Source organism: Rhinatrema bivittatum, chromosome 15 (genome assembly GCF_901001135.1).
Source record: "Rhinatrema bivittatum chromosome 15, aRhiBiv1.1, whole genome shotgun sequence".
Taxonomy (NCBI): domain Eukaryota; kingdom Metazoa; phylum Chordata; class Amphibia; order Gymnophiona; family Rhinatrematidae; genus Rhinatrema; species Rhinatrema bivittatum.
In genome coordinates, this window is record NC_042629.1 from 68,891,029 (window position 1) to 69,012,924 (window position 121,896).

General features: G+C 43.9%; 4 protein-coding genes across 10 annotated transcripts; 2 read left to right on the top strand and 2 right to left on the bottom strand.

Annotated features, from left to right (window-relative positions):
* Positions 1-17,386: 17,386 nt before the first annotated feature.
* HES3 (hes family bHLH transcription factor 3) lies at positions 17,387-19,035 on the bottom strand. Its single transcript, XM_029578057.1, has 4 exons — positions 18,982-19,035; positions 18,782-18,877; positions 18,556-18,637; positions 17,387-17,823 (listed from the first exon to the last, which is right to left on the bottom strand). Exons 1-4 carry the CDS (start codon positions 19,033-19,035, stop codon positions 17,387-17,389), a joined length of 669 nt encoding a protein of 222 aa, XP_029433917.1.
* A 15,920-nt stretch (positions 19,036-34,955) lies between these two features.
* ICMT (isoprenylcysteine carboxyl methyltransferase) lies at positions 34,956-49,820 on the top strand. The gene is made up of 5 exons (XM_029579336.1): positions 34,956-35,246; positions 43,989-44,077; positions 44,318-44,487; positions 46,199-46,416; positions 46,991-49,820. Exons 1-5 carry the CDS (start codon positions 35,067-35,069, stop codon positions 47,171-47,173), a joined length of 840 nt encoding a protein of 279 aa, XP_029435196.1. The 5' UTR covers positions 34,956-35,066; the 3' UTR covers positions 47,174-49,820.
* Positions 49,821-55,267: 5,447 nt separating this feature from the next.
* On the bottom strand, positions 55,268-98,513 carry RNF207 (ring finger protein 207). 7 transcript variants are annotated; one of them, XM_029579329.1, is made up of 18 exons: positions 98,419-98,513; positions 92,799-92,989; positions 84,743-84,875; positions 83,051-83,198; positions 81,852-81,933; positions 79,784-79,859; positions 71,907-72,032; positions 71,077-71,123; positions 70,326-70,398; positions 70,083-70,151; positions 68,065-68,133; positions 67,104-67,225; positions 61,165-61,360; positions 59,381-59,566; positions 57,628-57,679; positions 56,267-56,384; positions 55,876-55,959; positions 55,268-55,694 (listed from the first exon to the last, which is right to left on the bottom strand). In XM_029579329.1, the coding sequence occupies exons 2-18, from the start codon at positions 92,987-92,989 to the stop codon at positions 55,520-55,522; spliced, it is 1,947 nt and encodes a 648-aa protein (XP_029435189.1). In that variant the 5' UTR covers positions 98,419-98,513; the 3' UTR covers positions 55,268-55,519. The 7 variants fall into 7 exon arrangements, with proteins under 7 accessions (XP_029435189.1, XP_029435190.1, XP_029435188.1 ...); XM_029579330.1 differs by lacking the exon at positions 98,419-98,513 and adding an exon at positions 97,961-98,116 and having other exon boundaries at positions 83,051-83,195; XM_029579328.1 differs by lacking the exon at positions 98,419-98,513 and adding an exon at positions 97,961-98,115.
* A 2,371-nt stretch (positions 98,514-100,884) lies between these two features.
* Positions 100,885-118,600, top strand: RPL22 (ribosomal protein L22). The gene is made up of 4 exons (XM_029578668.1): positions 100,885-101,033; positions 103,509-103,613; positions 105,630-105,754; positions 118,397-118,600. The coding sequence occupies exons 1-4, from the start codon at positions 101,022-101,024 to the stop codon at positions 118,539-118,541; spliced, it is 387 nt and encodes a 128-aa protein (XP_029434528.1). The 5' UTR covers positions 100,885-101,021; the 3' UTR covers positions 118,542-118,600.
* Positions 118,601-121,896: the final 3,296 nt, after the last annotated feature.

Sequence of the window (121,896 nt, forward strand, 5' to 3'; positions counted from 1 at the left end):
ATATACTGCATGCTATTTGAAATATTGTGTGTTATCTCTGCATTAAGGCATTTATCGTACAGTAACCGTGCTTACCGCATAGCTAGGGCCCTTCATTTTATTTTGACTGGGAATTTCAATCCTAGAACAAAAAGAAACATTTATTTATTTTAAAATATGTATTACCCACCCTTCCTACATTCAGGCTGGGGTACAAGAAAATACACATAATAAAATTACGTAAAATTACATAAGAATCGATCAACAATGACAAAATCAAACAAAATCACAGACAGTGGCAGTGTTGATAGAATATAAATGACTTTATAGTGCTCAGATGGGAAATACCTTTTGAAATAAAAGGGTTTTAAGAGCTTTCCAGAAAAGCTTTGGTTCTGCTATTGTTCTTATCTCTTATGAGAGGAAGTTCCATAAAAAAAAAAATGTCCAGCACTGGAGAAAGCACGTTCCTAGTCTCTTCAAGGTGGACTGTCCGAGGAGAAGGAGTATCTAGAAGGCACTGACTGGAGGAACATAAAGTTCTGGACAGAGTATGGATTTTTAGTGTTGCTGCAATCCATGGTGAAGGGATATTATGAATGAAGGTATGAATAGTAACTGTGAGCTTATATTGTATCCAAAATGAAATTGGGAACCAATGTAACATTTGCAAAACTAGGGTGATATGTTCACATATGTGTGTTCCTGGCAGAAGAATTTTGGTTAATCTGTAAAGGGCAAATTGAATAAGCAGACAAACCGGTGAAAAGTGCATTGCAATAATCCAAACCAGAGAAGAGAAGCGATTGAAGAACCATTTGAAAATCAGGAGGATCCAGAAGTGGTTTGAAATGGTGTAAGAGTTGCAGCTTGAAAAACAAAGTTTATGTAAGGGCCTTGATAAGAGCATGCATAAGAGAGAGAGAGATGAATTGATGAGAATTCCAAGATTATGAACTGTTTTGGAAATGGGTATATTTTGATTTTTTTAAGACAATTTTTTCAGGAACATAAAGAAGGAACTAAGGCCTAGATTCTCCATTCTCGCACAGAATGGTGAATCCAGCGGTAATGGGGGCGGGCCTGTGAAAGCCAGCAACCATCGCACCACTGCAGTGTTATCGCTGCCGGCTTTTGCACCCAATAGCGCCACCGTGAAAGGTGGCGCTATTGGGCACGCTACTGGCGACGATAACATAACTTACCTTATTGCCGCCAATGAAGACATCGCCGCGTCTGCCTCCTCGCCACCCTTACTCCTCCCCTCCCTGCCCTGACTCTGCCCCCGGCAAGCTATCACATGTGAAAAGGGACTTTTCCCGTGCAATAGGTTTAGAAAATGATCCCTTAAGATAGGATCATAATTTTGGTTTTCAGGTTACTTAAGGCAAGTTTGTTTTGAAAAAGTCAATCATGAATGGTTGTAAGACATGGAGATGAATTGCTCTGTGAGATGCCAAGTATTCATCAGGAGAAAAAAGAAGAAAAAAGAATTGTATGTCATCTGAATACAATTTATAGTGTACCCCAAGGCCAGCAAGAAGCCGACATAAAGGAGTCAAATAGATATTGAAAAGGGCTCTGATAATGTCGAGCCTTGGGGTACACCAGAGGTCAAAGGGACCCAGGCTGAAATTTATCATCCAATTTTTACTTGTTGAGAATGACATGTTAAGTAAACCATGAAATCACAGAACCAGCAATATCGAGAGAGCACATCCTGGAGAGAAGAATACAATGATCAATGGTGTCGAAGGCAGATGAAATATCTAGGAGAATGAGTGCAAAAGAAACTCCACAGTCAGAATCCCATCGAATGGTGTCAAAACTAGAGTATTTCAGTATTGTGAAATTGCCAGAACCCATATTGGTACTGAGCCAGAGAGGGATTCGAATTCAGAAGTTGTTGGAGTACTAAATTATCTACTATTTTGGTATATGATAGGGACGACATGGGATGATAATTTGAAAGTAATGTTGGGTTGGCAGAAACATTTTTCAAGATTGGACATAGCAATGCTTTTTTTAGTGAGTCAGAAAGAGAACCTGCATTCAATGATGTATTTACAAATTTTCAGGCCAATACAGTACAGTGCACTCCGATGGAGCGCACTGTTAGCCTGTTGTTGGATGCGCGTTTTCCCTTACCCCTTATTCAGTAAGGGGCGGAAAATGCGCGTCCAACCCGCCGAACCTAATAGTGCCCTCAACATGCAAATGCATGTTGAGGGCCCTATTAGGTATGCGCGCGCGATTCAGAAAGTAAAATGTGCAGCCAAGCCACACATTTTACTTTCAGAAATTAGCGCCTACCCAAAGGTAGGGGCTAGTTTCTGCCAGCACTGGGAAAGTGCACAGAAAAGCAGTAAAATCCCTGGTTGCTTCCTTGCAACTTCCCCCCACCTTTTTTATACCTATTATCAAATCTTCTGCCTCCCCCCTCTCTCCACAGTAACCCCTGAATCACCTAATTATTGTATCAATTCTGGAGACTTGCATTCTCGCCTCCCATATTTAATTTCTCACTAGTTACTGGTTCCTTTCTGTTAAGTTCGCTTCCACCCTTTTTCTACTTATTACTCTATCAGTTATCCTGTTAAACCCCCCCCCCCCCCTGTTTAATGCAATTTCCTCCTTTTTGTTAATATGTAAACCGATATGATGTGTATTTTAATGTCGGTATAAAAAAGCTGTTAAATAAATAAATAAATAAATACTGCTTTTCTGTGCACCCTCCAACTTAATATCATGGCGATATTAAGTCGGAGGTCCCGAAGAGTAAAAAAAGTAAAAAAATAAAATAAAAAAATTTGAAGTTGTCCCACGCGGCTGTCGGGCTGAAAACCGGACACTCAATTTTGCCGGTGTCCAGTTTCCGAGCCTGTGGCTGTCAGCGGGCTCGAGAACCGACGCCGGCAAAATTGAGCATCAGCTGTCAAACTCGCTGACAGCCGACCACTCCTGTCCAAAAAGAGACGCTAGGGACGCGCTAGTGTCCCTAGCACCTCCTTTTGCCAGTTTTTACCGCCGGGCCTAATTTAAATACTGAATTGTGCACACCGGCGAGTGGCTGGTGCGCGTGCCGGGAGAGCGGGCGTTCAACTTTACTGTATCGGTCTGTTTGAGATTAAACTGGCTGATTCAACTTTGATAAGTTTTAACAGAGCAGTAGTGAATGGATTAAGAGGACTAGTTGATGAATTCATTCTATTAATGATGGAAATAGCCTCTGATATGGTATCAAAACATTCCCATGTTGTTCCCACCAATAATACATCATCAATTACATCATTTGCAGACGTTTGAAATGTTTGCCTGATCGTAAACACTTTTTCATTAAAGTAAATTGCAAAAGTGTCTGGTAGACTCTGACCAGGAGCTGAAGGGGAAGTATTAGAGGGTGCTGAGATTGGGTTGATAATCTGCTTGACAGAGTGAAGACATTCTCTTGGATTATTAAAAGACATTGATAATTTGGAATAAACATATGCTTTTTTAGCAGTAGTGACAGCATCTTGATAATTGGAAAGTGAAAATCAGTACATGGATAACTTTAATGGGCTGGGATATTGATGCCATCACCTTTCAGGCCTTCTCACATCTCTTTTCTTCTGTTGTAATGAATTATTAAACTATGGGGCAATGTTAGACCCCTTCCTAAAGAAGACCTTCCGTGGTGCTAAATTGTCCAGGACAGTATTCGAGTTGTCCCCTAGGGTCAACTTCTTTTCATATTCTCTCTTCGCCTGTCTTGTCAGTGTTTTACACTTAACTTGCCAATGCTTATGCCTTTTCCTATTTTCTTCAGATGGATCCTTCTTCCAATTTTTGAAAGAAGAAAATAGCCTCTTTCACTTCACCTTGTAACCAAGCTGGAAGGCATTTGGCCTTCCTTCCACCTTTCTTATTGCATGGAATACATCTCGACTGCTCTTCTAAGATGGTATTTTTAAACAATGTCCATGTCTGTTGTACACTCTTTAACCTTTGTAGCTCCACCTTTAAGTTTTTCTAATGATCTTCCTCATTTTATCAACGTTTCCCTTTTGAAAGTTTAGTGCTAGATTTACTTAATGTCCCCCTTCCAGTTATTAGTTTAAATTTGATCATGTTATGATCACTATTGCCAAGTGGCCCCACAACCGTTACCTCTCTCACCGAATCCTGTGTTCCACTAAGGATTAAATCTAAAATAGCTCCCTCTCTCATTGGTTCCTAAACCAATTGCTCCATGAAGCAATCATTTATTCCATCCAGGAACTTTTCCTCTCTAGCATGTCCTGATGTTACATTTACCCCGTCAGTTTTGGGATAATTGAAATCTCCCGTTATTACTGCATTGCCAAACTGGTTAGCTTCCCTGATTTCTCTTAGCATTTCATCATCCATCTTTTTATACAAGAGTATATTCCTATCGCTATACTTTTCCCTTCCTTCCAGCTGACATCCCTCTTAAACGTATTTCTTCTCTGCCTTCAGCTACTCTTACCCCTGCTTTCAGTCTAAACTCAACATCGCAAGCTTCCCCTCACCTTCCTCTCCCCCCCCCCCCATGCCATCTTTTTCCTCCCTTCCAGCCTCTTCCTGCATCGGCACAGCTCCAGGCACTTCAACTCCCTCCCCTAATTGAGTCAGGGCACTGGCGCTTGGGGGTCTCATCTCCCCATGCATGGTCCAGCTCATCAGGATGCACCACAAGGCCTAGCGTAAGATGTGAGACTGTGGCAGGCTGAGCCCTTGGGCTGGCTCTGGGAGTCGGTCAGCGGGTTACATTTGCTCTGCGTGCATGCACTGTAATTGCTTCTGGTGTAGATCGTGTTACATTTGCGCCGGGGGAGTGTGTGCGAGTGTGGTACTGTATAACAGGGTGACTGCCACCCACCTAGGAGGAAGAAAAGAATGGAGGAGCGCCAGAGCACAGGTGCAAACTGAGCCCTCCCAGCAGGGAGTAGCTCGATGGTGGTAGCCCCTGGTTGATGCAATAACAATGCTGAAGACTGTGCTGTCATGTTCAAACAGCAGAGAAATTGTAACATTTGTTGCTTCGTTTTGTGTCATTTCCCATCCAAAATTTAAAAAAAAAAAAAATCTTGTCACCATTTTATTTCCTTCAGTTCCCGAGTTTTAATGTGAAGTTTTGCAGTGCTATCATATGTTTCACCAGGAGGTGGCAGCAAAATACTTGGTACGAGCTCCAGTTCACATTGAAGCTCAGGAAAGGGGATCAGCGGTGCAGGCTGTCTTTACGACCTAGTACTTGACAGAGGACTGCAGCAACCCTGTCCCCCGAGAGATCTTTGAGCCCGAGACACCTTAACAATGATGTGCCAAAAAAAAAAAAAAAATCTTTCTGGCTTGCAGATTTAAAGGTCTTTCCCTGGGGTCTGCTTCCAATAGCTGACTACTTATTACTGATTTAACTACTGTTTAACCCTATTATACTGGCAGTTTCTATTTCCTGATTATGAGATAAATATTTTAGAGAATGAACAGATTGAATTTCTTGTGCATGAATGCACCCGAGCTCCCAGTCAAGGACTTGGTTGGGGGGAGTGAGCTGCAGAACCTGGGAGCATCTGCTTTGAATAAAACAGTAATGGATTGTGTGACCTTAGAATGAAGCATGAGTTGATGGGAAAATAATTTTTCAGATGTGGACTCAAAGATCATGAGGGTAGATGATAACTGCAAGGTCCATCTAGTCTGTCTATTCTCCCTGCCTACTATCGTCTCAGTGATCTCTGCTATTCCTTGCTCTTCACAGATAACGTGTTGCTGCAGCTGGCCAGTGGTTAAGGTAATTATTACAAGTTTAGTGATAAGACATGGGTGAAGGGGCTAGAGGTTGCATTGACAGGCCGACGCTTTAACACAAGTTTAGGATGCGCTAGGCTAACACCCGATGCAATAAAAGGATTAGTGCATCCAAAACATGCATCCAAACCAGCACGTTGCTAATAGCGCTCATCACATGTAAATGTATGTAGATGAGGCTATTAACTAGCTATTACCCCCAATGCAAAAAATCACCATGCACCTGATGCGCACATTTTAACACGGAAAACTGAAAGCCAGTCCCAGGGCTGGGGTTAAGTCTTTATGCGCTCTGAGTCATTCGAAACACCCCCCCCCCCCCCCACACACACACACACACACACACACACAAAGTAAAAAAAAACAACAACAAAATAATGTTTTTCTGTGGTTCCTCCTATTTAATATTGTCCCAAAACTAAGTAGGAGAAACCACAGGAAGCAGCCAGGGAAAAAAAATGTTGCCAGTGGTCAGGTTAAGAAAATAGATGCCCATTAATTGAACATCTGTTTTCCTAACTGGCGGGCAGTCACTTCTCCTGGGTGCCCGATGCCATGGACGTGCTAGGGACACAGAGTTTATCCCTAGCACATCCTTTTTAGCATGACCCCCTCATTTAAATAATGCATTGTACACCCAAGAGAGGTGGCTGGGCACTCGTTAGGAGAGCGGGCGCTGAATCATGAACGCTTGTTTTATGCAAGTCAATATTGCATCGGCCTGTAGTATGGTAATGTGTATGCTTATCTATCCTGGAAGGTCAAGAACCAAAGAGAACAACAAAAAGTGACTTGGATAATATATTTAAGATAAATAGGAGAAAATAGTTGCTTACTCAATGCATAATTGGACTCCGGAATTCATTGCCAGAAGAAGTGGTGAAAGCTGCTATTGTAATTGGGTTAAAGAAAATTGGACAAGTTCCTGGAAGAAAAGTCCATAAATCATTAAGGTGGATTTGGGGAAATCCACAGCATATCCCTGGGATAAGCAGCATGGAATCTATTGACCTTTTGGGATCCTTCTAGGTACTTGGATTGTCCACTGTTGGAAATAGGATACTGGGTTTGATGGACCCTTGGTCTGACCCAGTATAGCTTGGTCTTATGAATGATATCCTAGTCAGTCCAGCTTTTATGGCTGGCTGCTGGGATATATCCTTTCCTGGTAAAATGTCATCTTTTGCTCATTTGAATTCTGACCTGAAGAGAATATAAGTTCCCAAAAGCTGGCAAAACACCATTTTGGGTTGTTCTGCCAGAAATTAAGCCTTCTGTAATGGACACAAATGGGGTAGAATTAGCATAAATTTGAAAGCTGTGAGCAGTAGCGCCATTCATCAAGACCAGAGCTGAAGCCTTGATAATGGCATCACTGCTCATAATTTTCAAACTTGTGCTAATTCAAACCTTGTTTTGTGTCCATTCTTTGCTCTGCAGTGTCTACGTCAATCTCACCCCTTTCCCTTCCGTTCCGTGGAGAGGTGGGGAGAACAAGAGGGGAGGAGCTGGATTAGAGAGAAGTTCTGTTCTCTGTTTTTGTGTTTCAAACTCCGCCCCTCTGCCCTGCAGGCTGCCTGGAGCAGAATCCCCCTGCTGTTCTGTCTCTTAAGAAATGCAGGAACTGAATTCCAGGCTCATTCTCCCACCAATTAAACCCTGCTCAAGGCTGTCGGGCCACTGCAGTACAGTGTGCTGAGCTGAGCGCACCCGTTAATCTGTGGTTGCAAGTGTGTCCACAGCCCCTTATGCTATAAGGGGATTAGCGTGTCCAAAATGCGCGTCCAAGCCCCAGCGAAGCTAAGAGCGCACATCACGTGCAAATGCATGTTGAGGAGGCTGTTAGCTATTCTCCCCCAATTAAAAAAAAAAAAAAAAGTGTGCCCGAGCTGCACATTTTTACCCTCAGAAATTAACGCCTGCCCGGAGCAGGCGTTAGGTTTTTGAGCAGCCCAAAAAGTGTACAGAAAATCAGAAAATACTGCTTTTCTGTACTTCCTCTGACTTAATATCGTGGCGACATTAAATCGGAAGAACAAAAAAGGACAACCTTTAAAAAAAAACACATTTTTTTAAAATGTGCTGGTGGTCAGGTTAGGAAAAGGGACGCTCAATTAACCAGCGTCCTTTTTCCTAACCTGTGACTGGGCATAGGTTAGGAAAATGGACGCTCGTAAAATTCAGCATCCGTTTTCCTAACCGGCTGACAACCGACCTCTCCCTGGGCACCCACTGCGCCGAGGAGGCGCTAGAGGCACAAAATTTTCCTCTAGTGCCTCCTTTTGACTGCAGCGGCCAATTTAAATATTAAATGGGGCGCCCCAGAGAGGGTCGATGGGCGCGTGTTGGGAGAGCAGCCGCTCAATCACGAGCCCCCATTTTCCCCTCGCCGATGTTGCATCGGTATTGTCTAAGGGACCCTGCGGTCATTTACTCTAGCAAAATGCCCGCTCTGTTTTTATTCCGCATTCCAGCGGTGGGCTCTAGTACCAAGCGGCTCTGACAGATGTCAGCAGCCGGGTCAAAAGCAGCTCCCATTGTTTTCTCTTGAAAAAAATGAAGTCAACCCTGTTTGCTTGGCCTTTGACTTTATTCATCCGGGGGGGGGGTTGGGGGGGGAGGGTATTACAAGGGGGAATTTCTCCGCAGTAGACCCTCAACGTTCCTTTTTGTCTCCCAATCAGTTCTTTGTTCAACTTTTGACTAAACACAATGTCATGTTAAATATCTACTGCTGTCTTTTTGCCCTGCTCCACACTCTTCAAGCGCTGCTTTTCGGCATTGAGACAGGCTGGCAATCTCAGAGCAATTTACCCGCATTTCATAGGAATTCCAGGTCCAGATCGGCCTCATGCCGCGGCACTCTTTGCTTTCTGAAGTGAACCAAACTAAGATGAGGGGAAAGCTCTTGGGTCACTTGTGTTCCGAGTCCACGTGAGTTGGGTTGGCCTCCTTGAGCCGTGCGGTCCTTGGTGGGAACTGGTTTGCCTTCTGCGGCCGAGCCCCAGCTTCTGTGGATGGGTTGAATGGATGGAAGGCGTTAACTCTCATTTTCCTCACTGCCGAGGCAGTGCCCTGCTGTCCCTGGGCTACTGTCACCAAAAAAAAAAGGCATCTTTTCATCCCACCCACAGGATTGGCATTAATTCTCGCTAGCTGAATGATGTGTGCCATACCCATATATTGCCTTTCAGTAAACAAAACAAAGACCAAGCCAATGAAGAAGCCGTGAATCTAAATTTTCATGAAATGTCAACAGAAACACCCCCCCCCCCCCCCAAGAGTTGATGTCCTCCTTCTTTACATTGGGATTGTTTTTTCAAAGTGGAATCTGTTTGCTTTACCAAACTGTGGCTATCACTGAGTGTTCAAATAATAGAATTTCATTTGTGCAAAGAAGATTATTTGTAAAAATAGCCATAATATTGAAATAATGAATTTGGTGGATCCGACTAGCAGGTGTTTACAAGCTAGAAGAGAAATGCATCACTCCCAATGGGGCCGATGTAATAAGAGCCACAGTGAAACCGGCGCTGGTGGTCTGTGTATATTTTTTTTGAGCATGCCCAATGAAAGCAGGCACCTCGATGGGATGTAATAAAGGCCAGATATGTAAATTAGATGCGCACAGACACTCTGTGCTGATGTGAAACTTGCATGGAAAAGCACACACAAACGCGCTCACAGCCCCATGTAATAAAGCGTGCACACGAACTGGCGCCAAACCCCGAATCAATGTGGTAACCTGCAAGTGATTCTCAGAGACGAAAGCCTTCCCCTTTCAATAGAGCCACGATGAAATCAGAGGTCCGGGAGTGGAACTGAAGGCGGGAAGAGCAATGTCTGCCCCCTTCGTGTTCCGTCGCCAGCCACATGGAGGCCCGTAGTCACAGGTAATGCAGCAGAGATTTTTTTCTGACGACCCGCAGAATTTATTTAATAAACATCGAAAACAGTGAAGGCAATTCATGATTCCCCTTATCAAATTATACCAAAATGATAATGTTCCATTCCCCTTATCAAAATGATAAGCCCTTCTCTGTACCTTCTCCATCACAATTATATCTTTTTTGAGATGCGGCAACCAGAATTGTACACAGTATTCAAGGTGCGGTCTCACCATGGAGCGATACAGAGGCATTATGACATTTTCCGTTTTATTCACCATTCCCTTTCTAATAATTCCCAACATACTGTTTGCTTTTTTGACTGCCGCAGCACACTGTACCGACGATTTCAATGTGTTATCCACTATGACTACTACTCGCTATTCCTAAAACAATAGCCACTTCACTCTCCAAAATCGTGAACTGCTCCCTAGAACACGGTCAGGTACCTAACTCCCTGAAACAAGCCGTGGTCAAACCCATCCTAAAAAAACCCTCCCTTGACCCTTCCAACCTATCCAACCTCCGTCCTATCTCCAATCTCCCTTTCCTCTCCAAAATCATTGAGAAACTAGTAAACTCCCGCCTCTCTGACCACCTAGAACAATCCAACATACTCCCACCAACACAACATGGTTTCCGTAAACACTTCAGCACGGAATCCCTACTCCTCTCCCTTACCGATACCATCATCAAAGGAATGGATGCCGGAAACTCCTATCTCATTGCCATGCTAGATATATCCGCCGCCTTCGATACCGTAAATCATAACATCCTCATCAACACTCTCACCAGTATAGGTATCTCAGGTACTGCCCTCTCCTGGATAAACTCCTTCCTCCAAAACCGCACCTACACAGTCCTCACTGACAACTTCACATCCCCCCCTGTTAATCTCGACTGTGGCGTCCCCCAAGGATCCTCCCTCTCTTCCACCCTATTTAACATTTACATGCTCCCCCTCACAAACCTCCTCTCCAACCTTGGTATTACACACTTCATCTACGCAGATGATGTACAAATCCTCATTCCCTTCACAAACACTGTACTCACTGCACTCCATACATGGAACACCATTCTCGCCTCCATAAACCAACTACTCACCGACATGCACCTTGCCCTTAACCCGCAAAAAACTGAACTCCTCCTCATCTCCTCTAGACATGCACCCATACCCTGTCCCTCCACTCTCCAGCCTCCTAACTTTCTCTCGAACACAAGAAACCTGGGTGTTATACTTGACAACCAACTAACCTTCAAACCATATATCAAATCTATCCTTAGCAGCTGCTACTTCAAACTACAATCCCTTAAAAAACTCAAACCCCTCCTCTACTTCCATGATTTCCGCACAGTACTTCAATCCTTAATTTTTTCAAAAATTGATTATTGCAACACACTCCTACTTGGACTCCCTGCTACCCACATCAGACCTCTCCAACTCCTTCAAAACGCTACTGCACGCATCCTCACCAATGTCAATAAGAAAGATCACATTACTCCCACCCTCATTAATCTCCATTGGCTTCCCATCCACTCACGAATTATATACAAGACCCTTACCCTCATCAACAAAAGTATTATTAACGAACATTACAACTGGCTAAACCCACCTTTTCTACCTCGTATCTCCACAAGACCCACCCGCTCCTCTCTTCATGGAACCCTTATTCCCCCCTCCATAAAATCCACAAGACTCATCTCCACCACCAATAGGGCCCTTTCCCTCGCAGGCCCATCCCTGTGGAACGCCATGCCTCCTGACCTACGCACCGAAACCTCCACACTCACCTTCAAAAAGAAACTCAAAACCTGGCTCTTCCTCCAAGCATACCCCCAATCATCACCATCACCTACTAGCACTCAAACCCAACCTCCCTCTCATATCAACACCCCCACTACAGGACCCCCACCCACCTCTCGAAGGAACTACAAACCCCACACTTAACCTCCTGCACATAATAAATTGCCACCTAGCAGAACCGCACACATCTTCTCACTTCTTTCACTGTTGGCCATGCGCTTAGACAAATTTTGTATATAGCCTATGTACATATCATTTCCCCATTGATTCCCTGTACATATTTTTTCCTCATGTATCTGTTCTCACCCCCCCCTACCCCCTCCTTTGTCGCAATCACCCCCACCCCTCCCTCCCTTAGTTATCAAGTTATTTACTCTGTTACTATTGTTTGTTACACACTGTTCCTTGTAAAGGCTTTGCCTATATATTTTTTGGTTTGTAAGTTATCTGTAAACCGGCACGATGTGCAAATGGCTGTCGGTATATAAAATTAAATAAATAAATAAATTAAATAAATAAAAAATAAATAAAAATATGACACCTAGATCTCTTTCATTGACAGGAGTGGCGGCTGTCAGCGGGTTTGACAGCTGAAGCTCAATTTTGCCGGTGTCGGTTCTCGAGCCCACTGACAGCCACGGGCTTGGAAACCAGACGCCGGCAAAATTGAGCATCCGGTTTTCGACCCAACAGCTGCCGGCCGACTTCAATTTTTTTTTTCTTTTTTTTAACTTTTTTTACTCTTCGGGACCTCCGACTTAATATCGCCATGATATTAAGTCGGAGGGTGCACAGAAAAGCAGTTTTTACTGCTTTTCTGTGCACTTTCCCAGTGCCGGAAGAAATTAGCGCCTACCTTCGGGTAGGCGCTAATTTCTGAAAGTAAAATGTGCGGCTTGGCTGCACATTTTACTTACTGTATCGCGCGGGAATACCGTTGGAGTGCACTGTACTGAATTGGCCTGTCTGTCTCAGCTACGGGCGTAGAGTGTGAGCCCTCTGGGGACAGGGAAGCACCTACAGTACCTGAACGTAATCCACCATGAAATGCCAAAAAGTGGAATATAAATAAAAATTAAATAAAAATTAGAAATGCAGTGTGCCAAGTTCCACACATTCAAGGACGAGCAAATCCCTGGGCAGGGAGCATGCCCACAAAACAAAACAATCTTTGGTGTAGCAGAAAGTCATGTTACCAGCATCGTTCCCTCTCCCATGGATTCCCCAAGCTTTGTGGCATCCAAGAAGAGAGCAGAACTGCTCCAGTGCAGACTTCCCATGCCGGACAGGTGCATTGAGAACAAGAGATGAAGCCTCTATTAGGCCTTAGGACTGTTAAAGTTTACAGCACCCTCAGTGTTGGTCACTGGAAAGGTTCAAAGGCTGGACTCACTCTTTCGCCTTTTCTTATGTTAACGTCTCCTCGAGTGCTTGGTCCCGGGACAGCTGGTTAGTAATTCAGGGCCGGACAATGAGGGCCGTCTCATGTTTAAGAATGAAGGCAGCCTTCTTTGACTCCGTCCGGGCGACACAATGGAGGAAGTGCTCTCAGTGATGCCATAAATCGACTCTTTCTTTTATGAGCGCCTTTCATTCCTTGATGAACACAATCTGATGTTAATAAGACTCGGGCTCTCCTTCGGCTCGGCCCTTTTGTGCCTCGGGCAGCCCGGGAGCTTCGAAACGCTCAGCCAGGTCTGAAGGAACCGTCAGGGGCTGGGGGGGGGGGGGGCTGAGCCCGGGGGGGGGGCTTCCGAGAGCGTCGTCGCGTGCCTCAGCCTAGGGACCCGAGGCCCAGGCCCCCCCCCCCTTATTTTCCAGGTCTAGAGGTGGGGGGGGGTTCCTTTTCTGGAAAGGGCGCCCGAGATGTGGCGGGCACTTCGGGATTATAATTCTGGGCACCGGCAGTGAATGGCCGAGGGCGGGTCTGCAATTTTCCTCGCTGTAGGAGCCTCTTCTTCCTTGTGAGGGGCAGCCGCTTCCCAGGGCCTCTCCCCCTCCCCACTCACCCCCCCCCTCAAATAACCCATGTCTAATAATCCCCCCCCCCACACACACACACACACACACACACACACACTCAATGTAACTACCCTCAAGGCAGGATTAAAAAAAATCTATATTAATAGGAATATTTGCAAATCGTTGAAGCAAACAGCACATTAAGTACATGCATGAGAAAGGAAGTCGTCTGGGACAGGATTTTCTATATTTGATATACAAATTCTCGTATTTAAGTGATAATCAGAGCAGGCGAAAAGCTGCCTTGTGTTCGTGACCGGTCTAGATTTTAGCCGGGGAATCGGGATTTTTGAAGGAATAGTTGTTTAAGCGCAAACATTTGTAACAATCCACGACAGGGGATGTGGGATTAGTAGTACAGCCACTGGCCGCCCCTTTATTTTCTTAGGGTAAGCTCCACTGAATGTTAAGGGGTCTGTAGGGGGACACGCAAGTTTCCAAAAAGCATTGCCCCAGCGAGCTGGGCAGCTCCCTCTCCGGCCTCCGAAGGAATCGCCGCATCTGGCGGTTAAGATGTAATCCAAAATGCCAAGACGTGCGCGTTCAATGGCGCAAAGCTGTCCCTGAGGCCGGAGCAGAAAGAAGTAACTCTCTGACCGCAGCTGCTCCTCACCCCACGCTGAGAGCCTGCAAGGAACTTGTCAGCAAATTTTCCACTAAGTTAGAAGTCAGAATGAGCCCTGCCATTAACTGGCGGTGGCCAACAATGCAGGCTTTAGAGAAATATTTGTAGCAATTATTCGCTGTACGTTATCTGAAATTTGCCAGCCACACAAAAGCTGTCTGGCCTTCCCGCAGAGCAGAGCTGGGGTTGCTCCGAAAATGCTCACGGTTTTGCTATTGATTTTCTATTTTATTTTATGCAAAAAAAAACAAAACAACTTAATAAAAAAAACCAACAGTTGTTAAAAAGCTCTTATGAGCCTGATTCACCTCTGGTTTTGTCTTTGTAACTAATAACGAGCATCTTATCCCTGGGGACATCTTTAGCAAACAAGTCGACTTACTAATACGTTTGCACCTTGTCTTTCCGCATAAAGTTAACGTCTCTGGCTTCCGCTAATTAGACAAACGCCCGATCTTTTGCAGATGACGTCATCCACAAATGGACGTGGAACGAGGAGGAGAATTTTACCTGAAGGAGGAGGCGCGGTGCGATTTGCGCGTCAAGGTTGGAGATCTGTTTTAACTTGAAGCGAGCCTGATTATTTCTGAGTGCAAAGGGATCGATCACAAGAGGACCTTAAACGAATTAGACATATATAATAATTAACATGCCTGGAAGGTTTAGATAAGGAGCAAGAGGTGAGCATTTGGAATGGAAAGAAGGGGGTGACCGGGGGGGGTTCACAGTACGAAAGGGGAGGCAGGTAAGAAACCAGGGAACTTGTTTAGAAAAAGTGCTCCGGGGGGCCAGCTCTCGGTCCGCTGCTCGCAGCACCAGTAAGAAAGGTCTGCTGGCAAGAGGCCCCAGAGAGCCACCTAGCACGAGCAGTGCACCCTGCTGGGGCGCCTTCAGTTTACCAGGCTGACGGTCTAAAATGAATGCCTTCCAACCTTAGTAATTGTGTTTTAGAGCTTGTGATCACAATTTTCAACGGCGATAAACTGGAAGCGCACATTAAAGAGAAGAGCCTTGCACAGCCTGCCCACTGTATTTACCTTGCGGAAGGTGTGCACTGCAGGCCGAGTGCCACCTGCAGCCGCCTCTTAATCGGGCTTTATTTCAAGCTCGGGGGGTTTTGCCCGCTATCTTTTGCTTTGGCACCGGTGCTAACGTCCCTGCGTGAGCCTATGTTTCGCTGCTGCCGCCCAGGGATCGTGTAAAAAGTAAGAACTCGTGTTGGAATGTTGCCGGTTTTCGTCCTCTGTCCTTCCCATCGCATCTCCGCAAACCGCTAGAACATGGTCCAGGGTTGCCAACCGGCTCCAGATTTTCAGGACAGGTTCATCCAGTCCTGATTGTGCCCCATTGCAGAGACTTAGAAATGCTGATTTCCCTATCGCATTCCTTATGGAAAGTGAGATTACAAGTCTCTGGCATACAACGGGGTAAAACCGGGACCGGGTCAACTTGTTCGGAAAATCTGACAACCCTAATTCTGCAACATACTATTGTGTCATTGTAATTAAATACTTTAAAACTAGACACTTCTGACACATTCTTACATGACCTCGTCTTTTATTGAAAGGGAACAAATCTGATCCATTTAATAGATAAGGGGTTATTTGCTTTTGCCCCATAATTTAAGGAGAGCAGAACCTTTACCCTAACACTATAATTACAACACAGAACTGGAAGTCTTAATGACTTTTTTTTTAATATATGAGTTTTTTAATTAACACTCTATAAATGGTCTGACTCCTTAATAAGAAATGCATCTGCCGTTGACATGTTGAATGTGTATTATATATTGTTAATGCAAGTTCTATTGGTTACCATATTTCTTATTGTCTGGGTATCTCCTGCGACTTGAAGAGTAAAGAGAGAAAGAAATAAGGGTATGTTAGATGCAACGGATCAGCACGACTGGAAACAGAGACCAAAATCCATGTATTAAAGCTATTTTGGTTGGGATTGGCTCTTCATACCTGAATTTTTCTTTCCTTAAGGCAAAAGTAGGGATTTTCCATACAATTCACCAAACAGGCTATAAGTAGTCTTTGAAAGTGTAAAGTAATTCCTTAATATATAAATATATAACCTTTTCTAGCTGGTGTGTTAACACATTTCTCTTTTTTTTCCCATTTTTGGGGAAACCTTGAACAAATTGATATGCAGTGGCATGAATGTGTGCTTGACGGTCGCCTTAAGATTTACAAACGTAAAACGCAACATCTTTACCAACTGTTAGAACATCAGATGTAAAAATGCACTTCTGACTGTAAAACTGTATTGTCAGTCAATGTTGTTTTTTTAAAGACATGCAATGTACTTCTAATTTTCTTTCTATAAATAAGGGGAAATAAAAGTGAATAACCAACCATATTACTTTTTTCTAAGCAAATAATGCTAATACATTACAAAAAAAATCAAATAAAAAATATAAATATGCACGCCATAAATCTTATCCTTTCTAATAGGTGCTTATTCTTTCCTTAATTTGCCTTAATCTTGAATGAGTTATGCTAAAGGGTTCACTCCTTCCCCATCCCCATTGTGTCTCTCGGGAAAATAATATATTTTGCCCATATTTTCTGCTATTAGTTGAGTTTTCATGTATTTTATTTATTTGTTTGTTTGTTTATAGCCTGCAACATCCAATACATCTTGTTCTGGGTAGATAGTAGTGTCAACATATACAATAAGTAACAAAACAATACAAAACAATAATCAGGTAGCAAAAACAACAGAAAAGTGCAAAAATAAAGAAGCCAAAGTCATAACAAAGCAATTATTTTTATTGAAATCAGTGTAAAATTATATAAACTATGTGGTTAATTATTATTATAAGAAAAATTTCTAGATACAATTTAGCTGCTTATTGTATATCCCATACCCCAGGCTTAACTTTTGATAGCACAACGAGAGCAATACACTCATTTTTCTGTACAGAAACGTTGCTCAAATTTCCTCTGAATTCTATCACATGAAAATGGAAGTTTTGAGAGAGTTGTATTTACATAAAACCATATATCTCTTGATACCGATAGAGAAATATACATTATATATCCTAGGAAAAGCAAGATTTCACATTGTACCTCTACAGCTAACAGAGGAAGCAACGAACAGATACATCATTTTATTAGTTACCATATGTATCTCTGTCTGGATAGATACATTGTGTCATAGTCAATTAAATGACAATTGCCATATACATTCTTATAAAGAACAAACTATCTTTACATACTCCTGTAAGGTGACTACACAAAATATCGGTTACCAAGGACGCCACAGACTCTCAGTCCTGCTTTCTACGCTGCGGTTGGGGTGGACATTGAGTGCCGCCTGGGGGGTTGAGGTGAGGTTTCTCTTGGTCTGAGCAGGGGTGACCTCGCGGGGGGTCAGGCCGAGGACCTCTCTGGCCTTCGGGGCCTGATTATTATCATCACGAGAAGCCGCGCTACCGTCGTCTGCGAGCGAGAGTCCCGGGCAGCCCGGAAGGCGGTGCCGGGGGCGGGCGGGCGAGGCCAGGCCGCCGTCCGCGGTGCTGACCCGGCAGCCGCCCGTGGCCTGCGCGCAGCGCGCCAGCTCCCGGAGCAGGTGGTCGTGCAGGCTCTCCGCGGCCTCCTCCGAGCGCAGGAGAAACTGGCTCACGCCGTTCAAGCAGCTCCTGAAACCCGTCTGGTATTCGGCAGTCTTCAGCACCGGAATACCTGTGGCGCGCACACAGATCGCGCAAAGAGAGAGAGAGCGCTGTAAATAAGCAGCAAGGTGGCCGGATAAACGTCAGGCCCGGAGCTGCTTAGGAGTTTAACCCCCCCCCCCCCCCCCCCCCCAAAACCGCGAGTCAGGAGAACTCGGGCTCCAGGATCTGCTCCGAGATCCGACTCTTTTTATGTGACTTCGGTCAATTCCTTTCTTCCCGTGTTTATCCAACTATTTGCGATACGTGCAACATTGTTCTCCCTCTCTTTACTTTGAGGCAGTCAAAACGCCAAAATAAGCTGCTTAAACTCTCTATCAGAGCGAGCTTCTGAATCTTAGAAGCGTCTAACTTTCCCGTTTGAATGAAAGCGATAATACTCTCTTCTATTATTATTGTAATGGCATACGAAAGTTATACTTGATCACAAACACTAACCAGAAGGGCTAGCAGCTTAACTATTACACATTTAGCATGCTCTACCTTCCTTGACTTTTCTCTCTCTCGCTCTCTGTATGTGTGTGTGTGTGTGTGTGTGTGTGTGTGTGTGTGAGAGAGAGAGAGAGAGAGAGAGACACACATACACACAGTATATAGGCGGGAGGGAGAGACTTTACAGACTGGAAAAGGGAGACAGAATGAATAGAGAGAAGGCGGAAAAGACCAGGAAAGACACTTTTTCCGATTATGCAGGACTGCTGTCAGTTTTTCTCAGTATCCTTCAGTAGTATATAGGTTTTACCTTGAACTGAGCTCTGAAGAGTTTTCATGTACTTTACAGTCAATTCCAAAATGTCTGCTTTTTCCAGCTTGCGTTTTCTGATCTGAAAAAAAATCTTACAATCAGTTAATACAAAGTAAAGGGTAGCTTGAAGAAATCGAATTGTTACACCGGATTTATAAATTCCATGCTTTCATTTACCACAATTCACTATGCATTGATACTAAAACTTGTACCTAAAACTTACATTTTGAGAGTAGTGTTTTTCAAGTAGAGTTTTCAATTGATCTAAAGAAACATTAATTCTTGCTCTTCTCTTCTTTTCCATCAACGGTTTTGAAATCTGGAAAATATAAATGTTATTATTTTTTATTGACTGCTTTATAGACTGAAAACAATATTATGACTATAATTTATAAAAATGATCATTCTGGCTGAATAACAGACCTTTCTAAAACTGCAACTCTGTGACTTTTCCTGAGTTTCAGAGTTGGTAATCATCATCCCGTGCCTAAGGACTGGTCACTTGAAGTCTCCGATGAGGTTTAGCATTGGGTGTAATCAGTGTGCAGTGAAGGAATGCTGGATTTATACGATGGGCTTGTTTTACATATGAATACAGCCTACGCCCTTTGACCCTGGTCTCTTAAAAAAGGAAGAAGCAACAGTTGTCAGTCCAGCTTGGCTGAGTGGTATATTAAAGTCAAGGAAGCACATTTTTTTGAGGGCTAAGGAATAATAAAGGTCTACCAACTTAAATGGTGGATTATATTGCCCATGGGCACAACTATCACATTATCCAGAACCAGTGCTGTGTATGTACTATTTCTAATCGCCTAGTATCTCAGCTAGGCGGGTTATACATTTATGCATAAATAATAATATTATTTTGCAGAGTGATAACTGATGAGTTATGTTTGAACTGTGGAGTTACCTCATGAAGACAGCTTGATAAACAAGTCTGCCCAGGTATTCTTACGCCACGAATTGGGCGGATGACTTTCTAAAGCTAGGCGTTAGTCTTATAAAAAGATGTCACCCACAGCATGTTTGTTGACCTTTTTCTACTATGGATTCAATACATGTTTTATATACCGACTAAATGAGTTCCAGCACTATCCCTTTTCTGTCTATGTATTAGGAAGCAGTTGTCTGGCTTGCAACTTTTATATATATATATATATATTTTATTTTTTTTAGCAAAGGTGTATAGTAATCCACCAGCCAGGTGAGATAAGTCGTTTGGCTCACCCCTTAAGAACCTGCTCTGTTACAGCTCCTGGGGCCGGGGAGACGAAGACAAACTCCAATAAGTGTGGTGATTCAGCCCATTCTTCCCGAGTTTCACGCTTCAGGCTAAAGGCAATCCCAGATCAGTCTACATTACTGATCCATGTTCTAACAATAAAGCAATTTTCTGCTTCTACCAATCTAAAGTCACGGGATGCTCAATTTTCCGCTTTCTGAAAGAGACACAAGACAGCATATGTTATGGCAAATAAAGCAGCATCAAACTGCTGTGCAGGTGTGTCCTTCAAACGTGAATTACTTTAAAAAAAATGTGACTTAAAAATATATATATTCACTTTACCTAACGGCACTTTACTTCGGTTTTAAAGTTGACCGTGGTGGAAGAAAATAATGAATTCTAGTATTTCGTTCAAGAAAGAAAAACAGCAGGTTTATGAATTTACATCATCTTAAGGTTCAAATTTGAAGATGTATCTTTTTCAAAGGAAAACAAAAAGTCAAAATAAAAGGCAAGTTATGCAAGTAAAGTACTTCAGCTTCTGTGGAAAAAAAAATTGCTGCGTTCGCCCTTCCCGGAAAGTTTTCTTTCAGCAGCTGAGTGGAAAATCAGTAAAAAAGGGAAAAGAAGTGAAGGCGTTCCTCAGATTCTCCTCGCTTCAAAATTCCCCAAACGCAGTCATTTAAAAGAGTTTTGTAACAATCGCGTCTCTACCACAAGACGGGGGAAATGCACCGAAAGCTGAAGAAAAGTCACGTTTGGACTTTTTCTCTTGCCAACGTTCCGCGAATGTAAACTCAAAAGTTCTCGCCCCAGTTTTAAGCCTATGGAAGAGTTGGGTCCTATGTGACCAGACCTTTTTTTTTTTTTTTCTTTAAATGCTATTCAAAGTATTAGTCATTACACGTTTTGTTAGCCTCAGCCTGTATCTTGCAGATATCTAAGCATCCCTGTAGCACATAAAGAGCTACTTAGCCCATGGTCAACATGTAAAAAAAAAAGGAAACAAAATCTTATTTCTAAAAAAAAATAAAATAAAAAAACGAAGATGTCTAGGCTAGACAAGTGGCAAGTGCAGTGCATTTGCCAGGGGAGGATCTGGGTTCCATTTCCCACTGGGGTTCCCTTCCCCTGGTCAGCCAGAGTTAAAGTTGCTTTAGGGGTGGTGTTCTCAGTCCGAGGAGATTCAGCCACTGCTAAAGAGGGAGACACCTGGTGGCCGCACAGTCCACATTAAGGCATTCTAGAGGGAGCTGCAGCTTGTGGTCCTCAGCCAAGGACTGTCCTTGGAATGGCTGGGAGAGAATATAATATGGGGGGGGGGGGGGTGGAAGGACACCCTGGATGATTGCCACTATGGCTCCCCAGTCATACAGGCTGATTCTGATTGAGCTAATCCAAATGAATTGGAACAAAAAAAGATCTGTTGTCCCTTGCATTTTAAGAAGTCGATATTTATTGTGCAGCGTCAGACATTTGTAATTAGCTTACTATATATATTAAGATGCAAATGATGGTGAAACTGAGAAGACCTTTCAAATCTCCAGACATTTACACAAGAATGAAGCTTGCAAGTTTGAAGTTATGGGACACAAATCTCAAATCTGAGTCCCATAACTCCAGGATAAGAGAATATTTGGGAAGACTGAATTGATCCTTTGGGTTTCTATCTGCTATCATTTATTAAGCCACTATGCAAAAAAAAAAGGACACACTAATTCTAATTTTACATATCTTGAAAGGGCAGCTTTGGGTTTCCTAAATCTGCATGGAATATTAAGTCCGTTCTTAAACTTGGAAAAAGAGTTTCTGTCCTATATATTTCGCACAAAACCTACCAGATCAAAAAAGAGACTAATTGGATTATAATATTGCTAAAATAACCTAGGGTTTCATTCACAGACACTTAGACAATCACCGTGTTTAAAACTCATTATGAGAAGAATCCTTTTTGCTAAGGCTTCTTAATGCTTCTAACATAGTCACCCAATCACAGGGGAAGCCATTGGCCCTTCCCCCTGCCTGATGTGCACCTCAACTGCTATTCAAGCAATTCATCCTTGTTTAATGATGGCGTTCTCCAATGATTCCTTTTAAGGATTAAATGGAATCTGTTTCAGATTAAAAGAAAGCGAAGGCTCGTTCAGGGGGTGCGGGAATGTTTTAGAGAAAGTGATGGAAGACAACCAAGGTGTCATTTGTGGGCGAAAAGCCTGCAATTCCAGCACTTTTTTATTTTTAGGGTATTCTGCTCCAGCCTCTCTCCTAGGGGCAGCCTGCAGGGAAGAGCAGAAGAGGGGGGTGAGTCTGGAGCACACAGTGAAGAGAAAGCCATTCTGATCCCTATTCCACCCCCTTCCCTCTCGCTCTCCTCACCTCTCCTCGTGTATTGCAGGGAACAGAAGGGAAAGGGGTGAGATTGAAGAAGATACTGCAGAGCAAAGAATGGACACACAAAAAAAAAAAGGGTTTGAATTACCCCAAGTTTAAAAGTTGTGAGCAGTAATGCCATTATCAAGGCTTCAACCCTGGTCTTGATGACTAGGCTACTGCTGGCAGCTTTCAAATGTTTGCTGATTCAACTTCTTTTTAATTTCTGGCAGAACAACCCAGAACAGTGTTCTGTCAGAAAGTGGAACAGAGCCTGCAATGTATATCAAGTTCTGACTCCCCCGAGGAAACAGAACAGAGCCAGCAGTGACATGGTCGCAGCACATGGCCCAATCCCTGAGTGGATGCGTGTTTTGGACGTGTGCGTCCATAACCCCAAAGCAAAACGGGGGTTTGCGTGTCCAGAGCGCACATCCAATCATGCGCCTAGGTAATAGCGCTCGTCACATGTGAATGCATGTGGATGAAGCTATTATCTATCTATTCCCTCCATGCAAAAAAAAAAAAAGTGCGCCCAAGGCACACATTTTTACTGGCCAAAATTAATTTTGGAGGAGCCCAAAAGATGTACAGGTTTTCAGTACTTTCTCCGACTTAATATCATGGCAATATTAAGTCAGAAGAATTACAAAATTATATTGTCCCCCCAAAAAAATAAATAAATAAAGGGTGCCAGTGGTCAGGTTAAGAAAAGGGACACTCAGAAAGTGAGCATCCGTTTTCCTGACAGCCACGTCTCCCAGGCGCCGCTGCTGAGGAGGCGCTAGTGGCTAGCGCCTGCTTTGTACCTTGGCAACCCATTTGCATTTTGCATTGGCTGCCCCCGGAGAGATGGATCGGTGCGCGTTAAGGGTGCTGGCGCTCAATCATGAGCACCCCCCCGCGCCAATATTGCATCAGCCTGAGCGAGGGAGAGAAAGAAAGAGATAGAGAGTTCACACGTGGTCCTGGTCCCACTCATCTCACCCCCACCTCAGGTCCACTTCTTTATTCTCTATAAATTAAACCCCGAAGACAACTGTTTATAAAAGGAAAGCAATTGCTCCTAATATGGGTGGGGTTTGTTTTTTTTTTTTTTCATATATTGACTTTTTGTATATCTTTAATCATATAAACTTATTTCTTTCCTTTCCTTTATCAGTCTCTGTTTAGATCACTTGTCAGATTGTTGGAAGGGCATCTCTCCTTTGAGCAAATGTGTTTGTATAATGCTGCATTTAATGGGAACATCGCCGCATGCACAGAGAGCTGCCTAACCCTCAACTCGTCTCCAACCTTTCGCGTCCATCTAAATTTGTCTTCTAAGCATAAACCGGCATGGTGGAGCCTGCCAGGCAGCTAACCCTTCACAAGCATTTTATTTTTCCCTTTTTTTTTTATTTTAATTAGAGAGTCTTTACGGGAGACGAGTTGCTTTCTTCACCACCAGGCTTTTTTTTTTTCTCTCCCTCTTGGTTATTTTTCAAGCAGGATGGCACCTCACAGCGTGGAGAATTACAGAAACGCCCTCCGGGGTCCTTTCCATTCACCCTCAAAGTGCTGGCTGCATTTTGTGACATCTTAAACCCCCGCCCCTCCCAGCCCGACATATTTAAAAATGCCAAATTCCTGCTTCCTAGGTGGGAAGAAAATATATAAATATAAAGAACCAGTAATTCTGAAAGTGCTTCTTTAAAAAACCTGCAGGAGAAGTGCTTTAGGCACGCGACACCCCTTGTGCTGATCCTGTTTCCAAACAGAGGGATCGGAGAATTTCTATAGACTGCTCGGAAAGTTGTTTAAAAGCTCCTGGTCTGGGGGAGCACAAAAGGCTTTTCCTAGCAAAACTGTATTTGGATGAATAGCCAAATAAAGGCAAGGAGCATATTAACAGGACAATGCGGTTAGTCAAGGGCTGAAACGCAACGCACAAAGCACTGCAGAACACTTAGAGGATTCTTGTGCAAAGCTCCTCATTGTGTCTCTTCCACACAAGAGTCCCAGGCTACATAAAGCAAGCAGCTTTTGTTCTCTTACACGTAACATTTGACACTGGCTTCGTTAGAATTGCTAAACATCTGGCATGCATAGCCAACTCAAGCAGTTTAAGAGAAAACCTCTGTTGATCCCTTTAAATAAGTAAAAAAAGACTTGATGTTTACCAGAGCAGACTGCACTGATGGGAGGAAATATACCTTTTTAAAAAAAAATGTGTCTGATAAACTATTTCAAATAAGTATGCCTGGTAAATAGTTGGGGGGGGGGGGGGGTTAACTATCAAACAACTTTTCAATATGAAATTTTCCGCTCCCATCAAATTTGAGCTTCTCCGGTGTTCTAAGTTTATTAGAACAATGTATTTTGTTAAATAAAGTCACGCAGATGTTTAAATTTACAGATATTTGCGGGCTGAGTCGAATCACTCTTACTGGGTGATTTGTTGCATTGTCCTAACGCCTCGTCCACCCATTCTCACTGTTAAAAGGAAAATGAATGGAAACTGCAAAGTGCCCGAAATTGTTAGGCTAATTAGAAGTCTTGTTTAGTGTAATTTGTTACCTAATGATGTTCTTCCTTACCCTAAACCCCCGCTCTTTACTGCTTCTGCACGGCTTTCAAATGGAGCTCTTTTAGCAAGCAAATGATCTTTGTTATGCTGATAGATATCGGGAGAAGACCTGCAGAATGAAAAGTCAAAAATCCAAATGGAAATGTGGATCCTGGTGCTCCCATGGCGAGAGGGCGGTAAAAACGCAGGGCGGTGTGAAATGCACTGGGAAAGAAATCCATGCCTTGACATTGCCGTGCAGTAGGGAAACATTTCAGTTGGTATCACCATGCTAAGATCTGGGGATTTCACCCACCACAGAGAACCAGCTAAGGATTGTCCCCTGGTAACAGTCTGAAAACAGTTCACATATCGATTTTCTAACTCCGTCTAAACTTTTTTTTTTTCGTACCCCTCATCTTATTCTTTTTTTTTTTTTTAATCGGAATTCTGAATTAGTGATCATCACTGATTCAAGTGGTTCTCAGTCTCTACACGGATTTCTTCTGGAGTCACGATTGGGATAGTTAAGGAAACACAAGGAAGCTTCACAATCTGCTGTGACACTTAATGGTGGTCGATCAGCTCAGTCCTTACCCTGTGAATCACACATCGTAAAGAGCTGCAGATTTAATTTTACATTGAAATATACATTTTTAAAGAATACTTTATTGACGATATCAATAGTCATGTTACTGACATAATCTACGAATGGGGGTCCATTTTATGAAAGTTCACTTCTGCTGGTTCTTGGGCACTGGTACCAGAACGTATTAATTTACTTTAATTAAACCAATCTGTTTAAAAAGAAAACAACTTTTGTTTTATTCAATTCTTTTGCACAAACTCTTGTGTGACTTCGGAATAACAACTTTAAAACAATCCCTTATTTAAAAAGACACACAAAAAAATCCCCAAAGCCAGTTGATTTTACAGTATTTTGTTAAAATATATTTTTGAGAAATGCTCGCTTAGAAGAATCACGTGACACCCGAATCAAGATGCCAAGTGATTTTTAACAAGAAAAAAGCATGCGTCGGCGCGACGGCTCCATAGGTGACCCAAAGGCTACTAGTAAAGGCTACTAGTAAAGGCTACTAGTAGTTCAACGTTTCTTGTAGATGCAGAGAAAAAAAGAAAAAAAAATAGAAAAGGAAAAATAGCAGCTTGGATCAGAAGAATTCCATATTTTAATTGTATCCTATGAAGGAGAAAGAGTGTTATTCCCTTGAACACCAGTCCTGACTTGATCTTTATAGTTATAAGAACCATGATGCAATATATCCCATCTTCTGACCCTGCTGGGCTTTTTAAACACTCAGAATCTGGGGCAACTTGTGGGGCAGAAAGTATTGAGAAGTGGAACATTAACCGAGAAATTCCGCTAATTGGGAACGTGCGAGCAGCAGCTCCCCGGGGGCATGGCTCAGGGGGTGCTATTCAGAGCCTCGCTCGCTTTTTTTCCGCCACTTTCACGCTTCTGCCCTGGAGGAGGCACCGTGCTAATGGCCTCTGCACGCCAAAGGCATTCGCCTTTTCTGCCAGTGCTTCACAGACCCTCGAGAGCATGTTCATCACCCACAGACCCGATCCCCAAAGTCCCTGCCCCTGCCTGCGCTCTTTAAATAATAATAAAAAAAAAAATCTCTTGGAATTGGAAACACTTCCTGCAAGGTAACCCAGTATCAGAGAGACGAGAAAGGTCCTCCTCTCACGTCAGTAATGTCTGGAGTCAGTCGTTTATTCACTCCATTTTACAACGCTGTGTCTCTTCGGCGCACTTAAAACTGGTATTTAATTCTGCCCGGTCTGAGTTTTAAGGCTTAAGAATCTGTTTCAACGATTATGAGAAAACTCCTTGTCATGGAGAGAGTCCAAAAAGCAAAGCATGTGCAGGCAGCATTGTCCGAATTATCAGAAAGGCTGCTCGCCACCTAAACATTTTCTGATGGCTTTGACAGTTGCTTGGTCTTGCTTGTAAGTATTATTGTCCTTTACATAAGGCGTGGGAGTAATTGCACAGAGCAGCAGTTACTACCCTTGGCAGACACTTGGGGATAACTTACAGGAAGCGGGCAGTTGCTGACATGGGAAGCTTGCTGGGCAGACTGGATGGACCATTTGGTCTTTTTCTGCCGACAATACTATATCTTACTATATCCAAATATTTCCCCTTTCTGTACCTTTCCAGTCTGTTGAGGCTTATCCTATGCCTCAAGAATTAGCAACAGCAGAAAGTGATCTGTGCCGCCACTGCACCATGGCTAATGCAGGGGAGACAGGTTAGCAGATGTTAACAGCTGGATCCAGTGCTGCTACTTACTGCCAGTGCTCAATAGCATTGGACTTGTAAGTGCTTCGCTGCTTGGCCTGTGCTTTCATTTCTGTGTCCTGTAATTTTATTTTCCTGTTATGCCAATAGAGTTTCCTGCATCTGAGAGAGCCAGAGAGAGGCACTGTAATTTTATCTTACTGTTATTTCACTATTATGTGTATATTTTTTCTCCCTTTTTATATTAACCGCTTTCAGGCTGATACAATGCAGTGTGCTCAGCTGCGTACACTGTTTAACCCGCGGTTGGACACAGGTTTTGGATTCGCATTCACAACCCCTTTATACCATAAGGAGATTGGAGCATCCAAAATGCGTGTCCAACCACCTGCAAAATCAATAGCGCTCATCACATGCAAATGCATGTTGATGAGCGCTATTAGTTATTCTCCCCAGATCCCACCCCCAAAAAATGTGCATCCGACCAGCACTTTTTACGCTCAGAAATTAACGCAGAAAATACTGCTTTTCTGTACATCCTCTGACTTAACATCATGGCAATAGGATAGAGAAATACCTACAGTACCTGAATGTAAACCGGTGTGATATCTCAATTAAGATCAAATGTCGGTATATAAAAAATAATAATAAATAATAAATAAAATAGTAAGTTGGAGGAATAAAAAGATTTTAAAAAAATGATTTAAAAAAACGTGTGCCAGAGGTCAGGTTAGGAAAAGAGAGGCTCAATTAATGAGCGTCAGTCTGACAGCCACCTCTCTCGGGCACCTGCTGCCAAGCAGGCGCTAGGGGCACTTATACACATTAAATTTCATCTGCCATTTGGATGCGCAGTTTTCCAGTCACACAAGGTCCTCCTCATCGACTGTAATCGTCATCAAATTTACCCAAGCAAAGTACTTTGATTAATAGCTGCAACATTCATAAACCGTGCCTCTTGTTTTTCATAAAGAAAATAATTTAGTCCTGTTAGTCTCTTTCGTATTGTAAATGCAAGGGGGAGAGAGCGGGACGAGATTCTTTAAATCGATTGTAAATATTCATGAATACAAATCCATTTTCCACAGAGCAGTTACATTTTCATGACGTGGAAAGGACTCTCTCTTAGGTCCCCCCCTACCTCACAGATTTCCGGTAAATTAGCACTAATTACCAACTTTTTTACAGTATGGATGAGTCCCTTAAAGGATAGGTTGGCTTGCTTTTGTCTGACGCAGAGCTATACATTTCCCTCATGTCATCTAGAATTGGCAGGTCCAGCGACCTTCTTATACTTCAGCATCCTCCCGGACAATTCTGCTCGCTGAGCTGTCAGAGCCAAGGGGCCAGTGGAAGTAACTGGGAGCTAATGGGGCGGGTTTTGTGTTGGGCCTGGTTTGCATCTGAATAAAAACCAAGCCTTTATCCCCCCAGCCTCACACAAATTAAACATCATCCCTAGAGGACTGAGCAATCCAAAATAACCAATTAAGAAGAATCACTTAGCCATATAAAAGAAAAAGTACTGGTTTAGGTATTAGGAATGAAGCTTTGTGCTAGGGAATCCTTGCCAAAGGGCAAAAGATGTTTGATATCTCAGCTTCACACAGCTTTTCATACTTTGAATTTTCCAGTTGGTAGGTCTTTACATGCAAAGTCACTGGAATTTAGAGTTTGCAAATGGAAAGTCTATAGTTAAGGAGATCCTTCTTCTGAAAAGCTGAAGGTTATCTGAGTAGGCGAGAAGGGCAAATCAAGTGTTCTTTTGGAAGCTGATAAAAGAAATCAGCTTTTCTTATAGACAGTATAATTCTATGATGCATTAAAGAGAGAATCAGCTCGAATATGTGTGGACAACGACTTAGTGTATTTAAAATCCACAGTAAAAAGAAAAAGTCGATTAATTCATTATAACTTGGAGGTCTCTGTGTAGCATTAATTATAAAATTTCAGGCCGTAGACTCTCTCACTCTCATTGTCTCTCTCCCTCTCCGCATAGCTGTGACATTCACACTTTTCTATTAATGAATTTGCCAAGGGGGTGTGAAACAGAAAGGGGGTGTAAAATTTGGCGGAAAATTGTTTCTAATGTGAGCTGTCATGCTCTGGGTGGCCTGGGTAGGGACACAGCAGACTGCCTGGGGCTTCCATTCAAGCCCTCCCTGAGGGCCGCCATCTTCCCGCCTCCCACAGGCCCCTGCGGTCTGGCCCCTTCTGCTCCTAACAAAATCCCGATTTTCTGCTCACTTCTTCAGCCTCGCCCTTCGTGTGCTGAGCCTTTCATGCTTCATTCCTACATCACACAATTAGGGGCTAACTACTGCGAGTGACACACTCTGAAGTATCTGTGTTAGCTAGTTCCCGCCAGTTTGTAATCACAGCACTTTATCCCAGAAATCCTTGAATAATTGTATTCTCTCTGTCAATAATTCTTGGCCTACGTTGTTGTAGGCTGAGATCTACAGTTACCCCAGTAAGGAAAATTAAGCAAAACTAAATTCATTTATTCATTTATGTATTCATTTATTTATTTATTCATTTATTGCCAACAATTCTCTGTTTAGGCATCTGTTTGGAAAAATGTTAATCTCCAACTCAGTAGCAAATAGGCTCCTGAGTGAAAGTGAAAGACGGGTCAAGCATCCTCAGAAATTCCTTTTTTTTCCTTTTTGGGTCATTCCCTCCCCCCCCCCCCCCCCCCCCCCACCATATGGTTTTGTGTGATGTTTATTTTGTTTCTGTTCATTTGTAGAAATAAAATAAACATGAATAACACCCCAAAACTAAAATAATGAAAGGACGGCCTCCTCCAGGCACCCCTGTGCCCTCTTACCCTCCCCAATAAAGTCCCGTGGCTGGGAATCACCCTGGCCCCCCACTTACCCCTCCCTGGGGGTCCAGAGGGGCAGGCGGGATGCCCACTCACCTCCTGCCTCCAGGTTGTCTGCGTGGAAATGGCGCCGGTTGGCCCTGAGACTAAGGCCACAGCGAGACATCAAGTGTCGCCTTCACAGGGCTGGCTGGCACCATTTTCTTGTACAGCCCTCCATATATTTGTTTTTGTTCCTGCTTTTCATGTTCACCACTTAGTGTTATGTGCATAAACAATATATACAGTAAATATCAATAAATACAATATATACAGTAAATACAATATATACAGTAAATATCAATAAATACAATATATACAGTAAATACAATTATATACAGTAAATAATAAAAACAATATATACAGTAAATACAATATATACAGTAAATATCAATAAATACAAATGCAAGTAAACCAGTGGTTTCATTGGTTTTTCTTTCTTTCATTTTTAAAAACACCATGAAATGAAATAGGAAATGTTGAATGCACATCCCTAAGAGATATTAGGTAACCAAGTAAGGATATTATGCTAAAATAATTCAGTACCAAAAAGGGAAACTTTAAGTGAAAAAGATGATGTATGTATTTATTTAAAAATGAATATACTGCGCCATTAGCAAAACTATCAGAGCAGTTTGCAATAAAAACATCCATAAAAAAAATAAATTTAAAGAAAACAACAAACAATCACCCTCTTCACTGCTAAACCCTCTATCCCTGCAGTCCCACTCAGTCAAGCACTAGGGAACAGGAAAGACTTAACATATTTCCAGACTTTTTGATAGCTCAGTTCCGACCGCACTGCGATTGGTAACATATTCCATAGTTGGGGAGCTCTGCTGGTGAAAGCTCTTTTACGAAAACGCTGCAACCAAAATCTGTATCCCACTGATGTTGACAACTAGAAATTGTGCAAAGACCGCAGGGCTTGACCGGGAACAAACCGTTCCAGTACCCGGCAAATAACGAAAACCCACTGTTAGTAATTTAAACGTCATTCTCCCCAACACCGGTAACCAATGGAGGAGAACTAACAATGGAGCAGCACTCATTTCTACTCTTACCACAAATTAACCTGACCTCGCTATTTTGAATAAGATGAAGCTTCTTGATCACAGCAATTGGCATCCTTATCAACAAAACACTGCAGTAATGTCGGTTCAAATGTCTAAATATACCTGTATTAATTTGAAGGCTACAGTACCTCAAAGTCTGTGACTGAATTTCTTATATCACTTCAAAATGGAAATGCTAATCTAACCTGAGAACATGAACCTTGTTATTTGTTTTATCTCAAATACATAGTTATAAAGATCATGGAAGTGGCCTAAAATGGGCTAAGAATCCTACATCTGGACTGGCTGATGCCCTTCATTTTATTTTCTGTTTCAGAGACCCATTAGCCCACAGTGGTAAATGCCTCTTTAAATAAACAGAATATTTGCTGTGATAGTTCAATAAACTTTGTTTTTAAAAGATTAATTTTAATTGTCATAACCAAATAGTGGTGGAAAGGTTATATTAGATGCATTAAAGAGGATTCAGTTTTAGTTTTGCCTTGGACTCTTAGCACATCCAGCCAGGGCATTAATGCCCAGTAAATGCCCTTCCTGGGATTCACTTAACATAAAACTGAACAGAGCATTCAGCTGGATTCCAAGCATGCTTGGGTGGAACACAATGCATTAATCCCCTCGAAATTCCTTCTCTCACTGACTTACCTATTTAATGCAATTTTTGTCAACTGTTCCTTTGTTTGAAAAATATAATTATACAAAGACGATTAGTTTAAAACACACACATGTAACTCACACTAGTAATAATCCATGTTGGCCAGGGTATATACCTTAATGTCTCTGTCTGCCTTTGCTTCACCTCAGATCCTAAACTTCTCCAGACAAGTCATTATCCGCTAGTTAGATGCCTTTGGCTATGAGGCATTATTGCTTAATTTTTTTTTTCTATTAATAACTCGGGAAGCTAACAGATGTGCCACAGGCTATCTTCATCCTGAATGGCTTAAGGATCTGTTCCCACGAGCCACCTGCTCCATTGTCCCGGAGTGTGTCGAATCTCCCATGAAAGCGCTGAGGGAGAGGAGGGTCGAGGATTCTCCACGCTTCAGAGTCTGGCCAAAAGGTTTCAACTGCTAACTTCAGAATTGTCCCTTTTTATCTGTGGGCTATTGAAAGCTTCTTGTTCACATTCTACTGTTCTAAGCATTTTATTAAGACTGTGTAAAGACTTGCTCCTTCTGCCATCATATTTTGCTTTAGAATTCCCTGCTAGTGCTTGATACAGAAGCAAAATATTGCTCTTGTTTTCCTGTAAAAAAAACCCAAAACAAATAGTCAAAATAAAACACCATATTATTTTCATCCATAAAAGTAGTTATAAGTTCTTTGTTCTAGAAAGAAGGGTGCATCTTTCCTCTGCATGTTATATTAAATGCTAGCTGCTCCTGCGGGTTAAATCACAGTCTGCATAGCATACAAACTGTACAAGTAAAATACAAACAGATTGGCAGCAATAGGTAGAGCTGCTATTCAGAGCTAGAAGAAGGGAGGAAAAACCAGGTCTTGGAAAAAAAATCCCAACTGGAGATTGAGATCCAAATGGACACAGAAGAATGGCTAAACTCCCAATGGACCAGGGTTCAGACTGAGCAAGTCCCTGGAGGATATGATTAAACTGGGAGCCCCTCAGCACCCTCTCCTCCTTTGGATAAAGGGCCCTTGTAGACAGGAAGGTAATGCATTTTCAAAGCAGCCCTGCCTCCGCGTGTATCTCCTGGTGTGTGCAAAAGAGCCGGGTTTTGGAAAAGGGGCATAGGTGGAGTCTGGGAGGGGCCGGGTGGGCGCTGTCCCGGTGAAGCCAGCTGGCGCATGGAACTTACTGCTTCATGTGAGAGCAGGTAAGTTCTAAAATAATAATAATAAAAAAAAAAAGGTTAGCTAGAGGAGGTTTAGGGGTCGGGCCGGAGAGGGGAAAAGGGAGGAAGGTTGGCTAGGAGGTTAGGGAAGTTCCCTCCCAGTCCACTCTTTTATTGGAACAGACTGGAAGGCAACTGGGGAAAGGCCTACTCGGGTTTCCCTCCCTTGCGCGCGAGTTGCCACCCGTCTGCGCACGCGCGCACCGATATAAAATCGGGCCATGCATGTGCGCGTGGGTATCAGACTTTATAACATGTGTGCATTGCCGCGCACGTTGTAAAACTGGCGCGTCCATCTGTGCGCACCGGGAACTGCACGCACATGGACGCCTGCGCGGTCCTTTTAAAATGTACCCTTAAATGTGTGTGTGAGAGAAGGGGCCTGTCTGAGTGAATAAAGGCATGTGTAAGTGAGCGAGAGGTGGTGAGAGAGCGAGAGAGCATATGTGTGTGTGTGTCTAGTAGAGCAGCGGTTCTCAACCGGTGTGTCGCGACACACCACCAGTGTCGCCAAGCACACGCAGGTATGTCGCCACACTTCTCAGTCCCCCACCTACCCAGCTGCTCCCCCTGCACCAGTGAAATAGGAATTCATCCTACGCCTGGGCTTAGAATGCTGATAGCCCGGGCGGGACATGGCACCAGCACGGTTACTTCTTCCCACCCACCCCCCCACCCCCCCCCCCATGACCCAGAAGAAGAAGAAGTGGTGGGCAGCAGTCGCGTGTGCGGGAAGAAGAGACCATGCTAGTGCATGCAGCATCGGCCCGAAGAAGGGAGGCGCAGCTTGAAGAAGAGCAGCGCGGCATGGAGTAAAAGAGGAGCAACATCAGCCTCCATGACGAATGGGAGACCTTTCTAGAGGCCGCGAGGGCTGGAAGTGGAGGAGGCTGCTGCTGCTGTTAAGGCAGGAAATGGAGGAGGTTGCTGTCATTAGTTTGGTAGGGGGAGAGACAATGAGCAAGCATGTGTATTTGAGATCCCAGGTGTGTTTGTGTTAGAGAGACAGCATGTATGTGAGTGAGACTGAGAGTCTTTATGTATGATTAAAAACCTGTTTGTGTGAAAGAGAGTATGTGTGTGTGATTGAGATCCTTTGTGTGAGAGAGATCATGTGTATGTATGATTAAGAGCCTGTGTGTGATTGAGAGCCGATATAGTTGAGCGAGCATGTGAGTATGTGATTGAGAGACTGTGTGTAAGTGAGAGAAAGAGAGCGCATGTGTGTAAGTGTGTGATTGAAAGCCTGTGTGTGTGTGTGTGTGTGTGTGTGTGTGTGTGTGAAAAGCCAGACAGAATGTGTGTAAATGTGTGATTAAGAGCTATGTAAGTGAGAGAGAAAAAGCATGTGTATCTGTGCGTGATTGAGAGCCAGTGTGAGACAGCGCGTTTGTGTGTGACAAGAGGTTCACTTAGAAGTGCCTAATATCCTTGGACCCTTGCGATCGGCAAACATTCAAAAAGGATCTGAAAACTTGGCTGTTCTTCAAAGCTTACAAGGACACCCTTACCCTCCCAACTACCCCACAGCAACAGAACTCCCAAACGAATCTCAACATCCTTATCTCCTAATGACTTCATAACCCCGATTCATCTCCTGTTATAAATGTTACAGTTTTTCCCATAGTTTGTTATCCTATTACCTTTATTTTCCATGTACTTTCAACCTTTCTTTGATGATGATCTTTGTATTACCCATCCTAATATCCCCTTATTGAAATATGTATTTCTAATATCCCCTGTTGAAATATGTAAACCGTTGTGATGGCATTACCGAATGACGGTATATAAAACTCTAACATAAATAAATAAATAGGGAACTGTTATATTCCCTTTTAATTAACACTAGGACTAGAGGGACATCCCTTGAAACTAACGGGGAACAGATTTAAAACAATTGGAGAACGTTTTTTTTCTCATAGCATAATCACATTGTGGAATTTGTTGCCAGCGAAGGTGGTCAAGGCAACAGTAGCACAGCTGGGTTTTAAAAAGGCGTTGGACGAGTTCTTGGACTGAAAGCCCATAAGCAGCTATTAAGCAGGTGTGGCTGGGGGGAGGGGGAGGGGAGAAGCAGGAACTGGGGGTTCTTTGGGGGATTGGCCACTGCCGGAGGCAGATGCTGGGCTGGACGGCAGGGCACTTCGGATGCAGCTGCCGGCGAGTGCAGTTCCCCCTCAGCGCCGCTAGCTGCCGCTGCCGCTGCCGCCTCTCGCCCGCTCGGGCCGCCTCTCGCCTCTCGCCTCTCTCTGACGTCAGCGCGCCCGGCGGAAGTCTGGCGAGGCCGGGCCGATGGCGGGCGAGGGCCGGCTGAGCCTGTTCGCCTTCCTGCTGGGGGGTTCCGTGGTGCTGCTGCCACCGCTGGCGGGCGCGGCTTGGACGGCGGAGGGGGGCCGGGCGCTGGCCCTGGCCCTGCACGTGGCGGCCGTGAACGGGTTCCTGCTGCTGCTTTACCGGGCGCAGCTCTACCAGGTACCGGGCCGGGGGACCGCCAGTAACTCGTGGGGGCAATTAGTGCCTCGCTTGGGTACCCCTGAGTAACAAACGGGGGGAAGCAATACTGTACCCTGGGTATCAGTAACTGGAGGATTAATACTGTACCCTGGGTACCTCATTAAGGGGGAGTATGAATACTGTACCCTGGGTATCAGTAACTGTGGAGGATTAATACTGTACCCTGGGTACCTCATTAAGGGGGAGTATGAATACTGTACCCTGGGTATCAGTAACTGGAGGATTAATACTGTACCCTGGGTACCTCATTAAGGGGGAGTATGAATACTGTACCCTGGGTATCAGTAACTGTGGAGGATTAATACTGTACTCTGGGTATCTCATTAAGGGGGAGTATGAATACTGTACCCTGGGTATCAGTAACTGTGGAGGATTAATACTGTACTCTGGGTATCTCATTAAGGGGGAGTATGAATACCCTGGGTATCAGTAACTGTGGAGGATTAATACTGTACTCTGAGTATCTCATTAACGGGGAGTATGAATACCCTGGGTATCAGTAACTGTGGAGGATTAATACTGTACCCTGGGTACCTCATTAAGGGAGGGTATGAATACTGTACCCTGGGTATCAGTAACTGTGGAGGATTAATACTGTACCCTGGGTATCAGTAACTGTGGAGGATTAATACTGGACTCTGGGTATCTCATTAACGGGGAGTATGAATACCCTGGGTATCAGTAACTGTGGGGGATTAATACTATACTCTGGGTATCTCATTAAGGGGGAGTATGATTACTGTACCCTGGGTTTCAGTAACTATGGATTAATACTGCACCCTGGGTATTTCAGTAACATGGGGGATTATGAATATTGTACCCTGGGTGTCAGTAACTGTGGAGGATTAATACTGTACACTGAATATCTCAGTAATGTGGGTATGAATACTGTACCTTGGGTTTTTCAGTAATGGAGAATTTTGAATACTATACCCTAGGTATTTCAGCAACATTGGATTCTGAATACTATACCCTGAATAACAGTAACAGAAAATTATGAATACTGTGTGCTGGTATCTCTAATGGTGAAGCATTATGAATACTATACCCTGGGTATCTCAGTGATACCTCGGTTCTCGAACATAATTCGTTCCAGGAGGACGGTCGAGAACCAAATTGTTCGAGAACCGAAGCAATGAAACCCAATAGGCCTAATTTGTATATAATACAGTATGTAGAAAAACATGAGTCTCAACAAGAAATAAAAGTGTACAGTATGTATTAAAAAAAATAAAATAAAATGTACTGTAAAGTACAGTAAATTGTGTTTCATTTACTGTACCTGTACCAACCTTTATTGTCTTGAAGGGGAGTCCTCTTCAATAAAAACAGAGGGTAACTGCTCTTCGGGTGTTTCTGTTCTCTGTATCTTTTGCTGAGGAGAATCAGAATCTTTCTCTGCAGTTGCTTGTCTGATTTCTTTACGGAAGAATTTTTCAATTTTTTGCTGTTTTTTTCTCCTTTCAGAAATTTTGCGGAAAGTGGACATAACATTGTCATTAAAAATGTTAACTGCTCTATTTGCTACCACTTTATCAGGGTGATGTTGTTCAACAAAGTTTGCGATTTCTGTCCATTTTGCACACATTTCATGAATAAGGCCACTAGAAATATCCTCCACTCTCTCCTCTTCTTCAGAAGAAATTTCTTCCACCATATCCTTCTGCTGCTGTTGTTGTAGGTGCATCAGTTCCTCGGTGGTTAACTCAGCAGCGTGACCTTCCACAAGTTCGTTGATGTCATCTTGTTGAATGTCAAGGCCCATGGTCTTTCCTATGGCCACAATATCATCAACCACAGCAACATCTTCATCAACGACAGGAGCTGACTCAGCTTCTAAACCCTCACTGTCCCTTTCGGGCCATAGTTTTCGCCATGCCGCATACAATGTGCGATGAGTGACATTACTCCAAGCAGTGTCAATCAAGTTTACACAATTTAGGATGTTGAAGTGTTCTTTCCAAAATTCCCTCAGAGTTAGCTGTGTGTCATTTGTCACTTCAAAGCACTTCCGGAAGAGGGCCTTTGTGTACAATTTCTTGAAATTGGATATGACCTGTTGGTCCATGGGTTGCAGAATAGGGGTTGTATTGGGGGGTAAGAATTTTACTTTGAAGCTATAGTCATCAACTAGATCTTCCTCTAAAGCTGGGGGGTGAGCAGGAGCATTGTCCATCACTAATAGACATTTTAAAGGCAATTTTTTTTCTGCCAGGTATTCCTTCACTCGAGGTGCAAAAACTTCACGCACCCACTCTGTAAAGAATTGTCTGGTAACCCAAGCTTTGGTGTTAGACCGCCACATCACAGCCAATTTACTCTTCATTACATTGTGCCTTTTGAATGGCCTGGGATTGTCTGAATGGTAGACAAGCAAGGGTTTTACCTTGCAATCACCACTTGCATTTGCACAAAACAAAAGAGTAAGCCTATCTTTCATAGGCTTGTGCCCTGGTAGCGCTTTCTCCTCTTTGGTTATGTAGGTGTTGGCTGGCATTTTTTTCCAGAATAATCCGGTCTCATCGCAGTTGAACACCTGCTCAGGAACAAACCCTTCTGCCTTGACATAGTCACTAAATTCTTTAATGAAGTTATTAGCAGCCTCCTGGTTTGCACTAGCTGCTTCCCCATGCCTAGTGACGCAATGTATGCCACTTCTATGTCTGAAATTCTCAAACCAACCTCTGCTGGCTTTAAACTTGAAAGCACCTTCACCTTCACCACTTGTACCAGGTGTTTCTTTGTTCAGATCACTGAATATTTGTAGTGCTTTCTCACAAATAACGACCTCATTGATGCTGTCACCTGCTAACTCTTTTTCTTTAATGAAAATAAGGAGCAGCTTCTCCATTTCCTCCATTATCTGAGGCCTTTGCTTAGTTATCAGCGTTACACCTTTGGCAACATTGGCAGCCTTTATAACAGCTTTATTCTTAAGGAAAGTAGAGATGGTTGATTTTGGCATGCCATACTCAGCAGACAGATCCGAAACACGTGTGCCCTGTTCATATTTGGCAATGATTTCTTTCTTCAGCTCAATAGTTGTTCTCACAGCTTTCCGCTTACCTTTGTCTGCATTACCACTTCTGGCTTTCTTTGGACCCATGTCTAAGGGTTAAATTCAGTGTAAAGCGTGACTCTCTCCACAAAGCGTGACTCTCTCCACAAAGCGTGACTCTCTCTCTGCACTCACACTGATGACGCAAGCAAGGCGCGCTGGGCCGAATGAACGCCATTCGGCTCAACTCGGCTCATCTCGGAAGTTCGAGTTCCAAATATTTGTTCGGATTCCAAGACAAAAGTTTCTCGAATCTCCTGGTCGAATACCGATTTGGTCGAAAGTCAAGGCGTTCGAGAACCGAGGTATCACTGTAATTGTGGAAGTTTATGAATATATTTTGGATATCTCAGTAAAGGTGAAGAATTAATTCTGTACCCTGGGTATCTCAGTAATGGAGAATTATTAATACTATATGCTGGGTATTTCAGTAATGGTGGGGGTTTATTAATATTGTATGCCGGGTATTTCATTAACAGTGGAGGTTATGAATACTGAATGCTGGATATTAGTTGAAGATTCTGAATACTGAACCCTAGGTATTTCAGCAACATTGGATTCTGAATACTGTACCTTGGGTATCAGTAATGGTGCAGGGGTATGAATAGTGCATTGTGGGAATTAATACTATATGGAGCACAGATGAACTGGATGCTGGTTGGAGCCTCACACAATAGTGGCGTATCCTCCAGTAACTAACTGTGAGGGATTACTACTGTACCAGGTTTTCCTCAGTAAGTAATGGCTGGCAGTTTGGCATAACAATACCACCATACCTCATATCTCTCAGTAAGCATTTATTTAAAAGTATTTATAAATGGTTGAAAGCATAGAAAATGTGACTGTACCAGGCACGGGGGGTAATGATACTGTAACTGGCACATCCTAATAAGTGGAGAGCTCAAAGAATGTTACTGTACCAGAAGTTCTTTGCTAAGTAACAGCAGAGAGGGTAGGGAACGATACTGTATGGGGCAGAGAATGCAGGGAAAGTGAACTAGGCATCAAAAGGGTCAGCTCTGCACTTGAGCACCCCCAAAATTGAGCTAACTTCTTCACTGTGTTCATGGAGGTGTAATTTGTATAGAGTTTAGCACTCCCAGTCATTCTGAAAAGTTGGTTCCTATGCTGGACATCTCTCTGTTACTAACCAAGAGAGCGCATGTCTTAGGTACTAAGTACGGGACAGGATATTAAGGGGAATGAGAGATGTTAGGGGGGGGGGCCTGTTGAAGGATCTGTTGAACAGGTCTTTGGAGACAGAGCGGTTCCGGAAGACTGGGTAACGGCAGATAATGGACCTCTTAACAAAAGTGCTGACAGATTTTAAATTATAAACCAGTTACTCTGACTTCAGTGGTGGGAAAAGTAATGGAGACTCTTCTGAGGTGGAGCATCTTCTGCTTGGTGGGTTGTAGGCTCCAAGGGAAATCGTATTGGATGCATCCAGTTGATTTATTTGCTTGGGTGATCAGAAAATTAGATCAGGGCAGGCAGTGGATGTGGTATAGTTGAATTTCAGCAATGCTGTTGATATTGTCCCACATAGGAGGCTTATTATGCAGAGTAATAAATCTCAAGCAGATTGTGATGAATCGCAGGAGGACCTTGCGAGACTGGAAGATTGGGCTTCCAAATGGCAGATGAAATTTAATGTGGACAAGTGCAAGGTGATGCATATAGGGAAAAATAACCCTTGCTGTAGTTACACAATGTTAGGTTCTATCTTAGGAGTTACCACCCAGGAAAGAGATCTAGACATCATAGTGGATAATACGTTGACATCGTTACCTCAATGTGCTGTGGTGATCAAAAAAGCAAACAATGTTAGGAATTATTAGGAAGGGAATGGTGAATAAAACGGAAAATGTCATAATGCCTCTGTATCACTCCATGGTGAGACCACATCTCAAGTACTGTGTACAGTTCTGGTCGCCACATCTCAAAAAGGGTATATCTGCCCAGGAGAAAGTGCAGAGAAGGGCGACGAAAATAAGGGGCATGGAACGGCTGCCCTATGAGGAAAGGCTAAGGAAGTTAGGGCTGTTCAGCTTGGAGAAGAGATGGCTGAGAGGGGACATGATAGAGGTCTACAAAATCATGAAAGGACTTGAACAAATTAATGTAAATCAGTTATTTACTCTCTCAGATAATAGAAGGACCAGGGAGCACTCCATGAAGTTAGCAAGTAGCTCATGTAAAAAGAAATTGAAGAACATTCTTTTTCACATAGTTAAACTCTGGAATTCATTGCCAGAAGATGTGGTTACAGCAGTTAGTTCAACAGGGTTTAAAAAAGATTTGGATAAGTTCATAGAGGAGAAATCCATTAAATGCTATTAATCAATAAGGAATAGTAGCTTGGGATCTATTTAACATTTGGGTACTTGCCAGGTAGTTGTAGTCTGGATTGGCCACTGTTGGACACAGGATGCTGGGCTGGATGGACCCTTGGTCTGACCCAGTATGGCATGACTTATGTCCTTATGTGCATAAATAAAGTGAGCAGCCTTGTGGTGGGACCTAACAGGGTGGACTGGATTAGAAACCGGTTGAGCAGTAGATGACAGAGGGTGGTTGAAAATGGAATTCACTTGGAGGAGAGAAAGTGGAGTGTCTCAGGGATTGATTCTGGGGCTGGTTCTGTTGCATATCTTTGTGAGGGATGTTGTGCAGAGTTTAGGAGGAAAAGTTTCTTTTTTTGCGAATGACACTGAGATCTGTAATAGCGGCCGAGCCTGAGGGAGTAGACTGAATGAGAAGAGATCTAAAAAGCTTGAAGGAGTAGTTGGCTGCATGGCAGCTGAGTTTCAGTAGGAAATAAAAGTGCAGAGGTTTGCATTTGGGAGAGCAGGAATCTGAGGGAGCAGTACACAACAGAAGGTGAGATACTGCTGACCCCTGAGCAGGAAAGGGAACTTGGGTTGATTATATCCAGTGATTTCAGAGAAACGAAAATTATGACAAAGGGGTGGCCAGAGCCGGAGGGATGATAAAGTGAATAGCGAGAGGCATAATTAGTATTTATTTATTTAACACATTTATTTCCTGCCTATTGCAATCCAGTTGTGCTCGGCAGATTACAGTACGTAACACAATGTCATTCATACAATAAATGCAAAAACATATATAAAAGTAACTTAGCATCTAAAACAAAAATTCTAAAAAGGGACTCCAGCTCCCCTATTATTAGTAGAATAAAGGAAGTGATTGGGTCCTTTTTTACAGATTGTCCTTTCGTGGATTGCAAACTGGCTAAAAGACAGGAAACAGAGAGTAGGATTAAATGGGCAATTTTCTCAGTGGAAGGGAGTGGACAGTGGAGTGCCTCAGGGATCTGTATTGGGACCCTTACGGTTCAATATATTTATAAATGATCTGGAAAGAAATACGACGAGTGAGATAATCAAATTTGCAGATGACACAAAATTGTTCAGAGTAGTTAAATCACAAGCAGATTGTGATAAATTGCAGGAAGACCTTGTGAGACTGGAAAATTGGGCATCCAAATGGCAGATGAAATTTAATGTGGATAAGTGCAAGGTGATGCATATAGGGAAAAATAACCCTTGCTATAATTACACAATGTTGGGTTCCATATTAGGTGCTAATGTAACCGTCTCTTTTTAGTCAGTAAGGAGGCCCAGACAACTGATCCGTAAAGATAGAGATCTAGGCATCACAGTGGATAACACATTGAAATCGTCGGTTCAGTGTGCTGCGGCAGTCAAAAAAGCAAACAGAATGTTGGGAATTATTAGAAAAGGAATGATGAATAAAACGGAAAATGTCATAATGCCTCTGTATCGCTCCATGGTGAGACCGCACCTTGAATACTGTGTACAATTCTGGTCGCCGCATCTCAAAAAAGATATAATTGCGATGGAGAAGGTACAGAGAAGGGCTACCAAAATGATAAGGGGAATGGAACACCTCCCCTATGAGGAAAGACTAAAGAAGTTAGGACTTTTCAGCTTGGAGAAGAGACGACTGAGGGGGGATATGATAGAGGTGTTTAAAATCATGAGAGGTCTAGAATGGGTAGATGTGAATCGGTTATTTACTCTTTCGGATAGTAGAAGGACTAGGGGACACTCCATGAAGTTAGCATGGGGCACATTTAAAACTAATCAGAGAAAGTTCTTTTTTACTCAACGCACAATTAAACTCTGGAATTTGTTGCCAGAGAATGTGGTTAGTGCAGTTAGTATAGCTGTGTTTAAAAATGGATTGGATAAGTTCTTGGAGGAGAAGTCCATTACCTGCTATTAAGTTCACTTAGAGAATAGCCACTGCCATTAGCAATGGTTACATGGAATAGACTTAGTTTTTGGGTACTTGCCAGGTTCTTATGGCCTGGATTGGCCACTGTTGGAAACAGGATGCTGGGCTTGATGGACCCTTGGTCTGACCCAGTATGGCATTTTCTTATGTTCTTATAGAGTATTTTTTCCAGTTTTGGAGGGTGCAGTTCAGAGAAGAGCTCCCATTCTTCTATACCGCACATAGAGCAAGCTAACCAAGGGGGTTTATAACAAACCAAATTTCAAATAAAAGCAATAAGATCTTTCAAAAACATAAAATAGCCATCTCTAATTAGTGCATGGGAATAGCCAAGGAGAGACAGGGAGATATGACAGAGACTTCAGATGCCTGAAAGGTATTATTAATGCACGATAGAAAAGGATTTTTAGAATAAGAGATCATGATATGGGACTCAGAGGGGTTGGACTCTGGAGTAAAGTTAGGAGCTGTGGAATGCCATCCTAGAGGTGGTTGTAGAGGCAAAAATAGTAACAGAATTCATGAAGGCATGGGATCCACAATTGGGAAAAAAGTGAAAAGAGGGCAGATGCACGACCCAACGGTGCAGGTTTAAATCGCACTACTTGAATGACTCAAACGACAAGTGTTGGGACTGCTAGAATGAATAGCAAGTGGGCAGTATGAAACACTAGAAGTGTTATTGGAAACACCGGCAGCCATGCAGCTGGATCGGTCAGGCAGAAGTCCTAGTGCGAATGCAGGTCCTCTCGTAGCTTTGTCTGGCAGGCTGCATGTTCCTTGCGTCGGCCAGGTTGGTGGTGGAAATGCCACCGGGATGTTCGAGCAATGGTCATGCTTTTTAGATTATTGTAGGACTTGTGTTAGACATAGAAAGGGATCTTGTATGCTCATCTTCCCAAGAGACTGGCATACAAAGGTTGAAGATTTGGAAAGCCATCTTGACTTAAGGAGTGTTATTCTATAGACATTCAAGCTTCTTTGACTGCCAACTGGGAATATCCTTGGGCAAGAATAACTGGGCAGACTGTAAGGGTCATTTGGTCTTTTTTTTTTTTTTTTTGCTGTCATCTGCTGTGTTACCGGGTAAGTAACTCTGCGAAGCATGGCTTAATGCTGCTATACCCGGCGTCTCGTAAGTAATTTGGGGCAATGATGAGCAGTGTTGTCATACCAGGCATCTCTGATTAACTAACCAGGGAGCGCATTCAGTATTAACCACTGCAAGACTGATGCTAATGCCACAACCCTCAATGACTAATCAGTAGCAAGTTGAATAGTTTAAACATTTATGGAATCAGTTGGGAGGTAGAATACAGTATGAAAATGACACACTCTTTCCTTCTCTGTTTTCCTAGATAGCCGTGAGAGCTTGCTGGCTTGGTTTTGCTTTTGGATGTGGGTTACTCCTGAGTTTTACACAGTCGGCATGGAAGCATTTTGGCTGGTAAGCAAGAAATAGCCGTTGTGAAAACATCTTCAGAAGCCTGTTTCTCCTAGGGATCATAGGATTGCAAGGTCTCTGTGTGGCAAGTGTTGCAACTGAGGACGTGAGATGTGCCAGACTTGCTCAGGCAAACACGACTGCCAAGCTATGGAAAACTGTTTGTCGTAAAAGCATAGGCGTGTGTGTGGCTTTAAGTCTGCATGAGCACATCACTCTGTTTCATTTTGTTTAATTCTCCAGGTACATGTGTTCGCTGTCGTTTTTTCACTATTCGGAGTATTTTATGACAGCCGTCAATAATCCTAAGAGCTTAACCCTGGACTCCTTCCTACTGAACCACAGTTTGGAGTACAAGTTAGCGGCTGTCTCTTCCTGGATGGAGTTCACCATTGAGAAGATCATTTACCCAGGTAGATTTTTATAAATTTTGTACAGCATTCTGTCTTTGTAAGATTGTAAATGTTTTACTAGGGTTATTATCACCCGACTTTATTGTACATATCCTATGATGTTTTTGAGGCATAGCACTGTTCCTATCTATTTCTCTCTCTATTTCTTTATTGTCTCACTGCCTGCGACCCTCTCTCTTCTAGCCTGCTCCCCTGCCCCCCTCCCTGTTCATTGTAATTTTCCTTCCTTTATAGTTGCTTGTAAACCGGCGTGATGTTCCTACCAATGTCGGTATATAAAAGTTTGTAAATAAATAAATAACATATAATTGGAGATTTCAGAACCTGGAGCCAGTGACTGAGTGTGCGAGGGATTCCACGCGGGACCCTGTGAAAAGACGTAGAAACTGAATTATAAATGTCCCTGGTTTTCTTAATGGCATCCTTCGTGTGCTATTGATGGCCTTTGGATTCCATGCCTGGTCCTGGAGTTTTCACCCCGTACATCCTCCACTTTGATTCGTGTTTGTTTGGAATTTTGCAAGGTCTGCGAGCCGTCCGGTCCAACTGATTTGCTAAGATTTGGATTTTTGTTTGAATAATTTGCATTGCAAACTGTTCTGAAGTAAGTGCATCCTTCCACTGTGTATTGGAGAGATTTTATAATTTCCACAAGGAGTGATTCGGCTCTCGATAGAAAACGTTGAGGGAGGCTGATTTTTAACCCTGCAGCTTCATATAGAAAAATGGATCTGTGGAAAATCAAACACTGCATTTCTTGACTTGTGATGATCTAAAGTGCCTTCCCCCTACTGGGACTGCCGCTGTTGCTGCTGCTGTCTGGGATCCAGCGAGAGAACAGTCTGAGGGCAATAGGCGAAGCCCTTCCAGCGAGTGAAATGCTGATTTTACTCATGGAAGCCAGGGTTTTAAGAATTGTCCCAGCCTGCCTGCGGCTAAAAGTCTGCACGTTGTGCCGAGCTTTGTACCCATGGGGCTGGGGAACTGAACAGTGTGCATAGGTTCGTGCTGAAAAATGACCCCCAGAGAAAGCAAGGAAAAAACGTTGTTGGGCAGTAATGAAAACAAAAGTACCTGTGCATTTAAGGTGTAGATCTTGGGGGTGGAAAGTACCAGCAAAGTTTGCACCGTGTGTCCAGTTTTGATTATTTGCCCCCTCTATGTCAGTGCATATGAATGGACCACACTTTATCGTGGTAGGGTGATCTATCTGCTGGTTATCCTGGTTTTGTATACCAGTGCGAGTGTCTTTTTTTTTTTTTTTGTTGTTGCCCTGGTCTTTTTCCTCTGTGCTACAGCCCTCGGGTTCTGCCCTCTCTGTGCTCGTTGCCGTGCCACCTTTGTGTCTGTGGGATTTTGGATCTGTTTAGTCCATCTGAGCTCTTCTCTGTTGTCAAGCAGATCACAGATCTGATGGGGGGGGGGGGGGGCTTGGCTCGCAAAACCTGGTCACAGATGATTTGAGTTAGTCCAGTCAAAAGGGATCCGCCTACCTTGTGTTTGACCCTTTTTGTACACCACCAGAAAAGAAACCCAGAGTGGTCAGGACCTCACGCTGTGTGCAAGGGTTAGAGCAGCGGGAGGGACAGGCAGGGTAAAGCTGATTTAAGAGGAAAAGCCAAAACGCATCAGAAGCCAGGCTAGAAGACCTGTACCATTTTCAGTGCTTCCCGTCTTTTCACAATATCGCGTCACGTCTTCCCCCTTGCAGAAATGAAGCAGCTCACGTGGCTGAGTGTGATCGGGCTGCTGATGGTGATCTTTGGGGAGTCCCTGCGCAAGGCGGCGATGCTCACGGCCGGCTCCAACTTCAATCACATCATCCAGAACGAGAAATCCGAGTCGCACACTTTAGTAAAGAGCGGGGTGTACGCCTGGTTTAGGCATCCCTCCTACGTTGGCTGGTTTTACTGGAGTATTGGAACGCAGGTAGAGTATAGGATACCTCGGCGTTTGCTTGCATTGGTTTTTGTCTTTCCTGGTGGTGTTTGTGATTGTTAATTTTGAAAAAAAAAGTTTTCTTGTCTTTGTGTTGAAATTGTTGTTGCTCACCTTGAGCACATGATTGAAGGAGGGGAGTGGGCAGAGAGTTTATGCTGTATACGTCATTTTTTTCATACTGGGCATTATCACGTTTCTAAAAGACTGGTTTGCAAAATTTTAATGCACTATAGCAGGGGGTGGCCAACTCCGGGTCCTCGTGAGCCACGGACAGGCCAGGTTTTCAAGATATCCACAATGAATATGCATGCAAGAGATTTGTATGTATGCAAATCGTTCCCATGCATATTCATTGTGGATATCTTGAAAACCTGGCCTGTCTGTGGCTCTTGAGGACCGGAGTTGGCCATCCCTGCTATAGTTTGTGCATTCTGTACCATCGCAGATCTTTTTCCCTTTTACACTTGTTTTAAATCTTTTTTTTTTTTACTATCGTGGCATTGCACAGCCTGGTTACTGTTCTACTGTAAACACCTAAACTGCTTTTGCTTTCTTTTGCAAGATCCTGCTCTGCAATCCTGTCTGCGTGGTTGGCTACACCCTGGCATCCTGGCGATTTTTTCGCGAGCGAATAGAAGAGGAGGAATTCACGTTAATCCTTTTCTTCGGAGAACAGTATTTGGACTACAAGAAGAAGGTGCCATCAGGTTTACCCTTTATATCAGGAGCCAAAGTGGAGCTATAACTTGTGGACCAGCAGCTCCAGGGTGCCCTTCCAGTCCCGAATAATGCAGGGTGCGGCCCTGAAGACTTGCTAACGCGTACTGCGCCATTAAGGACTTCAACCATTTTTTATATTTCCTATGTAATCTTTTTTTTGGAGGTTCATTAAGGGCTCAGATCCTGGATGACTTTTGCTAGAAAATGTGAAATTTGGAAGATTTATCATCTCTAATACCTCCCACTTAGATATGAATATGAATGGTCTTAAGGGTCATTGACCCCCTCACAGCAGTCCTACAGTTAATCGTGGCAGTCCTAGTCGGATGTAAAGAAGCAGAGTATCGAGATGTTTCCCCCCCCACCCAGGCAATCTGTGATTTTAAACATGAGTATCACAACTTTAACTTTGTCTCAGCGCTCTGAGCTTTCATGAATCGTACAGGACAATCGTAAATAAAGCACTGTTCAGCCTTCAGCCACAGTGGTTTGAATAACGGGTGCTCGCATGAGTTTCTCGGGGGGGGTTTTTCTCCCTCTAAAACACATTGCAGTCAGCGGTGAGGGTCTGCATGGGATTTGCTAGGGCATTGTTGCTAGTTGAGCAGCTCTTTGCCCACCCCCCTCCCCACGTTGATTTACTGATGGAGTTCATTTTTGCCAATCTGTGAAGAGAAATGCATTTTTATAGGCTGAAAGGATGTCTTACCAGGCAGCGGTTTGCTTGCTTTAGCCTTTGGATTATTGAAAGGCAGTGTTGAACCTTTGTTTGGGTTGAGGCTTCAGAATTGTTCTTATGACCGCTGGCAGGTAATACGCACACGGTGTGCTGTGGCATGTCAGATTTCTATCTATAAAGCATTTGGGGAGGAAGCGCTTAACAGCAAGGAGAAACAGATACTTTTATACCCTTGTAAGTAGCAAACTTTCACAGAGAAGCTACTCGCTTTCTGTCCAAAAATTCGCAGGCGGGCACGAAAGTAGCAGTGTACTGTGTCCCGGGTATCTGTGCGGCTGGAGTTAAGCGGAGGAAATGTCGCACAAATATTTGAAAATGCGATTATAGGTGCATGGTTTTCTCTCCCTCACCCCCCACCCCCGTGTTATGACCCTGTGAATGACTACGTTTAGAGTGGCAAAATTACGTCTGACGAAGGTAGTCAGCCGCACTTAGCGGTGTGAGAAGCAGTTTGCACCCTTGGAGGATTTCAGTGGCTACTTCCTTAGCTAGCTGACTAAATCCCCTTTAAAAAAATTTTCCTCTCAGCATATTTGACCATAAGGCCTTGGTAAAAAACAAAAAAAAACCTTACAAAATAAATTGTCGGAGCATATAACAGAATCCAATGTTTGCAGCAGAAAAGAAGCCATTCCCAACAAAAAATCTGAACACAATGAAGAAATGCAGTTATTATTAAAACTGACACAGTATCTAAATAATGTATATGCATAGCACATTCTAACGATTTATTTATTTAAAAAGGGATTGGCAGCCTTGGGGAAACTTTGTCCTGTGGCATTTTGAGTAGAGATTGTTAGAAAGCAAATGCGAAATGTGTAGCTGCTTATTAAAAAAAGAAGAACCCTTGGTGCTGGCAGTGTCTCTTACTGCGTAAGAGTGTCATTGTGCATGCTTTTCTCGCACCAGAACTGCTCTTCTCAAGGCCCTCGCTCCCAGGCATGGGCACGTTGAGTCTTATGGCCTGGCTGGAAATTGCCCCTCTCTTTCCTTTCGGCCAGGTTAAATGGATGGGGGGAGGGGCATATTTAGTGCTGGTTCTTTATGCTCGCTGAGTTGAGCTGTGTACTTGGCACCGATGTGGGGGGGCACTTTGAGAATTGCCCCCCTCCCACAGTGGGCAGGTTTAGCCACGGAGCGCGTGGCTCCTCCTTCGTGGCCTAAAGTTGTACTGAACCGTGGAACCACCTCGCGCCTAGTGGATGATGACTTTACTTGGATTTTTGTTTTACATGGGTTTTTTGTTGGGTTTTTTTTTTGCACAAATCAGGAAACGGGGGTATTTTTGTGGCACGGGGTCCCTTTTGGTATTTTGATTTAATTGTGGCTGAGCCACCGTATAAAGGAGAGAGAATCGGAAATCTGGTTGGAGCAGACAGGATAGCACAATTGGATGTGTTGTAGAAAACCACCAAGACCTCTGTTAATCGCATCGTCTTGGTAAAATATTTGTGCTTCAGTTTCTCCATTTTGCTTGGGGTTTTGCCAGGGTTTGCCAGGGTTTCGTCGGCAGACACCGTTGGTGTGGTGTTGCGCTGTCTTGTTCCTAACACACTCACACCACCAACTGCAAAGCCTAAAGATACAAATCTTAGCCATTTGGTTTTGGGGAGGGAGCTGGGTGGGTTTTTGGATATGGTTTTGGTTTTTTTTTCCCCTGAATTGCAGCCCAGCATTTCAAGCTTGTATTCCACCTCTGGATTTCCGGGCGATTATCTCGCAGGACGGATTTTGCAGACTTCTGTTGGGTTTGGAGGAGGAGCAGCACGTGGATTTCATGGACTGAGTCACTTTTTTATTTTTCACTACATGATACCAAAGAGGTTTACAGGTTCCTTTAGATCTCCTGAGGATGTGGGAACTGTGATTTTTGCTGTATTGATAGTATTTCCACCCGTGACATGTAAAGTAATAAAGTGGATTTTGTGGGCTGCTTGTGTTTTATAAATGTCTTTCACCGTGACCTTCAAGAGTTCTCTTATCTCTGAGGCTGCCAATCAGGAAATGAATAACCTTTTATCATCTACTTTGTAAGAAGTTTTTCCACCAAGTCATTACCCTTAATTATGTTATCTGTCCATGATAGATTGATATCGCCGCTGAGGGTCTTACTAGGTATGTAAGTGATAGCTAACGCTCACTTCAGATAGCAACCCTGGCACAGAGAGCAAGGTCTGGATCAAGCCCGAGGTGTATAATCTGGATAAATAGCATGTTCTCAAGACCCTGAACTTTTGATATGGAAGCTTAGTCTAATTTGAGATGGGCCTGAAAAGGTCATCCAGTTCAAGACTTCTGGGGTTACCAGCGAAATGAAAGTATGCGAACGAGTCTGATTTGTGGATCAAGTGTATGCAGACACGGCTGCTGACATTCATTGCGGACTGCCCGGAATACCAGTCCCGTTTGTACCCCTTGGGGGGTGCCTGACGTAGTCCAGCCCTTGTCCCCCCACACCCGGGCATTCAGGGAGGATTCAAGGTGCCCTAAACTAGCCCCACAGATGTTTATCTAAGCTGGCATGGTGATAGCGTGCCCGTCTCGGAGGTTTTACCAGGAACCCACCATCCAGTGCTTCTGTGTTTTACAAGTTGTTAACTTCCAGAATTTGGCTATAGTTTGGGACGGCAGGCTAGCACACCCAGACCCTGCCTAAGCACCTCCTGTCATATGGGGGTTTTTAATTTTGTTGTTGTTGGTTTTGTAGCACATGGAGACCACAGTTCTTCTAATTTCCTGATAGTGGGAAAGCTGTCAGAGCTCAGTCATTTAGAAAGCCCCCTTTATGAAACGGACCTCGCTGCTCTCTTTCAGTCCTGGGAACAAGCTGCCGATGCCTTCGGTATTTTGTTAAAACTAAAGCGCTCTAGGACATTGCAGCTAACACCTTGTGTCCTGTTTTTGTACTCGTGGACTTTGTTGGTCAGAAAACTTGTGTAGATCTTGGCTCTGTGCTTGTGCAAGTGACGCCGCAGGAAGCTGGGATAATTATCAGTCAAGTACTCTGTAAATTCTTCCTGGGACAAGGGTTTCCGGGTAACTGAAGCCACCCAGATTAACCTTTCCTGAAAAGCAGGCATCTTTTGTGGCCCTCTGGGACCAGGACTGCGCATCTCTAGTCTAAAGCGGCCCCCCCATACATATGGCTTATTAGGAATTGAATCTGTGTTTCTTAAAACAAGGTTTAGGAGTTTAAAATGTCCAAAAACAAGTGAAATGAACGGAGTATCCTATGTCTGTTTACCTGCAGGTTGCATATTCCAGGCCTTTTCGTGGAGTTTGCTTGACCCCCTGCCCCCCTTCAGTACATGGGCAGGGGTGGATGGAGACTTTCTCGAGTTTGCATTTAAGTTCTATAAGTATAAAGAACCCAGGATTAGATATCACCCGCTGGCAGGAATTATGCCAGGAATTTATCCCATGCCCCCTTTGAAACAGTGAGAGATTTCAAAGGGGCATGGGATAAACACCGTGGATCCCTTAAGGCTAAAGGATGGGAATGAAGAAATGAGTGCATGGGGTAACCTCTGGAGTGGCGCTTACTTCCTTAACCAATAAGCTTTGATACTTCTGATGCAACTCCAATATTGCTCCCTGCTTTACGACGGGGGGAAAAGGGGAATTGGATTCAGACAGTGACCAACAAGCAGGCCATTACAGTAAAACATGCGGGAGAGTGAGCACTCTGAGTGCCCACTCTCCCGACGAGCACCCAGGCACCTCTCCTGGGCACGTGATTCTGTATTTAAATGAGGTGGCGCACGAATGAGACACCAGGGACAATAGCGCGTCCCTAGCGCCTCCTTATTAGCGAAGAGGTGGCTGTCACTGGGTCCTGACAACTGACGCTTTATTTTACCGGCATCAGTTTCCACTCCCGTTGACAGCCACGGGTTAGGAAAACGGATGCCAGTAAAATTGAGCATCCGTTTTTCTAACCCGCTGACCGGCGGGCAGATTTTTTTTATTTTATTTTTTTTTATTTTTGATTCCTCCAACTTAATATCGCTAGGATTTTAAGTCTTGAGGGTGTACAGAAAAGCAGTATTTTCTGCTTTTCTGTAATGAGAAATCATTTATGTAATGAGAAAGAGATTGCAGAAGTGAGACATCCAACCGGATAATAGTGAATTGCAAGATCTTGGGGGGAAATGTGAAATAGTAGCAGCTGACTGAGGAGCAATAAATATCATTGGCTTGCATGACTTACATAGAAGAGTGCCTTTCAGGAGCGGGTATTGCTCGGAGTTGCAACAATACCATATACATCAGGTCTGTAGCCCTGCCAGAGACTGAATTCCCTTTCAGATCAGTGACTGGTTTTTACGCTGCTGCATTTTGTCTTGCTAATTACAATGTCATGAATACCCATTTGCATTTTTGTACCATAAATGCCTCTAAATGATCTTTTCTAACCACATAGAATAATAATGAAACAAATTCTAAACCTTACAAGAATGATTACATCTTTATTTCTGTCTCACTGCAAAATTTCAAGCCATTAGAATTATAACGTTTCCACGGTATTCATCTCTTTACTATCTTCAAATTTCACTGCTTATTCAGGAAAATACTCAATGGAAAAATGTCTGAAACACAACATCTAAGACAGGGAAACCTGATTGCTAAAGGCATTTCTCATTGTAGCAGTGCTTCCTTGTGACCAAACCTTGCAGTGTCAGCTTGAGGACAGAGCAGGTAGCACTGGATTTTAAAGACGGTAACACTACCACTTGTAGTGTTTTTCCTCTGGACCTGCCCAATATGCTCATTGGCCTGTGACAGGTGCCAAGAGGAGTCCAGTTCCGGGAGATAATGCAAACGTTAAGTTTCCAAAGGAAAAGCTACAATTCTGTGTTTTTGTTTTTTTTTAATTTTATGTATTCCATTGGGTAGTAACATGAAAAAAGAGAATCAATAATTAGAAGCAAATCCCCTCCCTTCCCCCACACAAAACTCTCAACCAATAACTGGAAAACAAGCAGAGCAAGAGAAAGCAAAAAAAAAAGGTTGAGGGTTGCATTTTATTTTTAGAAAAAAAATCCTTAAATTATGAAAAAATATGGAAAATAATTGTCTATAATATAAGAAAGGTGTGTCATATAATTGACCAGGTTACAGTACTACTGACGTGTACGTAGCAATTCATCCTCGGTTAAACCGGGACAAATAATCCCAACAATTTCTGTATTCAGATGTTTAATGCATTATTCAAATAGCCTTTCTTTGCTATTCTTGCTGTCAAAGACATCTTTGTTAAAGCCGAAAACGGGTCCCATGCTGTTGGCTCCACACAGATTGCACAAAAAAAAGAATCCATCAGCAATGTTTGTCACCTGAGGGGCGAGGTCAGTGTGGATTATTGATGAGATTTCATCTCCGCACATAACAGATAAGATATTGTTAACATGGAAAGTGCAGTGCGAGTTTATAATAGTTTTGAAACATATTTTTTTGTGCAGTACAGTTCTTCAGTTATGTTTAAAGGAGTTACAATGTAACCTGGTATCCCTTTTTTATAAAATAGAACTTTTTTTTTGTTTTTGTTTCAGCTAGCTCTGTTTCTGGCTTATTTTATTTATATTCCACCTTTCAGCCACTTCAAAGCGGATTACATTCAGCTACTGTAGGCATTTCCTTGTCCCCAGAGGGCTGACAATCTACGTTTTGTACCTGAAGCAATGCAGGGTTAAGTGATTTGCCCAAGGTCACCAGGAGCAGCAGGGGGGGTTTGAAACCTGGCGCCCCTGCGTCCTAGGCCACTGCTCTCTGACCCTTCAAGAAGTGCATCATTTGCGTTACGGTTGTCTTCTGGGGAGCAGTGGTTAATGCCATTTGGCTACTCCATGGACACCAGATTTGTTTCCTGGAGTTTTCATTTTTTTTCTCAAAAGAGCCAAATAATGGAGAGAACCCTTTTGTCCTTCCTAAAAATAAATGTTAGTTCTGCAGAAGGCCTTGCCAGAGGGCAGTAAGAATTTAGTAGACTTCTACTGTGACAGCTATAATCCTATAATATGAGAACAATGCAACCAGCCATTCAATGTGTGCCTCTAAAACGAGCCCACTTTTTATCGCTAGATTTTAATTACAACGTCTCTAGATGCTTTCCCTCTAACTCTGAAGTCGGTTCGTGCTTGGCACACTGCTGATTTGTGTACTTGTCCTGAAATTGGGCAGCTCTAGCCATGCTAAAATTATCACTGCAGTCTCTTGCACAGCCTGCCCACGCCACGCGCCACCCCCGACAGAATCATTGCTCTGCTCTTCCTGTTTAAAAGCAGTAAATACTTGGTAAAATGTTTTGGTTTCTTTTCTTCAGCAGATGTGGACTGTATTTGTCACTTATTTTCATTCCTGAAATAAAAGGCATGCCTGCTTATGTCAGCGTGAAAAGCTGTTGCACTTTCCTTGATCCTGGGCACAAGAAACACGATTTGGAAGCAAACGGACCTTGGGGTTATTTCGTGCAAAGAATGTGTCCTGTGTCCATTCAAGGCCATACTGGGCAGCAGCAGTGGGGCCAGCATTGCCTTCTCCTCTATAGACGGCCTTTTTAGATTTGGGGAGGGGGGTTATGTGCCAGTCAAGAAACTTTTGAATATGTTCCACCCTGAATAGGTTTTTCAAAACCATATTTATTTAATGTTCTGCTTTTCCAGGTACAGTAGATATTTCCCTATCCCCAGGGGGCTCACACTCTGTGCACCTGAGACAATGGAGGGTGAAGTGACTGGCCCAAGGTCACAAGGGGGTGTTGGCGGGATTTGAATCCTGGTTTCCCTGGTTCACAGCCCACTGCTCTCACCACTAGGCTACTCCTCCACTCCGAAAACCAGTGTCTCTGTAGATAACTCATGCACACAAGTATAACCAAGGGAAAAAACCCTTACAAGCAGTCGGGCTGAATGGAAGAGCTTTGCAATACAAAATGTTTGCCTCTATAATAATTATTATTTATATAATATTCTTAATGCACACAGCATTAGGCAGATTAATTCAGATGGCAACAATGGGTCATTTGTTCAAAACGCTGATGCACTTCATTGGTGTGCATAGTAGCTTAATGACTTGCCTAGACAGACGTTCAAGGTTTGGGCTAAGAAAGAAATGAGTGCTAGAGCATAAAACCAGTGCTGTGAATTCTATCCCGTTCAAGCCGTTTCTCTTCTAGAGCTGAATTTTCAAAAGCTTAGTAGGCACTTGGGCAATGCCAAGGAATGGAATTGAATGATAAAGGCACAGTCTTGCTTGGCTGTCCTCCAGTAAAACAAGATACACCAAACTGCAATCCTGCTTCTCAGCGTATTGTGGAAAATAAGAGTTAGATGGGATCAAAAGGTTTCCCTAGCACATCTATAATTCTCCACATTAAACAGGTGAAGAGTCTCAAAACATTTAATAATCAACTTGTAGCAACAGTAATCAAACGCAAGATGCATTTCTTGAATACAAAAACTGCTGCCCTTCACTTTACAAGCATGCCCCCTTGTTAAATGTTTGAAAACACCGGTCGGGTGAGCCCTTAATGTATTAAAATAGCCTCATTTGAACAAAAAAATAATTTCATTTCATGCTTGTCAATGTGTTAGAAACAAACAGCAGTGCAAGTTTCTCTGACCCTTAGCTTCCTTAAGTTGCCAGTTCCTTCCAGCTTGGCCCATCAATGTTGTTTTTCTGCTTGGCTCTGTAGTACTCTTTAGATTTTTGTATGGGGTCCTCCGTTAGAATGTTCAGAGTCCGGTTATCGACTTTGCTCTCCGAGGACTTCTCCCGATTGTCCTCAGTGTTGACTGTCAAGTCGTTCCTACGGCAGAAAAGTCGTATTATAGTGTATTTATGGACATCTCCGCTTCATTCAATGAGGCACTCTGAGAATATCGGCAATCAACGTAAAAGATTGTGTGCTACTAAAGCTCCTCTTTCAATGACTGTTGAGTTAGGTCTGATGGCGTTTTGCATTTAAGTTATTCATCATCCTGAGATACCTGTGTGGGGTGTCACTGGCCACTACATTGTCGTCATAAATCTTCTCTGTCTGCTCATCTTTCAGCTCTTTGGGTTCTTTGAGCCTAGGGAGAGAAATAAAGTGACACTTCTAATCTAAGATCACACCATATCCCACTATGCAAAACACATCTGTCTTTAGTTAGACATTTAATTGGCCTTCATCTCTCTCTGTAACCTCTCCCCGAAGTCCTCCATGAAGCCACCAGCATTTCTGAAATATGGCTTTAATACACAGTATTTACATCCGTGTCTCTACGAGTGTTAGATGCCTCTCAAAAAAGCAATGACAAAAGCGATACTGCAGATGATAACTTGGCCCAAGGGGCCATCTGTTGTGCTCTGCTAGTATGGATGTTCTAATTTTAGTACCTGGGCTCCAGACGTTCCTTGACCTTGGCGATAGAATGAACGTAAGGTGCAATCTGCTTCGCAATAGTCGTCAGGTAGCTGTTTTCCTGCTTGAGCTGTTGTAGATCATGCAGCTGGGCTGTATGTAAATCCAACAAGGGTCATTAATGAAGCTGGGTTTCTAGAGATGGATGCAGTTATCGCTGACGTATTTAAAGAAACTCATATTAAAAAAACAAAATCTGTCATGGGTAGCTTACAGTTCCTAAGTTTCTCCTTCCCTTCCCCTTCTTATTTTCTTTCTTTCACCTGCTATCCCAGTATGTCCATCCTCCCCACATTTTGTATTTTATACCAGTCCAGAGCTGTGACCCTTGGTGCCACACCCATATTCTTCCAACAAATGCCATGGGATTCTTTCTTCACTACGTGGACAGGGCCTTGGTTCAGTGTCTCATCCAAACTATAGCAGACTCCAACTTGAAAAAAGTCATCAGCTAAATTGGAATGTTGTCATGGGAGAAGATTAATAAATATTTCTCATACGTACCAGAAGTGTGCTCAGTCCCTAATGATGGCCCTAGGAGCAATCAACTTATTCTAGGAGTGCAGTTTTAATAGAATTCATATCAAACATAGCAGATGCCTTTTAAACATTTCATGAGTGGCTTATACACTGAATTTAAAAACCATGTTGATGTATGTAAATATATGTAATGTACTGTTTAATCATGATGATTAGCCTGAAAATCCCATTGTCAAGGCAAGGATGGCCAATTCTAGCCCTCAGGAACCACAAACAGCCTGGATTTTCAGGATAACCACAATGAATGTGCATGAGATAGCTTTGGATACAGTGGAGGCAGTGCTCATTGATATTCAGTGTGCACATCCTGAAAACCTGACTGGTTAGGTGTGTCCTGAGGACTGGGTTGAGAACCCCTGATATAGGCCGTTGGCCAAAGAATGCCATGACATGAGAAGCATTCAAATCAGTCATGGTTTTCCAATTGACATCCTAATGTATTCCTCCCCTTGTAGAATCCATTTTAGAAGTTCAGCGGCGTGATAACCTAAATTTTATAGAACCCGGACAAGGATGTAAATGAAAACCAAGACTTGGGTTATACAAAGGGGGAGCAGAATAGCAAGAAAAGGAAAGGATGAGTTTCAAAATAGAAGGAAATGGTGCTTGAAGGTAGTGTAAGCCAAGCTTGGCATTAGCAGACAGTGAGGGATTAGACGGTTCACTGAAGCTTATTTTAATGCACTTAGCTGCCACCATCACTTATTAAACACAATTTAGATGAGGGGTTAGGAATGAGTGTCCCAGTCTGTGGACGCACATGTGTTAATGCACAGGACCTATGTAACCACAGTACCTTCAAAAATTTCCTGCTCATTTGCAACCCTCTGATAAGCTTCCTCCCAAATCTGAAATAAAAATAGCTAAATTGTACACTTCGTAGCATTGAGCGATGAAACAGTGTCTGGTCAATAAGCAGCTGACGGTGGCCTCAGTGTGAGAGCACGGAGATACCAAACCGGAGACCCCCATTGCTTTAATCAGGTTAAGACCTCAGGTTTCTAAGCCTCACTGAGCATAAAGCAAGTCATTTCACTTTCTTGTCTTCGCTCACCCTTCTCTTTAGCTGTGCTTCAAAAGCCAAGTGAGCACATGCTAATAGTGTCCGCCCCTCGTCTTATCAAGTGGATAGGTGGATGCCCGGACACGTGTGATGAAGGTAGGACAAGAATCCGTGCAACTGCTGTGGGCTGGGCCAGAAACAGGGCAGCACTGCGGCCTCTCTGTGCTCGCCTCTTCTGCCGTCCTCTGGCGGTGATTTGCTGGCTGGCAGGAGGGGCAGCCCACGTTCCTCAGGGAAAGGCAGGACAGTACAGCCCTGTAGTGGGAGAGGAAGCCACCGGCCAGGACAACGCCTCATGTCGTGAGGGCCAGTGAAGGAGCAAGGGAATTAATGTACGTTATACGGGATGCGTGCACTTTACTAACTCACTCTCCTTAATATTTCTTTCCTTTTTGTTCTTTTTTTTTGCCAGGGATCATCTGCTATATGACTGTACAGTGCTGTGTACAGTAATGGTGCAGTAGTTATTATCATAGATGGGTTATCATCCTTGGGCTTCGTTGTGCTCCAGAGATGATGACTGATCCAGTGGCAGCTACTTTATAACCCAGCCATAGTAAGCACGTTTCTTGTTACTTAAAAATGCAGGTATAAGTATTAGTGATTTATTGCCACAGTTGCTTCTGGCAGAGCATCTGCTTCTTTGATTCTGTGAAATAGAGAACGGTCTGTTGCTGTTACTTGCAGCTTTATTAGGTCTCACTGGAGTAACCGTGAGCCAGCGGAAGTCACAAGCACAGGGCTTACTTATTTCGTCAGTTTCCCTGTTCTTTTGTGAAATTACGCAGCAATGCATGCGGGTTTCATTGTTTTGTCGGAGAAACTCCACTGAATGCATTTGGTCTCTGAGGGCCCAATTCATCAAGACCTTTTCCCATAGACCCAGACTGGGAGAAAAACCATTGGTGAATCAGGTTCTTACTGCGCTAAGATCTCCGCTCCAACCAGCCAATAACAAATACACCTACCGAATGCAGAGCTCGGGTCGCAGGAACTACGGCAAGTGCCACTGCGTCTTTAAGTTTCTTTGAGACAGATTGCTGATAAATGTCTCCTGTAGTAGCCGAGATGTGTTTGATGGGACTTTTGGGCACCCACCACAGCAGATTTTGGATCGCCGTGCTACTTTGTCGGTCGTGGCCTATTTAAATCACAATATGTGAATGCAGCCTCTATTCTCTCCCACTGCATGCATGTGACCTTTGAAGCAAGTGGCCTATTTACAACTGTCCGAGCCAACTACTGTAAAGTAATCAAGGCCTTAAATTTTTTTGAAGGCTATTTCCTTTCAGACTTCTTTGCCGTTTTGCATGCACCTTAGACAGGTGAAGGATTCACTTGGAAGACTGCTAGGTTACACACAAAGTTGACCCCCCCCCCTACACCCTCCGAGGGCTATTTTCCAAAGATACTGCCAGAGGTTCACAAGGAGAAACCTTTTGGAAGACAGGGCGTGACCTTATTTACTTCTTGGCCAGTTCCTTACCTCTTCAAACACTGTCCTCATCATTTCAATGGAGGAATATTCGGAGCCTATCTGAAGATCCATATGTAGTGATTTCTGTAGGATCTCGCTCATGGTGTCCGTCTTGATGAGGGAATGGTGCTTGGTGAGGTCTCGATGCAATTCTTGTACCTGGTCCTTTAAATTCTGAATTTCTGTTTGCAAGGTCTGCACATAAAATATATCAATAAAAATTCTTATTTTTTATAAAGGTGTGATGCTAGTATAGCTCTTGATTTATCAAGGACTTGCTTTTCCTCCGTGACTATTGGAAAAATAACCTCTCGAGTTAGGCCCATGGATAGAAAGTGAAATGAAAGTAGCCAAACCCTGTATCTGCTTTTGTGCTGGAAACAACAGAATGCAATTCCTGGTGGTACACTGTTAAGTTTGTTCCAAGACTTCATTACCTCTAAGCTTTCTCGAGACAAGTGCGGCTTTTCTCCTTCTCCGTCATTGCTTTTAAAGCTACAGTTCTTGTTGCTAAGATCTTTTTTGACTGATGTTGATGTACTAGGTTTGACAACATTATACTGAGAATTCGTTCCTCCAGATGCAGTTAAAACAAAACACGGCCCGTGTCGAGGGGACCGTGGTCATTATTCATTGAGATGTTGTCTTTACTAAGCAATTAAAGCATTCTCTCTGAACAGCTATTTGAGATTTGTGGACTTGAACTTTTTCCAAATCACTGCTGTTGGTATATAATTATATCCATGATTTGGGGTTCCCACCTACTTTATTTGGAAATATGTGTATGACAAATGGGAATGCATCATCTAATAGCCATTGTGAAACCAAGAGGCATCAATTGTAGGGTTGTCTAGTTCACTGCTTCCCTGACCTATCCTGGAGACACACCTAGCTAGTCACATTTAACGAATATGCATATGAGAGCTTGCATGCAGTGGAGATTCTGTGTCTGCAAATCTACCTCGTGTATGTTCATCGTGGCAATGCTGAAAAGCCAACTGGTTAGGTGTGCCCCCAGGCCAGGGCTGAGAAACACTGATCTAGTCCACCTCCTGCTTCCCCTATGTAAACCATCCCAGAGAAACGATTTTCTGATCAGCTACTCAGACTCTCCCTTGATGGAAAGTTTGTTTCATCCTGTTTCTTGGGGGGGGGAGGGGGTGTCTTCCAGCTTTGTCACAACCTGCCCCAGTTAGGGCTACAGCATCATGAGCCTTCATTCACAGCTACCTACTCCCCCTCCCCACATCTTTTATTCCTTCTCCCAACTCCCTGTTTCACCCAGTCACTGCACCGGCAGTCCTCAGTAGGGAGTCACAACCCCAAATCCCACCTGTGGGAGTCTCTGTTGTGAGATGACTGGGATTCAGCCCTATCCTTGGGAGCAGCGAATGACCGATGGAGATTCCACTGCCCCTCTAGATAACTTATTCCAGTGCTTTGCCTCGTCCATTTATATATTCCGCTTTTCAGCACTTCAAAGTGTACATCAAAGCAGATTGCATTCAGGTACTGTAGGTATCTCCCTGTCCCTAAAGGGCTTACCATCTGATTCGTCTAATGGACGTGCCACAGGTTAAGCCATTATATCTCATTCTTTCCTCAGTGAAGATGAAGACCAGTGTTTCACCATTCTCTTTACATCTTGGCATACTCTGCAGTCAAGCCTTGCCTTAATCATGATGCTGCCTCCCCATGAAACCACTGGATTATGCAGCAGAGAAGTGGCTCTGGCAAGGCAGGCTCTTCGCGTGGATACGGCTGAACCCAACCCCGAAGGAAAGGCATCTTACTCTGTACATGTCTTCATAACTCCGGCAGTGCTCTGTAAAAGCGCTTTCCCCTCCTTCTGCCAGCAGGACCTTGGTGCTGATATAACGATGCATGGTGGGCTTCCGGACTAGGGAGCCTGTTATGGACATCTTGTCACAGGAGGGGGGGGGGCAGCCAGGCACGATCAGGGTCTTGGAGGACTGACCATATGAAATCCTTAAGAGAAGGGGGAAAAATAATAGAGAATTACTCTTTTTATGTTCCTAGTTTGGGAATTTTTATTGAAATAAATGCCAAGTACGTCACATCCTTAACGATCTTACTTTTCATCCATTTAGAGATATCAAAACTTGGACTCCATATAGAGTAGTACTTGTAAAAATAGTCAATGGTGTATTAGTTTATTGGGACATTGGACCATTGAGTTCAACTTTATTCAAACTACCAGTGTTTCTGGTTATCCAGAAATAAGTCAAACGAGGTACAGATAATTCCTTTTTGCTGGACTAACTTAATACATTTGTGATTACCTTAAGTTATTCCAAGACATTTATTTTATTTCTTTGTGTCCAAACATTTGATATTCTGCCTTTTACCCAACAAGGTCTCAAGGTGGAATACAGTAAGATAATAATTGGTTGGAGGGTCATGTGCAACAAAAGCTGTTACGATGGCTTGTCTTAGTGATGGTATAAAAAAACTTAATAAATAATAAATAAATAAATATGCAGGTGCATTAACCAGTCCACACCACCCTAGTCAAGATGGTTATCCAAAGAATTGGACAAACAAGCCTGCAGAACTGAAGTCAAGTTATGTTTCCCCAATATAAAATTCTTTCCTGACCACAAAGTGTGATCAGAACAGATCCCTTGATCAGCACTTCCCAAACCCATCCTGGTAACCCTACAGCCAGTCAGGTTGACAGGATATCAATACATTAGAGACTAACAGATGCACATTAATTGCTTGCATATTCATTGTGGATATCCTGAAAACCTGATTGACTGTGAGGGCACCAAAATATGCTTTATATAGGAAAAGGCCCTATGTATCAAGCATTTTTTTTATAGAGACAAAATCTTTAGCACGCCCAATAGTTTGAATATGCAAGAAGACTAAAGTAGAAAAAAAAGACTAATTTTAAGGATAATGGTAAAAGAGATAAATATTCCATGATCCAAATTATTAAAAAGAACATTGATTTCTGATTAGCTAGGTAACATTTCTTTATGACTGAAGATCAATAAAATCAATTAAGGCTTGGACAAAATTAGCTAACATTGATTTTTTTTTTCTGGTGGATGAAGTAAACTGATTCAGTTTACAAAGATTTCCGTTAACTTTGGTAATTATTAGTCCAACGTGCATATCTTCCGAAGCATTTCTGTACATACAACTCCATAAAAAATGCAGAGGCATGTTCTGCGCAAAGAGACAGAAAATGGAATATGGCCCCCAACCACTTCAAAGAAATACAGCTGATGCTCTACGAATGAAGCTCGAAGAGATTTACTAAAAAAAACCAACAACAACAAAAAACCCCCACTATAATATAATTCCTACTTTAAAGAAAATACAATCTCAAGAGAAATACAACAAAAAATATATTTCCCTTAACCAAAAGAATTTGCTGGTCTCATCGCATAAACTATGTTCCTCAAGTTGCATCATTTGTAGACGGAAACTAGACTTGCGTTCCTTTTGCACGGGTGCCAGATGGACACAGGCCCAGATTTAGGAACAGGCAACCAAGACAATTGCCCACGGCACCACATTTTGAAGGTGCCAAATACTTGGGTTCCGAAGGGGAATGGAAGGGGAAGCTGCTATGGCAACTCCGGGGGGGTCTCCTACCCCTCACTCTCCAGCCCAGCCTCAAGGGCACCAAAATCTTAGAGCAGCCCTGGGTGAACCGATGTAACACCGGGATAAACTAGTCCCCTCGCCCCCGCCCAGCGCTCTTAGAATGCAAAGAAGTAACATAATCAGCAGGAAAAGCTCCAAACGTCTTATTGATGGCCTTGTTCCATTTAGGAAGATTAAGAGGGCAAGGATCACATCGCTTCAGCAAATACGTTTCCCTGGTAACACAGTTACTGTAAGACCATAGCAAAAACAGCATTAGGAGAGGCTAAAACCTTACAGAAAAACATTAGCATTCAGAATACTGTAGCCAAAAAAAAAAAAAAAGGTTTCGGGAAAATGCAAACACAAATGGTTTGCTATTCTGATCCTAAAATAACATAGATTTGATTTTACTGCCTGCAAAGGACTTTACCCATTAAGTTCTTTTGGGACTTTTCTGGCCACATTTTGCATTTGCTTTTAGCACAAATATGACTGGAGGTGGGGAGAGGAGGTTCGCACATCAATTTTACAAGAATTAGCACAATCTTATGCACAGGGGGAGGTTGTGTGCCCTGGGAGTGCTACTTAGCTTCCCAAACACCCTGTGGATTTCACTGTTTTGAGAGCAATGCAGATGAATCTCCATTGATGCAGCAGACCTATAGATGGATCATCTTCATGATTTTGATAAGAACAAGCCAATCCTCTAGTAATAATCTTCCTTCCAACTCCCAAAGACAGCATTTGGGTACTTTGTCCAGCATGACAGCTCGAGAAGAGACCTGCCCGCGAATGTCCAAATCCAAAGTATCCCAGCCTGCAAAGACTCCACTTGCAATGCAGCAGGTTATCTAGAGAGAGCCACCCACAGAATGTCCCCTATCAATCTGAAACAGTAAATCTGCCCGCATTAAAGTCCAGGGTAATAAGCAGAGCCTATCTAAGAAGACGGACAAAAAGCTGCTTCTTACCATCAATTGCAGAATGCTTCTTCCGTTACTGCATATTTAGAAAGTATTTACAAGTGCACCGGAGGGTTACCATAAGGCAAAGAGACAACTGGAATTGCATGCTTGCTAGGTAGGAATTTTACAAACACAGTTTTAACTTGTTAGGCTACTGAACGTTACCGTTAGGAGAGCATGGAGCTCCACAATCCTTCATTTACGATTCGTTTCCTGGTACCACCGTATCTCCTTTGCAGAAAGCCGCCGTGTCCATTCCGCAATCAGAAAGCATGTGCTCTGTTAGCGTGGTGAGCAACTGTGCCAGGCTTGCGAATGATGCCTGAAGCCATCTGTGATATCCACTGGCCTAAATATATACCCAGTGCCAGTGAATCATTGTACCCTGAGAGTTCTGTGAAATTCTGATAAAAATAGTGACAGGCAGGCAGCCTGCGAGGGGAGCCTAGGCCGAAAGCAATCACCCAGGTGAAAGAAGGGGATGAGGCATGTGACGTGCGTGGAAAGTTATTAGGGAGTGAGGTCAGCCCAGGAGCTGGGTAACGGGAAACAAAAGCGTGCGCGAACAGCAACAGGAACACTTACCAAAAAAAGGCAGGTTAACGGGCCACAGGATTATCACCTGCCCTTGATTATGCGTGTGTGTGTGTTGTGAAGAGCTTGGCTAATAACATGTTTCTATGCAATAATTATGTGAATGTTTACATGTCATGCGTCCTTTATATATATACACATCTATAGAGATACATGTATCTGCTTATATAGATTTATATAAATACATGCATGTACTTATGTACTCAGATGTATAAACTATGTTATAAAAATTAGGGATTTGCATTCATTGCTCCATTCGTTTCATTTGTTTCGGTGGTACACGCGTATCTCACGAATTAATGGTATGTGCATACATCTATTGCCGACTACATAGGCGTACACGATCCATTTTGCATGTCTACTATCCATTTGTGAGATATGCCATGTACCGCCGAAACGAATGGAGCAACGAATGCACGCGCCTAATAAAAGAGGCCGGTCACAGATGTTACAAAGTGCCGCATGACTGGAGGGTATCGCCGTGGCTTCTTTGTAGTGGGTTTCACGTATTTCCAATTCAAACCACTGTACAACGTCTTTGGCCTGGGCGTCTGATGGTGCATATTTATTGCTGTAAACTTACAAACTTTGATGACCAGTCGTGAGGGAAGTAGAAGACTGGCTCTATATTCTAGGGCAGGCTAATTCAGTCCTAGTTTTACCCTGCGTTGCTCGTTCTGGACTTGCAGTTCTGATTCCATTCCCTCCACTCCACTCCCCTCATCCTCTAGAAAAGGAGGTGTACGAGTTCACGCATGCGTGCTGGTGGGGAAAGGGGTGTGGACAAGGAGGAAGGAAACCAGAACTGGACTAGCTTGTTCTGAAAACTGGAGCTGGCTGCTGGCTGTAAAAAGAATGTTTCTATGTTTCTATGATCTTGTAGTTCTTTAATTGGGCTGAGAAGTGTAGTCATCCCTACTGAGCAGCTTCTGTTGTTTGCTGTATTAATGGAAACTAATGTGGCAGCAGGGAGACGTATCTCATCATAATCATTAGGGATAGCCTGAAAACCCAGACCCCCAGCTGGTAATCGACTCGCGAGGACTGGAGTTACTCATTCCAAGACAGAAGAAATCACTCACAGGTGAATAATGCAGCTTGGTGATGGGTTTTGGGTGCAATTTGGAGAGGCTGGGGTAGAAATAACAAGGGAAACAGCTACTTCCAAAGCTAGTGGAGTGCAAATATGCGCTGTCCTGCTGTTCTGCTACAATCACCCAGGCTCCGGTCCTGAAAAATCTGGAAGTGGGCAAGAACGGATGCACAGGTGTCTTTTCTGCGGAGAACTGCTTGAGCCGTCCCAAATATCCAGTTTTTTGAGCCCGAAGAGAAAAATTGTCGGGGGCCAAATCTCTCCAGGTTTTCAGCTGTTCCCATGGGCTCATGGGTATTGCAGAATGGAAGATTTGGTTCGTAAGCTCACTGGCCCCCCCTCTGGGCCTGTGCATCTCTTATGTTTCTGGTTTGGGTTTTTTTTTTCAATAACTCTCGCATCCTCTCAGCTCTCCAGACACCGGGAGAGCCGTGGGCACTGCTAATACTTTAACAGTATTAAGAAAAGACTTAAAAGTATGTTGGACGGTTACAAACGTGGGACATCAACTTGTTCATGTGTTTCTAAACTGTACCTGTGTTTATAACGGAGCGTTTACAGTGAGAGGTGGATGATGCCCTCGGGGCGCCTATGAAAACAGCTGTACTGATTACCGGCGTAAATAGGCAGGATGCTTCTAACGGAACCGGCAGTTCCCGCGACACGGGCTTCACGTTACGGTTTGACGCGGGCTCTGCCCGAGAAAGGGCAGCTCGCGGACTTTTTAAATCTGGTTTTAACGGTGCCCAGGTGCTCCTCTGACGTTAAAGTCGCTGCCTCTTCACCCCTCCTGCCTGGTTTAATGCGAGTTATTTCGATTTATGAGCGAAATCCTGATGGAGGAACTGTAGGTAAGGCAGACCCCCCCCACCCTAAGAGCCCGGATGTGTTGGTCCACCTGTGCTCCTCTGCTATCCTGCGGCGGTCGTTTGAAGGAAACCCAAGTTCCTTATCCTTCCACCGTCCGATATTACTCCTTGGAGACTCCCAAGATTCAAAACAGCAGAACACGACTGAAAAGTCTGGCGTAGCAAGTTTGTATTAAAATAATTAAAAAAAAAAATAATAATTTGAAATGGACATCATTCGGCATCTTTTCACCAATTTTGACGCAGATGCTCCCCACATTTTGATGGGTGAGATCTAGCGTTACACAGCTGATCCTCTAGTTTTAACCTCTCTCCCCCTCCTCTCATCCGTAGAAGGGACCTGTATGCCTCACCACAATCCATGCTTATTAGCACTGGCGTTAGCAGAGAGGCTGTGGATTCCTTCCCAGAACCCGAATTATTCTTTCAGCCCCTGCCGCCACCACCACCACAAGGTCTTCTCTCAAGGTCTGTGCTTAGGGAAACGTATAGGCAGCGTGGGGATGTTCCTACTGCTCTGTGGACAGATAGGGGACTTTACTTCCCAGTGTCGTCAACCCAGCATTTACAATACATGAGCTTCTTACATGTTTCCACTGTTGAGTCCTGGGCAGCCGCCGCCCACGTTCATCCCGCCAGGCCTGCGCGGATTTAGGAACAGCAAAGGCTCCAAGCACCGGGCGAACTCTGCTCCGTAGTCTGAGTTTATCTAGAACAGCACAAGAAGTTAGCGCGTCAGAGCTTCCGTTGCTCTCTAGACCAATTTCATTCGGTCCCGCTCCGTTTTTATTTACGGTGGCTGTTAAAGCAGCAAAGAAAATACCAGTTTACAGGATGAAAAAGGAACAGAAAAGAAATGAAAGTCTGGCCTGCCCAGCATGCAACTCCTAACAAGTGCATAAAATAATCGGACTTACCTGAGATTGTGCCACTCCAGCCCTGTTAGCCACATTAGTCCTGGGGAAAAGGGGATCCTTTGCAGGTCATTTATCTGACCCATCTAAGAATTACCCACAAGCTTGGGGAGATCACAGAGGCTGTCCCAGAGTCATGCACAACACAGCACAGCTGGATAATGCTTAGATTGGCCCGATATGTGGTTATCACAGCCCGCAAAGAATCCAATCTGGCTTAATAGCAGAGTTTGCCTGTGATGCAAGCCCATCACGTCTTGGATACTTCAGCCAGTCCGCACGATACAGTGATGACTGAGACGCAGCCCTTACTGAAATCTCTCTGTGAACCTGCAGCACCCCGGTGGAAGTCGTGTAATATAAAGGCCCACCTCATTTTCAGTGGCGGGCCTCTTATGTGATAAGCTGTGTTGTCTCAATAGGGGAAAGCAGAGGGTGCGAGGCAGGAGGGGCTAATCCTCTAGACTTTAAGACATCCCAAAGCTGAAGAGAGCCCAGTATGCACTGGATGTTCTGTGTGTTGGGGGAAAGCGTTAGTAAGACAGCGCATGCTTCATCAGGATTAGAACAGGTCTCGTTTTAGACCGCAATGGCCGGCGTTCACATCGATGCAGGAAATCTTCACTGTGCATACCTTACTACTCTGGGTTGGTCGCAAACGATGAGGGAGTTTTACAATTTTTTGCAGCCTCTCCATTAGTTGCTGTAACAAACAAAAAAGCGAGAGTAAAATTGGCATTTTCTTTCCATCATCAAAGTTTCCAGAGTTTGAAAGGTTTGGCTCATGCCAGATCATCATTATATATTTACATCCAATGCACTCTGATGATCTCTTCAGTTGGAAAGGAGCTTTCTCAGTGTTTTATTCTTTGATTAAAAAAAAAAAAAAAAAAAAGCACTTCCCAGAGTGTCAAGGTTTAAAAATGATTACTTTCAAAATGCTTCTAACTGTAAACATCTGTGAATGCCATTTAGAATCACAGGAAGCCAGAGCTGGCCAGGACCGCAAGGCGTCCTCCAGGCAAGATCCACTGTGCCTAAACCATCCCACACTGACGTGTGCCTCATCTGCCACCTCCCCTTAATTTCACTTCAAAAACACAAGCTGGAATCTCGCTCCTGGAAGTAGCCTGGAATGGCATACAGATCAGGATTTCTCCCCTCTTATCTCTTCAGGTTTTCAGTTTCACAGATTTTGCAAAACAGATTTCCTTAAAAATGTAAACCTCCACCCACAGAATCTAAAGCAGCCGAACGGTCTCCTGATTGTAGCAGTCAAAGGACCTCGGCACACTCTAATATTCCGCGCAGGGGCCTTTGAAAAGCGGCCCGATGGTGACAGATAAGAAGCATTGAAAGGCGTACAATATTGTGCCATGAACTGTTAATAGAAGCTGAAAGGAGAGAGAGAGGGCATGGGATCAGGAAGAGGGAGGGGGGTCGAAGTCTACAGAGGGGGCCTGGGTGCAGGCAAGTGCCCAGGAACAGCAAAAGGAGTCGATCAAGAGAGGGAGGCTAAGACCCTTCCAACATGCAGATCGGCTGGCTTCTCATGCTGTCCAGTGTGACTCTGAGTGGTGCAAGTCCCCGATATTTGAAAGGAAGCCAGCCAGTTTACACTCCTCGAAGAAATCTACATTCATCTCAGGTTCTTCTAGAAGTTCTCCCCTGAAGGAGGGAAGTTAAGGCTTACAGAGGCAAAAAAGAAGGACCCTGCTTACGTAACTCTGTTCCAGAAGAGTAGCAGGCAATAGGAGAGGATTTAAACTGGCAAAAGTTGTGCAAAGCTTGGCTGTTCTCTTGAGCGTTCAATTAATTTGATTTTCATTTTTCTTCATTTTGTTTTTATTTCTGCTGGACTTGGGTTGTGCTGGTGCTACCTTTTTTTTCTATGATTTGTACTTAATTTTAATTCCATCTTATATCTTTGTGTCTTGTGATATTTGATTTATCTTTGATTATATTTTATGTTGAATGTATTGTAGCTTGCCTGGAGCTTTTTATTGGACAGGCAGCCTAGAAATTGAAGGAAAAATAACTAAATAAATGTAGCACTTCCCCTCCCTATATTTGTTATCTTGAATGCTGCACTGACGAATACAGAAAGAGACGTAGACCTCCCCGTGCATCACCACCAGTCTAATCTACCTCAGGAGAGATTGCGCTCTATTCAGCCATTTTATACAATAGCTCAAGAGTTTATCCCTAAAGGCTTTGCCGTTACAGGATCAGCGGAGGCAGGAATGAGCCACTGACCGCTTTCCTAACAAATCTCTACTTAACGGGCCAGCAAAGAAAGTTCCCGGTTTTGACCTACGAAGAAAACAGTGGTGGCAGCCTGAACTGGATTCACACAACCTAGGCCAAGGTGACCTACAGCCTTCAAAAGTGGAAGTTTAAAGACGGCTTGGCCTGTGATCGTGGTCACACAGATCAAACCATTGCCCAGATAATAAAATGATTTCCTAATATGCCAGTTTACACGACTAAGGATAGCTGAATGAGAAGTTTATTTCTTGGTTGATAACCTTACTTGGGTATTGGAGCTGTTTTTTTTATTTGTCATTTGCAAAAAGAACTGTGGATCAATCAACCTTAAAATGCTTATTCATAATTCAAGAGCAGTGTGCTGGCAATACCAGCTTTACTTACATATCCTAAGTCAAGAAACTCGGCCTTGTTAGCTGAGCTCAGGAAAGCAGAGCACGTAACAAGATGGACCTAGCGAGAGAGAGAGAGAGAAAGCTTATAATCTCCAATAACCTCACAACACGTGAAATACAGAATCGTTAGTGCCATATGAGAAAACACAACTCTAGTCTTACCAGACCTTGTGCACGCCACTGATTCAGTGATTTTATATTATGTGCTTGATAAAAGCATTTGAGATTATACCTGCAGGGTGGGCAGGAGGGAGGCCAGATGTGACAGCTGCTCTTTGAAAGCTTTTTCCTTTTCTTCATGTTGGCTGAAAGAATTTTTGCATATTTAAAAAAGAAAATTGACTCGGCTTCAGCATATACAACACAGCGGAAGAGAATGGCAGGAATAGGTGACTCCAAAGTGACCAATACAGTTCAGCCCTGGCTTTCTACATTTGAGTACACGTTACTGACCGTCTTGACCCAAATACCTCAAAAATGTTTTCAGGAAGACATTTTTTTTAGGAGCCAAGGAGGCTTAATAGACTCATCCTTCAGCTCTGGAAATGTGAATTCAAGGCAGCTTATGTGCCAGCTCCCTCACTGAACAACTTATCCCTGCTGGTGGCACTCCTTAAGTTGAACTCTGCGGGGAAGCTTGTGTGATGCCTGCCCATGCTGGTCCCTTGAAGGCCAGATGTACAGTATAAGAGAGAGAGAGTGTGTGTGTGTGTGTGTGGGGGGGAGGGTGTGTGTGCGTGTGGGGGGGAACTGCAGTGGCGGCATCCCAGCTGTGTCGGCGTCGCAGGCACTCGGGGTAAGTGTGGCCAGCCAAGCATTACAGTAGTGCTATAAAAATAAGTAGAGGTGTAGCACTTGAGCACTGTATGTGATCCCCAGTGTTAGGTCCTAGCAATTCATTTATGGTACATAAACTTGGTGATTTCCTGCTAGACAAAACCAAACCCTCCACGTTCTTCTTAGTAGATTGGAGTCCTACTCACCACTGCACAGCTTTTAGGAGGATCTTTTTCCTTTCCGCCAGCTTCTCCTGTGAACGGTACCATAGTAAAGTGAGTAACATAAGAGTGCCTGGGCCAGTCAAATGGGAAACTTCTCAGGCTTTATCCTCCCGGTACTAATATCCATTTTTAAAGCACCACTAGCCATATGCAGTGCTGCACAGATGCGTACAAATGACAGGCCTTGCTCCAGGGAGCCTACAATCTAGTCAACATAACCTGGAATGATCAGATCGAATGCATGATGACAAATAACATTTAATAAGCGTTCCCGTCTATGCTTCAGAAAGCGTGAGAGCTATAAACCATTGGTTTCCTCAAGCGGCTCTTAAACTGTATTTCCTAGTCACTGGCACCTGTGAATGTGGTTTTATGCGCACTTGGTTCAGGTTATAAAGACCCAGCTTCCTCCCGGTCCTACCTTGCCCGTCTCTCGGATAACGCATGCAGTCTCTACATCCTACAGACATGTATCCCAGCATGGGCTACTCTGGACTGCGTGACGAAGGAGCCCCTCCCAGAGAGAGGTGACACCCCACTTCTTCAGTGCTGTCCGCTCGTTGTCTTTTTTTGTTTTCTTTTCTATTTCTTTTGGATAATTTTTTTTTTCATTTAATTTTGGTCACTTTATCCTGCGCTAAAACAGTTTAACGCCTACCGAAACAAAAGGAACAAAGCGATGTTTCGTTCGGATGGGGAAATAACACGAACCAAAAACGGATTTGATTATTTCTCTGTCGTTTCAAAAGAACAGCACCTCCCTACCCACTGGGAAACCGGCAATGCGGCGCCTGCTTGCTTCCTCACTCTACCTGCATGCTGCTAAAGAGGCTGTTGATGGCTGTCTCTTCTTGGTCCGCGCTGTTATGCACTTCTTCTATCATGGCTCTGAGGAGGATGATCGCCTCTCGCGTCGATGTCTGCAGCTCCTTCACCGCCTGGGTAGTTGGTGCATGCAAAAAAAAAAAGAAAACTACAGAATTACAACACAGCAGACAGAACTGAAGGTTTCCTCCTCAGGAACTTTGCCCTTTGAAGGCGTGAGGTGATGCTGAGGCTGCCGCCCACTTATTCCAGCCATCGGCAAGCCCAACCTCAGGTAAGAGCTGGAAAATACTACCAGAGCCATACATGGAGCACCATTATAGCTTCAGGGCCAGAAAACGAGGGCTTATTATGAGCAGGTTGAGACGCCCTGTCCTACGGCGGTAGAGAATAACATGCTATATACTGTGTATGTTTGCCATAGGAAAAGACAAAGACATTGTTCATGTTATTTGATTTTCATCTGTTTCAGTGACAGAACTACAGTGCAGTTACTTAGCCGTATGCATCATCATTGGACTTTTTAAAGAGAAACTGAGGGCACTGCGTAAGTGTAGGGAGTAGGAACGGATGTGGGTGGGCTGCAGTAACCCAGGTCCAAAAATCCTGAATCCAGCCTCTTCCAGTCTGGAAACTACTGAAATGGTTCTGAGCAGCGCACAATATATTTGCATTCAGTCTAGATGCATGAAGATCCAGTGAAGCCAGGTGTGGCTATTCAAGGTGGTGTTTATCCAGATGATACCTGAATATCTGTGCGTCTGTGTATATATAAGCAACTAGCATGTATGAAGCAGTGACTTGGTTACATGAAGCTTTGTTATTTTCACTAAAGGAGATCAGATGAGTTCACAGCAGAGGTGGATTAATCAGGTGTGATGGTATAATTTTTGCATTTTCCCTTCCCCATTACTTAGTGCTGTGAAAATCTGCATGAAAGCAGGATCTCCGTTTGTACCAATTTGTCCTCTCCTGCTGCTTATCCTCATCATAAATCATAATCCCTCGCCTGGGGCACGACAGTCTGTCGGTGGCGGAACGACTCTGAATTCACAAGCAGGGCCATTAGAGGGCTGCAGAGGAGGATGCCAGACAGCCATGAATTTTAAGTACGGCTTATTTCACTGAGTGGTGGCTAAGGACAAACCCAGTCCTGCTGGGGGGACGTGCAGGGTTAGCAAAGGACCTCTGAGGTCCTTTAACATCAGCCGCGTTTCTCAGAGTTTTGTGAAAGTTATTATGTTACAGGATTTTATTTTAAAATGGAAACCATCTCTTCCCCTTTCCAGCACCAAATGGTATCTTCCTGGTAAGGAAAATGTCACATGACATGATAATGTCACATGATGCTGTTTATATAATAATTTCCTAATGCTTCCATCAGAAGCCACATAACCCTAGATCCTTGAGTGCAGGCAAGCTCTGAGAACATGAACTATGGTGGCAACCAAAAGTCCACAAGACACCCTGCTCATATTTCCTGCCTACTGCAATACCGCAGACCCTTTTGGATCACCAGCTTTACCCTTTCTTCTCCGCAGCTGAGGATCCTCTGTGCTTAGCCCAGGCTTTCTTGAATTGTGACAGTGGCATCGGTAGAGGGGGTCAAATTTTCGTTTTGGTTTGGGATTTTTCCCCTTCGTTTTGGAGGATTTGGGGATTCAGTTTATTTAATGTTTATTTTGGCTTGGTTAGCTTGTGAAACTAAAATAAACACTAAATTAAAAAAATAAAATAAACTCCCAAAACAAAACTGGGGCAGAAGTGACTGGGGATCGCTCCTGCCCCTTCTAACTTTGGAGCAGTGCTACAGAAGGAGTAAGGTGTTGAGGGGTGGCAGGGACAAAGGGAGGAGGGGGAAAGACAAGGAGCTTTCAATACCATTTCAATACCATTTTTATGCTACACCAGAAATCCAGTCCCATTGGTTCTGTTTTAAAATGATGCCGGCCTCAAGGAAGGACACTGCCATGTGGTTTTACGGCTATATAGTTATACAACTGTAAAGCAATGCTGCCGTAAAACAAGCCATACTGACATAAACCAACATGACAACTGCCTGCCCTGAGACGTGAGCCATTTTTAGTGGATATGGCGGGACAGGAGTGATGAGCATGTTCACTGCCACAATCCTGACTTTCTTACATCTCAAGCCATTCTTGATCCACTTCAGTCTGGTTTTCACCCTCTACATTCAACTGAAACAGCCCTTGCTAAAGTCTCCAATGACCTGTTCATGGCTCAAGTCAAAGGTCTTTATTCTGTCCTTATCCTCCTTGACTTGTTTGCTGCTTTTGACACTGTTGATCACCACCTACTCCTTGATAATCTGTCCTCACTTGGATTTCAGGTCTCTATCCTGTCTTGGTTCTCGTCTTACCTCTCCCATCGCACTTTTAGCGTTTCCTCTGGTGGTTCCTCCTCTACTTCCATTCCACTATCAACTGGTGAGCCTCAGGGCTCTGTCCTGGGCCTTCTTCTCTTCTCACTAATTCCCTTGGTGCTCTGATTTCCTCTCATGGCTTTCAATACCATTTTTATGCTACACCAGAAATCCAGTCCCAGAACTCAGCCTGCTTGTCTGACATTGGTATCTGGATGTCCTGCCACCACCTTAACCTCAACATGGCCAAGACAAAGCTCCTTGTCTTTCCCCCAAGCCCACCTCCCCATTTCCTCCTTTCTCTGTTTCTGTGGATAACATGGTTGTCGCTCTGGTCCAATCGGCCCGTAACCTTGGGATCTTGTTCGACTTCTCTCTCTCCTTCTCTACACATATCCAAAACACTGCTAAAACATGTTTCTTTCTTCATAACATTGCCAAAATCCATCCTTTCCTTTCTGAACACACTACCAGAACCCTTATTCTCGCTCTTATTTCCGGCTTAGACTATTGCAACCTGCTCCTCACAGGTCTCCCAGTGATCCATCTCTCTCCACTGCAATTTGTCCTAAATTCAGCTGCACGACTTATCTTTCGCTAAAGTCACTACGTTCACATAACCCCTCTTCTGAAGTCACTGCATTGGCTCCTTATCCGCTCCTGCATACAGTTGAAGCTTTTCTTTCTCACCTACAAATGCCTTCACTCTGCAGCACCTCAGTACCTCTCCTCTCTTATCTCTCTCTACACCCCTCCTCGTGTATTTCACTCATCAGATAAGTCTATCTATGCCCTTCTCCTCTACTGCCAATTCCAGACTCCGTGCTTTCCACCTGGCTGCACCGTGTGCTTGGAACAATCTTCCTGAACTGGTGCGTCCTGCTCCCTTCTCTTGCCATGTTTAGATCCCATCTAAAGACCCACCTTTTTGAAACCGCTTTTAAATCTTATGCCTGATAGTCTGCTTTTAGTCCTGCTAACTAACTTTCTTTTCTTTTTACCAAGTCTCTTGTCCTGTATGTTTCTTATTAGTTTGTAAGCTCTATTAAGCAGGGACTCTCTTTTTGTATGTTTGTCATGCAGCGCTATAGAAATGGTAGGTTGTTATAATAGCTTGGTCCTGCTCCATTTAACCTTGGATCAGCACTACAGAAACGGTAAAGGGATGGTAGGACCAAAAAGGGATGAGTTTGTTTTTTTTAATTTTGTAGAAAATGGTGCTGTGCTATTTGCTGAAATGAAAAACTCAAAAATTGTGGAGTTTTTGGAGCTTTTATGGATTTATTTTGAAATGGCTATTTTTGGTTCAGATTGCACCTTTGTTTATAACAAATGCATGTTCCTAGTGTTATCTGTAGGGAGGTTAATTTTATATCCCGCTTAGTTTATACCACGAATAAGAACATAAGTTACACCAGTTTTCAAATCAAATGTGCATATGTCCACTATGAAGATTATCCCACCAGCTCTACCCTGCAAAAATTCGGCCTGCTATTTGGTACGCACAAAATTTCTCTGACAATTTGCGTGCATACGGTTGAATTTTACAGAGTAAATTCCTACCCCACCACATCTCCACCCCCAGGAATACCTCTGCCCAATCCAGGTAAACTTACATATGTGTGCACTCGGGTGGGCAATTTAGTAACAGGGCCACTTCTGCGCAGAAGCCGCTGATCTAGACACAGAGGTCTCTGTGAAAATTAGCCCCTAAAGGACCAACCACAAAAAAATGGGGTGGGCACCGAGTGTCATTTCTGAGATCACATCAGAAGAAGAAGGGATCCCTGTGATCTCGTACTGCAACATCACTTTTGCTGGTCCTTCAGTAAGGGATCAGAGTTTCCTTAGGACCAAGACAGCTACCAGAACTGCATAAGCTGCATCATGAATACTGTTTCTTACACCACACCCACCTCCATGCATCCAGCACCCTCTCCTTACATTATTCCATAGCCTACCAGCTCCTTCCTCATGTCACTTCCACTACCTGCCAGCTCAGATGCTGCCCCAGGCAATGCTGGGCACCACACTCCCATCAATTCTTAGGCTTAGAGGCCACTCATTGTTTTCTTAGCTGTGGCTCCCTCATCCTTAGCTGTCAAGAGCCACAAAGCCGTTCTGAGATATTCCTTCAGCAGGAAGAAAGAGCTCTTTTTAGTCAGCCGCTAGATGGCAGCTTTATTGCTGCAGTGACACGCCAAGCCCTGGAGACAGAAACGCAGCCTCAGCCTTCATGTCGCTTCCAGGCAACACCTAATGAGCCCCAGCTGCGTATGTTCATGGTTACAGCTATACAGGGGCGGCTCAAGGCAATCTGCTGCCTGAGGCGAGGGATGAGAGGGTGCCCCCAACCACAGGCTCCCTCTCCCTGGCACCCACACTCATGTACACTCACACATGCTCTCTCACCCCTCCCGGCTCGCAATCTCTCTCACACACACACACGCGCGCGCACCTTCATCTTCGCCGCGAGCAGGATTCTGCGCGGGTCCCTTGTTGTTTTGGCAGCAGGGTGAGGCGGCCGCTAGAGGAGGGGTTTTTTTTTGGGGGGGGGGGCAGTTTATGATGCTTACAAACTTTGCCGCCTGAGGCAACCGCCTCACCCTGCCTCACTCTAGAACCGCCCCTGCCTCACTCTAGAACCACCCCTGCAGCTAAATACAGACAGCTGGAGTTCAGCTCTGCCTTCCTGCTACCTGAGCCCATTCAATGTTAAATCATGAATCAGTCAGAAGTCTGCCTTCTCCAGGCCCTATGGTATAACAGTGCAGCACAATCCCTTCTTGAGCTATCGCAGTCCTAGAAACCCATAAAATAATGGCTTAGATAAAAACTGCAAAGTCCATCCAGGCTGCTCATTCCTACCTCGTCTTGGCCTTGACTGCCACATCCTTGCACGTAAGGATCCTCTGGCGTCCTGGGAAGTGGCTTACTGAGCCTGCCTGCTGATGTCTGCCTCATGGGGAGTCCTGCTGTCAGTCCCTTCATCTGCTCTGTCACTTTTCTAAGTTTTCACAACCCCCACATGATTCCTCTAACCCACTTCATACTGGGGGCTTGTATCAAAGCGCTGCTCTGTTTTTTCACAGAGTTTTCTCCGGCTGCTTTACTAGGTCTTCCTCTGTCTTTTTCTTTAACAATAAATACTAGCCCGTATGTGGGGGAGGGGGGCGGGGGGATGTTTTAGGATCACTATGGGGTGAGCCAGAGCCAGAAGGGTCCTCACAAGTTATCTGGTCCATGATCCATCCTTGTACTTCCAACCAGGATGCACCGCAGCTAAGCCAACGGTGATGGATGTTCATCCCCTTTCCTTTAGGAACCTCCAACGATTCTGATAAATACCAGTGATGTGATTTGTACAAACACAACATGGTGCCAGCCCCATTCTGGAGCAGGAGCAGAAGCAATTAGGGACAGCTTCTGCCCCTTTCTACTGGGCAAGTTTATGCAGACCCCAGGGAGAGGTCAACATACCTCTGGGAGGAGGGGGTCTTATAGGAAAGGCCCAGAGTGGGGGTGAGTTTTAATGTTTGCGGGAGGAAAGGAAGAAGTATCTTTTTGCTTTCTTTTTTTTTTTAATTTAATGTTTAGTTCAGTTAAACAAAACAAACTGAAATATGAAAAATAAAAGCACTTGAAATGAAAAATGAAGTGAAACAAAAATATTTTCCCTGCACGTCCTAAATCCATGCTATTGCTTTCAAAAGAGCAAAGAATATCTGGGGCCTGAAGGACCCTGGCTGGTGCGCCAGGACCCCCACATTACCCTCAAAGACCATGACTGGACGGGCAGCAATGATTGCTACAGCTACAGCCTCTTATCCCATGAATTAACCAGAACACTAGGGCCTCACTGTTTAGCATTTTAACGTTTAAATACTGTATCCTATCATTACTTTTATTGACTTTACCCTGGGTTTCATTTGCGGTAACAAAACCTGGAAAGATTTAGCTCCCATGATGCTTCTTTGGAGCTCTGCCACTTTAGAGCTTTACAAGACAGCGTGACATGGTCTTGTTTTGCTCTTTCCAAGCAGCATTTGCTATCTGGACAAGTGTTAACGTTTGGCGACTCGCAGGACGGCCCCTGCGAGCCACCGCACTCACACCCCCCATCACTGACCCATGCTGCCGAGACCCTCCTGTCGAGGTGGAACGCTGCCATCGCTGTCCGTCCACACGCGCGCACGCACCTGAGCACAAAATAAAGGCTCCGCGGCACGCTACGGTTCTGGTCTCAAGCTTGTCTTCATCTTCCCTTGGCCTGACTCTTCGGATCTTGACCTCTTGCTTGGACCTGATCACGAATGCCTGCCGCCTAGCCCTGACCGATTGCCTGCCGCCTGGATCTGACCACTCTTGCTAACTGTCTGCCCTGATCTTGGCCTGTCCACCATTGGTCTGCTTCCTGCCCTGACCCCCCGGTGCGCTCCTGGATGTCCATTATCTTCACCAGCCTAGGGACCCGCCTAAGTCCAACCCCCCCCATGGCTGTGTCAACTATGCCGCAGGACCAGGAGCTCACATACCTGCAATCCTTCACAATAAGTACCTGTTGCCTCGTGTGCCTCAGACCTTTATTTGGACATTACAGCACTGAGATGCAATAAAGAGTGCGATGTCAGGTCTTCATGCACTCACTTGTTCTGGGATAACAACTATAACCTTACAATTAATTGTATTATGTGTATTACTTAGTATGCCCAATTTATATCCTTCCCTCAAAGACATCTGAACATGGAGGAGGAGGAGCCTAGTGGTCAGAGCAATGGGCTAAGACCTAGGGAAACCAGAGTTCCCATGCCCTTTCTCGCACAGGCACTCCTTGGGAAAGTCACTTTAACTCTTGTTGTACCCACTCATATTATAAGCTCTTCGGTGCAGGGATTAATCATACTTACCCCCACTGTACAGTGCCGCATGCATCCAGTCATGCTAGCAAAATGGAAAGTTTGTTTATTTTTATTATAGAGTAAAAACAGGAAATTAAGTCAATTTTCTCACAATGGAATTTAAAATAAAAGTATCAAATACTGTATAAACCATCTTTCTCAGGAGGTATAAAAATTAAATGTTCTTGTATCCTTTTTTTTTTTTTGTCTCTCCACGAAAAATAAAATGTTAGAAAAATCCCTCCCCGTCTTTTTCTTACTAAATCAGGCCCCGATTTTCACGATCATGCATAATAATTATTTATTATGGTGACAATTTTCAAAGTAACCTACCCGCATAAACAGACTTGAACTTGGGTGAATCTGTCTCCCTCTGCTCAGCCCGCTGCGCGTGTGCTTTAGCGGGGATATAAAAGCGGCGTTGACCGGGGATGGATGGGGGTGGAAAGAAACGGCATGGGCGGGTGCTAATCCCCCACCCCGAGCAGCCGCCTGAGCCAGTGACAGGTGGAAAGTGCCCGCGTGCTTTACACCTGCACAGGCTATCGAAATGGCCCCCTTGAGGGTCTGAAATGCCACCTACCATAACTGCCTGGTCCAGTTTTTCGCAGCCCTGCATGTACGCCGTCTCAATGTCAATACAATGGGCCCGACTTTCTCTGGAAAAAAAAGAAAAGCAGCGAACGTTAGCAAATGATATCTAATCAATAGGTCGATTGTTCAGCACAAATTGCAGTTTTGTGGTAGGGCTGCTTCGGTGCAAACGTAATTGAATCTAGAATTAACGGGTATGGTGGTGCACGCTGATTGGCTGCAGCAGTCATGGGATGGGCAGTTATTAAAAAGGTAATTACCAGAGTCAAACTGCCACCCCCCCCCCCCCCCCCCACCCCCCCCAAAAACGCAGTTTAACAGTGCGCCTGAGTTTCCACAGCGTCCGCGCTTTCAGCCACATGGAAAAGGATGATCCTACGGGCATGCTAGGAATACAGCGCAGATGCCATTTGATTTTGAGGTCCTGCCGCCGCTCCTCCGCCCCTGCTCACATATGCGGCAAGTGCAAAAGTCCCCAGGTGCTTTAACGCACGGGCATTGCACATGCTAATTTACAACAAAAGAAACAACGCAAGTGGTACGTCTTTGCAAAGGTGTGTTCATTGCGCCTGCGTAGTTTGCAACTACGTGAACTGTTCCAAAATCGCACCCCCCTCACCTCTCCTCCCAGGGGACGATGCAAAAGCAGGTTTGAACAAGTAGAAATCCACTGCTTATTTTTGGGATAAGCAGCTTGGGATCCTGCCAGGTGCTTGTGACCTGGATTGGCCACTGTTTGGAAAGAGGATCCCGGGCTTGATGAACCTCTGGGCCGATCCAGTATGGTGAGCCTTATGTTCTTATGCAACCTGCCTAGATGCAAGGTCCAGCAGTCCTTTTGTACCCACGTACCTTGTAGCTAATTTTAAGAAGGAAATTACTGGTGACGTTTCTCATTGAAAATTGCTTACGAGGGTAGGCATTATGTACAATCCTGCCCACATACTTTGCCCCCTCCCCCCACTATTTCTGCAGGTTACAGAACGGGGACAGAATGATGTAAGGAGATCTAAAATTCACTTCTACGCATGAATACAATCTCTAATGTGACTTTTAGTTGCTCTGCAGCGTGCGATTTCCAACGCTTAGTTATCCCTTTAAAGCCCTTTAGAAATTGTCCTCTAACTGCACGGGAATCCCCATTACCTATGGTTCGTGTTTCTCAGTCCTGTCCTGGAGGCAAACCTAACCAGTCTGGCTTGCTGGAAAGCCCCAGTGAATATGCATCGGAGGTTTTGCATACACCGGGCCTCCAGTGCACCCAAATATATACTGCATCTCATGCATACGTCTTACTGATATCCCGAAAATTAGATCTACAGAAGGAAATGACAGTGAGTGGATGTTGGCTTCTAAGTTATTAAACGACCTCTCCCAAAGCCTCCGTCCCTGGGAACTTGCTGTAATCTGTCCCGCATGACTGGAGAGGCAGACATCGCCACCTGCCCGTCTTCTTCTAGGCGTTTCCCACTCATGCGGGCTCTGCGCCATGCTACCCTGTCAGGAGCAGTTCCCTTGCCTGATGCTCTGGCCATTCCCTGCCTCTTAGGTCTTACTCTGAGCCGTTCCCTCTTCTCCCCACATTTTCGGTTCCTTCTTCCTCTTGGAACTTTCATCTCTTCTTTCTGTATGCCCAAAACAAACCCAGTCGCCTTTTCCTCATTTTCTCCGACCTTGCCCCTCAGGGCCACCCTAGCCATCGTGCCCGGATAGCACCCGTTCCTCGTTCTTCTTTCTTACTCCCCAGCACGGCTTCTTCCCGCCTCGCACGCCTTTCCTTTTAACAGGGACGGGATTCCCTTATCACAGCTGACACCCCTGTCTGCTTTAGCCATCTGGTCGTGATCCTTGCTTCCCCGATGAGCGGTCATAACTTATTAATGAGATTATGAATAAATCATGGGAACAGGGTAAAGGAGAGGCCTTCCCAAACTGCACAACATGAGCAGGGAAGAAAAAGAACAGGAAACACAAGAAAAAAAAAAATGCAGAACATAAGGAAGTGTGACCGGGAAAGCTACATTTGCAGCAATGGTGCTTGGCTTCCGTCTACTTACACCTGCATGTCGCGGAAGCAGTTGATACACAGCATGGATTTCTTCTCTGTGGAAAACATGATGTACGGTTCCTCGTGAAGAGCTGCAAAACAGATAGATTGGATGTCACACAATCAGATCCAAGAAGAATGGAAACCTGTGTGGCTTTCCCGTGCTTCCCAGCGGGAGAGTGAACAGTGCAATCTCTGCAGTCTGAACGGCATTTTCCATGCATTGTATAAGGAGATTCTCTCCAGTCTCGCTCCCAAAGGGCTTAAAGCCTCTCCACAGAACAGGTTCATTCGGAAAGAAACTAACCAGAGCCAGAAAGGGCGGTCACTGCGCTCCGTGATGAAGTGGCGCACAGAAATACTCTTAGTGGCAGGTTATTGCTGTACAGTATCTCCTAAAGGTATCTGAACGCTTTCCATAAAGATCTGCTGACAAGTGGGCTTCACAGGAAGGTGAGCAAGTTTCCTGTTCTGGGAGGTTTCTGGAGGGCATATGGAGAGGGCAGGTGAATGTCGTCGGACGGACAAACCCTTATGCCCCAGAAAAGTCCCGTAGGGCTGATTCCCAGCCAGGAAGAGTAAACCTGTGCTTTTTTGGGCACTTCTACCAGGGGTGGCCATGAGTATGGGAGTGGATGGAGCGCTAAAGTTTTGAAACAGGGGAGAAAAAGGAGAGACAGCAGACACTTCAGAATTCTGAATTAGCAATTGTAGCATTGCTCTATGGGTGAGAAACATCCACAGTGCCTACAGAATATTCATCACAGAGTACAAACTAGTCAAACTAGTGCTTTTCAATAGGCAAAAGAGCATAGCGTGCACAATAAAAATATAAAAAGTACGTTATTTTAGGAGCTCTCGGGGTGGTGCACAGGAAATAACGTTAGTCTGGCCATAGCTCTCTAACGTGACTGAAGTAGCAGTATACGGTACATGATGCATTCTCAGTATTGGAAACAACTCATCCTACCAGGGCCCACCATGGGCTACACAGTTATTCTCTAGAATGCATGCTAGTCAGCCTGGCACAAGAGAGAGGAGTGTAAATGGACACAAAGGCAGCCAACGGTAAGGAGAATCTCGAGGAGGAATACAAAGCAAACAAACACTCACGCTAAAACCCCATAGTCTCAGTCTACAATGAACATTTATCGTTTGCACGTTGTTCTCATTTTATAGAGCAAGTGAAAGAGATCAAGAAGCGCTTACGGCATTTCTTGTGGATCTTCTTGGTGCGTTTAGTCAGGGAGACAATTTCGTGGGATGAGAACATTTTGGCTTTGTGGGTTTCATCGCGGCACTTGATGCAGAGCGGCTGGTTGCAGGTGTTGCAGTAACACATCAGCTCCCCTTCCTGCTGCACAAAAGGAGGAATCCAAAATATTTATTTGGTATCATCCATATTCATGCAGGCGAAGCAGTCAAACATATTCAGGTGCCAAGTTCCAAATCAGAGCGGCATGGTCTCTGCATAACTGAGCTCTTTTGTCTAACTAGGATTTGTGCAACTTTCAAGCCCTAGGTCCTGCCCGTGGACATGGAAAATATTATCTCCTGCATGAAAGCGTCTCCTCCTAGCATCATCCCTTGCAGGATAAGATGATATGCACATCTGGAAAAGTGGTAGAGGGAGGCTCCCAATCATGGCCTAACTGCTGACATTACTGACACAGAGGGAATGAGGTCATAAATTGCCTGGGCACATGTCTTTCTGAGCCAAGGTACCAGTAGAATTCACATGGCATCAGCTGATCACTCCTAGTGTAGGCCTGACTTAACATGCTGCTTTCTAGCTGTTACACACCTCTATAGTTCCAGCAGGGTGTCATCAAGCTCCTAGGCTATGCTCCCAGCCATCCTGGCAAATACCCCCTAGCACCTTCATACCAGTAAAATCCTCTGCAACTCTGCAGCAAAAGAGGTATCCCCTCGCCATGGGAGAAGAAGGAGAAGGTGTGAATCTGCCTTCATCCTCTTCTAAAAAAAGAATCACCATAGTGAATTATCCTTCTCTGTGACTGGGCATCATTCATGTGCTAGGTCTTGGTGAGATGGGAGGTTTACATTTTGAGCTTAGAAAGGTTGGAGGATAGGGATATGGGAATGGAGAATTTGGGAAAGTGTTGTATGTGTGGGATTTCAGGGACTTCAGGGGTGTGAGATAGAAGAAGAGAAGAGACAGCAAGGAACGAGTCTCAGGGGGGGGGGGGGAAGGGATCAACAGTGGACAGAGGGTAAATGGAAGGCCAACTTTGGAAAAGACAAAAGAGAAAAAGGGAAGTCACAAAGTGGATGCTGCAAGGGTGGGAGGGGATGGGGAGAGAACACTGGGTGATGGAAATATGGGTGGGGACAGCAGTGGAGGTAAAGGAAGTATGGAAAAGTAGTGATGGGAGATAATGGTACGTGGAAGGCAACTCTGGGTGGAGAGAGAGGCCAAGTGCTTGGGGCAAGGTAGAGGAAGACACAAAGCATGAACAAGACTTGTAGGGAGGAGAAGAAGTGGGAGGAAGGAGAGGCAGTTGGGCATCCTCTAAGAGATGGTATCATGAAATACAGTGGAAGGTTAGAAGGGGGAGCTGCTACGGAAGGGATCAAGGTGAGAGCAGCCTGATAGGAAGAGTCCCAACAGTGGTAGAAAACTGAAAATTCATGGCAAAGAACTTTTCTTTTTGCAGCTTAAGAAAAAAAATGCAAGACTCTAGAATAATGCAGAAACGAGGACTACAATAGCAGTTTTCCTGTTTATCTGACCAATGCTGCTTGGAATGAAGGCCAACGTAAAACCGATATTTATATCCTGCCTGTCTTATTCTGTTGCAATGGTGCTGCTAAACTGCAGCAGGTGACGAGGCCTGGAGCAGCACCGAGGTCGCCGGACTTCAGACTGTCTTCCCTTACCTGTTTTTTGCACTCTAGGTCACAGTTTGCACACTGTACAACTTCTTCGCTGTCGGCAGAGCTGTCCAACAAGAACTTAAGAAGCCGGTCCATGGGCGGGAGGCCATTGTTTCCTTTGACTATTGACTGGTGGCTAAGAAGGAAGCAAAAGACAGAGGAGATCACTCCCTGAGACTTGGGGGATAATTTTCAGCCCCTTTGAAAAGGGACTAGGGCTGACCAGCTAAATTTGGCAGCCTATTGTCTGCCACAGGGGAGGATATGGGAAAAAAAAGTTAGACACTTATCGCTATAGGTCCAGCACTACGCACCTGTTAAGAGCCTAAATCTAAGCAAATGAATTTTCAGCTGAAAACTTAGGCACCTAAATTCAGTTCAAAATCTTCCTAAATTTAGGTCCCTAAAATGTAGACACTCAGCATTTTTCTGATAATGGCAAATGATGCCCAGCTCCGATCCTTCCGCTCGGGGTAGGTAAAGCATGCCAATTCCTCCCAAACGCCAGGGTCGGTCTGGAAAGAAATCTGCCGCTAGAGGTCAGGCTCTTTGTGGCAGCTTTCGGCAGATGGCTGGATTTGTGACCCCCTTGACCAGAACCCCTAAACCACAGTTGTTGCTTCTGAATACCTGTATGAAAGCTCCACCACGTGCTCACCAATCGTTACTCATCCCACCACCACATGGTACCCAAATGTACCTGGCATGAATACGTTTATGCCTGTTAGCAAATTTATATTATACTTGCTGAATTCTCTAATAATGAAGCACCCTTGACTCGATTACAGTAGTCGTACCTATGCTGGCTTGTATTTATGCCTAATAATGTATCTGTTTCAAGGCATCTTGTAGCTAGTGAACTGTAATTCATACCAGCTTAGTGATATACCCCGTATTTATTGTAAAGCCCAAACTTATTGTAACACACTTTTGAACACCTTTGTTGGAAATGCTTGACGCACATGAGCGATGAAGATGAATATGTTTGAATAATTCTGATGCCGCTCCGCAGCCACTCAAAGAATCCCTTTAGTAATCAAACTTAAGAGAAAACACTGCATGGGCTTAAGCAAAGCATAATTAATTTCCCTGTGCAATTATAGCCAAAGGATAATTTGCATACTCATATAACTGCAAATATATTTTCCATAAATATTTTGATTATGCTATTGCACCAATAGCAGACAGCTTAATGCAAATGTTTTACTAGCTGGAAGAGAATGAATAGTTCTATACTTCCTATGCCCTTCTCTTTGACTACAGATGAACCATTCTGCTGAATGGCTAGCTTTCGATACAGAGGCAGTAAGACCATCAAAACATTTTTGATACGCTGCACGTTTTCACTACCATTCTATCTTTTTGTCAAATAGAGCATTCTAATTAAGAATTAAGAACATTTTAGGTATCACCTATATTTGGATGCCTTCAAACTGAGTTGCAATCTTGTTAGAAAATGCTTTGCTGAAGGGGGGTGAGCATCCGTCTTCCAACCCGCGGGCAGATTTTTTTTTTTTTTAAGAAGATTTTTATTTTTTTGGGGGGCCTCTGACTTAATATCGCTATGACATAATATCACTATGATATTACGTCGGAGGGTGTACAGAAAAGCAGTTTTCTTCTGCTTTTCTGTACACTTGCCTGGTACCGTCTGAAATGAACTCCAGCCTTTGGCAGGAGTTAATTTCTGAGAGTAAAATGTGCGGCTCGGCCGCACATTTTGATTTCTGTATTGAGGGTGAATACCTAATAGTCTCATCAACATGCATTTGCATGTTGCGGGCGCTATTAGTTTGGGGGGGGGGGGGGGGGGGTTGGCCACGCGATTTCCACGCGCTATTACCCCTTACTGTATAAGGAGTGATAATAGCGCGTCAAAAACGCGCGTCCAAACGGGGGCTTCTGTATTGGCCTGTTTGTAAATGAGGAAATCCTTTACGCCAGGCAGGGAGGGGTTAACAGACTGAATTTGAATAGCACTAGCATGCGTAAAGTTCCCTGCAGAATAGCCAAAGGTTAGAATCCTATAAAAATAACCCATGATCCCTTTTCCTTCCAGCCATGAAAGCAGATAATAAAGGGAGCGCCACTCCCCTGACAACCGCACTACAACATGCTAAATATAGCGGTAAACAGAAGGCTTAGATAAGAGAAATCACCACAGGATGAAAACAATCACTGAAACTTCCCCTAGACAGAGCGGGATTCAATTATGACACAAAAATAAAAAAAAGTTTTGACAGCATATTTTTAAAAATGCATTTTACTATCCATCCTGCTAAGAAGACACAGCAGTTCCCTGCAGACATTGTAAATGATTGCATTCCTTTCCTGACTTCTGATTGTTGGCGCTATTGGGGGACGGGGGAGGTAGCGAGAGAGGGCTTGTCCCTTCAAAAAATAAAATATCATCAAATTACATCTTCATGTGCTGGGGGTTACTTTATCTTTAACTTTGACAAGGGTGCATGCTTTTCCAGTCTGAAAGGAAGCAGATGAGTGAGCAGTGCCGTGGAGCTGTGTGTGATCCGGGAGAGGGGGGGAAAAACAGAGAGGGAAGCAGATGTATTAGAAATAAGACAGAAAGTTAGCCAGCTGCTGGTATACAATTGCAACACATCATGACTAGCCATCATGCATTCACAAGCATGGAAGAAGCAGAAGACCCTTACGCATATTTGTTCAACTCCTCTACAAGCATCTTGCAGATCTCTACCGTAGCCACTTTGACGCTTTCAAATAAAAACCTAAGGCACAGATTGAAAAAAAAACCCAAAACAAAACTAAACTAAACCAGCCTCTGAGAGCACTGGTGTCTGAGACAAGGTAAGATTCAGAGTCTCGCCCGCTGGCCGCAGAGAGAATGCAGCCTGACTGAAGGGCTCAACCCCCGGCCAGTCACCTGCGAAGGGATAGGGTTTCAGAGCTGGGGACTGCCAGTAGTCCAGGCAGGGGCTGCTAAAGTCCTTTGTGAAACTGGCCGGGCTCCAGGCACAGGCCACACTGGCAGGACACCGCCGTGGTTGGGTCCAAAGCTGCCAGTGCTCTGTTCCTGGCTGACCGCCGCTTCATAGTTTTAAGTAGATTTTCCTAAAACATCTTAAACCAGTCCAAATCATTCAGCAGAACAAAATAGGCTGTCATGCACCGTATAAAATAAAGGACTGCTTATAGCCTTCAGGTAACCAGGAAGAAGGGTCTGATTGGGGGAGAGCGGCAAAAAGAAGCAGGATTTATCCAAGGCTTCCTCCATATCCCTTTAGTTGGAAGGGAAAAAAAACACTGGGACAAAACTGGAAAATCTCAAATAAATCCTAGGGATGCGCTGTTGCTTTAATGCTACATGATAACATCGACGATGTTTCTTACATGGTTTGCTGTCATTTGAAATGACACACACACACACAAAAACCCACACTTTTTTAAATGGCGTTTTAGGGTGCGCCAAAGGTTTTCAGCTTGTTTTATTTGCAAGGTTTAGTAAAGTATGCGCGTTGTAAAATTATGGGTCCTGACTTTCGAAAGCATTTCCACGCTTAAAACTGGGTTTTATATGTATAAATGCAATTTACGTATGTAAGCGGACTTTTGAAAATTGCTACAACATTTGCCATTGAATTGCCAATAGGTTTTACCTGTGTTAGGTGCACTTTAAGCCCGTAAATGGGCTTTTGAAAGTTGCTAGGATAGGATGTTACGTTTACACGCGTAACTCCACAGTGTGCACTAAAGCAAAACAAACAACAGAAAAACAAAATGACAAGAAACAACTTTTTTTTTTCCCCCCCATGCACAACCCCCTGATAAACCCCTCCCTTACACAAGAGATCAGGCAGCGTTTCCGAGCCAACATGAACCCTTTATCCATTTCTTGGATCCGTCTGGGGACCGACCCATCGGACGCTTATTGGCATTAAGCCAAGTTTGCTGATGTTGACTGCGTGCAGCACCCGGCAGGACCGTCCACTTTCCCGCTTGCCAGGCTATTTTTAAGATCCTCCTGAAGTGAGCATCAGTTTTCAATTTGCTTATTAACGGTTGGCATGCTAGCAGGTGGCTTGTGAATCTCAGGCATGTCAGGGGTTAATTCTCTTAAGTGCTCGCATAAATTTGAAGGAGATTACCCGCATACTTTACAGCAGATTTCAACGGGAACGCAAAGGACCACACTCTCTCTTTGACAGAGAGACAGAGAACCCCCTCCCCCCAGAACTATCCGCTCACACTGTCACCTGCTAATTCCGCGTGCTCGGATTTGTTTTGGGTAAAGATTTGCACGCATGCTTTTGCAAATGAAAAAGTATGCGAGTCAGCGCGAACCCCCTCCGATCCCAAGCAATTTTGTAACAGATCATTTCTGCTGGTAAAAGCACGGCAGAAAGGGCTTTGAGAATTTCCCTCTTTATAAACTATTATTATCCACTTAATATGTGCTTCTGTTCTAACATCGGTACGTACATATAAATAGTTTATTCCTTAAACAATTCCATGCAGTCTGCCCTGCGGATAATTAGGAGTGATTATTTCCGCGCGGATGGGATGGCTTTTAGATGTACAGCCACAGGTGTGTGAGATCTCAGAATGTGGGGAAAACATCCTGAGATGGGTCACCTACAGGTCAGTCTTTCCCATGGAAGCCGCCGTGGACTGATTTCTACACGGTAATATATCACAGAAGGTAAAATCTTGCTTCCTTAATCAATGATAACAACCGTGGCATGAGGAAACACAATTCACTATGTGCAAAATATTTTGTTTTATTCATACAACGTTTTTTTTTAAATCTAAACAATACAATACATATTAAAAAAAAACATTCCCCGTCTACTCCTACGCACCCACACATTCACACCATCCATTCAATTTTCCAACAAATTAGGATCCTATCTGTTTCGCCTGACTGAATGAATGGTGTGGATGTGTGGGTGCGTAGGAGTAGACGGGCAATGTTTTTTTTTTTTTTTTTAATATGTATTGTATTTTGTTTATCTATAGAAAAACAATTTGCATGAATAAAACAAAATATTTTGCACATAGTGAATTGTGTTTCCTCGCGTGACGGTTGTTATCATTGATTTCTACATGCACCCACCACTTTGCACGCTGGAAAAAAGCATTCAAACCTTTCTGCCTGGTGCACATCTCCCGCATGGATGAGAACCACGGCGCACGCCAGCAGAAGGCTGACTTGGCCAGTCGGATCCCAGGGCTCGGATGGACTTCAAATGGGCAAACCTGAGCAACAGATTCCCAACTGCATGAGAGCACAGAAAGAGAAGCCCTGACCCTGCTAGGCCAGCAATAACCTGCAGCTGCTGAGAGGGGGTTTCTGCCAATCAAGGACCCTTATCCCCCCCCCCCTTCCCCGTTTCTGCTGGCACAGTTTGGCGAGGGGCTGAATTGTTTTTTTTTCTCTTCCTGAAGCTGCAGGAAGCGAGAGCCTTCGTCAGGAGGTTGCACTGTTTGGAAACAGCCAGCAAGGCTCTACAGTTACACCCGGGCCTTAGTCTAAGACAAATCGAAAGACTGGGAGTCCAGTATGACAAGCGATGGGTCCAGGCAGAAAAGTAAAAGAAAAACATGATCTAAGGGTTCTTAAACTATAGCTGGGCAAAAATAAACAGATCCTAATAACCGAGTAACTGATAGACTCTGTAAAGTAGATTGTATATGCAGTACATTGAACAACATATGTTGCAGTGCAGCTTAGAAACATTTAAAACGAGCGCACGGGCGCCCATACACGAACGTATCGGCGCACGCCTAATTTTAAGCGGTTTCTTGAGCAAAGAGATTTTGCGTATCCTCCTTAGGTCTTTAGCGGCCTCGGCGCGCGCAGGCGAGCGGATTTTAAACCGTGCTCGCGTGAAGGACGTTCCCACGTTTACCGGTTAATCCACCAGTTTGCCCAGTCCGTCTCCAGGTCATCCAGACCCCCTCTGGTTCTTCAGCCCGCGCTCTCCCCCCCCCCCCCAAGCTGACTCAGTCCCACCCCCACCCCGTCGTTTTAGGCCTAAACTGAGATTTATGAAGATTTACACCTCATCGGGAGCAGAAGCAGGCGTGCGCGGCTAACAGTCTGTCGCTGTTTTGTATTTAATCTCTCTGAATGTCGCGGTAACAGATGATTTAGGCAGGTTCCAAATGAAAACTCCTGCGTAAGGTTGAAATCTTGGGTTTCTACGTGAAGCTCTCGTTTTTATTCACTAGGCTGGTGCGCTGGCTCTGACTTACTATTGCCCTCCTTACTGGGGCGTCGGGCCCTAGTTCCGTGTTTGTACACTATGTAGTTTTCTATATATCTCTTACTTTTGATATCTGAGTGCCAAATGATCGCCTTTTTTTTTTTTTTATTTTTATTTATTAGCTTGGGAGATTATCATTCTGCCAAAATAATAACCAAATAATAGATGACCAAGGTGACATGGCACTTGCATCCTTCTAACTGCTGGGCATCTGTGTCCTGAAGCGACAAATTAAGCAACTTGCTAATTGGCACAGGGCCACGCCAACAGATGGGCATGACTGCCAGTGACCAAAAGACTATTTATATCCACCCTGAATGGGTGCTGACTCTGAGGGCACAGTGCCAGGCTGAGACACTGGAGAATCTCCCTGTCCTGTATCCTACGGGTAAGGGAATGGCCCATGGCTGATCTGATTTTCAGCAAGGGACAGCAAACCACCCGCATGCCTGGCTTCAAAGCACTTTTCAACTTTCACTCTGTTTAAAAATGATCTCGCCCTTATCACGTCAAGGTCATTTTCAATCGGGTAGAGCCAGGCCCGTGGTTGACCTCCCCCCCTCCCACACACACTCAAAGTTCACCTCGTTGGGTCTACTGCCAGGGCAAGTTAAAAGTGCCTTCCCATGGTCGGATTTGGCCACTGCATTAGCATTTTCCAGCCTGGAGCTGACAGCACTAAGAACAATGAATCCTCTGCCATGGCCCCATGAGACGAGGACTTTCCTTACAGGAATCAGACGGAACAATAACCAGAGACGTTAACGAGTCATTATCAGCCTGCAGCTCTCCTGTCTCTTTTGGTTTCCCACAGAGGAAGCCCATCAAAGTCTCCTGCATATCTGGTGGTCTGACACAGTAAGCTCTGAACTGTAACCTCAGCACTAGGAAGGGGGTTCTCAGCGATTTTGGTTGTTATCACTGCACACCAGCTTACGCCAAGAACACAAATTACTGCTTTAAATATCCCAGCGCCCCTTATCAGCCACATACCCTTCCAATCTCTTCCCTGGCAAGTGGCCGGGTGCTCTGCAGCATCTGCGTTCCTCTCCGACCTGAAAGCAGAACCGTGCCTTCTGCAGCCTTTTGGGGCCGAGGGCATTGCAGTTAGTGCCTTCTCATTTCAGACAGAAAAGTAAAACCACTAGCGAGGGGGGGAAGAGTCTGATTTTTATCTTTAATTGCTGTGGTCCTTGGTCAAAACGAGGGGCTGGTCATTTTCATCCTGATTGCAATTGTGATTTGAAAGTCAAGAACGGTGAATGCAAACACGACCGACTGTGTGTACCAGATATTAACTGGATGCACTGCACCTCGGCTGGCTTTAGCTGATCAAGCTAGGAGTTATCCAGTGACTGTGGTTGCATCTGAACTTTTGGGACCACACGCAATTCCTTCTTCACATGAATGAGATGTGATCTTGAAAGCTGGTGCACACCCCTGTCTCTGGAGAAATCTTCAAATGCAATCTACGTACATTGTTTCCCCCCCTCTACCTAAACACTCCCTCACCCCCCGAGAACATTGCCTCCTTAGGCAGCTACTCGTCGGGGCCTTGTGGAACCCCTCCTGCACTTCCAGATAAGCCTTTTTCCAGGATAAATTGGCACTCGCCTAGGAAAACTGCCCTCCCCGGGTATTTCTCTCATATTTCCCCCTATCTCTCCTCTCCTCCAGGGAATATCAGTTTAGGTCCTTACCTAATAAGGCTTATTCGTTTATCTCATCCATCCAGATACCTTTTCTGCACATAGTTCTACGATACATTTTTCATGGGTCGGTATGTGCCATATCCTACCCATCTGGACTCTTACCCACACAGAGGGCAGGAGAGGCGGTTGTCCACAGCCCGGCCCCGCAGGCAGCTGGCGCAGAGGTTGTGGTAGCAGTCCAGCAGGCAGGGGTACTCGTATTGCCCGTGACACAAGAAGCACACCAGAGGGTGGCAGCTGGCACTGTCCAGGTCATGCAAGTTTTCCAGGGGAGAAAAAATTCCTCCAGACATCTGTAGGGGGAAAATTTCAGTGAAAACGATTAATAAACCAAAGTCCTGCATCATCATCTGGATTCTTTGTCGGTCATTCGATCTGTTATTATTAGACCATCACAAGAACCACCCAAAGAAGATGCTGCATATGAGAGAAACAAGTTATGATGCAAATGCCATCTCGTCTACCCAGTAATACCACTGGCCTTAACTCTCGCCTCCCCACCCCCATGTTTCTCCTCCACTAAGCATCCCCTGTGCTTATCCCAACCTCTCTTGCAATTCTTCCTAGGTTTGCTCCCGTTACTACTCTATGCATCCACCTCCCCTTCCGGATAGAAATGCCTCCTGAGATCACTCCTGAGTCTAGCCTCTCCAGCTTCAGGTCAGGGCTTCTTGTTCGAGGTCCCTTCCTCAGATATATAGGAACATGCAACATTGTAATGATGGCAGATAAAGACCAGATCTGCCCAGCAATCTGCCCATGGTAGCAACTGCCATGCCATGCAGGTTACCTCCGTGTGTTCTGTTAGGGGTAGATATGATCAGATGCATAGCATAGTAAGTGAAAATATACAAGTATGCATAGCAGCACAGTGAGGAAGGGCTGGATGAGCGTAAGAGGGGGATAGATGCAAAGACTGCTAGTGACTGCTGTCAGCACATCCTGGGCAGGTCAGGGACCATCTGTTCTGGATTAGAAGCATGCTAGGAGATGAGAGAGAAGAAAGTGGTGAAATTCAGGTGTTCACAGATGCTGGGACCAACAGAGGGAACAAAACTGAAAAGTGACTATTAAATCTACACTAGAATTTTATTTTCTCCTTCCTGGGATGATTGTGAAGTGGGTGACTCAGGCAATATTATTTTTGTTTCTTGTTTTTTTCTTTTTTTAATGAGTCATATAATTGAATATAGCCTGGTCTGGGTGCAAGCTCCCTTATATATTTTTATACAGCGCTATGTATGTAGAGTAGAGCTATAGAAGTGATAAGTAGCAGCTGTAGTCTGTTCACTGCCGGGAACTGGCACCAACAGCCTTTAAACAGAATGCTGAAGGTAGTCTGCCCCTTTCACCTCATTAACAGGTTCAACCTGTTACGCGCGGTCGTCCCGCACACGGGACCGCTCACCTTCGGGGTTCTACAGCGGATCCTGGTCCTGTCTCCCTCGCGGCCTTTGCAAGTCCAGCTAGGCCCCGGCGTCCTTTCGGCGGTGGTCGCCAGGCCTTCGGCTGCCCGCCAGGCCTCACGCTGGGCCTCGGCGTCTCAGCAGCTAGCCACACCCCCTACGCGCGCGCACGCGGACTAGCCACCCTGATATAGGTTCCAGGGCGGGGCCTAGTTCTGCGGCGCACCCTGATTGAACTCATGTTAAAAGGAAGTTCCTGGCCTCACTTCCTTGCCTTGGCAATCAGGTCGGTTTGTTCCTGAGATTGCCCTTGCTTGTGTTCCTGCTTGCTTGTTCCTAGATCCTTCTGTTCCCGTTCCGTTCCTGCTTGTTCCTGCTTCCTAGCCCTGCTTGTTCCAGTGTTTGTTGTTCGTCTTCCCTGTCTTGCCTCGGACTGACCTTCTGGTAAAGACCTCAGCTTGTTTCTGACCTGCCTGCCACCTGCCCAAGACCTCAGTTTGCTCTTTGACCTTGCCTGACCTCTGGATCTTAACCCTTGCTTCATTGACCATTCCTCGGACTGACTTCTGGACTCCGACCTTGCTTGCCTGACCTTGTTTGATTCTGGCTCTGTCCCTAGCCTTGTCTTCGCCATCTCTATTCTGGTTCGCTCTACTTCAACCTGTTTCCAGCCTCGAACCCGATAGCGCTCCTCCAGCGTCTGTGGGCACGCCAGACTTACCCTCTCCCAGGAGACCCTGCGAGGCCCACCTAAGTCCAAGCGGCCCGTGTCCCTACAGGCTCCTCCCGGGGGGGGGACCTCGGGCTTCCAGTGGTGAAGCTCTACACTGCCTCTGTCTCCTTCCGTGCTCCGCCCCCTGTGGACAGTCCCTGTACTACCACAGGACAAGGGTCCACCCCCGAGCGCAACACAACCTCTGCGCTGTTAATGTCACGTCGCCATTCAGGACCCATCACTAAGAACAATAAATTAGAAAATGAACAGAAAAGAAAAACTGAAGTTCAGGAATATAATGCTACATGACATACTCGCTCCTGGATCAGCTACAAGACAGAAGATAATCTTAAGGGTCAGCTGTAAGGAAGAGAAATGACAGTGATTCCCAAGCCCAAGCAGGGCCTTTCTCCCAATAAGTTGTTTAAGTCACATATAACCTGGTTACGTCTCAGTCACTGGTTAAGGTCTGATCCGTGAGCTGAGGGTTGCCCCTTTTTGGCAGAGACTGAAAACCCCACTGGGAAAACAAAAACCTTTTTGACCTTGACCAAACCAGAAGAACTAAACCTCTTGTAGAAAAAAAAAAATGCTACTACTAATTATAAGTGAGGCTTCTTATTTTAGGTTTTAACTGATGAACACTGATAAGAAAACCCCAATGCAAAACAAAAAAAAATGTTTATTAAATAAACACCGGAATAACACCACTTACTGCCTTGGATCATCTACTCTATGTAACAAAAATATTTGAAGGAGACAAACGCCTGAGCACTGCGGTAATTCTGCTTCTTTATCCTCCAAGATTTAAATTGTTCCAGAAAACAGATTGTATATTGACATAAGAGCCTGACGCATGTTAAAATGAGCCTTATTCTGTACTACAACACCGTTTTTCAGAAACAGATTCACTGCAAAATATTTGGGCAACAATGTTGTGTGCATGCATGCAAAGTACAATACAGTGCATAAAAGAGAAAAAAATGTTCAGCAAGAGAATATATAGTGGTTGTAAGGGTGAATAGAAGCAGTTACAATATACACATTAAAATGTGGACAATCCTTTTCAATGGTGGGAGCGTCATTTTAAAAGCCTTTTCTGCAGGGCTTTTATAAAACTGCCTGCCCTGTCTGTGGTTAAAGGCACTCATACAGGGCCAGATTTTGGGGTGGGCGAGTCGGGCGGTTGCCCAGGGTGCTGTCAGCTGAGGGTTGCCCTGAGGACCGTGGGGACGAAGGCGGCAAGGCCCACCATGGCCACAGTGGATCCCATCCCACCTCGTCCAAAGACAGACTCTGCCTGGCCATGGCCAAAGATGGAACCACATGGCCGCGGTGGCCCGGCCTAAGAGAAGACAAGGAGGGTGCCATTTGTTGAGGGGTGTGTGTGTGTGTGTGTGTGTGTGTGTGTGTGTGTCATTCACCCAGTGCACCATTTGCCCTAAATCCGGCTCTGTATGTTTAGGACCTGTGTACATGGTTTTTACCCACAGGGTGGAGAGGAGCTCTTGTGGTGGAGTTGGGAATTGCGTGCATACGTTTGTATTTTCAAAAGTAATTTTTCTTGCAGAAACTACATGCACATGTTAGCAGGTGTTTGGGTAGTTTTCCTGGGATAATTTTTAAAAGGAAAGCATGTGCCAGGGGGTACTCCATGAAGTTAACAAATAGTTCATTTAAAACAAATTGAAGAAAATTCTCTCTCACTCAGTGCATAGTTAAGCTCTGGAATTCATTGCCAGAGGATATGGTTACAGCAGTTAGTGTAACTGGGTTTAAAAAAGGTTTGGATAAGTTCCTAGAGGAAAAATCCATAAACTACTATTACAGTAATTAATAAACAATACTGTTTTGTGATTTATCTAATGTTTGGGTACTTGCCAGGTACTTGTGACTTGGATTGGCCACTGTTGGAAACAGGAGACTGGGCTTGATGGACCCTTGGTCTGACCCAGTATGGCATATCTGAGGTTCTTATGTTATATTTCTTTTGAAAATTAGTGTAGAGTCTGAGATCAAGTTGTTTTATGTCCATAAAGTAATACAGCAATACGGCCATATTGCTTTATGGCCATTGAACAACTTAGCACCAGCCCCTGGGACTGGCGCCATTTTAAATCACAGCTGGCAGAGCAGGTGCAACTGAGGCTGGCTCCTGCCCCTTTCTCTCCAGGAAACCCCTCTCCTCAATGGGGTATGTAGGAGCCAGGAGGCTGCAGGGAGGCAAAGTGGAGGTATTTCATTTTCATTTTTTGCTTTTAATTTAATGTATATTTGGGCTAGCAAATGAACTGAACCGAACTGAAATGAATAACAAACAAAACGAATCCTGAAACAAACAAAATAATAAAACAAAAATTCCCCTTTCCGCCGTACATCCCTAATTTTTATGCAGGAATTACTACTAAACTTATTAAAAGAGTTTAGAGGTGGTATCCTATGGTGATTTATACTTTTGAAAGCAAAGTAAAATAGATTTGATACTATTATATGAAGTTAATTAAAAGTTGCATGCAATAATGTGCTCACCTTATAACTTGCCATCTAACTGCACAAAAATAATAATCTCAAGAAGCAAAATACTTAACTAGTAAATGGTGACCTGGTTCCTTGTGGTGTACTGACACATGTGCAATGGTTGATGTACACAAATTCAACAAAGAATGGTCTTCTTAGCTCACTTAATGAACAAAAGCAACAGGGCAAGCTTATCAATGGAAGCACAATACAGGATTAAGGAAATGCCAGGCTGCCCTAGAAATTCAGAATGACCTCAACCTAGTCATTCTGCCTGGTTGTTGCCATGCAATGTCAAGAATTAAGTGGCTTGAATTAACCATTTCAGAATCAGGGCCTTCGCTATATTTTCCCCGAGTTACACCCAAAACCAGAGCTGGTAATCATCACCGCCCAGCCTGAAGCAGCAATGCAGGGTTTTAACAGTGACTAAGGAGCATTTTGTCTTTCACTGAAAACCACAAAACAGAATCAAAATGGATCTCTACATTTAAACAAATCCAATAAATATATATATATATACATATTCCAGGCGGCATGGGAACTGCACTTCTTGTCATGCACTAATCACTATAGCTTGAATATTCACGGCTCACTCTGTCTGATTGTTTTCTCCGGCCACTTACCTCTTTCTTTCCGGGCTAACGGAGTCTATCCACCCTTAACCCCACCAGGTAAAATCCCAGTCCCTCTTGCTTTCTGCGGTTTTCAAGCTGAGGTGACAGAAAGGCTTCGGCGTTCACCACAGTCAGAAGAAGAACAGGAGTGTGACGTGAAGGCAGTAACCAGGGCAACGCTGTCCATGAAGGCACAGCGACCACTGATAAAAAGAGAGAGAGAGAAAAAAAAAACCAAAACAAAAAATCCAGGGCCTCCAACACTAATGCAGAAAAATGCTCACATGGGCAGGGTCATCCATTTTCTGTGCATTGCCTGCCTGGAGATGAACATTAAGAATGTTTTATATGTCTCTGTACAGCACTGCGTACACATCTGGTATAAGCTATCCAAATCCTGATAATTATAATAACAGTACTCTTCTATACAGATTTCCTCTGCATATTCACTGTACTCTGTAACCTACCTTTTCTCTGACCAGATCTGCTTCCTAGTTCCAGTTTCTGTGTGTTCGTTGGGAGCAATTGGGCACAGATCAGCAGTGCAGTGAAGGGTTAGAAGGAATACAATACCCTCATGTAAAAATAGTACAGGGAACGCACAATGGAATATATGTTTGTTTTCTCTTCTATTTTTTTTTTTTTTGTCTGTCATGCTTCCTTCTTCTCCTGTTTTGCCAAAGAGTGGGGCAGATCTAGTTGGGAAGTTTGAAAGGAGCAGTATGAACAAAATCCCCCTTACCAAGGAAACTGTACAATCTTGACCATAAAATACTTATCACTACCCCCTTCCCCAGTCTTCAGGGTTCTGGGGCTACAAAACCAACGGACATATACAGGAGAATCTCTAGGGAACCTTTGCCCATGTTCTTTTTTTATGGCTCAGTACATCTCATTCTATATTGCTTCTTTTAGGCTTGACTCCCCCAAATTCTGTTCATGGCCTCTGGAGGGTGGATAGTGGGAAATATTCAGATTTGGATGGCTAGCAACTGTTGTAAAGGGAATTCTCCGCAACGTTCTGCAAAAAGGAGAAAATACATACGTACCAGGGCTACTGACTCAGCCCAGGTCGATCCACTCCTAATTCTGCTCCATTATAGTTCTGATTGGCAAGAAAATCAGAACTACAATTCCATGCATTCAATGGGCCAAAATCAGGACTAGAACAACCTGTTCGGTTGACTTGGGATGAGTTGGCAACCTTACATACATAGTCACATGTACATAGTAGATGACAGCAGATAGAGATCCCTATAGCCCATCTAGTCTTCCTAATTATTCGAGTGCTCATTTTTTAAGGATCTATCCCAGCTGCCAGCTGTAGAAGCTCAACCAGGTGTAGGATATCACTCCTTATCCCAGTCAGGTTTTGTTGTCTTCCTTTTTGTTTCTCTACCATCCTGGGCAGATGGGCACACACTTCCTAGGACAGGCTTTTACTATTGGTGAGAAATAATGCATTTTCACTTTTGTGAGCAACACAGATATAGGGACTGTGTTACAGTTATTTTACACTGAAGAGGGAGAGAGGGACTGGGCAGGCCAAATCTGTCTTTTGACATCAATCGACTTTCTATGGAAATTCCATTTCCTAGAGCTCCAGCAAGCCAAGAAGAGCTAATAGCACAACCCAGGAAGAAATGTAAAACATTTTTAAGTTTGCATAAAACCTCACCAATTTTTTTTTAATCATATAAATTGACAGTACAGAATAGGGATGTGCATACATTTGAAACAAAAGTGTAAAATAGGATGAATGAGCCAATGTTTGTTCATTTCAAACTAAGGGGGTAATTTTCTATGAGGATTGCATGCGAAAAGGGACTTTTCATGTGCGATAGCTAAATCGGGGAGAGTTCTGGGCGGCGTCCGCACTGGAAGGGGAGTCGGGGCGGACGCCGCAAAGTCACTGCTGACGGCGAAAAGGTAAGGACCCTTTTCGCCAACAGTTTCGCGTCCAATAGCACCACCTTTTACGATGGCCCTATTGGGTGCGAAAGCCAGCAGCGATAGCACCACGGAGGTGCGATCGCTGCCGGCTTTCACCGGCCCGCCCCCCACTTCGCCACCCCCTCCTCCCTTTACCGCTGGATTTTCTAAGGTCTGCAACCTAAGAAAATCCAGGCCTAAGTGAAATTTTTTTAAATGAAAAATTATGTAGTTTTCATTTTCAGCAAATAGCGTGCACTATTAGCAAATAGTGTGTGCTATTTGCCAAAAATGAAAAAACAAAAAAAAAATTAAAAACTCCAAAAACAAAAGACAAATTTAAAATTCCCAAAAAATGAATTAAATGAATATGAAAAAATAGCCTTTTTATCCCTAGTACAGAGTACGCTATACTGCTAGTTAATAAAATTCCAAGGAATGCAGTTATGTACAGAAGGAAATCAATGTGGAACAGATCCAAACATCCCCGTACAAACCCAAATATCCTTTGTACTGGATAATATATCATGGACTGAATATTGCCAGGCAGGCAGTTTCAGTATATCGCAAGTATATAAAATATTGTATTACAAGTTAATCTGGTGCCGTATAAATTTTGCACGGCTGAAAGAAATTAGCGACGTTTATTTTTACAGTATGGAAGACGTTGACCGCTGTAACACACTTTGATTTCACTTGCTGGAAAAGCGTGACATAAACAAAGGGGATGGTGGTGGTGCATGAACAAATCTGTAGTTCTGATTGTTCCCATTGCTTTTTCTGATCAGAACTGCAAGTCCATGCATGCACGTGGGCAAAACCGGGACTGAATCGGATTGTAACTGGTCTGGATGCAGTGGCAAAGCCTAGGTCCCACTACCTAAGGCTCCCTTGGCTCAGCTGGCCTCCGTTTCTGCAGAGCATCGAATCCTGTCCTGGTTTTACTGAACGCCATGGCTCCCATATCCGCCCCCCCCCCCCCCCCCCCCAGCTTTTCGCTTCCTCTCTTCCACGTCCTGTCTAATCGATCACCGAGCACAAGAAGCCTTGCTCGACGCTCGGCCGCTGACCCCGGCTCCCGGTCTCACATTGCGCATGCGCGGCCGGCCGCGCTCCCTTTCCGCCATCTTGAGGAGCCATGGCGCCCGTGGTTAGTAAGAGCTGGCGGTCCATTCGCGGCGCCGCGCGTCGCTTGTCGGTCCCCGGGAGCCCGCATTGAGCTGCCGGCAGAAGGCCGGGGATCCCCGGGGTGACAGCGGAGCGTGCTGGGGTGTGAATGGGCGGGGTGCGGAGGGGCCGGCGGTTCCGAGCACGCCGCGGCCTGCTGCAGGCGCTCGGCACCTCCGGGCTCACCTGCCCGCGGAGACCCGGTGGGGTGGAGAGGGGGGCGCGTTGCCGCTCTCCCTGGGCGAGCTGGGGCGGGGCGATACGTGCTTGCACTTTCTTATTAAAGGGAAGGCGCTTGATTCTGCTTTCCGTGCACAGAGGCGGGCTGGGGGGGTCGGCGTTGTTTATCATAGACTTTGAAGGTTTAAGTTCGCTATATTTGCCCTCTGGCTCGATTACTGCAGTAAAGATAAAATCTCCGGAGTCCCCCATGAGTTTCCACAGCTGGGGGTTAAAAAAGTGCCCTCAAAATATCATCCTTCTCCCCCCCCATCCTATAAAGTCGCCCGGACCGGCAGGGCGGGGGCCGCTAGCTGCTCGTTTCCTCTGCCTTCGCGGGCGGGCGCTGGAGAGGGCCTCGCTCGCTGTTCTGTCGCCCTCCAGTGCCGTTTCAGGCTCCCTTGCAGTTGCCTTATTCGTCGTTTCTGGGGAGGTCTGAAGTGGGCCCGAACGTCTTTTGTTTTACGTGTCCTGTCTGAAAATAAATGTATAATCTGAGCTGGTTCTTTGTACCTTGGTAGAGGTGTGATGGGTGGGAGCCTTGGTTCTTTCTGTACCAAGCCTATATTGGGCACGCTTTTTATGCAACCAATTAGATCTCCAGATGCCAGTGCCCCACATACCCCTTGTACCCCAAAGCTGATCTGAAATGATTCTAGTTTTTTGGTTGGACGAATATATGCATAAAGGGTCATCAATATCAGGGCTTCCCAAACCTGACCTGATTACCAAACAGGCCGAATCAGTAAAAGTCGTGGAAGAGTGGGCGAGTGTGCACAGGCCACTCTCCTGTGTGCGCGATTCAGTAAAAAAAAAATATTCAAATTAGGGCCCGCGGTAAAAAGAGGCGCTAGGGACACTAGCGCGTCCCTAGCGCCTCTTTTTTGACAGGAGCGGCAGCTGTCAGCGAGTTTGACAGCCAATGCTCAATTTTGCTGGCGTCTGTTCTGAAACCCGCTGACAGCTGGCAAAATTGAGCGTCCAGTTTTCAAGCCATGGGCCAAATTAAACTTTTTTTTTAAATTATTTTTAACTTTTGGGACCTCCGACTTAATATTGCCATGATATTCAGTTGGAGGGTGTACAGAAAAGCAGTTTTTACTGCTTTTCTGTGCACTTTCCCGGTGCCGGCAGAAATTAACGCCTACCTTTGAGTAGGCGTTAATTTCTGAAAGTAAAATGCACATTTTACTACTAAATCGCGTGGGAATAACTAATAGGGCCATCAACATGCATTTGCATGTTGATGGCCCTATTAGTTTTTTGGGGGGGGGGGGGGGGGGGGCGTTGGACTCGCGCCGATACAGTACACTGTACTGTATCGGCCTGATAGTTGGGACTTGATATATGCTAGGTTTCCGATGCATGCAAACGGATTTCAAGTATATTCACAGTAGAGATTCTTCAGACCCAGCTGGCTGTTTGGACAAGTTTGGGAAGGCCTGATCTATGGCAGTTCTTTGCAGAGAAATATGGCTCTCTGAAAAAGTCGCTTTTAATCCATTTTACTTTGATAGCTATGTTAATGGGGTACCTTACACTTTTGATCCCCCCCCCCCCTTACACACACACACACAAAATATTCTATATTTTATTATTCAGTGTACTTTTGTTTAAATTAACATCTTTTTAATGAGCTATTTACTCCTTATGGTGTACTGCTGTTGATCCTGGGCTTTTGGCATCCTCATTTTTGGATGTAATTTCTGCACTCTACTGGAGTTGAAAGATTCTTCTATAGAGCATTTGTAACCAGTAGGATCATTATCAGGCAGTGTTTCGTTGGAGAAAATTGGTCAATCTTTTTATACAGGTTGCCTCCAATAAACAGCCTAAATATTTTTTCAGATCATTGTATTGAACTTGATAAAACTTTGCTTTCATTTTTTTCTTTTCATTAAAGAATTTCTTTTTAGCAACTTGCGTTTGACATTTTGTACAAGTATAAATACTTTCTAGTAAAATGTTTAAATGAACGCTCGTTAACAAGTTAATAAGCCAGGCAAATTTGTGCTTAATTCAGAGATGACACTTTTGAATCATGGAAGGTAGAATAACTTAGAACTTAAATTTACAGAGCTTCCTTTGAAGCATGGTTTCCAAACTCCTGAATTCTGACCTGAAAACTCAGAATTGTAGGCAGTCTTCAAAGATGTCAGTACCTAACAAAATATTTCTTTGCACTATCGGGGCAATTGGACCATTTCTTCACAGAATTGATGGTCTTTCAATTTTGTAGAAGAAGACCACAGTCAAGGGCAGCAAGAAAAAGAAGCAAGTTCTGAAATTTACTCTGGACTGTACCCATCCTGTGGAAGATGGGATCATGGATGCTGCTAACTTTGTAAGTATTGCTGTCTGTGAAAATGTTTTCTCCAACCACCAGAATCGGTGCTAAAGAATTTCAAATGAACAGTTCTTGGCTGAAATGCATTTGGGTGTGTGTAATGTAAGGCAGTATGATAAGCTGTGGTAACAGCTTCTCTTCACTCAATCTCTGATCTGTTCTTAATCTATGCTTTTAAATTGTACTCACCATCCAAATTTTAATGTTGCTCCATTACTTTAGCCAGCAAATCAGGTATACAGAGAGGATTGTTTATTACCTTCATTTTCTGTTTAGTTAAACTAAAGAGTCTGCCAAATTCTATGGCTTCTACTCAAGTAGTACCTTTTAAAATGTCCTTGATGTTTCTCTGAATAAAAATAACAAACTCTTTCAGCCAGTGTTTTAAAAGACAGTGCCATCAAAGCATCATTCGAAATGTAGTGATCCATTTTCTTGCCCCAATGATTTTTTTCTCAAATTGAAATGTTAATTTAAAAAATGCTATATCCATTATAACGTGTATGTCTGTGTGTATAACTTGTGTGTGTATTCAGCAGGGGTCAAGTACTTTGTCATTTTTACCACCAGTTTTTCAGTTTAAATTTGTTCAGCTTTGATCAGCCCCATTTGCAGGCACGTGCCCATATAATAAATGAAATTTATGATCACAAGTTGTGATTCTGTTTGTCTTACTTGGAAACCATACTGAGTCAATGAGCCTTAGTGACACTTATCTTGGTTGGTTTGGGAGATGGATTTCTGACTTCTTTCCAGTGAAGTTTTAGATCATCATGAACTGCTATGTTAAATTTCGGATGGAGCCAGATGAGAAAACTAGTTAGCTAATGTAAACCTTCAAGGGCAAAAAGTGTTTTTCCTTTGAACACCTGATGGAACCCCAGGCTGCTTCTTCAGTTTGTGCTTATTGGTTTCTCACATGTTTACACTTTTGGAATATGCTTTTTATGGCATCACTTTACCAAAAAAAAAAAATCCTGCTGAGTCCACTCTTCAGTTGTTTGTGCTGTGTAAGCTTTATATTTGAGATTGCCTGCAAGCGGTTCTGATAGGAATCAATAAAGAGACTCCCTGACATCTTCATAATGTAAGAGTGGAATGCTTCAAACATGGAAGGTAGATATTTGATTTAAAGCAGCCAAATGAATTATCTGGGGACTAACTGATATTTCAGAATATTACAATATGGACTAAGGCTGTGCCTAACTGTTCTGGAGTCTAACAAAACTGCAGAACCCCATATCTAAGGGAATTGATGCTTATCCTTGCAAACCTTTTTCTTTAGCTTTGAAAGGGCCAGAATTAGGCTATAAAATTTGACCAATGTGAGAGATTACTTTGGTAGCATATCATAGAGGAATACTTAATTTCTTAAATAAGCTTATTTAAATCAGCCTTTCTTTTGAGATTGACTGTGACGACAATGGGAATCGGATAAAAACAAGCCCTTTATTAAAACGCGTTTTAATAAAGGGCTTGTTTTTATCCGATTCCCATTGTCGTCACTGTTACACAGCTCACTGGATCGGCTACCGCTTTGTTTTTTGAGGTTGACTGACATGTGTTTCTGAAAGCTAATTGATGATCCATTCCAGAGATCAGGGGTCTGCATCGCTAAGAATTGTCATAACTGTTGGCTCAGACTGGCAGTTGTAGCAGAATAGCCAACGGCTTTGAAATTAAATTACTCTTTAACACTTGAAGTAGTTCCTGCAAACCAGAGGAAAAGTACATTCATGGGCCAGTATAGAGAAAGTGCCTACTGCTTTTTCCTCAGCTGTACTTGCTGTTCAGACCAAAGGGAAGATTTTTCTTTCCGTTTGTCAGTTTAACGCTTTGTACGAACAATTCAGTGGAAAATGTAAATCTTTACTAATCTGTTTTTGTAAATGAATTCAACCTTTTTCTTGCTATGCATTGATTAACCAGTTAGAGAACAGTAGCTCACATTTTCCTAAGAAGATACTGAACTCTGCCATATAGAGGTCAGTAAATGGTGTTTACTGCTTACAGGAACTGTTCTTGCAAGAACGTATCAAAGTGAATGGAAAAGCTGGTAATCTGGGTGGTGGAGTGGTGACCATTGAGAGGAGCAAAAGCAAAATCACTGTAACCTCAGAGGTTCCATTTTCCAAGAGGTAAGACTTTTACCTGCTTGTCAAGATGTCCATATGCAAAATTACCCAATGTGTTTGAAGTTTTTAGTGAAATCTGTCTCATGCACGGTGTGTATTTCCCTATCCTAGAAGGGCTCACAATCTGTTTGTACCTGAGATAACGGAGGGTAAAGTGACTTGGCCAAGGTTATAAGGAGTAGCAGTGGGATTTGAATCCTGGACTTCCTGGTTTGTAGCCCGCTGCTGCTCCACTCATTTAATAGGTCTTTTGCTTCAGAGTTGCAGTACTTGTTTGTCAAAAAAAAAAAATGTTGTTCTGCATAGCAGAAAATACAGTGCCTCTGCATGTGGCATGAATCTGACATAAATGTGAGGCCTTGTGAGTGGGCCCTATTCTGATGACAATTTTCGAACTCTGACATGGGCAAATAGCCCTGTTGAAAATAAGTGCCTATGAGTTCCATAGCATGCCTGTCTTCTGCCGCATCAAAAAGTATTCCTGCAGGCGCATGTAAGTCGAGGAAGGAAAGCAGCAGGCATGTATTCAGTTTTCAAACATATGTGCTCAGTTTTGCACGCACACACACCATCCCTCTCCAGCTCCCGGCCAACTGCACAAATTGCAGCATGCACAGATACATTTAGCACTGGTTAATTTCCAAAGAAAAACAAGGTGGATAGTGTGGGAACCCCTTTTGAAGTAGGTGCATTAAGTCACCCTTGTGACTTTGCAGCTGTGTGAACTGTTTGAAAATTGCCTCTAAGGATACATTGACATGATAACGGAAGGAAGGGGATAGGTAAGAAGCTGAATGACACAAATTTAGTTTTCAGCATTAGTGGCGTTTGATCGTGATCTTGAAACTGTATTTTATTTTAAAGAATTGTGCTGTCAGTGGGTGTGACAGTAAGCTTGCAGAAAAGGAAGCAAACATTGAGCATAGCTAAACATGATTAGAACTAATTGGAGCAAGCTTGCAGTGGAGGTGATGAGGACAGATACAGCAATAGAATTCAAGAAAGCGTTGGCACAAGCACAGAGGATCTTTTAGTGGAAAGAAGTTGATATATAGGCCCAATTGTCTGCATCATTCTGTGCCTCCATTTTCTAATTTGCCTTCTAGCAAGAGCATGTGCAGATATTTGCTTATTCTTAGGCTGATTAGTTTACAAAAAAAAAAAAAAATCCCCACAGAACTTGTTGAATAAGGCTATAGAACTTACCAGCAGCCATGGTTCAGAAAGTTTGCTCTGGAACTCTTCTCATCTTAGAACTGAGTTCACTCATTCTCTTGGGGCCATGCATTAGGCTTCAATTACAAATGCAGAAAATTCTCATCAGTCTATCTTTAAAAAGAAAAAAAACCTGACATCTGTTACACGTCTAAGGTGTTTGCATTTAGTGCTTGTGTGACTGCATGCAAAATGCACGTTGAGGCATGGAAACACTCCAGATTCAGGAGTTCTTTCATATTCTATTGCACAAAGGCCCCTTTTGGGAGTTGTTTGCAAATTTTTTCTTCATGGTAGAAACATTTGGAATGCAGTCTGTGCAAGATTGTATTTAAATTTATTTAACAGTTTTTATTTGCAATTCTGACAATTCATTATTAATGACCTGCTGCAATGCAGTATCCTACAAAAGCCATTCGGTTATAATGACCGACCTTAGCAAGCTGGCACGCAAAAATGACTTTGAGCTGTTTGGCTGCACCGTAACTAATTTTCAAACTTGAGGAAAGAGGCCACAGATTGGTGGGCAATCCCATCAGCATCTAAGTATATGATAGATCTAAAGAACAGCGCGCACAGTGTCTTTCAGGACCATAATAGGTAAAAGTGAACCTGATTTATGCTAATTAAGAAGGGTTAGAAATAATCAACTGACTTCTTGGTGCAGCTCAGGAAGGTGCTTTGCAGTCTGAGGGCTGCAACTTCATCGTGGGGGTTTTAGTTGGAGAGTGAAGCTCTAATATTTATTTAGCCATTTTATATATCATCTTTCAAAATAAAGATCACAGTGATTTACAACATGATGTACATATATACATAAAGTACATTGACTTAATGAGATCAAACATACAAATTAAAAATTGACACATACTTGGGCTAAGATATTTAGTTTATAAGGTAGGTTCTTAATGACTGTCTTTAAGGGTGCATGCTCTGTGTTTAGGTGATTTTAAGTTTGATTATTTCAAAATGCCTATAACCTTGTTTTTAGGTCATGTTTGAATTTCTTTGTTTCGGGGGTCAGTCTTTGATACTCGGGTAGAGAGTTCCATAGCATTGGGCCTGCTATTGAGAACACGTGTTCTCTTATTTTTGTTAGGTGAGTATTCTGTAATGATGGCACAGCTAGTAGTCCTTTGTTTTGAGATCTTCATGATCTCTGGTCTGTAGCTCTACAATCATACATCTAGCAAACCAGAGTTGCTAGAATGGATGGTGGACTTTGTAGTTCATACGGGATTGTACAGGTAGCCAAGGAAGAGCTATCAGTGAATGTGATCGAATTTCCTTGAACCTGTTAAGAGTCTAGCTGTGGCATTTTGCAATAGTTGTAGTGTTGTGTTTTTTTTTTTTTAGAAGACAGTTGGGAACTCTGAGTAGAAGTGAGTAACAGTAGTCTAAGTTTTGAGAAGATGAGCCTGCAGGACAGTGTGGAAGTCTGAATGAGTCAGCAATGGTTTGTCTATGTAGTAAGTGCAGTTTGGCATATCCTGATTTGATTAATTTGTCTGCTTCAACGGCAAGGGGAAATTTGGAAAAGAGGCATTCAGACAACCAACAAAGACTGAACTACACAGTCTGGGTAAACAAGCGTGGGGGTAGCTTGCTTATTGCGGCGGGTACTACACTAAACCAATTAAGCCTGATACTTCACTTTGAATGCATATACAGCGTTGCTTTCTGTTTCAATGGCAGGGGGAAATATGAAAAAGAGGATTTACATTGACAACATCCAACAAGGCATTGATCTGGGTAAATAAGCATCAGGGTAACTTGCTTGATGCGTCGGTTACCGTTAACCATTAAGCCTTATGCTTCACCTTAGATGTAACTCCAACATTACTCTCTGCATAAATGGCAGGGGGTAGTAGGAAATTCAAATAAAAGTTAACAAGGGCCCTGAACTTGGTGGTCGGTGAAACAGATAAGTGTGGGAGCTTGCTGGGCAGACTGGATGGGCCGTTTGGTCTTTTTCTGCCGTCATTTCTATGTATCTATGTATGTATGTGCTTTTCCATTGATAGGTTCTCGGCAATCTGTATACACCTAAGTCCCGTATTTGGTCTGAGTGTGATTGTTGAAGTTACCCATGTCAAGTGTTTGAGGAGTTGCTATAGATTTTCTTCTCATTAGAATGATTTCAGTTTTCTTAGTTTAGAGTTAAAGTTTAGATTGTTGTATAGCCTTCATGTCTGTCACTAGAGTTAATCTTGCATTTTTAATAATTTGGTGCATGGTATATAGAAATGTCACTGCATATAGGTAGAAGGCGATTCCTAGATCAGATAGAAATCTACATAGAGGAAGCATATAGATGTTGAATAAAGTTGCTGAGAGCTGAACCCTGGAGGACATCTGCATCAGTTGAGAAGGTGTCTGGCATGTGGTTGTCCAGTTTGACTTTGAATGATCTTTTTGATAGGAATGAGGAAAACCACTTTATTTCATTTGTCGGTTCCGATTTTTCTCAACTGCTGGCAAACAGGCCTATACAGTAAAGTTCGCGGGAGAGCGGGTAAGCACACGCTCTCCCGGCGCGCGCCACTGGCCTGTGCGCGCGATATAGTAAAACAATATTTAAATTAGCGCGCCCCTAGCGCCTCTTTTTGGACAGGAGCAGTGGCTGTTAGCGGGTTTGACGGCCGACACTCAATTTTGCCGGCATCGGTTCTCGAGCCCGCTGACAGCCACGGGTTCGGAAACCAGACGCCGGCAAAATTGAGTGTCCGGATTTCAAGCCGCAGGCTGATTTTAAATTTTTTTTTTAATTTAACTTTTTTTTTTTTTTTTTTAACTTTTGGGACCTCAGACTTTAATATCGCCATGATATTAAGTCGGAGGGTGCACAGAAAAGCAGTTCACCGGTGCCGGCAGAAATTAACGCCTACCTTTGGATAGGCGCTAATTTCTTAAAGTAAAATGTGCGGCTTGGCTGCACATTTTACTTACTGTATCGCGTGGGAATGACTAATAGGAACATAAACATGCATTTGCATCTTGCGTGCGCTATTAGTCTCGGGGAGGGGGGGGGTTGGACGCGCGTTTTCGACGTGCTATTACCCCATACTGTATAAGGGGTAAAGCTAGCGCATCAAACGTGCATCCAAATGCGGGTTAACTGCGCTTCACTGGAGCGCACTGTACTGTATCGGCCTGATAGTAAGGTATTGTCAACGGTGTCGAGGCTACCGTTAGGTCAAGTAGTACGAGGAAATAGGATTCGTCATTGTTAAATCCCATTCAGGATACAAGTAAAGTCTTGGTTGAGCGATTTCCTTCCTTCCCGCGAATCCGAATTGGTTTGGATGTAGAATGTACCGGTCATCTGGATAGTCTTCTAGTTTGGATAGCACTGCTTTTTCGAGAATTTTTGCGAGAGGGCAGGTTGGATATTGGTCTATAATTTTTCCATCTGTCAGAACAGCTGGTGGTATCCTTTTAGTATAGGTTTTATCAATGCTTGTTTTGCCATCTCAGGGACTAAACCTTCTGAGGAAACAATTGTTGGGCTGGTAGTGCTATTAGTGTTAAGGAGCTAGCTGGAATGGGGTCACGTGGGTGATTTGCATGATTTGTAGTTTAGATACTGTTGCAAGCTGTCCATTTGGTTGGTTAGCATGTAGAGAGAATTTAGTTTTTACTCTAGTTATTTTTTTTCTATCAAATGAGTGGCGCATTCTTTGAAGAGGGGTCCTTGATTGGGTGTTTAACGACCTAGAGTTAAAAAGTACCCCATGAATCTGTTTAGCATAGTATTCTTTTTTTTTTTTTGCTTTGTGGATTAGCACCCGGTATTGAGAGGGGAGTGATCATAATCACTTGGGGAAATACAGAAGTGAATTATTTCTGCCAGAGTTTCTCAGATTGTTTGGAGCATCTTAATTCCTCATTGCACCATGGTTACTTTTGCTTAGAGGTATAGTGATTAAGTTGGATTGTTTTTGTTTGTATTGGACTTTGGTCATCGGTTATTTCTTTAACCATGATATCCCATACTTCAAATGATGTGGAAGTGCTGGCATGGTGGAAATCGATTAAAACTTATTTTCAAATGATTCTGCTAGAATCCTACAAAAGCCATTCTGGCTCTATCTTTTTCCTGAAGGTGAATGTCTTGTTTGTGTTCTGTTTAGTTGGGTTCAGGAAGGTTGTGTCTGCTTTTGGTAGTTGGTGATCAGACCAAGGTAGTATAGTATGAGTTGTATTTATCATACAATTGTTGCGAGTGGCAAATAGATCTAGAATATGACCAGCTTTATGTGTGAGTTTGGCTATGAATTGTGACCATCCCATTGTTTCCAAGAAGTTTTCACAGGCACTGAATTTGGTGGTTCTATCAACATGTAGGAGTCGCCTACTATGAGGGTGGACTGGGGTGAAGGAAACGCTTTAGTGAATACTTCGATTAGTAATCCCCCACCTTTGTTTCGGTCGGGGGAAGTGAAAGACATATATTTGTACTGTTCAATTTGATTTAAGTGTACGTTATCTTTATTCAGCCAGATTTCGGCAATGCAGAAAATGGGGTTTAAATCTTCAAGTAAATCATTTATAAGAGGGATTCTTTTTTTTTTTTAGCAATAGACTGCGCATTCAGAAGAAGAAGGGTGAACATTAGGTAGGAGTGATCTGCTGAGGTGGTTGATCGTTTGTGGTTTGTATTTTGGTGGATCTCCTAAGGTTGTCCTATTTTTTTTTTCCTATGAAGAGGTGTTCCTGCTCCGTTACTTCCCTCCTGTAGTTAGGGGAGAGTAGCGAGGTAGAAAGGCATCTGTCGAGTGCTGGCTGGCATTGCTGCCACAGTCTTGAAAGGTGGTAGGCGAGCTCTGGGGTGGGCAGGGGGAGGCATCAGGCCCGTGGGCGCCTGCTGCTCCTCCGGCGCTAGATGGCCCGCCCGGTTCCTTCTCACCTCCAGCCGGTGATGGTCAGGCGGTGGATTGTTCAGCTTTGTGGCAGCAAATAACACAATTGGATGGCAGAGAAGGGCCATTTGGCGCACCCAGTCTGTCCAGTTTGTACGCTGGTCAGACTAAAAGGTGAATTTTTTAAAAGCCCGGCGCGCGCATCAATTAGGGGATGTACATTTGAGCTCGTACGCTGAGTGGATTATAAAAACCCCAAAGATATTCATTGATCTCCCAGAGCAGGCACATCTTGAACGTTTTCGAAAGGGGGCCTGATCTGGGCAGGGCGTGTGTCTGGTGTGTGCGTAAATACTTGCACATCCCAGCGGGCGCCAAGATCCCCTGCTGCATAATTTTATTTCTTCATGGCTGGCCTGTAAGGGATAAAGAAAACTAGGCAGATCAGTGGGGTTTAAGGGTGTGGGCTGACTGGGGAGAGGGGGTTGGAAACCTATTTTGGGTGAACTAGGAACGCACTGGCTTTATGGGCAGTGGCTTCGGCACGCGTCCCTCTTAAAATCCCCCCCCCACGCTTACATAGTAGATGCAGCATTTGCACGCACAGGCACACGTCCACTTTAAAACTGGACGCACGTGGGCACGGCCAGGCTGTTTTATAACGTGCGCGCAGGTGAGGGTTGGCACCGGTTTTAAAATTCACCTCTAAGGCATAAGACCATTGGTTTGTTTTCTGTCAGTTTTGTCTTCCCTGTTTGGTAGATAAGCAGACAAGTTCCCCTACTTGAACTGATGCTAAGAGGACTGATTTTTATTTGCCGCCCCCCCCCCCCCCCTGAACAAAAACCTTTTGCCCTTTCTCTTAACTTGTTCTCAGCACTGCCCTCTGAAGCGTATTTAGGTTCCCCTTCCCTCCATATCCTGACCTCCTTGCTCTTTGAAAATTGCACTGTCCTACACTTCATTGAAGTCTTAACTACTTGAATGCTGCTATCATGTGCGCATATGAGATGCGGCAGACCGTACATGATAAGGGGGGGGCTGAAGGCTCGCTCGTGGCAGAAAACGATTCCTTGGGATGCGTAGCTGGAAACGACAAAGTAAGAAGAAAGCTAGCATCCGTGAGTGAGAGAACCTGGCTGATGTCGTCTATATACCTTGATAGAACTGTACAGCTGCACCATAGGGAAATTCCTAGCTTGCTCATATAGGGATCCTTATGGTTCGTGGGAATTAACATGAGATGTTTTACCACACCAAGGCGCACAAGTAGCGCAAGGTGTTCACAATCTCCTTTCTCCACATGCAGTAAGAAACGCAATTCAGAGTCGGAACACGTTAAAAATGGTGCTGCTTGTGTCCAGTGCACTGCCTTAAGGCTCTTCTGCTGTGGCCCTGGGGATTTGGATATTGTTCCAGGACAGAGGAAACAAGTGGCAGCAAGGTAGTTTAGTTTGAAAACAGGATGTCTTCCTGGTGTTGGAAATAAATGCAGATTAATGCGCAGGTTCTTTAGTGATTCCAGACACTCTGGAGGAGCTCGGGCCGCTCACACATGTTCCAAGTTTGATGCCATCTTAGAATTTGTGATCTCCAATGGTACAAAGTGGCCCATTGGCAAGTCAGGAGACTTGATACCCTAAAACTTAGTCTCACCTGTTAAATTTCTTTTGTAGTCAAGTGGTAAACTAGTGAGTGTGCTTTGCAACACATGGCTTTTTTTTTTCTAATTAACTTATAACCATTTGACACCTTCATTGGCACCATGTATTTTTTGTGCACTAAAATCCCTTTGTAGGGATACCACAGCTTTTTTGCTTCATCAGAATGTTTTAAGACCCCCTCTAAGTGGCAAAATAAATGTTTCCTTAGTCTGAAGAGCTTTTTTCCTTTGCATTTTAAAGGTAAGCCTCTTTGTAACTCTAGGTGTTATAATTTGGAATTAGATAGGTGGGAAGGGTATGATGAAGAGGTGAAATCCTTGTTAATATAGAAATATTAACTTTTAGGCTTGAATGAGATAAAGGATCTGATGTATATTTAAGTTCAGAATTTCAGTGGGAAAAGCAATTGGTGTTTTTGTTCACTGGATTTTAGCTTCCGATTAGATAGCCCAATTTGTGACTGCTTCTTACAGCAACAATGGGTCGATGTAAACCTTTTTCATTTAGACCATATGCTATTTCATATTCCGTTTCCATGGGAATAAGCCACAATGGGCTTTGCTTGTAATGGACATGGTTAATGCAGACAGTAGGTAGAAACAAATTGGAAAAGCAGAGATCTTAAGACTGACACGTTAAACGCAATTCATTTCTCATCCTTTTGGAGCAAGCTATCTAAACGTATGAATTTAACTAGTGTTCTGGAGGGATAAGTTAGAAAAGCATTTTAATTTCCAGTATTCTATAGCAGCATCGGCCCTCCAGGACTTAACAACTCCAGCCCAGTAAAACTCGAGCTTTGTCCTTGCATTTGGCCAGCTGTGCTGAAAAGTTTCTTTGCTATAGTGTGGGTTTGGGCATGGTGCCAAGAACATCTGGGCTATTCTGTTTTAACCTTCAGGATGTTTGAGTTCACGTTACTTAGCATTTCAGCAGATCTGGGTTCGGTATCTAGACATTTTTGTGGATTCTAGCAATAATGAAAGTATTCATAGGGTCCTGATGATCTCCAGCTATACGCTGAAAAAAGTCATAACCTATGAAGGCAAAATCATGAATTTGGTCCCCTAACTTGAGTTCCTAAACCAGTGCACTATGCAGATCATTGTCTTGTTCTGGCTCCCTACTTTTCGGTAGCTTACCTGGAAGTACACAGCAACATTGGACATGTAATAGCTTCCTTTACTTAACTCTCTACATGACTTCCAGCTTTTCTCCCAAAATCTATTTGAGAAATACTCCTTCTCAAGCCACCCCTCTGTCCCACCCTAAATGCAATATTTTGGTATTAACATTCAGATACTTTACCGTAGAGCGGGGCTTTTTAAATCTATCCTGCAGATCCCAGCACCTGCCCAGGTTTTTAGTTGCAGGAGTTTAATCCCCATACATAGGAGACCATTATGTGCAAATCTCTTATACATAGTCAGTTTGAATATCCCAGAAACCTGTGGGTCCCCAGAACAAGTTTGGGAATGTTCTGCCCTGTTACCTTTAAACAATCTTGTCTTGCCTAGTAATTCTTTCAGTGGATATGGGGATGGTGAAAGGGTATCGCTGAGGGGGGACAGCCTCAAAGTTTAGTCTTACTACTTGGTAGCTTTCCTCTTTTCAAATTGGAGAGACTGAGTGTGAAATATATTGCTCATTCTGTTTGAATGTCAGTCATAAGCAATAATATGCCTAAGCTTTGCAAACCCATAATTATGTAACTGCAGGACACAGCAGCAGTGTGGCTTATCGGAGATAAACATATGCCCTACAGTTACTGCTGTGCATTGAACACTATAAATTGTACAAGCATCTGGTAGATGTTTAGTTTTAGTGAGTTTTGGGGTTGTGTATATATTTTTTTTTTCTGTAGCAGCTAAGTGGTTAAACCATATCACACATCACAGGCTGTAGAGTATGGCTTTTTCTTCCACATGTCGGAGACCCTATAGTCTAAAAGTTGCATTATTGGCTGTTAAGAACAAATGTGTTCTATAGTTTGTTTTTTTTGGTTCTGTTTCAGTTTTCAAGTAACCCCTAAACATAGATAACTTTGATATTTTGCGTCAAAGGCAGTTTTCAGCCTCTGTGAAGCCGTGGAGTTATAGATGCTGTAAATGCTTTTCTGTAGAGAATGCATTACGTATGCTTAAAAGCTCCATTATCTGGCATTCAGCTATCCAGAATGCTGAAATAACTGGCATGTTGCCCAGGTAGCACCTTAGAGCAGAATGATGCTAGGGAAAAGGGGTTGGACTAGGGAGCTTTTCTTAGCTGTGCGCTGTCCACGCCAGCATTCCCCCTCCCCTCCTACAGGAGTGGAAGGGGAATGACAGGAAGCAGAGGGCTCTGGGATAAACCAGTATGTTTAACTGGCACAGCCTATTCCTCATGCATGCTGGATAAAGGGGCTTTTACTGTGCTTCCTCATACCTACGACTAAACTCCAAATGCAGTGCTCTGGCAGGTATTCATGTTAAATGAGTATATCAGAAATCATTGTTCAGCACTCAGTGCAGTAATTTATAATTTGTATTTGAAACTGATTTTAATTTACTGTGGTAGTGCTATTGAGCTTCAGCCTTGAAACTTGGCAAGGTCTGTATATGAGTTAATGACAAATCTTTGTGAAGCTGCATTAGGCAGCATATTTCTTCTGTTAAATCCATGAATTCCACTGCTCTTGCTGGTCACTAAACTAGAAATAGTTTTTATCAGCCAAAGAAGGACCATTGTAACCAGTACCTAACCTCCACGTGATCTGATGAAAAATCCCAGTCCAGAACTGCCTGTCTGGATATCTGCTGTTTGGCAGGATTTACTGCCGTGGTGCCCAAATTCATTCTGAAGAAGCCTCAGCAGTTGTGATTCTCAGGATATCCACAATGATTATTCATGTGACTTTTATATGAATTGTTGACTCAAGCAACAATGGTGCAGCTGCATAGGACTTCTGAGAAGGCTGGGACCACCTACATGTGGTGACGGTGATTAAACCCCTGGATTTCAGTGAACACGTGGAGGCAGAAGGTGTTTTGGACAATGGCCTTGCTAGTTTTGGCAGCTGCGCAGATTGTTAGAAAGCTTGGTGCTAACCCGTGGAGGGTGTTGGGTTAAGTTAGTCTTGTAAGAATTAGAGCAAGATAAGGCTGTATGAGGCGGTGGCGGCCAGTATTTTTAACAGACTTTGAACTTATTTATGGACTAGTATGTAGAGTAGTGGTGGAAAAAGGGGAGAAGGTTCAGTAAAAAAAACCAAAAAACTTGAGGCAGAGGGGGATGGGTATGTGGAATAACTGTTGCATTGTATGTTTATCTAGCCAAGTGGAAGAATCTCAGCTGGCAGGCTGGATGGACCAGTTTGTTCTTTGTCACCATTTACCGGGTGACTGTGTAATATGCTTAGTTTGATTACCCTGAAAACCATAGAAACCACCAGCTTATTGGCTCATGATCCCATGGCGTGAATGGTGATGTGAAAATATTAGGAAACAGTTTTTCTCATTTTTGCTATACTGCACATCCAGCAAGCTGACTAAGGTGGTTTACAACATACAAAAAATAAAATCAAAACACGATAAAACTTTTTAAACATACACACAATCAGATCAATACAATAAAACCACACTTTACTAATTATATGAAAACAGCCATGCCTTCACTTTCTTCCTCTAATCTAATATTCAGAGGAGCTGAATTCCAAATTGTCAGGCTGTACACATCTCCCTTTTTACCTTCCTCATACCCAGTACCCCAAACAAAGGACCTTCCACTGAATGCAGATTTTGTCTGGAATATGCCTCTGCTCTTGATTGGATAAGTAACTTGCACCCTTACGTTGATTGGCCTTGTACATCAGTCATAATCTTAAACATCCTTTCTTTAAAGGGTCACCAGTGTAATTCAGCTAAAGGATGTTTTGCATTGCTCCTTGTACAACAGAACACTGATCTGGCTGCTATATTCTGTATCACCTGTAGCAGACAGACTTCTTATGGTTACCCCGAACAATACCCCATTCACTAATCAAATATCTGGGTAACCAGAGCTTGCACAATTGGCCGGAAAATCAGAGGTTGGCCCTTTTCAAGTGCCTCAATTTTAAAAAGATCTTCTTCAACATCAAAGAGTTGGGGTTGAAAAGCTAACTTATCGTCACATTATACCCACAAATTTCTAATTTCCGAAGTATTAAAACAATTCATCTTTACCAACCTTCAACTGTAAAACCTTTTCTCCGGCTCGGCAGTAGTAAAACCCATCCATTCCATTTTACTCTCATTCAAGACTTAACGTCTCTCATGCAAACCCCTGGTAATCTCAGTCCTTCTTGCACCTTACACAAAGACGATGCAAGATCCTTTCCTAAAGGGCATACTAATTCTACACTGTCCGCATAGATATAACTTTTAAAACCCAAACTATGAATCAGTTGTCCTAAATGTTGTAAAATTAACGGATATTTTGGAAATATTTTGTTTATTGCAGCCTCTCTGTTCTGGTGTATGGAATTAGCCCCCCCTACTATACCCACAGGGCATTGAGGAGGTATGGGCAGTTGATGCTTCTACAAAATCTGCACTCTTGCCGTCTAGACCCACATTCTGTGGCTTTCTTCTTTTGGATTCTTTCCTCCTAATATTTTGAATTTTCTCCCATTTATGCATGAGGAAGCCCCTCATAAACTGAGCCTCTTGGGTAGACTTTAGTAGATCTCTTCCAAGGGCTTAAGCATTTTGAATTTAAGTGAGAGGATAGAAAATGTATGCCTCGCACCTTAGGGTAAGGTCGAACCCTTAAGAACTTCATGATTAACACCTGAGGGGTGGGTGGGCATGCGCACTTATTTTGACCAAACCCAGCTTGATTTTGTTTTTTCTTGCCCAGACTTTGATTTCTTCATTTCTCCATAGGTATCTGAAGTACCTTACCAAGAAATATCTAAAGAAAAATAACCTTCGTGATTGGCTTCGTGTGGTTGCTAATAGCAAGGAAAGCTATGAGCTCCGATACTTCCAGATTAACCAAGATGAAGAGGAAGAAGAAGATGAGGATTAAATTGTTCATCTGGAAAATATTTTTTACATTTTCTTCCAATAAAATTTTGTGAAAATATGGTGGTGTGTTTATGAATTGTGTGAAAAGCAGTGCAAAAATGGTCCATGGCCACCTCAATACCACGGATTTCCTAAAAAGTTGCATTTTATTCTTGCCATCCTGAAATTTTCAGTTGTGGGAGAGCGGGTAAGGAATTTAATCAAATGTGGCATCTGTGGAGCTGTGGCTGTTCATACTGCCAAGAATGCTGACCCACTTCTGCTGTCAGAGATCTAGACTTGAGATGCACAATCCTGGTCCTCGAAGGTCACCCGGTCCTAGTTTTCAGGACATTCACAAGGATCATTCAGGCAGATTTGCATACATTTGTTCCAAGAGCCATGTTAATTTGGATATCTTTTTTTTGGGGGGGCCCCTGGAGGACTGGGGTCACGAACCTGTAATCTAGATTCTGGAGTCCAAATATAGCTTTAGTGCAGATTGCCTTAAGATTTTGTCTGTAGTATTGGATACACACAACTTGCAGTGCTTTTAGGAAGCTTGGAAATTCACTTTAGGCTGAATCTGTATATACCCAATAGGAGGTTCTCAAGAAATAGATATAGATTGTGGAAGATGTTATGTTGGTAGTTCATTGCAGGGAGTAGGGCAATACAGTATTAATTCTAATGCTGTATCTTCATATAAATTTCACATCTTGTGTTAAAGCTTGCTAAGCAAAATTCTGTTGACTCCCTTCTCCCTAATATCCAGCTATGCGAATTGACTGTCATCTCTGTTGTGGATGGTGTTAGTAGCTTGTCTGCCCATCAGCAGTAAAGGGGTTTTGCTTTGCATCCCAAAAACTATTTTATTCAGTATAACCACTAGGTCACATTTCCTCAGAATAAATAGAGTGGATGTTTTGCTCATGTTAAGTGAATGAAACCTGATTTAGCAAAAGTTTTCCTTTGAACACAGTGGAGGCTGCAGCTTGTCTACTCTAAAAACTTCCCATTGTAGGTCGTTTGTCCCTAGAGTCCCAGGATGAAGCCAGATTCAGGTATTAGTTGAAAGTCCTTGATTTGTTTTGGTATCCTTTTGGAGTGGAGGGAGGGAGGGAGCAAAACCCATCTGAGCCATACAGAATTATGATTTTGCAAATGTTTGTGATGCAGGAGTGAATTGAACCAGCAGCTTGTCTCATTTCTGCTTGGTACACTAGGTATTTGTAAATGTTTTATTTTTGGAGAACAAGCATGTATTTAACTGTATTCCTGCAGGATATGGCAGGCATTAGCCTTATAGCTATTATAATCAGATTGCACTTTTTCAGAAGTAGAAATTTCCAGGTTTCTGTGACTTGAACGTGCATTTTAGCTAACAGGGGAGCACTATTTTGTTAACTAGTAGTCACTGGCTACCTACTTCATTTTGTGTCCATCAAAACCAAACTATTGCTTTTTTTTTTTCTTGGCTATGTTATTTTTTAATCTGTATATGTAGAAATAAAGTAGTAAAGTGAAACACTGTTTCTTCTTCATTCAGTCGGACGATTGGATTATGCTCAGCGACCAGCAGATGGAGACAGATCATTTCTTATGTTCTAACAGGCATGCTGATGTCACTCCTTCTGAGCATCCATGCTGTTACCAGTTTGCCAGTATTCTGTCTCCAGCAGGTGATAGGATGCTGGCCTATGTTGTGGACTGTGGCCTGGTAGGCTGAAAAGAAAAATCTTGTGCTAGGCTCCTGAGGTGAAAGATTTTTCACTCCCTCCCATAGTTGAACTGGTAGAATACACTTTAAAAAAAAAGGAATATTTACTCCATTGGTGACAGGTGTTCCCTCCGACTTGAGCACCCAGAGTTAGGTGGGGCTGCCAGAGGATCATGGTGAAGTTCTCTGTTCATCTCTGACCCTTTCCCACTCCTCCCCTTGCTTTTTCATCTTCTTGTCCTTTTCTCTTTCTGAATGGCTGTGCCTAATTCTTTATCCTGACTGGGTGGTGAGCAGTAAAATTACAAAAAAAAAAAGGAAAGGACTTGGCAGAGCAGCCTGGGCTGCTTCAGTAGTTCAGACTGGCAGCAGGAGAGCATCCTTAAGAGCTCCGTAAGGGAGCTTGTTTTGGGATGAGTTATTTCTTTTGTAAATATCTTGCTCAGGCCGTGTGCGGCAAAAAGACTGCGCTGTGCATGGCCTGCGTGTTGAAGGTGCAGGTCAGATATGGTCAGTAGCTCTAAAGTGTGTGGTGTCTCCCATGGAAGATAAATTCAGGGCCTCTGTGGAGTACATTAGAGTGGTGGCCGTGCCGCTGCTACAGAGCAGTGAAGAAGATGGAGGCCCTCTTGTCCTTAACTCTTCAAGGCAGGGTGTTTCTCCAACTGGGGCTGGGTCCAGCACTGTGGTTCCTGCTTCCTCTACAGTGCAGATTTCTTCTCTTCCCTGGGCTCTTAACTTCCAGGATTTATTTTTTTTTTTTTAAAGGATTGCAAGCTTTTTACTTGGGGCAGTGTGCTGCTCATGGGAAGGTTCCTTCTGTTCTATTGCCTGTAGGTAATGCAGCTTTGGGGAGAGGGAAGACCAGGGGAAGTGAGGGGTGCAGACTAGAGGAGAATTTGTCAGGGGCTGAAGACTTCCTGGATGTCATCCTGTTGCTTCAAGGGAATCACGAAGAAGACTTGGAAGAAGGTGAGGTCCTCCTGCAGACTGCTGCTGCTGTCTTGAATTTCTCAGTCTCTGTGTATGCTGATATCGTGGATGATAAAAAGGTGGAGCCTATTCAGGGCAGTCTCATGAAGGCTTCTGTGTTTGCATTAGGCAGTGCGAGATCTGATTGACTTGGAGCGAACAGTTCCTGAAGCTAATTTTAAGGGTGGCTGCTCATTGGTCAAAGTGTACCCTTTGGACCTGAAGGTTAGAGTTGATACCTTAGTCTACTCTGACAAAGAGAACTAACATTCTGGTGGAAGGTGGTGCTGCGCTTAAAGATGAGCAGGAAGATAGAATCCGTGATTAAGCTGGCCTTGGAGGCAGTAAGCATGTTGCTACAGATTTCAGCCTGCTGTAGCATTGTTGCAAGATCTGAATTGCGTCTTGCGTAGGAGGAATTGGGAGAAGATTCCTCTCTGAGCCTGGAGCAGCATATTTGGTAGATGCATTTCCTCAATTCTGGTCTGCTCCTTCGCTAGAGGTATAGGCTCCAGAGTAACGGTACAGGGACAGCTCTTGAGTGCATAACTGGTCAGCATATTCTAGCTCTTAAGACTAAGCTGATGAAGTTCCTCTTTAAAGGGAGAATTTTGCTTGCCGACATACTGGAGAAGATGGCAAAAGCCTGGGGCGTTTCTAAGGTGCCCTGACTTCTGGAGGCTCT

Coding starts and splice junctions, on each gene's coding strand:
- HES3 (XM_029578057.1), bottom strand. CDS start 19,035: ATGATTACCAACTCTGAAACTCAGGAAAAGTCACAGAGTTGCAGTTTT. Junction 18,638..18,781: donor AAAAACACTACTCTCAAAAT/GTAAGTTTTAGG, acceptor ATTTTTTTTCAG/ATCAGAAAACGCAAGCTGGA. Junction 17,824..18,555: donor TCTTCAGAGCTCAGTTCAAG/GTAAAACCTATA, acceptor TGCGCGCCACAG/GTATTCCGGTGCTGAAGACT.
- ICMT (XM_029579336.1), top strand. CDS start 35,067: ATGGCGGGCGAGGGCCGGCTGAGCCTGTTCGCCTTCCTGCTGGGGGGT. Junction 35,247..43,988: donor ACCGGGCGCAGCTCTACCAG/GTACCGGGCCGG, acceptor CTGTTTTCCTAG/ATAGCCGTGAGAGCTTGCTG. Junction 44,078..44,317: donor GCATGGAAGCATTTTGGCTG/GTAAGCAAGAAA, acceptor TTAATTCTCCAG/GTACATGTGTTCGCTGTCGT.
- RNF207 (XM_029579329.1), bottom strand. CDS start 92,989: ATGTCTGGAGGAATTTTTTCTCCCCTGGAAAACTTGCATGACCTGGAC. Junction 59,567..61,164: donor GTTATGAAGACATGTACAGA/GTAAGATGCCTT, acceptor TTTTATGTGCAG/ACCTTGCAAACAGAAATTCA. Junction 56,385..57,627: donor TGAGCAGGAAATTTTTGAAG/GTACTGTGGTTA, acceptor ATTTACATACAG/CCCAGCTGCATGATCTACAA.
- RPL22 (XM_029578668.1), top strand. Junction 103,614..105,629: donor TCATGGATGCTGCTAACTTT/GTAAGTATTGCT, acceptor TACTGCTTACAG/GAACTGTTCTTGCAAGAACG. Junction 105,755..118,396: donor GAGGTTCCATTTTCCAAGAG/GTAAGACTTTTA, acceptor ATTTCTCCATAG/GTATCTGAAGTACCTTACCA.